Genomic DNA, 123,380 nt, shown 5'->3' with positions numbered 1-123,380 from the left:
GCCAATTCAGCCTTTTCCCTCTTGGTCTCTGCTCTGTGTATTTTGTTAGCCAGCGGTGGAACAGGGTGCAAGACTCAGGGGCTGCCAAACCATGAAGTTGTGTGTAGATTAAACAGTTAGAGGCCCCAAAGAAGCTGAACCCTGAAGAATGAGCCTCTTAGCAATTCCTAAGACCAGAAGAGCCCTGCAGCTGAATCAGACCAAAGACTCATTCAGTCCCATCAGGGAAAAAGGCGGGGTAAAAAGAAATATAGAATAGTAATAATCTAGCATCTTGTATCCTACAGTAGCCATAAAGATGCCCCTGGAAAGGGCCAGCCCTCTGGGGAGAGCATTCCACAAATGGGAAGCCACCATAGAAAGGTCCATGTTTGGTGTGGACGTGGCCTTACTCTCTAGAACGTGCGCATGGGACTGCAGCATCTGCCACTGGATTACAGTGGGCCCACCTGGGCTGCCCCTCCACAGGGCTGGTGATGGTTCAAGCTGCGATAGGGAACTTGTGGCCCTCCAGATGTTGTTTGTCTTCAACTCCCATCAGCATGGCCAACATGGGGATGGTGGAAGTTGTAGTCCAACAACATCTGGAGGGCCTCAGGTTCCTCATCCCTGGTTTAAAGGTGAGAATGAAGCTCTGCGTTTGGCACTGCATTTAATCCGCCTGAACCATTGTTCTTCTGGCGTTAAGAAGATGAGCAGGGAGATGGATTACGGATTGTGATCCTCTCCGTCCCCTCACCTGTACACCTGTATCTAATGTCCTCCTCCTCCTTCTCCCCCCCTTGATATGCTTCCTCTACTCAAATACTCACCCATGGTAGAATGAATTCAATGCTGGAAACTCTCTATAGAATTATATAGATGAACATCTGCAGACTTTGGCCTGTAATAGAGACAAATGCTTTGTTTTTCCGGTTGCAAAACAAAAACAAAATATAATTGCCAATCAATTTTTATTTTTGTTAAAACACCCAAGTTGTGATTTGAAATACTGATTCTTATCTATATCAGCCTTTGCCAACCTGACGCCCTCCAGATGTTCTGGGTTGCAACAGCTGTCCTGGCTGAGGCCGATGGGAAGGCATCAGGTCAAGGAAAGCTGATTGGTAATGTACTTAATTAACTGTGCCACGTGATGCTGAGGTAGTGTGCCCAAAGCATTTTGAATGTGTTTTGGTTCTGCTTCCATTCGCTTGGGTTATGGTTGGCTCCAGAGCCCAAGGGGGCGCTGTTCCTCCTAGCATCTTACGTCCTCAGAGACCAGGCAGCCCACAAACAGGAAGGTGGAAGGCCAATTCAGTGGCAACTGGCCACCAGAGGTAGACTGCCTCAAAACCTAGATATATAATTGTCATAGCAAATAGTCACTCATCAAGCCATCGTCGTCTGGGAACGTGTCTGATCCCATTTTAGAGCCAGTGTTGTTAGTAGGCACTGATAGACTTATCTTCCATCAATATAGATTTACTCCACCTCCCACAAACTCACATTGCTGAATTTACGTGTAGTTTGCAACTGAATCCCTTCCCAAAGTCACCTGGGGCAATGCCAAGATCAAAACCTACATATACTAAAATTCATTCTGATCCTAAATTTTAAGCACACATGGCCTCATAATCAAATGCCGTCTCATATACACTTTAAAGCAGCCAAACTCCAGATCTGTCTAGCTAAGGGGGCTCCTTGCTCATGGGGTTGGGGGAGAAGTTCGATTCTATTTAGTTTCACACAACATGCAAACTGAAACACAGATATTGTCGGAAATTCACGCTTCTCTGAATTCTGCAATGCAAAAATCATGCATAGGAAAATGCACAAACCGGGGCAACTTGAGCATAACCATGCATGTAGCCATAGAAATAACATACAAAGTGCACTGTATTAGGGGAAAGAATGGTGCATATTATGGGAAATTCACGCTAAGATGCTGATGAATTTTCTAGAGGATTTTTTTAAAAAAGAACAAGCACCCAGAAACAGATTTGGAAGTGCAGGGAAATGAATTTAAGTTTGGTACAATGAGAAACTGGGCAAGAGAAACCAAAACGGACAGATTTGCCTATCCCTGCTCACACTCACCCCCCCACAAGTCCTGCAGGAAACATTCCCACAGAGGTGTCTTCTGGGACCCTTCAAATAGGAGACCAGGTTTCCTCTCTCTTCCCCTTGCAGAATTTAACACAATTAAAGACTGACCTCAGATCCACCGCTCTAGGTCTGGACTGTCCTGGGAAACCAGAAGCGCTGCCCAAAAGCAACTGAGGACGGTTGTGGGGTTGGCATTGGAGAGCAGGCTGGTCACATCAGCTTGCAATGTGGCAGAGGTAGCCATGGCAACACGGGCAAGCCTCTGCAGGAGAGAAAGCCCAGAGACTGACTCCGAGGGTGCCCTGCCCTCCTGAGGACTGTCTGATGAATAGAAGTTGGTCAAATCCATCGGAATCTGTTCACAGGGAACTGCCTCTCTTTTGGGGAGCGACGCAGATGCAGCTAAAGTGTGGGGAGGAATCGACACAGTAGCCCACTGCCCCTCCTCACACTGGAATTCGGCTTTTTTCTGGGTTTGGTTTGTTTGTTTTCTGCAGAAATACGTTTAGCGTCAAGAAACAACTGAATAAAATTTATACTGTATACTACTTGATTCTTGGGGTGCTTAGGAGGTGTTGTTGGGGGGTTGTTGCTGTATTGATATTATTTTTTATATATTTATTTTGTATGTTTCTTATTATGATGTGGAAATTGTTCAATTTGGTTGTGTACTTTTTGATGCTTTATTTATTGTTTATGTGTTTTGAATTGTGTATTTTCCCCCATGTTGTAAGTCACCTTGAGCATGGTTTTAACTGTGGAAGGAAGCATAAAAATAAAATGATGTATGTATGTATGTTGACTGTAGCAAAGCCGCTAAGCAATTTACAATAAATATTAAAACTATCATTAAAAACAGTTAAAAACAATTTGAATCATTTTAGAAACAATATCAGCAACAAGCTAAAAAGAAGTTAGAACATGTCAGCATTTATTATTTTATGTTATTTAACAAAATTTATAAATAATGTATCATTATCCATTTACACACACAGGCACACTCAAAATAATAAACTGCTTATTTTATATTGTTGCAGTTTTGGGGGGAGAGGTGTGTCAGTCTGCATAATGCCTCTGAGTCTAAGGTACAAGACCAAGCTCACCAAACCAGTGCCGTCATCTAGGGAATTGTAAAACAATTAGCCAGCCATATAAGGGCCATGATTGGCATAACCAAAGAAGTTGCTTGATGCCACGGGGCAAATGGGTGGGCCCTTCCCCATCCCCGGCTGGTAGTTAGGAATACAAGAGCTAGAGTTGTGGTGTGTGATGTGAGCAGCAAGAAAGCAATCTGCAAAGCTGGACACAGACCCATGCTTGATTTCTGCTGGAATCTAAGACTGACTAAGGGAGAAGTGAGACCTTTTGGAGTGTTAATGCTGTGAGCACCTCATTCTTGGCTCAGTTGTGTGTGTGTACATGCACGCACATACATACATACATAAAAAGGTAAAGGACCCCTGACGTTACGTCCAGTCGCAAACGACTCTGGGGTTGCAGCGCTCACCTCGCATTACAGGCCGAAGGAGTAGACGTTTGTCCACAGACAGTTTTTCTGGGTCATGTGGCCAGAATAACTAAGCCTCTTCTGGCGCAACGGAACACCAAAACCAGAGCAGCACACAGAAACGCCGTTTGACCTTCCCGCCAGAGTGGTACCTATTTATCTATTTGCACTTTCGAACTGCTAGGTTGGCAGGAGTTGGGACCGAGCAACGGGAGCTCACCCCATCGCGGTGATTTGAACCGCCGATCATCTGATCGGCAAGCCCCAGAGGCTCAGTGGTTTAGAACACAGCGCCACCTGCATCCCTATACACACACACACACACACACACACACACACACACACACAATATTACCCTAAAGACACCACAGTCTCTGCTGACTTTCAGTCCCAGGAAACCAGGCTCTTGGTAAGCACCTGGAACCCCTGGAATATCTTACCACTAGGAGATTGGGTTGGTGTGCAACACTGGTGTTAGAAGTGGGATTCACGTTTCCTGCAGGAGGACCTCTGAGTGTTGTGTGTCTGAAGTGAAATGGAGGAAGGAATAGCAATAGCAAACAGGTGGAGTTGATGATGGAAAAACAGAGCCAGTGATTTGACAAAATAGAACAGCGGTTTGATGGGGAAATGCAGCAGCAGAGCCAGCAGTTTAATGGAACAGCTGCAAACAGAGATGGCAAAAAACATATTTGGAGCAAAAATGTGACTCCATGCAAGGTAAGAACCCTGCCTGGAAAGGGTTGAAAGTGACCCATACCTGCTAACTTCCAGGTGTCTGAATAAAACTGTTTTATTCCAGGAAGCTTTTCTGGGATATACAGTATCTAGCCTCATATAATCAACATGCTTAAGTCTAATTAAAGTTGAATGGGTTAAGACCACAGAGTAAGCTGTCCTGTCAGGCTTAGCTAGGTTACATGCCTTGGGAGGAAGGGTTACCAAACCCTTCGTTCTTTTTCTCTTTCCACCAGGTGAACCAACCAGTAAGAATGTCTGGGCTGGTTGCTCCAAGCCCAGACCACATGGCTTTAGCAAGCCGTCTTGTTTCTATGCAAATAATTTAGAAACATTTAGAAACCAATTTTGAAATTAAGTTGCACCACCTGTCTTTTATTGCTGCTGTATGGAAAAGGACATGAATATGATATTTGAGGAATTTGTAAGTAAACAATTTTTTACTTAGCAAACGTGTGGTCTCTTTCTATGTTGAGGGGAAGAGGGAAATTTTGGAAGAAACTTAGAAGGGAATATGATAAACTAACAGCCTATATTTCCACATTCTACTTTGCTGCAAGTTTTGCGATTTTAAATCTCTGCTGGGGCTCTCTCACCAAAGAGTACTTGCTCCAAACTTGGATCTATGCATCCAGGGAATTCTCATTTTATTCTTTTACCAAATTACTCAGAAACCAACAGTCTTTGCATCTCCAATGTTTTGATCTCTGGTGTTTAATTTATGCTTTAAATGTTGTATTCGGCATAAATATATTTAAATAAATAAGCCTGCCACACTCTCAGTTAGGATTCCAGGAAGCTGTTTTATACTTGGTACAAATTATATGAAACCAAGCAGTGCCTGGTTTGGGACGCGGGCGGCGCTGTAGGTAAAACCACAGAGCCTAGGACTTGCTGATCAGAAGGTCGGCGGTTCGAATCCCCGCGATGGGGTGAGAATCCATTGCTCGGTCCCTGCTCCTGCCAACCTAGCAGTTCAAAAGCACGTCAAAGTGTAAGTAGATAAATAGGTACCGCTCTGGCGGGAAGGTAAACGGCGTTTCTGTGCGCTGCTCTGGTTTGCCAGAAGCAGCTTAGTCCTGCTGGCCACATGACCCGGAAGCTGTATGCCGGCTCCCTCGGCCAGTAAAGCGAGATGAGAGCCGCAACCTCAGAGTCGGTCACGACTGGACCTAATGGTCAGGGGTCCTTTTACCTTTACCTTTAAGCAATGCCTGACTGGCTGGGGTTTTCCAGAGTTTCAGGCAGAGAAAGAAATTCTTTCCCTGCAATTGCGTCTTTCAGCTGGAGATTCCAGAGACTGAATTTGGGACCTTCTGCGTGCAAAACAGGTGCTCTCAGCCTTGGCTTCAGCTTCCCTCCTTGACTTTGTTGGTTACAGAGTGAAAATCTGTAGACAGACAACTGGGTGGAGGCTCAGCAAACCTGTAAAGACTGTGTGCAGTGCTGCCATCTGGAGGCCATAAATAAAAATACCTCTTCTGATTTTAGTTATGGTGTTATGATTACAACAAATATTATCTTGGGTTGTGTGAATTCTCAGACTCCCGCCACAGTGGGCGCTGCTTGTGTTTTATCAAGCTGAAACTAACAGCAGAAGCACAAGCCGTATATTATCAGAGCAAGTCAGATGGTACATTTTGGAGAAGGGTAGGAGAGGCGGTGGGGGCAGACGTAAGCCCCACCACCACCATGGCTTATCTATATTTTAACATTATCTAGCTGTTAATCCCATTCCGATTAGACCAGAGTAGTCCACACTCACACATATTTGAATTTGTATACTAGGAGCAACTCTGGTATTTCCCATTTATACCAGTAGGGGTTTTCTTTCCTTCCTGGACCTGTCTTCTAAATTGTTGACTCCATTATGCTACAAATCCACTAACAGTTACCTCGTTCAACCCACATTTTATCAGTTTCTCTGCAAGAATATAATGCGGGACTTTATCAAAAGCCTTACTGAGATCAAGATACTCTATATCCCCAGCAGTGGCGTAGCGTGGGTTGTCAGCACCCGGGGCAAGGCAAGTAATTTGCGCCCCCTAACCCGTGGATTTGCGCCCCCTAACCCTAACCCCCAGATGTTGCGCCCGGGGCGGCCGCCCCCCCTGCACCCCCCACGCTACGCCACTGATCCCCAGCATTCCCCTGATCCACCAAGCTGGTTACCCCATCAAAAAAGAAATGAGGTTTGTCTGACATGACTTAGTCTTAATAATCACAGCTTCCTTTTCGAAGTGCTCTTAAGTTTGTTTGTTGTTTAATGATTTTATTAAGTTTTTCAATTTTATCATATTTCACACAAAAGGGGGGAAAATAGAATATAAATCCCCAAATCCCCCCATGTCTTCCCTCAACTACCTTTTCTGGTGCTTTATCTCACCCTGCTTATTAGTTATTTCTTATTCTTTAAGATAATTATTACTCTTCTCTTATCATTCTAACCTCATATTTCTATTTCTACATTTATTTTATTAGTTTGTTTTGTTGGGTGCAAGTGTTTAATCAAACCCTGCAAGTATGTCCACTTCTTTACATTGATTCTGTATAAATTATTATTATTATTATTATTATTATTATTATTATTATTATTATTATTATTATTATTATTTATACCCTGCCCATCTGGCTGAGTTTCCCCAGCCACTCTGGGTGGCTCCCAAACGAGTCTTAAAAACAATACAGCATTAAATATTAAAAACTTCCCTAAACAGGGCTGCTTCAGATGTCTTTTAAAAATAGGATAGCTGCTTATTTCCTTGTCATCTGATGTACATAAATGGTTCCCAGTCCTTCTTAAAATCTCTTAAGCTTTTGATAGCATTGACCATGGTATCCTCCTGAGGTGGGACTTGGAGGCCCTGCGTTACAATGGTCCTGGTCCTACCTCTTAGACTGAGTCCAGAGAGCAGCATTGGAAGAATGCTTTCCAGTCCCCTGGAGGTGACGTTATGGGGGGCCACAGGGCACTCCCTTATTCCCAAGGCTATTGAATATCTATATGAAGCTGCTGGGAGTGGCCATGAGGAGTTTTGGGGCAAGGTCTGATGAGTATGCTGATGACACTCAGGTCTAGTTTTCCATCTGACTCAGGAGAGGAAAGACAAGCTGAGCTTGAATCCTGACAAGATGAAGGCACAGCAGATGAGTGGCTCCTGTGTCCAAGAAACTGCTTGGTTGCCTCTCTTGTGTGGGGTTGCACTCCCCTGAAAGTGCATGTTCACAGTCTGCGGGCGCTTTGTCCCTGGAGGTCCAGGCTGCTAGAAGTGCCTTTCTATCAGCTACGACCATTCCTGGACTGGAAAATCTTGGCCACAGGAGTCCGTGCACTGGTTACTTCCAGACTTGCTGCAATGCACTCCTTATAGGGCATTTCTTGTTCTTGATCTGGATGTTGCAGTTAGTGCATAATGCTGTGGAACAATTGCTGACAGCAGTGAGACCCCCATCAGCATATTACTGCTCACAGACCTCCACTGCTTGCCAATTTGCTACCAGGCCAAGTTCAGTGTGTTACTATTAGGATATAAAGCCTTCAACAGCTTGGGACCAGTTTACTTGCAAGATCTATGCCCACTGGACTGCTTCAATCTGCAGAACTTGCACTGTTGTGGTTGGCATCCTTCTGTCTTGGAATATTCGCTCTGCATCTGTAAGAAACATAGCTGCCACTTACAGATTTGAAAATAAGGGACCAGCAGCCTCGAAAATAAGGGATCAGCAGCCCAAATAAGGGATATTCCGAACACAGGTATGTTCAACTTCTGAGCCCCTCCGATCCAAAGGCAGAAAGCCCAGCCAGCAGCCAAACGAAGCCTCAAGCTGTGGTTCCCACAGCGCAGCAACCCGGCAAAGGGGATGCAGCAAGGAAAACCACCGTCACCTCTCTGCTGGGAAGCGCTGAGCAAAGGCGAGTCCCCAAGCAACGCGGCCGATTCGATCGGCACAAGGCAGCAAGCTCCATCCCCCAGTCGTTCTTAGACTCCTTATTGGGTGAGCAACGCAGCCAAGCACCACAGTTGGAGCCTCCCTCCTCCCTGGCTGGCATGGAGGGAGGGAGAGGAGCTGCTTCCTTTGAAACCCGGGAAATCTAAGGGACATCATCAATAAGGGACAGATTTCCCCATGCAAATCTCCCGGAAACAATGTATTTCATCTGGAATAAAGATTTTATTTATTTTATTTTAATAAAGATTACTTTTTATTAAAACATGTGAATGTGTTTGAATGCCTCTTAAAATGCCTGTGCAGACCACTTTCTCAGGCAGGTTTGTCAGCAGCGCTGTGTTTCTGCCAGCACCTCCTTAATTTTGCTAGCCCCCAATGCCAAAAGAGACCCAGCAAAGAGGCTTGTAGCAGCCGTCCCCAACTTGGTGCCTTCCAGATGTTGTTGGCCCAACTCCCATCATCTCTGACCGTTGGCTATGCCGATGGGAGTTGGATTCCAACAGCATCTGCATTGCTATCCTGTGCAAACGAACCTGTTTGCCTGGGATTTTTGGGTGGGCAGGAAGGTGAAGGGGATTTTTTTGCTGCTGCTGCAGATGAAAGTCCAGGTGGTTCATGGAGCGTGCTCTGCTTTTATCTGTTTTGTATGAGCAATGCTGGATCGGTTTTATTATGGTATATTATGCACATAATTAACCAGTGCAGCAATCTGAAAGCACACATTATACTCTGTATGAACATCCTAGGTTGGTCTTAATAAATTATGTTTCCTTCTGGCCTCGTGAGTTTTGTTCTCATGGGCTGAAACATGCAGTTCTTTCCCTGAGTTGCAAATCAGGAAAATCCAAGTTTGCATCTTGCCTCTGCTCTGCCACGTGGACTAAACTTCTCCATCTTCAAAATGAATATTTTAATACTGACACCTCTGTAAACATTGCAACAGATTGTGTATGTGAAACCCTTTGAACAGTTAAAAAAATGCTATGTAAATATTAGAAGTTTTTATAGGTTTGGTCTGAAAAAAAGAGTCCTGGAGAACTTGAAAGCTTGTTTGCTATTATGCCAGATTTTCATAGGTCCTCAGCTCTTGGAGGCAGGGAACTTTCCTCTTATGCTCTACATAGGACTAGGCACACAGAAGCTGCTTAATATATATTCTACCGTGGCTTCCTATTTTCACTAGAATGGCAAGATAAAAATTATCTAACAAATAATAATAATAAATCCATATACAGTAAATACAGTCATGCTAATTTTGCAGGTTGCTTTGCTTCCCCTGCCATTTATAAATACTGTACTTTTAATTGATCTATTGAGATTAAAAAGAAATAACAAACAAAAGGGTTATCCAGAGGAAAGAAAATTGTAATATTTGTTACATCACATCACAATACGTTATTCTTGTGTTTCTAATGGCTTCCTGCCACCCCATCATGCACCTACCATTTAATCTATCTAGTGTACTATTTATTTTCCTTTTCTTTTGTTAATTTTAATCAATATTATATTCTCTTATAATTATCCATCATACCACAGAAGTCACTCAAGGCCTGCCACTGACGTCATGTACAAAAAATACCTTAAGGATTACTGTAATAACATGACGTCACTGCCATTTATAAATAAATGTGTGTGTATATATAATTTACATGATTTACATTTTACCCTTCAGGGTGGAAGACATGGCAAAGAGAGGGTATTAAAAACAGTTCAAGACATTCTCCACCAGCGACCTCAAGTCTGCCAGGAACGATGCTTCCTCCTTTCTGCCACCAAAAGCCTGAGTAAACAGGAATGTTTCAAAATTCCTCCTGAAAGTCAGCAGCCAGGGAGGCAGATGGAGCTCACTAGGCAGGGCATTGTGCAAACACCCCCGTCGCGGGTCACCAACAAAAGGGCAGCGCCAGGCGGTGCCACCACCAACAAGGCCTCGCCGGCTGTCTGCGGGGTCTGAGAGGGGGTGGCCCAAACCGGCAGGCAGGCAGGCAAGCTGCCCCAGGAGGCGTCACGATCCCGCCACAGCCCGCCAGGGGCTGCTGCGCTCCTCAGGCATTTCTGAGTCGGGCGCAGCCGGGCAAGAACGGGTTAACTGAAAGCGCCGCTGGGCGGGGGAGGGCGAGATTTTTTTGGGGGGCGGAGCCTGCGAAGAGGCCAGGCTTGGCTTCGTCCAATGGGAAGCGAGCAGGCGATGGCCAGAGCAGGCAGGGCGCGCGCGCGCGCGCAACCGGCGGGGATCGATGCGCTCCCGTCTGCGGCGCCTGCAAATGGCCCGGGAGGGGGGCCGCCTCTGCCCGGTCGGGTCTCGGCCCGAGGCGCCGCCGTAGCTGCCGGCTTCCCGCGGGGGCCGCCTGCCCAGCGCCTCGCCGAGGCTCCTCGGGAGGGAGCGCGCGCGGGTGAAGCCGGAGGCGGATTCCGGCCCCGGTGACGTCAGGCGCGCACGTGGGACCGGGACCCGAGGGGGGGGGCGGATCTCGCTCGGCTTCGTCGCTCGCTCGCCCGGGCGGCAGCAGCAGGAGGAGCAGCGGGAGGAGGAGCGCGCTGGGCCGGGCGCCATGGCGCAGCCCCTGCAGAAGTGCCGCGCGGAGTGGCAAGCCCTGGAGGAGGAATTCCAGCAGCTCCAGGTAAGGCGGGCGCGTTCTTTGGGGGCTGTTCCTCCCGCTGCTCTTTCGCGGCGATCTCCGCTGCTGCGTAATCCCCGGGGAAGCCTCGCCGAGCAGTTTGGAGCCCCTCCTCCGGTGCGGCGGCAGAAGGGGCGCCGTCTCCGCCCCTGCGTAACCGGGCGCCATCAGGGCCGGGCGAGGGCTTCCCGCGGGGCCGCTCCGCGCCGCAGTCCCCCGGTGCAAGGCAAAGGCAAGCCAGTGCCGGGTTCGGCGACATGACCCCCCGGCGCGCCTGCCGTGCTGTCATTCAAATAGGCTCCTTCTGCGCTGTCTGGGTGCAGAGGTCTTTCGTAGGATTTCCTTGCTGCGCGAGGGATACGCTTCTTTTTCCTGCTCGGGGAGCCCGCAGGGTTCCGGGGTTCCCCCGGGAAGGGCGCCCTTTGCAATGCCAGCCCCCCTCCCGGCGCTGGCTGCAGCTGGCAGTCCCGGAGGTTCTCGGGGCCAGATCGGCGGGGAGGGGCCGCTGGTGGCTGCGGGGAAGCGAGCGGTGCTTTCGGGTTGCGCGCTTTAAGCAAAGCAAACTGGCGGGGGCGGAGGAGCAAGAGGTTAGGGGGCCCGGGGTGGTGCTGGTGGCCTCGAGCAGCCACCGCGCGCTGCGGTCGGAAAGGGGCCTTGGCGTCCCAGAGTCCTTTCCAATGTGGTAGCTTTGCGGGGAACCCCAGGGTGGTCGCCCCAGCACCTTCGGGGACCTTGCAAAGGAATGGGAGGGAGGGGGTAACTCCGCCCCCCCACCTCTGCTGATGCATCTCAGGGATCCTTTCATAAACTGCAATACTTCCTTTCTGGCGGCACCGCCTTACTCTTCTGCGATGCTCTGTTTTGTTTTGTTTTTTTCCTTGGGGAGCTGCAAGAAAAACACTGGCATTTTTGCACGGGGGAGAGGAAGAAGCCTTTCCATTGCCATTCCTCCCCGCCCCCTGGAGATTTTACACATTTGTACAGCCACCACTTCCAAGTCAGGGGAAGAAGTAATTTCCCCCCTAGGAAAATGGGCCATAGTGATAGACCATCTTCCCTACATGCGGAAGGCCCCAATTTCAGCCTATTTTTGGGAATGTCCCCTCCCTGAGTCCCTGGAGAGTTGCTGCCAGTCAGTGTTGGTGCAACTGAAGGCAACTTCAGATGTACTTGGGATCTTGTTGCCATTTAGGGGCAGGCAAACTGGAGCAGGTTCAGAGAGCAGCAAAGATGGTCATTGACCTGGAAAGCAGCTGCTGTGAGGGCAGGTAAAGGTAAAGGGACCCCTGACCATTAAGCCCAGTCGTGGCCGACTCGGGGGTGGCAGCGCTCATCTTGCTTTACTGGCCAAGGGAGCCGGCGTTTGTCCACAGACAGCTTCCAGGTCGTGTGGCCAGCATGACGAAGCCACTTCTGGCGAACCAGAGCAGCGCACGGAAACACCGTTTACCTTCCCACCAGAGCGGTACCTATTTATCTACTTGCACTTTGACGTGCTTTCGAACTGCTAGGTGGACAGGAGCAGGGACTGAGCAACCGGAGCTCACCCTGTCGCAGGGATTTGAACCACCAACCTTCTGATCAGCAACCCAAGGCTCAGTGGTTTAGACCACAGCACCACCCGCGTCCTGTGAGGGCAGGTAGAACCAGCCAGAGGTGTTTAGCCCAGAGAAAAGATGACTGAAGGGCGGAGGAGGGGCTATCAGATCCACAGACAAGAAGGCAAAGTCTCGTTCTCTGTTGCTCCAGAGGACAGAATTGGATCTGATAGGCAGAAGTTACAAGAGGGAAGATTTTGTTTGAACATTGTGAGAAACATCTTGAGAGTGAGAGCAGTTCATCAAGGACATGGCTATGCACACTAAGGCCCAGGGGGACGGATCTGGCCCCATCGCCTTCTAAATCCGGCCCGCAGACGGCCTGGGAATCAGTGTGTGTTTTACATGAGTAGAATGTGTCCTTTTATTTAAAATGCATCTCTGAGTTATTTGTGGGGCATAGGAATTCGTTCATTTCCCCCCTTAAAATTTAGTCCAGCCCCCCCCCCAAGGTCTGAGAGACAGTGGACCTGCGCCCCTGCTGAAAAAGTTTGCTGGCCCCTGATCAAGGAGGCATTGTTCCTTAGAGGAGGGTGGGGCTCCCTGGGGCTGAAGGGTCTTCAGGCAGAGGCTGGCCAGGCCTCAGTTGGAGACACTTCATTGCCTGCATTGGGCAGGAGGTAGACTAGAGGGGTCACAGCGGTTGTGCTCTTGAGCAGCAACAGAGACAGATTTAAACAGCCATTATTCATGGTGACTGTTTTTGGAACTGTCAGTGGTATGTGATGCTTCACCATCTAATTTTATTCAACACAATTGCTTTAAAGTTGCAGACTCAATTTTACATATTTTTTTTAAATTGCTTTAATTTCTTTTAAATGTTTGCACCTCTCTCCCCCGCCTCTTTAAATGAATATTTTCTCTTTTTTTTTTCTTTGCAAATCCCTTATAGGACTTGAATCGAGTAAGGTATATAATATTTGTTGGGTAGATAAATAAAATACGAAGAAGGGGCTGCCCCAAGGTTTTTGTGGTCTAAAATTCAAGTGCAGGGAGCAGAGGCTGAAGAGTAAATGGCGAAAAGATTCTTTATTTCAGAGGTCTGTATTTATGCTTAGTTTCCAGAAGGGACAGAGGCTCTTTCCCCGAGTCCGCCTGTCTCTCCAAGGAGGTGGAGATGGGGCAGATCCATCCGCCTAAGGACAAGGAACTGGCTTGTCTCTGAGGGAGAAAGAGGAGCCACCCCATATCCTCCTCCTGTGTCCTTTCTGCAAGGCTTCCTTTAGGTCAGTGGTGGGGGGCTGATCTCATCGGACTTCGACTCCCATCTTCCCTCGCCACTGGCCATGCTGGCTGGGACTGGTGGGAATTGGAGGGTGCCAGAGTTGTGCAGGTTGTTTTAGCCAATGCTTTGGGTGGTGAGAGAGGGAGGGGCTTGGCAATGGGGGCAGGAGGAGAGGCTGGTTTGCTGCGAGGCTGCAGTTGCCAGTGCCAACAGCAGATTATGCACCTGCTCTCCTAGGTGGGTGGTGGTGAAACAGCCCACAATTGCTCTCCCTCTTTTCTTTCTCTGTAGTCTATCTCATAGCATAGAAAAGATTCAATTGGTCTACAAATGTCTTAACCTAAAGCTTTTCTATTAGTGTAGAAAGCGCTTTCAGGACCCATGACTGAGTTGCTTCCTTACCTCTAGGGCGTCTCGCTAGTGCCATCACTGTACACCAAAAGGGCTTTAAAAATTAGAAGTAAAAGCCATAACGTATGTTTGGGTTAAACCGGGATCTGAAATAGTGGTCAAACGACTCCCAACAGGTATATTCCAGGGCCACGTAACTATCTGGTGATAGAACCCACAAAACAGTATGATCCAAAACTGTTCCCCAAGGCAGCTGCCAGCGAAAGAATAATAGCAGTGAACCCTGTACAGTGGACGCTCGGGTTGCGAACGTGATCCGTGTGGGATGCACGTTTGCAACCCGCAGCATTTGCAACCCGCAGTGGCGCGTCTGCGCACGCATGGGTTGCGGTTTAGCGCTTCTGTGCATGTGTGACCGCCGAAAGCTGGAAGTAACCCGTTCCGGTACTTCCAGGTTTTGGTGGGTGCGTAACCCGAAAAAACGCAACCTGGAGCGGCTGTAAGCCAAGGTATGACTGTACTTCAGAAGGACGTGCTGGAAAACGATAGACAGTAAAACCCAGCTGGTGGTTTGATTCAGCAGGTGCTGAGAAACTGCCTTGAAAACCATGTAAACATCTGGGAGAAGAAAAAGACCTGGCACCAAAAGTGAAGCCGAGTGGGTGCCAGGCAGGTCCCCTGGGAAGGAAGCAGGTGCCACCACAGAAAAGGCTTATTGCTTTTGCCTGCTTTGCTTCACTTGGCAGGGATGCCCGGAGGGGGGGGGGGCTGCCTTCTAACAGCTCTGCCTCGCTCAATATTCCTCTTTACCAGGTTTGGAGAATATTGCTTATTGCAATAGCAACAAGCCCCAAACTCACATTCCTTCTAGGGCAGCCTTGGGCCAGAGGCAAACGTGAGTGGAGCAACGGATGTAAACGTTACCTTTATATATACAACCTCTGCTACCTTGTGGGATGCTTTTGGGAGAAGCCAAGGCGAAGGAGTAAACCCTACACAAATCTGGAGTGGATGGATGGCACTCCTTCCAGCAACTCCTGGTGCCAAACATATTACCCTGCTTTTCTTTGGACCACATCAGTGAGGCTGAGGAGGGGGCCTTGTTGTCTAGTCAGCTCCCTGCCCAGGCTTGTGCCCCAGAGAAGTAATTTTGGTGCTGCTATCACAGCTGTTTGGCTTCACCCCTGGAGGTGCGCTTCATTGCCTCTCGAGTCAGACAGATGCCAAGAACAACGTCATAGATTTATCACGATTCCAGTCGGGCAAGAGCATTTGAGGAGGCTGGGAAGAAGGGCTGTACCTTGCAGAGAGTCCCACAGGCAAGGGAGAGAAACCTGTAGGACCTCACTGATGTGTTGAGGGCGGCTCAGTTGAGTTCCCACTGAAGATGTGATTGGCACAGGGTGAGGTGATCCAGTCACAGATTTCCTTACTTATTAACATTTGCAATATAACCATTTGCAGGATGTTGGAAGAGTAGGTCAAGACCCTCGAGAATGGAGCTGTTGGTGGAACCTGAGAGGGCGTTCTGTTTGTCAAAGCTAACAGCCTATCAGATACCTAGTGTTAAGTGCAAATAAATAAATTACAGACGTTTGGGAAACCTGTAGTGGTTGGCATGACAAACACCGCTATGACATCTCTGTCTAGATTTTGAATGCTTTGGTTTGATTGTGAGCCAATTGTAGACACAGCTCCCCTTTCCCCTGACCTGCAGTTTCAAACCAGCATTAGTGTTACTCCAGGTTTGCAAGGCTGTCATAGGGACTGCAGGGCAGGGGTGGCCAAGGTGGTGCCCTCCGTATGCTTTTGACCTTTCATCTCTCACCAGCTGTAATCAGCACAGTCAATAGACAGGGCCCAGGGGTGATGGAGGTCCAGGAACCTACAGAAGGCTACAAGCCCCCATTCTTGGCTTGTGTGGTTTGAAGCACATAATCATAAGGACTAGGAACACAAGAAGAGCCTGCTGGGTCAGCGCAATGACTCATCTAGCTCAGCTTCCTTACCTCACAGTGGCCAACCAAAGGCCTGTGGGAAACCAGCAAGGAGGACCAGAGTGGAACAGCAGCTCTGTCCCCACTTGTGATCCAGCAGTTGGTGCTGAGAGGCTGTACTGCCTGTGATGGTGTAGCTAGAACATAGCCATTGCGGCAAGAAGCTGTTGATAGGCCTATCCTCTATAAATGTGTCTAGTCTGCTTTTAAAGCCACCCAAGTTGGTGGCCAGGGACGTGGGTGGCGCTGTGGGTTAAATCACAGAGCCTAGGACATGCCAATCAGAACGTCGGCGGTTCGAATCCCTGCCACAGGGTGAGCTCCCGTTGCTCGTTCCCAGCTCCTGCCAACCTAGCAGTTCGAAAGCACATCAAAGTGCAAGTAGATGAATAGGTACCGCTCCGGAGGGAAGGTAAACGGCGTTTCTGTGCGCTGCTCTGGTTTGCCAGAAGTGGCTTAGTCATGCTGGCCACATGACCTGGAAGCTGTACGCCGGCTCCTTCGGCCAGTAAAGCGAGATGAGCGCCGCAACCTCAGAGTCGGCCACGACTGGACCTAATGGTCAGGGGTCCCTTTACCTTTACCTTTAAGTTGGTGGCCATCCCTGCCTTTTGTGGAAGCGAATTCCATCATTTCACTAAGCACCACATTATGAAGTCCTTTCATTCATCTGTCCCTGCATCTTGGGTGTCCCAGATAAGAACTGGCTGTATTCTATGGCTTTACATCCTTCTGCAAAATCGCAGCACATGCACTCATGTCCATTATGGTTCCAAGCAGGGCACATGATGTGTCCCATGACTCTTCGCTGCACTGGAGTTGTTTTGCCTCTGCCTGCATCGGAACATGCTTGTTTTTCAAAACAGCTCTGAGACCCAGGAGAGCAGATCCACACGGTTAGGCACCTTAAACATTAGCAGGCTCCTGGCAAAGCTGCTCAGCTGCTGTTGCCCTTTCCCTTTGCCAGTTATTTCTCTTGTGGATCAATTTCGGCCATGTGCCCCACCTCCATCTGTCAGGGAACTTTCTTTTGAGGCCACTGATCACGTTTCTTCTGCCTCTGCTTTCCCTGCCAAGGTTTTGTGCTTGTGAAGTGAAACCCACTCAGGTGATTTTGTGTGTGAGTCACAGGGTGCCCCTCTTTGCAGGTGTGTGTGTGTGTGGTTGTTGAGCTCTGTGCCCCTTACCCTGCGGTAAGTAGAAGCAACATAAATTGTTGAAAAATCAAAGCAAATCCATGTCATTGTGTTTTATACAAGTTGTAACATCCTTGTGATAGTGGGCTTTGAGTTATGCTGACGCAGGATTCTTACTTGTACCTTGTAAGTAGAATGTATTTTTAACCCTGCCCTTGAAACAGAACTTAACCAGGGTAGCTTATATAGCAGACTAAAGGGAGAGATACAGTCAGAAGGCGCATGAAGCTGCTGCCTTGCTGGAGCTAATCAGGTCTCGGTCTGGTCAGTTCCTGGATGGGAGACCATCTGAGAAGCACATGGATCCACTGGGTTCCGTGCAGGAAGAAAGGACTGAAATGTAGGAAAGTAAATAAATAAAAGCACTACAGATACAAAGCAGCAGATCAAAGTATCAGGATAAAACTAGTCACGATTGGACTGAAATTTGCAATCAAGACTGAGAAAATAAAAAGGGTTTTGCTAGGTGTCTGAAGGCTATCAATGTAAGCCCCCCTGGAGGACAGTGTTTCATAAACAGGGGGGCCACCACTGAGCAGGACGTCTTTCCAGTTGCCTCCTACTGCACTTTGAATGACCTTGGTGGCTATGTTGAAACCAACAAAGGCTTGGTTTCTTTTCTGGCTTCTCTTGCTGTGTCTCTCTGTCGTTGGCGAGCATCTAAATTGCGGCTGGGCAAGGAAACCATGGCAAAGCAAGGCTGTTGGGTTCTGCCACAATGCCAAACCATAGTTAAGGCAAGCTGTGGTTTGTAAGCCAACAACTAACCATGGTTTCACGTAACGGTTTGTTGGCAGATATCAAACCATGGTTGGTTCACTGGCCTGGGTATACCTGTTTGAACAAACCATATTGAGGCTAAACAAACCATGGCTTAGCATTTAGTGTGGACAGGCTCATGCAGAGATAGATGGTGCTACTCTGCTAAGGGTTTTAAAGATAACTGCTTTGGACGTAACTTGTACAAAGAGTCCCTTGCCTGGTGGACCATAGGAGAAGAAGCTTAGTTCTTTAGGGCTGGTGAACAGCCCCGTGATTTTCCCTCTTCCTCCATGGTGCCCTGAGTACTTGCTTTTATTTGTTGAAATTTGTTGTATCCTGCCTTTCCTCTTGAAGGAGCCCAGCGTAGTTATGTAAGACAGGTGGTGGATGTGGGCAAATGAGTGCCCTGTAGGTGCGGCAAAAACTGATTGCACTGATTGGCTTGCGCACGGAACTCTTTTGACGCTCACTGATGTGGGCGTCAAAATGCCTAATTACTTTCAGATACAGACAACCTTTCTCCCCTATGTCTCCCTTCTTTCCTGGCTCTTGAATTTTATCTTCCTCCTTACCTTCCTGCCTATCTGATTGAAAACAGGATTTCCAATCATTTCCCAGAGTTCCAAAACCATTAACAACAGGGGTTTAATTTAGTTAAAGATTCTAAACCAGGAAGATTCTTCCTGTTAGCCCTGTAGTACTGAAAAGAATGGGACATGGGTGGTGCTGTGGTCTAAACCACAGAGCCTAGGGCTTGCCAACCGGAAGGTCAATGGTTTGAATTCCTGCGATGGGATGAGCAATGGGTTGCTTGGTCCCTGCTCCTGCCAACATAGCAGTTCGAAAGCACGAAGTGCAAGTAGATAAATAGGTACTGCTCCGGCAGGAAAGTAAATGACATTTGCATACGCTGCTCTGGTTCACCAGAAGCGGCTTAGTCATGCTGGCCACATGACCCAGAAGCTGTACGCCGGCTCCCTCAGCCAGTAAAGTGAGATGAGTGCCACAACCCCAGAGTCGTCTGCGACTGAACCTAATGGTCAGGGGTCCTTTACCGAAAGGAATGAGACACGCTATTTTTGAAAATGTCATGTTTTTGTTTTAATTTCAACGTTTCCCTTCATTTCTGTTTTTTAAAAAGAATATTTATGAACTCTGTCAATGAAAAAAATATGCATATGGCTACATATGTACATGTATAGTACATATATTTTTCTTGCTGTAGATAATGAAGTATTTTAAATTACTAATATGGGGAGGGGTGGTACTTCTGCAACATACTTTGACCTGCTAATGTCCTGGCTTCCAAATCATGTATATTATTATTATTATGAATATAAATAAGTAAAGCATCACTTGGAAGAGAATTTTGAGCTGCTGTATAGAGTCTTTCTCTGGGTATTTAAGAACATATGTTGGGGGGGTCACAAACCCTTTTCAACCAGTGGGCACATCTCAAATTTTGGGAGAGTGCTGTGGGCGCCAGTCACAACATGGCTTCCATGGGAGGGTGTGGCATAAAACAAATATCGCATTTGGGAAATTTTCTAGAATTTCCATGCTAGGAAAGACTTTCTCTACTTTTGTTTTTATTTTATTATCACAGCTTGTAACAAACCTATGTGACAACAAGTAAACATAAACTGCAAACCAAAACAAAAGCAGCTGATAGTTCCTTCTGTCAAGAGAATTGCAATAGATCGCCTTGTATCTGTGAAAAACAATGATAATTTTAGTCCTTAATCCAGTAGATCTCTCCACAAGTTTCCATGTGTTTGAGCTGGCCTTTTCATTTGGTCTTTGTGGCACATCAGGGAAATAAGTGGTAGCCATACTGCATAAAAAGACAAAGTGTTTGATTTGCCTCTGGCTGTGACAAATTAACTTTTCAGCCAGGGCAACAGACCAGACTTGTGCATACTAAGAGTGCAGCGATAGCCCTGTACACGGGGCCAGTACAGTGGTACCTCGGGTTAATTCATTCCGGAGGTCCGTTCTTAACCTGAAACTGTTCTTAACCTGAGGTACCACTTTAGCTAATGGGGCCTTCCGCTGCCGTGCGATTTCTGTTCTCATCCTGAGGTAAACTTCTTAACTCGAGGTACTATTTCTGGATTAGTAAAGTCTATAACCTGAAGCATCTGTAACCCGAGGTACCACTCACTATTCGGCAATTTCTAGCCAAGGTATTTCTGCATCACAGGGCTAAAAACTAGTACAATGAGACAGAATTCTAGGAGGGAGTTGACGCTGAGCAGGCAGGAGTATAACCAGAGTTTGGCAACCTAAGGCCCATGGGCCGGAAGCGGCTGAGGAGGGTTGCTTAACAGGCCCATGAGCCGCCCCCAAACCAAGCTGCTCACTCAGTGAGTCCCTGCGCTGCGCTGCGCTGGTTTAGCGGCTCCAGAAATCGCTTCTGCGCATGCTGGAAATTATGTCTGCACGTGTCTGCGGTGCCAGAAATCGTGTCTAGCGCATGCCGAGACACTGAAAATCGCTTCTGCGCAGGTGCAATTTCTGGCACTGCGGACATGCACAGATGCAATTTCTGGCGCCACGCTGCGCCGGCCCGGCCCACGGAGAATCTCCGCGGGAGTGATCCGCCCCTTGCCCGGTAAGCTTTGCCGACCCCTGAGTATAACTCTCAACACAATGCATGCCACAAATTCTGGTCTTCTCTTGTCACTCGCTCAGTTTTACTTGGGAGCAGGGCTGGCACCAGCAGCCAACTGCAGACACCCTCAGTGGATGCCCGGTGATGAGTCCCCCCACAGCTTGTGCCCTGCTGTGTGCACCACCCACCATTTTGAAATGCCCCTCCTTGTGCCAGAGCCCAACTTAGCACTGCCGGAATTTTAAGATGGTGGGCAGGGGCCCCCAATATTGGCAAGGCCCCCCTAAGCCCTGGTCCTGGCAGTGCCGCCTTCTGTGCCTCCAAATCTGCTGCGTAAGCAAGGGCGGCCGTCTTTGGCAGGCAGAGTTACAGCGTCTGCAGGAAATTCCACGTTGCCTTGCAGCTAAACCCTTGGAATGAGCTTGCCCTTTGGAAGACGACGCCTTCCCCAGCATCGCCCCCAGTCATTTATCCACCTCAATGAGGACAGTCGCTCTGGAGTGCTTGACCTTTCAATAACATGCAAATAAAACTTTGCAATCAAACCTTCATTTTGGTTCGTTCGAGGGGTGCTGGTGTGGATTTGATCTGTTCAACTGATCCACTTTGCGTGGTGAAGGAGTTCAGTCTTGGTTAAGCAGCTGAACTGGATCTGGGTTCAGCTTACTTGAAATGGTCTTTCACTCCCCCCCCTCTCCTTTTTTATCAGCAAGTTGGTTTTATTGCAACTGCAAGCATCAAAAGTGCTGTCTGCAAAAGTAAAAGGGTTTTAGTTAATGTTTAATAGGCCTTTTATTAAGTAACTGGCTTGTGCCTTCCTAATTTCATTTCCTGTTCTGTTGAACTGAATGGGTACTGGGCAAGGGGGTGGCATGCTGTTCTTTATTACGCCCCTCTGGTTGTTTTTAGTGGGATTCCGCTCAAAGGTAGGGCCTGTTTTGAAAAAATGAGAGTCAAGCTCATCATTGGCCCATTTAGCCCAGTGTTGCGTGCACTGACTGGCAGCGGTGGCACTGCACACTTTTAGGCAGGATATTCCCAACCCCACCAGAAGGTTCTGGCGATTGGACTTGAGTCCTTCTGCACCCACAGCAGGTGCTTTGCCTCTTGACTAGCCCCTTCATCAGGGTCCTGTCTGTGTTGGAAGTGCTTAACAACCCTGACCACCCCTTTCCCAGGGAGTGATAAGAGGGAGATCTGCAGAGTTTTCGATTGTCTTTCATTCGGAAGGCCCCAGGTTCAGTTCTCCAGGTAGGACTGGGAATGTCCCCAGTGTGGAATTCTGGGGAGCTGCTGCCAGTCTGTGTAGGCAGCACTGAGCTAGATGAGCAAATGGTCTGACTCTGTATAACAAGGCGGCTTTCTACATTCCTCTCCATCTAGTTCAGTGTTTCCCAAGTTTGGGGCTCCAGCTCTTTTTAGACTACATGCTGAAGAAGGCAGACGGAGTCTGTCAGCTCCATTGCAGGGCACCCTCCGTCTTGGGGAGCCGGTGGGCTTGCTTAGCTGGGGGGGGGGCAGGAGCTTTCCTAACCCCCAGTTGAGCAGTGGGCCGGGGCCAACTGCATTGGCCTTGGCCTGCGAGGCACGGGGGTGAAAGCTTCACCTGGCACCTTACAGGCTGGGGCCAATGCAACTTGTTTCAACATTGTGGTATATTGCCAAACCACAATGTTGGACTGGCGATACACTGCAATCTTGAAAGCCCATTCACGGCCAAGTGGGGATTCAGTTCCTGGCCTCCCACGTCCTGGTCCAGCCCTCCAGCTGCCACACTGCCTCCTTGCATGAGGTGTATTGAGGATGCTGGTGTAACGGGATGGCACAGTTCCTTTTGCTTGCACACCCACTTCCCAAAGATCTAAGGTACCTTTGAAGCAGAGATGGGGAGCCTGAGGCCCTCTGGACTCCAGCTCCCATTAGGATCACACTGACTGAGGCTGATGTGGAATCCAAGAACATCTGGGCAGCCACATGTTCCCCATCCCTGCTTCACGTGGAGAAACTCTTTCAATGAGCATTGAATAGGGGGCTTAAAAAAAAAAGTCTCCTAAAGTCATTGGACACATCTTCCTATTCATTTAGCTATTTATTCATTTATTCATGTGGTCACGGCCTCTCTTGGCGCGAAGTTGTCCTGGAGGGGCTGCTTCACCAGCTGCTGCAAAGGAACAGATGGTGGGTGCCGTGTGGGATTAGGGCTAAGTTGGAATGGGGTCAGAGGTGCTGGCCGAGCAAAGGGGGAAAGCGGCTTAGAGTGGATCCACGGGGGCTTTCTGGGGATTTTTGAGGGGTGGCGGGTGAGGAGGACATTTGTGTCCTATTTGGCATTTTGGGAAAGCTAGCCGTCTTCCATAATCCATATTCATCTACAGTAGCTGCTCAAAATCCACTTTGATGGAGGAACGGGCTCAAGGCTCGCACTGGCCTTTGTGTTGGCCGTTGCCATCAAACCACAGCTGTAGCTACAAACAATTACGAAGGGCAGCGTCTGTGGGGGTAGTTGGCGCATGAACGCAGCTGATCATGCTGAATTATTTTTAATTAAATTTGTATAGCATTCTCCATCTGAAGATCACAGGGCGGTTCACAACAACCCCTAATATCTGAAAGGCCACCCTCTTTCAGTCCCACTCAGGTGTTCAGATCGATGGGAGGGGATCCTCTTGGTTGCTCCACCTCTCTCTGAATCGGGGGCGGGCAGGAGAGGGCCTTTTCTGTGGCGGCCCCTAAGCTGTGACTCTCCCCGCAGAGGTGCACCTCACATCTTCATTATAGAGCTTTTAGTGTGGAATGAAGACACACCTCTTTACTGTGGCTTTTGTCACCTGAGCTGTATATTTCCAGTACCCACCTTACTTTTGTGATTGCAGGTTGTTTTAACCTGCTTTTGACGTTGCATTTTAACTGGGATATGAGGGTGTAGGGTGGGTAATTAATAATAATGATAGCTGTCATTCTGACGCCGCCCTCCATCGCAAGAGCTGACATGGGCCCAGGCTTTCCAATGGAGCGGCTGCCTGGGCAGCAGTTGTCAGATGAGGCAGCCCAGATCCTACCCCTCCATTAGGTGAGTTCTGCCTCGTCCTATGAGCTCCTCTGGGGAGCTTTCCAGCTGCACAAAAATAGAGACAGTATTCCTCTTTGTGTGTGGCTTTCCCCAGGTTGGCTGACCTGGATGACATTTTGACCTTATTTTCCCCGATGCTTTAAATGTGAAATTTTAATCTTCAACTTTGTGCTTCTGTCCTTCCACTGCTGCTGCTTTTTCATCTGCTGCTTTTGGATTTGATTGTGCTGCTGCATTGTTTGTGAGTTGTCCTGGGACAGCTTTTTGGGTGCAGGAGAGGGAGAAGGCAGGACGTAAGCACTTTAAATGAACTCTGCAGTGCCCCTCCCCTCCGCCATTAACCTGCTTTAGGGTTCTGGCTGGCTCTGTTTCTAAATTTATTGCTTTTTTAAAAAGTGGGGTGCACTGTTTTGTCTTTGTCTTTAACACTGCTTTAACACTTTAATTCATAATGCTTCTTACGGATGCTTGGTCCTAAATGGCAGGTTAATATTAAATAAATAAGATGCATTAAGTGACGTGACCCACCAAAGTACGCATGTGGTCAGTGCTATAGTTAGCTCTGTGTTGTGTTGCAGGCCTGGGAGTGTCATCATTCACAGGTGAAGCACTGCTTTGCAAGCAGAAAGTCACAGGTTCAGTCTCCTGAAGCCTTGGAGACAATAATGTCAGTTTAGGGACAATGCACTCAGTGGTCTTAGCGCATGGCACCTTCCGAGGCCTTTCCAGGCGATTTAATGTGGAACTTTCCCCTTCCTGTGGAAGAAACTACATAACCAGTGTGGTGTAGTGGTTAAGAGCGGTAGTCTCGTAATCTGGTGAACCGGGTTCGATTCCCTGCTCCTCCACCTGCAGCTGCTGGGTGACCTTGGGCCAGACACACTTCTCTGAAGTCTCTCAGCCTCACTTACCTCACAGAGTGTTTGTTGTGGGGGAGGAAGGGAAAGGAGAATGTTAGCCGCTTTGAGACTCCTTAAAGGGAGTGAAAGGCGGGATATCAAATCCAAACTCTTCTCTTCTTCTTCTTCTTTCAGCTGCACGTGGGTGTTCTGTTTGCGTATTGTCCCGTGTTTAATTTCCTGCCACTTAATGCATCCTTTTCGCTTATCTGTTGTAGGAAACTCACAAAGTCTACAAACAGAAGCTAGAGGAACTGAACAGCTTGCAGGCCACCTGCAGCAGCTCCATACAGAAGCAGAAGCGGGGGCTGAAAGACTTGCAGAACAGCTTCCAAAGGTAACGGAAAAGCACAACACTTGGGCACCTGAACGATTCTCTGCTTTAACTGGAAGCTTTTCTGACCTGCTTGCTCATCCCCAAAGTGGGATGAGGTTGCTGGAAGGACGTAAGATTATTCTGTCGCCAAACCACAGTCGCCTTGCCAGGTGGACGCAAGAATCCACCCATCCCTTGGCCAGTGTTACTGTGATGTCAGGCAACTGCTGCTGCTGTTTTGCTTTATTAGCGCCCCCCCCCCCCCCGGTCCCAGGCCAAGTTGCAACCATTTTTAATACAACATGAAAAAACAGTTTAAAATCAATTACAGTGGGACCTCAGGTTACAGACTCCGCTAACCCGAAAATCAGGTTAAGAACTTTGCTTCAGGATGAGAACAGAAATTGTGCGACTGCGGTGCAGCGGCAGGCCCCATTAGCTAAAGTGGTACCTCAGGTTAAGAACAGTTTCAGGTTAAGAATGGACCTCCAGAACGAATTAAGTTCTTAACCCAAGGTACCACTGTACAATCTCAAAAATAGGATTGGGCCCTAAAAATATTCATCCCAGATGTCCAGGGCCAGTGTGGTGTCATGTTTAGAGCACACTTTTTCAATGTTGCATCCCCAGATGTTGTCGAGCTACAACTCCCATCATCTCTCTAGCTAGCAGGGCCTAGTGCTCAGGGACGATGGGAACTGTAGTCCCACAACGCCCAGGGAACCCAAGGTTGAGGAAGGCTGGGTTAGAGTGCCGGATTAGGGCCTGAGAGACCCGAACTCCAGTTCCCGCTCGGACATGAAGCTGCCAGTAACCTTGGGCCAGTCACCAACCCTCAACCTAACCTACCTCACAGGGTTGTTGTGGGGCTCGATTGAGGTGGGGGAGAGTTGTGTACACTGCCTTGAGCTCCTTGGAGGAAAGGTGGAATGTAAATGCATTAAAAATTAACAACAACAACAACAACAACAATTTATTTATACCCCGCCCATCTGGCTTGGCTTCTCCAGCCACTCTGGGCGGCTTCCAAAAAAATATTAAAATACAGTAATGCATCAAACATTAAAAGCTTCCCTGGTAGTTGTTCTTCTCTTTGACATCTGGTGGGAGGGCATTCCACAGGGCAGGTGCCACTACCAAGAAGGCCCTCTGCCTGGTTCCCTGTAACTTGGCTTCTCTCAGCGAGGGAACCGGCAGAAAGCCCTTGGTACTAGACCTCAGTGTCCAGGCAGAACGATGGAGGTGGAGATGCTCCTTCAGGTATACTGGACCGAGGCCATTTAGGGCTTTAAAGGTCAGCACCAACACTTTGAATGGCTGGGGTAAAGGGGAGCATCTTCAGAGTACTACGAAACCTGCATAGTGAGGGTTCCTGGGGGTGCTGGGCATAATGCACTGCTGTGTGGAGAGCGCTCCACAATTTAGGGGCTGACACAGAGAATGTCATCCATAGCATTTCTCCCCCCGAGTCCCCTGAGGGCAGTGGGGCTACCGGGAGGCCCCCTCTGCTGCTCTTCACACCCAAGAGGGGAAGGGGCCAGTCTTTCAGCTATTTGGCTCCTTGGTCATCTGTTTTCAACTATCTGGATTTGTGTCCATCTTCTCTGTCCCTGGCACTTTGCAGATGCAAGCGTGATTGCAGCCTGGAGGAAGCGGAGCTCATACAGCAAATCGGTAGCCAGATCAAAGAGCGGCAAAATGTTTTCTTCGACATGGAAGCCTATTTGCCAAAGAAGAACGGGTAGGTGCTTCTGTAAAACCGACATGCCCTCTTGTGTGAAGCCTGGTCTCTTAAGGACACGAAGAGACATGCTTTTCTTAAAGAGATGGAAGCATGTGACTCATTGTTGGAATCCACTCTGCACGCGCTCAGGGGCTGACCTGCCGGCCTCTTGGCACAGAGTGAAACGTTTGCCTGGGAATGCCTGGCTCAGAAGCTGAATGCCGGCCGCGTGTCACACTCACGCACATAGTTTCCAGCGTTAATCTTGGTGAGGTGATACCTCTGGAGAACAATCCTGGGAATCTATTATTAGCAGAGGAGGAGAAAGGTCCAGTGACAGAGAGGAGGGGGAGTCTTTTCTTTCCCCCGCCCTGAGCAGACGAGAAATTTAAATCTGGGCCAGGACTGCAGAGATTGGTTTGTTTTAGTTATTAAATTTATATACTGCCTTTTGCCAAAAGGGCCACACGGCCACTCAGAGCATGCAAAACAAATGTCACTGCGTAACATGATATCTGTGCAACATGAATTATAATCCGGCCACATCTGAATGGCTGCAGGTTAGCCACCTCTAAGAAAGATAAAACAAAATTCAACAGTAATGAAATCATAAGGCCAGCACATCAGCCCCAGCAGAAGCAGCAGTAAAACAGGCGTAATTGAGGTCAAGAGCTACTTACCTGTTATTTACACAAAAGACCCCCAGAAGTGACAGAATTTTGAATCAGGATTGCAAAGTTAAGTCTGTTAGGCTAACTGATGGACAGTGACATTTATAAATGTCTACTTGGAAGTAGTCCCCATTGAGTTCAGTGGGGCTTACATCCAGGTAAGTGTATAGGGTTGCCGCTGAGCTTGTGCTGACTACAGTTTGAGAAGGTCTCACGGAGAGGGATTTGTGACCTCTGCACGTTGTGGCAAAAGCAGAGGAAGCTGTCATCTGAACATCTGGCGATAAGATTCCGGCGGAGTCTTTTGTTCAGCTCATGCCTTGCTACAAATGCAGCTGAAATGGGTGATCTGGGGCAGAAACGACAACCAACAAATGAAAAAAGAGTTACCCCTGTGAAGGCCTGATGTGTTTTGCCCTTTTCCTTGCAGTTTGTACTTAAATCTCGTGCTGGGGAACGTGAATGTCACTCTTCTAAGCAATCAGGCCAAGTAAGTTGTTTCTCTTCTATGACTCTCGGAGCTGCTTTGTGTGACACGGTGAACCAAATTATGGGCACTTCCAGACTGGGTTTTTTGTTTTGTTTTGCCACTTTATTCTGCCACGTGTCACACCACGCAGTGACGGTGTTGGAGTGGTGCGTTTATACTGGGCCATCCACTTACCATTCTGCAGTCTTTCCCCAATGCTCCTGCATTATTGCTGTCTTGCTGGGTGTGGGGGGCTCTCGTGCTATAGTGCAACAACAAAATCCTCAGAACATTTGTGGTGTAAAAAGTTACAGGATTTCAACAGGAAACTACAGGACATGCGCTGGGTGGAAATGAAGCAGCAAATCTGCCTCAAAGCCTTTGCAGGTGCAGAGAGTGTTGAACGCATAACTGTCCCAATGCCATCAGGAGCATCACAAGCGCATAACAGAAAGAATGTTGCCCTATGGCTCCGCAAGACCCTGTAAATGCGTTTGGGCTCCCAGATAGGAGCTCACAACTGCTTTGCTCCTCCTGGTCGGGAAGTTCTGGCCTGCAGGCTTGACTAGACCAATCATCCATTTGGGGCAAGCTACCCCCATCTTTCCTGTATCTGATGTTGTGTGATGTTGCTTGTGGAAAATTTCAAGTTGCAGCTTCAAAGGAAGAACCAGGAGCATGCTCTCGATTCTTCCTTTGCAGCCAAAATTCAGCACACATTGAATCTAGCCCCTGACTCGTGACAGAAAAAGATTCAAGCTCTGGTTTGATTTGTTTAAGCCCTAGTTTGGTGAAGCCATAAGTTGTCCCATAGTTGATCAAACAAACCATGGTTTCCCCTCGGCTGCTGTTGCCTCCTGCGTTTGGTGAGAATCTGGTGTCAGGTAGGCAAATAAACCATGGTTAAGAAGGGGAGAAGAGTTCTCATGCAGTGCTCAGCCCTAGTTAAAGCAAACCAAGATTTGTAAGCCAACAACAAACTGTAGCACTAAATTGTGGCTTGTTAGCAACCACAGTTAAATTGCTGGGTAGAGTTTGAATATAATGTTAAGCCGTGCTATTAGAAAACATCACTTCATAATTCACGGTTTAGCATTATGTGTGAACCAGATCAATGGCCTTGGCCCAGTATACATGAAGGAGCGTCTCCACTCCCATTGTTCAACCCGGACACTGAGCTCCAGTTCTGAGGGCCTTCTGGCATTTTCCTCACTGTGAGAAGTGAAGTTACAGGGAACCAGGCAGAGGGCCTTCTCGACAGTGGCACCCGCCCGCCCTGTGGAATGCCTTCAGATGTCAAGGAGATAAGTAGCTATACAACTTTCAGAAGAAATCTGAAGGCAGTCCTGCATTAGGAAGTTTTTAGTGCTTGATGTTTTACTATGTTTTTATATATGTTGGAAGCCGCACAGAATGGCTGGGAAAGCAGGCCAGACAGGTGGGGTATAAATAATAAAATTATTACTATTATTATTCCCTGATTTAATCCTTTTGCTCCAGGTTTGCCTACAAAGACGAGTATGAAAAATTCAAACTGTACTTGACAATAATCTTATTCCTTGGAGCAGTAGCTTGCCGATTCGTTCTTCATTACCGGTAAGACTTCATCTTTGTTTGCTGAGCAACATTATCCGTTTTTACCATGGAGTGGATTTGAAGTGTTTCTGCTTGCAAGCAAATCTGGACTCCACTTAATGTGAACAAAAAGCATCATTTGTTGACTGCTGCTTCTGCAAGTTAATCCAGTCCTGGTGCAGATTTCCTCCCTACATACACAAAAGTTCTCTGTCGCTGGAGAGACACTTCCCCTATAATACTTTGCAAATGTTCTAGGTGCACACTGGGTTCATATGTGACACTGGTCGGGCTTGTGAGATCTAGGAGCTGCCCGCTGATCGTAAGGGGGATGGCCATAGGTCCGTGGTGGAGCCTGTGGAAGGTCACAGGTTCAATCCCTGACAGCCTCTCCAGTTAAAAGGATCAGAGAAAGGTGTTTGCCTGGGAGCTTAGAGAACTGTTTTCCAGCAAGCGTAGATAGATACCAGGGAAACATTGTGCTGAGACCTGCAACAGAACATCACAGTGTGGATTACTTCTGTAGAGAGCTTGTAAGGAAGAAGAAGAAGAGTTTGGATTTTATATCCCGCCTTTCACTCCCATTCAGGAGTCTCAAAGCGGCTCACATTCTCCTTTCCCTTCCTCCCCCACAACAAACACTCTGTGAGGTGAGGCTGAGAGACTTCAGAAAAGTGTGACTAGCCCAAGGTCACCCAGCAGCTGCATGTGGAGGAGTGGAGACGCGAACCCGGTTCCCCAGATTACGAGACTACCGCTCTTAACCACTACACCACACTGGCTCTCACTACAGTTCTGCACCCTTTTAACCTGAGTATAAGCCCCATTGAACTCGCTGGGACTTAAGTTCTGAGCAGACATGCCTAGGATTGCCCAGTCAGCCTGCTGTGTCCTCCAGGACTCTCCCTTTCCCATCCTGTCTGGTTTCCCACTGTTTTCCCCCTCCCCTTGTCGTTCAGCATGTTGTGGCTGCTGACCATGCGTGGCTCTCATTGGGTTGTCTTCGTGGTTTCTACCTTAGAATTGTTTTTCCTCTTCTTCCAAAGCGTTTCTGTAGTTGTTCTTACCTTGGGGTTCCCCTGAGTGAACAAATATCTCCCTCTTGTGCACAGGAGGTACTGTTTTAATGTCACTCTCCCTCTATTTCCAGTCTTCAGGGGGAATGAGTGGGCTAAAATAGTTCTTTAAAATTAGCTGCCAAGTGGGTAAATGGATGTGTTATCAAGCATCTTCTTCCTTTAACTACAAGATTGGTGGTGTCAAAATGCCTTTTCCTGCAAGGCTACTTTGCCACCCGTTCTACCAGAAATCCTGGCAAAATGTTGAGGGTCCCCATATTCCCAGAAAGCAATTTGAAATTGATTGCCCCACAGTGAGGTTGTCAAAAGTTCGTAGTTGCCTGTCTCGTCGTGCAAACTTGGCCATTGCTGTGATGCTTTCCGCTGACTTCGAGGCTCACCGCCACCAGTATGGCTTTTCCAGTTGATTGGATTTATCGAGATCTAATGGAATCCTTTCGCTGAATTAGTCCTGAGGCGCCTCTGCAAATTGGATCATGGGCATCTCCTCTGGCCCAAAGGCCTTTCCCTCGGATGGAATTAGCGCTGCATTTGCAAACTTGTCTGCCTGCCTGGGAGCTTTGTGTCAGCGAGTTCCTAAGTGGAGTCCCTTAAACTACGTGGCTCTGCTTTGCCCTCTTCCTTCAAACCTTGGTGAGGGGTGTGTGCCAAAAGTGGGCCTCACACTCCTGGGAAGACCCTTAACACAGCGACTGTGGGACAATTTTAGAGAGCAGATTTGGTTCAGCCATATTGGAAAACAGCACTGTGACGTCTCTTTGCTTGCGTATTGTTTACAGTAGGGATTCCCTTCATTTGTGAAATTGGGCCCTTTCTGCTCTGTAAATTCAAAGCAGCACCCTACACATTAAACAGGCATGGCGTTGTCTGGGAATCCTGGGAGTTAGTTTGTTCCTCATTCCCCTTGCAGAGCTTCTTAGAGTGGTTTAACAGACCAGCTCTCTTCCTGGGGAACTGGGAATTGGAGCTCTGTGAGGAGAACAGGGGTCTCATAACAACACTCAGCACCCTTAGCAAACTACAGTTCCTAGGATTCTTGGACGGAAACCATAACTGCTTAAAGTGGTATGATACTGCTTTAAATATATAGTGCACAGGCCATGACAAAAACAGTTGCTATATAAAGCTTTTCAAATTAACCACAATGCCTTAGTCTGGGCTTCTAGTAGACTGAGGTTTTCCAAGTATGAAAATTGGAGTTGACGAGAGTATGTGTGCACCTTTGTTGGTATCTTTCCACATAAGCTTAAACGTAAAGGTAAAGGGACCCCTGACAGTTAAGTCTAGTAACGGATGACTCTGGGGTTGCGGCACTCATCTCGCTTTACTGGCCGAGGGAGCCGGCATACAGCTTCCAGGTCATGTGGCCAGCATAACTAAGCCACTTCTGGCAAACCAGAGCAGCGCACGGAAACGCCGTTTACCTTCCTGCCAGAGCGGTACCTATTTATCTACTTGCACTTTTATCTACTATGCTTTCGAACTGCTAGGTTGACAGGAGCTGGGAACGAGCAACGGGAGCTCACCCCATCGCGGGGATTCAAACCTCTGACCTTCTGATCAGCAAGCCATAGGCTCAGTGGTTTAGACCACAGTGCCACCTGCATCTCTCCACATAAGCTTAGAAAGCAGCTGATTATTTACAAGATCAGAACCTCAGTATTAGTTACCTAAGATTACTCTTTACTTTCGCCTTAGTTAATGAGTTTTGAAGTGTGTGTACTTGATCAATGAAGGTGGAAACTCTTACCATTTTTTATTATTCTTGCAGAGTGACGGATGAAGTGTTCAACTTCCTCTTAGTTTGGTATTACTGCACACTGACAATAAGGGAGAGCATCCTCATCAGCAATGGCTCAAGGTAGGCCGAGGGAATATATCCATAAATTGCCTAAGGCAGACCGTGATGGCAGCTTCACTCAGGGTATATCGCAGGTGAAACTGCTGCCTCCTGAGTCCCTCTGCTACAAGCGCCCAGCGCGCCAAAGGAGAAACAAGCTTCAGCCATTGCTGGAGGCAGAGGTGCTCAGGATCGGCGGCAGCTTCGCCAGCGATATACTGCTGGGTGAAACCACCATCTCTGTCTGCCGCTCATACTGGCAGAGGGAGAAACAGGCGCTGATACAGCTTGTTCCTCCCTCTGCTTCTTTAATCTGCCCGTTTTAGGAGTACACCACTGCCCTCGCCTCAGCCAAGCAGTTTTATGGAGCCCCCACTTGCCACCGGCACACAGGGCCTCTGTGAAACGGCTTTGATGAGGGGCGCACGGTTGCCGCTGCCCTCAGCCAAGCAGTTAACGGAGCCCTGTTTATCAGTACAAAATGGTAGGATAGACAGTCTGAATCGATAGCTTAATTACATCTGTGCGCTCTTAATTATGCCCACTAGTTACAAACTTCCTATGTTTATTTTCCGAGATAAAGTACATCAGAAAAAGGTAAGAACAGAGAGGACAAGTTAACTGCGTATAGACTCCAAACTGTGTTACAAACTGTATAATTAATAAAACCATACCAAACAGCATGAAAAATGTCAGGGAACAGATATTTTGTATACGTTATGCATTAGATTTAGGTGTCCACAAAATGTCTTGCATTGCCCCCGACTTTGGCCCTCTTCAGGCGTTCCAGCTTTGTGCTAAAATTTAACATGCAAGGGGAGGGGACTGGGATCAGGCGCCCTGGCTGGGCTGTGCAAAACCCTCTGGCTTCTGTTTCCATTTTCCTCCGCAAGTTGGGGGGCGAATGTCTGACACAGGGAGACTTCCGTACCCATAGGGGCTTCCTGCGTGATTTAGAACCTTGCTTTTCCAGGGTTCCACACTCTGCAGGGAACTTCCATGGCTGCAGGAGAGTCTCCAGTTCCTGGAAGGCGGTCAGAATGGGGACAGGGGTGTGGTGCTAGCTCTCATTCCCACATTTCCCCATTGTGAGTGAAGTTGATGCTAAGCTAGTACACCTCAAGGAGGCTTATAGGTTCATATGCAACACATTTGTTTGCTAGCCTGTGTCCCATACAGGGAAGCTGTGATCTGGCAGCCACTCCCTTCTGGGTTTGCCTCAGTTTAATGCGTGAAAGTGCACACATTAAAGGTGTTCTTTTTCTTCCTAGGATTAAGGGCTGGTGGGTATCTCATCATTACGTTTCTACATTTCTATCTGGTGTGATGTTAACATGGTAAGTTTCTCCATTTCTCCATAGCTTAAATGTTTGAAATCAGCAGAGTGCTATAGTCTGAATATAGTTATATGCACAATATAGAATAGGTTTGTAGGATAAATGAGTCCCCATATTAAAAATGTGTATTTAGACTTCCGAATGTCATGCAGTCCAGCCTTTCCTGGACCACTGCACTTCAGAGGTTGCTGGGAGGGATCATGTCTGATCCTCCCATTTGAAGTAACTCTGTAATGAGTAAGTTAATGAGCCAGGATGCTGGGGTGGGTTAGCCCTCTTCTGCTAACTTTCCATGTATTCTGTCCTTCCCCACCACCCCCAAGACATGGGCTGCAGGCGACTTCTGACATCTGCAGCCTGCTTCAGTCCAGTCTAGGGTAGACTGTGCTATAGGATACCTTCTGCCTTTGTGGAAATGAATGAAGGAAATTCCATCCTGCATTAGGCTGGCTTGGATGAGTTTGTTTAATTTCCTATATTGGGGTACAGAAGGGCGCTCTGCATATGTGTGTGTGTGTGTGTTGAAAACATCACTTCTGTTTTCTTTTGTCTTCCTCCCCTCCCTACTCACACAGGCCAGATGGTCTCATGTACCAAATTTTCCGCAATCAGTTTTTAGCGTTTTCAATTTTTCAGAGTAAGTATGCTTTCAGTATCTGTATTAAAACACAGTGTTTTCTTGTCTCCATCCTATCTGGAGTAATGCTTTGAATGCTGCAAGCTGTGCAGCAGATTTGAGTGCGGGGAGAGCAGTGCGCATTTTACTGTAACCGGGAAGGGTCACAAACTGGCCGCCTTAGGCACCAGTAAGCACTGCCAGTGTCTCAGGAAAGAGAAGTTACATTTTAGGGATTTTATTGGCATTGTAAGCCAGTGGATGGCTCGGATAAAGCCTTTAGGACAAGGGCAAACTAAGGCCCGCGGGCCGGATCAGGCCCAATTGCCTTCTGGATCCGGCCTGCGGACGGTCCGGGAATCACTGCGTGGATCACCAATGCGTGCATTCTTTGCCTCTCCCTCACATGACGGCAGCAGTGGCACCTCCTCCCTCCCTCCCTCATCCTAGCTTCTCCCTGCCCTGCCTAGAGGAGGAAGGGAGCTGGGCTTTGTTGGTGCTGAACAAAGGATGGCTGGAGCAATGTGGTTTTCTTAGGGGGTGTACAAATTGTAGAGTAGCAAATTTGGAACATGCAGGAGGAGAGCATTTAAAAGGGGACAGGCCATAGCTCACAGGTAGAGCATCTGCTCTGCATACAGACAGTCCCCGGTTCAATTCCTGGCATCTCCAGCTAGATCTGGGAGAGACCCCTGTCCGAAACCCTGGGGAGCTGCTGCCAGTCAAAGAAGACAGTATGGAGCTGGATGGAACAAGGATGTGAGATGGTATAAGGCAACTCCCTGTGTTCCTGAGCATGCCACACTTTACAGGTACCTGCAACCCTGCCAAGTAATGCAACTCCTTTTATTTCTTCCAGGTTGCGTCCAGTTTCTACAATACTACTATCAAAGTGGTTGCCTTTACAGACTCCGTGCATTAGGGGAAAGAAACCACTTAGACCTCACAGTGGGTGAGTCATGTCTCTTGTTTGTCACATCAGTTTATTTGAAGGTGCAGTGTGTTGCTAGCACCTGCTGGCACCTGTTAGCCTGTTCTCCCACCTGCCAGCACCGGAGAAATTAACTGCAATTGCTGATGGAACACAGAGGATGCCTTTTTGAATGGCTTGACATGAGGATGAACCCAATGTCCTTTATGCCTTGATAGTGATTTTGGATTCACTTTCACTGAGGAAATAAGCAAAAAGGCTTTAAACTTGGAAATAATGTTTTCAAAGTGGATTTATTTCTCTCTCTGCTGAAAAGATCTGAGAGGGAGATACAAGATTCCCCCTCATATAATCTGTCTTCTGAAAAATCTATACTATGTGTTTGCAGTTCCAGAGTGATGCTAGCCTTTCGCTTTCATGAACGGAAGCAGCAATTTCAGCTTTCTTAGGTCAGGCTACCTCTTCAAAGTACTTAAGAAACTTTATATTAAAATTGGCCTTCACCACCCCACCCCCAGGTGGTTTGGACTACAACTCTGCCCCCGGCAGCATCACAGCCATGTTGTAGTCCAAACACCTGGAGAACATCAGGATGGTGACAGCTTATTTAACCACCAATATTCGTAGGTACTTTATGCGAGAGACATTGGTGTATCACGTCTCCGCTGCGTAACCTGACTGTGCTTTTTCCTTCTTCCCAGAGGGATTTCAGTCTTGGATGTGGCGAGGGCTCACCTTTCTGCTCCCCTTCTTGTTCTTTGGGCATGTAAGTTGGACATCAGAGCTTTGTTCACCAGCGCATTGTCAGAAGATAAGGAGAAACCAAAGAGAGTGGTAGTTTGCTGTTCATTGTAACACGTGTAGGCAAGGTTGTCTGTTCAGCTTCATTCATTCTATGAAGCTGCATTCCCCAGATGCCCACTTGACCACCTCAGTCTGCTGAAATGGCTCTGCTACAACTGCTTATGCAATATCTGTTCTGCATTTGTTTAAAAAAAAAAAAAAGATATTTAGTGTAGCAACAGCCACAGTTTGGAACTCCCTGCTTATTTACACCAGGCAAGCACTTTCACTGCACTCATTTTCATTTAGGTTTTTAAAAAATAAAGTAATTTTTTACCAACCACCAAAACACAAACAGTGAACCCCCCCCCCCAGGCAGCTGATACATTGGGTATGCAATATTCAATAATATACATATTCAATAATATTCAATATTCGATAATAACATATTCAAATCAACCATATGTACACTTTTCATTTAGGTAAGCCTACCCAGATATATGGTGTGCTGACAGGTGTTTTTATCTGGCTTTTAGCTCATCATTGATTTTATTTAGTTTCTAATGTTTAAAATAGTTTTTATTGATAATTTCTTTTTTTAAATTATTTTTGTAATGGGTTAAGTTTTTTAGAATCAAGCAGTATATCAATTTTATAAAATAAAAATAACATACAACATAAGTACCGGCAGCGACCCAAAAACACGTCACTAAAAGGACGTAACGGGGCGGCGGGGTGAGCTTATATGCACTCTGCCAACACGTATGGGGCCTGGGAACAGAACTCCATGCGAAGTGGTCTTTGACTGTCCTCCGCTGCAAGTACCTCCCCCTTGCATTGGCCTGTCCAATCAGACATCCATCTACTCTGATTGACAGTCACACCAGAGTCTCTTGCACAGGAGGCCTTTCCCATCAGCTGATCCTTCTTCCTCAGCCTTTGCCAACCTCCAGACATTTTGTGCTTCAACCACCTCCCACCAGCCCAGCCAGAAACCTCTGGAGGGCCCCCGTTTGGCAAAGGCTGTTCTAAGTGGAGCTGCCACAGATTGAGTCCAGAACCTTGTCGAAGCAAAGCTGTTGCTCTGCCTCAGAGCTCTCTGTGGTTCTTCATTCTGACCAGTGTAAGAGGAAACTAACGTGAACATGATCCTCAGGCCCTTTGTTTGCTTCGGTCTCCTCTAGTGCTCGTTTTAAGCAGATGCCAATTTAGGCATCTACGAGGTCTAAAATTAGTGCTTCTGGATCTTCACTAAGAATAACTGCTTAGCTTTCTGCAAAGTTGGCAGATTCTTTCTTAAGTCTCCCTTTCTTCTTTCCCCTCCTTTTCCTTAAGTTTTGGCAGCTCTACAATGCTATCACACTTTTTGAACTGTCAAGACATAAGAAATGTAAAGAATGGCAAGTAAGTGGTTTTCCCCCTCAAGTACCAATCAAAATCTCGGCAAACGGGGAGGGGGGCATTGACTGAATCCCGTTATATCAGCTGGGAAAAGGTAGCAGATGGAGAAGATGAGAAAGTAGCTATCCACATTTTATTACCCATGGATATCTTGTGTTAGACGCAGGTGGCGCTGTGGGTTAAACCACAGAGCCTAGGACTTGTCGATCAGAAGGTCGGCAGTTCGAATCCCCATGACAGGGTGAGCTCCCGTTGCTCGGTCCCTGCTTCTGCCAACCTGGCAGCTCGAAAGCACGTCAAAGTGCAAGTAGATAAATAGGTACCGCTCTGGCGGGAAGGTAAACAGCGTTTCCGTGCGCTGCTCTGGTTCGCCAGAAGTGGCTTAGTCATGCTGGCCACATGGCTGTATGCCGGCTCCCTTGGCCAATAAAGCGAGATGAGCACCGCAACCCCAGAGTCGGCCATGACTGGAGCTAATGGTCAGGGGTCCCTTTACCTTTACCTTATCTTGTGTTACTGTGAAAGGTGCAAAGCCAACAGCCACCATGGCTCTGCTCTGCCTTCGCAGGTGGAGGCAGGAAGTGCCTATTCTGAATACTAGCTGCTGGAAGCCATGGTGGAAGGGGGGTGCTGTGGTGTCTTGCATGTGAGGGATTCCCACAGGAATCTGGCTGACCAGTGAGAGAACAGGATACTGGACTAGATGGGCCATTGGCCTGATCCAGCAGGTGGTTCTTAAGTTCTTATGTACTCGTACAAGTGATCTTACAGTAGAGAAAGGAAGCTGTATGTGCCATTCTAGTAATGGCTGGTTCTCAATACACTTAGCTGCTTTAGCTGGCAGCTAATTCTTAATAGGGTTAACCTATTTAAGGGGTAGCCAACCTGGTGCCCTCTGGGGATTTTGGACTACAACTCCCATCATACCCAGCCAGCATGGCCCAGTGGTCAGGGATGATGGGAGTTTTAGTCCATAACCTCTGGAAGGCACCAGGTTGGCTACCCCTGGCCTATTTCACCGTATCCTTATTGAGACAGCCTCAAAGCTTTTCCATTGGGCTGCTTTTGTCTCTAGTTAAAAAATGTCCTCATATAACATCTGCCAAGTGCATAGGTTTGAGTTTGATTTCTTTGTTTTTCTCCTGGTCCCATCTAGGTTTTTGTGCTTGCACTCACATTTCTGGTGCTCTTCCTTGGAAACTTCCTCACCACCCTGAAAGTTGTGCACGCTAAATTTCAGAAGAACAAAATGAAGAAATTGTGAAGACAGAAAGTCGTGCATGCTGGATGCTAGAACTTGGGGTCTGGTTTCATTTTTTCCTCTGCTGTGATTAGACTCATGTTCCAGACAGTCCTCCTGCTTCACCAGTGGCCCTGCAATAAGGGGGCCATGGAGGAAATTCCACCTGCGTTATACTGTGAAGTCTTCCTCATCAGACTTGCGAGTGCTTGCGCTCTCCAGCTGGTAACCGGACTATTTATATTTAATTTAATCCAAAGCCCCTCTGGCCTTTGCTGGGATATAGCCATGAGGTTGATCCATTCTAGGAAGAAGATGGATTCTCAGGAGAGAACAAAAAAGAGATGAACTATTCGGGAATAAAGCAAACTTTGATTAAATACTCTCTTTAAAGTTCCTGGTATTGGGTCATGAAGGTTGTCTCTCATGGGGCCAAGTGCTGAGTACTGCTTTTTTTCAGAGCCCATCTTGGAAGCTGATAAGGCAGCCTGGTTACCCCCCCCCCAATGTTTTGGACCACACTTCCCACTATCCCTGACCTTTGGTCATTCTGGCTGTGGTTGATGGGAGTTGTAGTCCAACAACAACAAGGGCATCAGGTTGGTGAAGGCTAGAGGACAGGGGGAGCCAATCTGTTGCTAGATCCCCCACCCGTTCTTCACTTGCAACCAACTGAAAATGTTTTCAGTGGGCACATCTGTTTGGGGGCAGTGTGTGTGTGTGGGGGGGGGGTACTCTTCACTGTAACCTATTCCAGCTAGACTAGACACGGGAAGAAAACTTGATTGAAAACCAGGGGATGGTACTCTAATTTGTCGTTAGCGTTGCTGGCATGAAGGTTGAATGAATGTTTCATTTTCAGCATTCAGATCTGTTGAGAAAGGGGGAGGAAGAAGAGGTGGCAAATAAAGAGGAGCTGCCTCAATTCTTTCCCCTCACTGTCTCAGTTTGTGATACGTCAACAAACTATATACATGCAGTGCTGGCTCTGCCATGAGGCAAAGTGAGGCAGCTGCCTCAGGTGGCCAATGCTGGAGTCTATTCGGCTTCTATATGTGAGATGGGGAAGGGGGTGCCATCTTATCATTGAGCAGCAAGGGCTCGCTCTGTATATATCCTTAGTTTAAAATGCATTTTAACGCTGGCTGTGGGTGTTGCGAAAGGGTTGTGAGGTGAACACTGACAGCGTGGCTCCTTGGTCATTTTGCAAGTGTGCCAAACCATTGAGAACAGACAACTTGGAAGGTCGTCTGATTAAGAAAGCAAGTTGCAAGGGGGAAAGTCCAAAGGAGCTGCTGGCGTGCATTTAGGGGCTTGTGGATAGGTTGGTAGGGGCAAAGTGTACCCTCGGTGGGCAGGATGAGAAGCCACTGGTTAAATATCAGGCAGGGAGATGGAGGTGGGTGAGAGGAAGCAGGTCAATAGCAGAGCTGAAGGCTTCCTCCTCCAGGACATTTTCTCAGGAAATAGAATCTGCAGTGTATCATATTCTTTTTTTCAGCGTTGCTGTTGTTGTTGGCAGCCAGTTTTTAATGGGAGACATCTTTTGAACCGTGAGCCAGCAATATCGGCTTGGTTCAGTCCCACATAGGCAGAGGCACTGACCAGGTTTGTTAACTCTCTCCGTGGGTTTACAGAGGCCCTTGCACCCAATCTACTCTCCCCCATAGGGCTGTTTCATGGCTGCCATTATGGGAGTGGCTGTTCGAAGGCAGGAGTGGCAAAGCTATGACCCTCTCTGCCTGCTACTGCTTCCATCAGACCTGACCACTGATCATGCTGGCTGGGGCTTATGGGAGCTGGAGTCCACAACTTCTGGAGGCCCACAGGATTGTGCCCCCTCAACATCCCAAGGGAATCAACTCTACCAAAGAGCTGTTCCTTTTCCAGGTGGGTGGGTTAAGGAGCCCGTTGCCTGTGTCTGGTGTATAGTAGTTGGAGAGGGGAGAATATTGACAGAACGGTCTGATAGGAAATATTTTGGGGCTTGAGCGGTTCGCACATGTAGGGAACTTGGCTTAATTTCAGAAGCTCATGGCAAGCGGTCAGTTTATACCTAGTCCGCATATGGGCCCACTTACTCCGATAGGTCAACCCCTGGTATCTCCAGATAGGGATGGGGAAAAACCTTGCCTGGAACCTGGAGAGCTGCTGCCAGTCAGTGTCAACAGTACTGAGCTCAAGGAGCTCTGTATTAATGATGTTCACACGTGGAGTGGGAGATCTGCCATGGCCACAGGAGTGTTTGAGGGTACCGTGAAAACAAAATAGGATGCAGTAACAAATGTATTTCACTTAGGGGTTGGCATTCTGGAAATGACATGTGAAAGCAGCATTCCAGACAAAATCCTGGAAACCCCTTCAACTGACAGGCTGGTTCAGGAAAATATTTTGCTATGCCTTTTGCTGAGAAGCTTCTGATAACTCTTTGCTCCAAAAGCAACTTTGTCCATTGTAAGAAGCCCAAATACTCCGTTTTTTCATGCCTGCTAGATATAATTAGCTGAATTATGCTGACTGAAATCTTTGAACGAACTCTTCCCTGCACACGGTATAAACGGTATAGACTTTTGCCCTCTGGCACAATAATCTTATCCAGGATATTAAGTGACGCACCTGCTACAGCTTTACTCATTTCTTCTCCCTACCACGACCAGCCTTTCAGATTAATACAACTGTTTGTTGGTACACTGTATAAAACCCCATTTCATATTCCAGTTAAAAGTTTTTGAAAAAGAAGGAAACCAAGGGAGAGTGAAGAATCCAAATTGGATTTCAACTTAAGACAGCGCTCTATTTTTAGAAGGGCAATTTTGAGGTAGATAGTACAAAGTGAAATCATAGAATCATAGAGTTGGAAGAGACCACAAGGGCCATCGAGTCCAACCCCCTGCCAAGCAGGAAACACCATCAGAGCACTCCTGACATATGGTTGTCAAGCCTCTGCTTAAAGACCTCCAAAGAAGGAGACTCCACCACACACCTTGGCAGCAAATTCCACTGTCAAACAGCTCTTACTGTCAGGAAGTTCTTCCTAATGTTTAGGTGGAATCTTCTTTCTTGTAGTTTGGATCCATTGCTCCGTGTCCACTTCTCTGGAGCAGCAGAAAACAACCTTTCTCCCTCCTCTATGTGACATCCTTTTATATATTTGAACATGGCTATCATATCACCCCTTAACCTCCTCTTCTCCAGGCTAAACATGCCCAGCGCCCTTAGCCGTTCCTCATAAGGCATCGTTTCCAGGCCTATGACCATTTTGGTTGCCCTCCTCTGGGCACGTTCCAGTTTGTCAGTGTCCTTCTTGAACTGTGGTGCCCAGAACTGGACACAGTACTCCAGGTGAGGTCTGACCAGAGCAGAATACAGTGGCACTATTACTTCCCTTGATCTAGATGCTATACTCCTATTGATGCAGCCCATAATTGCATTGGCTTTTTTAGCTGCCGTGTCACACTGTTGGCTCATGTCAAGTTTGTGGTCAACCAAGACTCCTAGATCCTTTTATGGTTTACAGGTGGATTGCAAGAGTATCCTATGGGATGAGCCACGGGGTCCCCATACCTGTCCTAGACCATTCATTGGACCTGAGTAATCTGTTACTTAGCCACATAGGTTCTTTGATAGCTGGAATCTTGCTACAGCTTCTTCTGAAGGGTTTCCAATACGCCACAAGGTAAGGTTGTGGCCGCTGAAAAAAACCACAGTACCTTTAATGTTGCCACCACAAAAATGAACTGTTTAATTCTGCAAATGTTACAGCTGTTTTATCAGAGCAGAGACTGAGTTGTAGCCAATGTTAGTCCTGCTCAGAGTAGCTCAATTGAAGTTAATTCACATGACTAACTTGGGTCCATTAGTTTCAGTAGGTCTGTGCAGAGTAGAACATATACGGCTACAACCCATTATTTCTAGTTTGTTTTTGTTTGGTTGCTTTTTTTTTAAAGCAAGCAAGAACTTGTTTATTTAAAAATGGCAAAAAGTTGGACCTACAATACCTTACCTTAATTGTTCCTCAACAAGTACATTTGAAACACCCTGGAAATTTCTTCCAGAATCTATATACAGAAGAGCTCGTTCCACAGTTAGCTAAAAGCTCAACCTTCAGAAGAGAAGGTGTAACAAAAAGGAGAACTTACAGCATGAAAACAAGTTGATTTTCTCATTAATATCCAAGTAAAGAGACAGGAGCAGTCAATTTAAAAGGTAAGGAGGAAGGGTTTAAAATACTGAAGAAACAGTCTTTTGTTTTCTGTAGTCTGAAAATACCAGATAACATCATAATATGGCACATGGCCTCGATTTTGTCTGACGCTTTGCCTTTTTGATAGCATTCAGTGCAATGTTAGCTGTTTCTCTAAAAACATCCTCAACATTTTCACGAAACTTGGCAGAGCACTCGAGGTAAATGTCTGCGTTCATCCGGCGACAAGCTTCTTCACCCTGAAAGGTAAAAGTAACAAAAGGATTTCAGGAAGGAGTCAGGATGAAGGTAAGCAACCAGAATAAGAAAGATGCATTATTTTAACTGAGTTTTATGTTAATAACAAACAGGGAGCTTGTGTGTCTGCATATTTGCCTAGTTGTAGAACTGTTTTTGTTTGGTGCTTGCTGGCTGCAAATGTTACATTTTCTACTGCTGTAAACACCAAGGAGAGAACACACTCACTCTCTCAATCTCTCTCTCAATCTCTCTCTCTCTCTCTCTCTCTCTCTCTCTCTCTCTCTCTCTCTCTCTCTCTCTCACACACACACACACACACACACACACACACGTATGTATGTATATGTATATAGCCCACAAGTTTGGAATCTAGTTTACAGAGCTGTATTTACCTGAGTATAAGTGATTGGCTCCTGCTGAGCTGAGCGGAGTTTCCGTAGCTGTTCTTTGTCCTTCCGAAGGTCTGTTTTGCAACCCACAAGTACTATGGGGATTCCACGGCAGAAATGGTTCACCTCATGGGACCACTGGCAGAGAGAGATCAAAGTGTTTAAACGGCTAGATGTGACAAACAAAACTGTAAATAGAGATGGAAACATTTCTGATGCTGAGCCATGAGACACAGAGAGAAGGCAGATGTTCAAGGAGAATTTGTAAGGAACAAATATGCAACCTGGTAAAAAAACCATCAAAATAATAGTAAAATAAGACAGCAGATTTTTTGTTCGCATTCATCTGTCTCAAGAGACAATGGAGTGTGCGTCTGGGGGTAAAGTCAAACCACTGCGCTAGCAGCCCTGAAGTGACCTCTCCAGGTTGCAAGCCTGGGCAGTGTGTATGGAGGTCCTGGGTTGCCCAGATATCAAGACCCCTCTTGGCCTCACTGATGTGTTCCAAAGGAAAGTAGGACAATATATTTGACACCAGCTTGGCTGCAGGAGTTGCTGGAAAGAGTCGTACAAGATGTCATCCAGCCACCTTAGGGACTCCAGATTTGTGTAGAGTTTACTCCTTAGCCTTTTCTTCTCCTGAAGCCGTCCCACAAGGCAGCAGCAGAGGATCAGAGTTTTGCTTCTAGATGGGCTACCTTCCCAGGTTGAGGAGCCCCATCTGCCCAAACCAATGGCTTCAAGTTACAAGAAAGGAGATTCTGACTGAACATCAGCATGAACCTTCTGGTGAAAAGAGCTGTTTGACAGTGAAATGCGCTGACTCATAAGGTTCGTGCTCTAAATCCACCCCACTCACACACAAACAAATTCACTACAGCCACCCTAGGCCACCCCCAACCTCTCTCGCCACCAAGTAAATATAACAAGCAAATAGTAAAAGAACCCACACAAATGACACTGACACAAAACCCCACACATACACTAATGTAACACTATTGTCTCTCAACAAATGAAACTGATCTGTAGAAACCACAACTGGAAAAAAGAGATATTGCACATACTTTTGTAAATGAAGAAATCTTTAATATATATATTTTTTAAAGCAAGTAGAGAAATTACTAACTGCAGAACCATCTACAACAAAGGTCTCTTACCTTAATTAATACATTATCAAAGCTAGTAGGGTTCATGACATCATAGCATATTAAAACCACATTGGTACTCTGGTATGAAAGTGGTCGTAGGCGATCATAATCCTCCTGCCCTGAAAGAGAGGGGAAGTAAATAGCTCTTTTTTTTTAACTTTCTCTAAGGCAGTGTTTCCCAACCTTGTGCCTCCAGCTGTTTTTGGACTACAATTCCCATCATCCCTTGCCACTGGTCTTGATAGTCAGGGATGATGGGAGTTGTAGTTCAAAAACAGCTGGAGGCACAAGGTTGGGAAACACTGCTCTAAGGGATAGTAAGAAATATCATAAAGCAGGAGGTGGCATCTATCCTCTCTGTGGCTTTCCCCACTGATCTTCACCTACTGAACTGGCACCACCTATTTTTATTTTATTTTCTTCCTGCAGGCATTTTAGTTGTAGTTTGATTATATAGTTTTAACCAATTTTTGTTTTTGTATTGTACCTTTGCAAACCATTTAGAGACTATTGCAGTTAAGCTGTATAAAAAAATTCTTTAAATAAAATAGATAAACCTGAAAATGAGCAGTTGGGGCTTTACAAACTTAAGGTGATACAAATGCATGGCAGGTAAGGCAATCAATGTCTGCTAGTCACAGTGGCTGCATACTAGCTCTAGTACTGGAGGGGTTGGAGAGCTCTGTTCTCGCGTCCCACTTGCGGGCTTCACAGAGGCATCAGGATGGCCACTGTGGTACCAGGATGCTGGACTAGATGGGCCATCCGCCTGACCCAGCAGGGCTTCTCTTGTGTTCCTAAACCAGATTAACTGACTCAAGTATAACCTGGGAATATTGTTTGTAGGGAATGGGTGGAGTGTTACAGAGCTGTAAGACAATGTAATCTTCAGAAAACTGCAGTTCCCTGGGTTCCCTGGGGGTAACAATGACTAAGGTGGATGTAGCCTACACAAAAGGAAACTCTTCTTTCTTGAATGGAGTCAAAATACAAATAGATTGTATTCTTTACTAATCTCCCCCTTATGGTAGCCTAAAAATGCTGCCCAAGGAGCGTCTAGATCAGGGGTAGGCAACCTAAGGCCCAGGGGCCAGATGTGGCCCAACTGCCTTCTCAATCCGGCCCACGGACGGTCTGGGAATCAGCTTGTTTTTTACATGAGTAGAATGTGTCCTTTTATTTAAAATGCATCTCTGGGTTATTTGTGGGGCAAAGGAATTCATTCATTTCCACCCCAAAATATAGTCCGGCCTACCACATGGTCTGAGGGACAGTGGAGCGGCCCATGGCTGGAAAAGGTTGCTGACCCCTGCCCTAGATTGTAGGGGAAACTAGGAGGTAACTGCCTCATGTAATTATTCCTCAGCTGCCCTAAATGATTTAACATGTGATATCACTGTGATGTCAAACACAGAAGACAACTTCTGTTGGCCAACCACTGACAGTGGCAAATTACTGTAGAAATTGAACCTGTATGTGTTGTGTTGGATCAGTTGAGGCTATCCTAAGATTTCCAGACAGTGAAATATTATTATTATTATTAGTATACCCTGCCCATCTGGCTGGGTCCCCCCAGCCACTCTGGGCGGCTTCCCACAAAACACTAAAATGCAATAACCTATTAAACATTAAAAGCTTCCCTAAACAGGGCTGCCTTTAGATGTCTTCTAAAAGTTTGGTAGTTATTTTTCTCTTTGACATCTGGTGGGAGAGCATTCCAGCAATTAAAGGAGGGGAGGGGGAAAAACATTCACCAGGTAATGTTATTTCCTTTGTGTTCCTGTGAAGCTCTGAAAGTTGCAAATCCACAGGGCGGGGGTGCGTCCACTGCTGAGTCTTTCCGCGGAACAACAGTATGCACAAAATACAGGCAAAATTGCCCATGTGCACTTGTGTTAGTCATTTGGGGATTTAAGATGTGGGACGGGGAAGCTGCAGCCTTCCAGATGAGATGAGACTACAAGTCCCATCACCCCCAATGATCAGAAATGGTGGAAGCTGGAGTACAGCATCCCCTGAAAGGCCACATGTTCCACATCCTCTGCTTAGAACCAGCTTTTCTGAAGTTCCCTTTGCCTGGTTGTCTGAAGGTAGTTCTCACCCTCCACAAGACCCACAAATTACCCTGCAGAGTCAACCAAGAGAAAAGCGAATTCTGCAGAGAGCATAAATGGGCCCCTCATGCCTCTTCTCTTTTCTTGTCCTCCCCATTCCAGACCTTTGCATAATAATTGAGGCGGGGATGGGGAATTCCAGCAACATAAATCAAGCAAAGCACTTTCTTGCTTGCTCTCCCCCACTCCTGTGACTAATACTTTGCCTTCCTTGATTTTCAGATATGCACACAGCACAGAGCTTTTATTTCCACCTTGATTAAGCCCCAAGTTATGTCTGCCATGCCATGCTGTATTAGCTTAGTCAGCAGGAAAGCAAAGGTCAGGCGATATAAACATGTAATCTGTGAAAATTGCACAACTCTGAATTATCACACTGTTATAGTAGGAGGTAAATAGCACAGCACAGCCTTTCCCAACCTGGTGTCCTCCAGGTGTTTTGGTCTACAAGCCCAATCCGCCACAGCCTGTGGACACCCAAGTGGCAGAAGGCTCACATTTCGGGAGAAAAGAGATTGGTCAGGACCATCCTCCTTCCAGCTATTGGCTATTGACACTGCCCTAGGGGTGTCATTTGTTAGGTGTTACTAAAAATGCTTCTGTCCTCCTTTCTATGCATGCAGTCTGCAGCAGTAGTTCCTTTTGTGGAGCTCATTAAGTGGCCTTTGGGAAGCTACTGCCTCTCTGCCTCAGTTCTCTCATTTGCAAGTATGAAAATACTTGGCAGGGCTGTTGAAAGGTTTACTGAGAAAAAGCAAAACTCTTTGAACACTCAGAACAGAGCTGTACAAAATGCCAATGTTAGCAGTGAGAGGCTGAGAGCTCATGGGGTTTTACCTTGATGGGGTCTGTGTGGCTGTCTGCTTGTTTTTAGAGGCTATGCATAGGCATCCCAGGCTGCACCAAGCCCCACCCAGGTAATCGGCCCAGTAGATCAGGGTATAAGCTGAGTAGAAGCCAACTCTGTGTGCAGCAGCAACTCCCACACCACCACTTTAGGTCATTGGCCTCACAGCAGCAAGAGGTGCAAAGATGATGGTGAGGAGAGATCTTGGTGCACAGAGTTGTTTGTGACAGTCCTAGATTATTAGCACACATATGCGCCACTCATTCATTCTTGCTTTCTGTGGGGTCTGGGTAAAAGCTGGATCCAGAAGAATTAAAACAGAGCTCATGGACTTGCATTATATTACACAGGGTCTTGCCAGAACCCATAAAATTCAAGTTTGTACACTGCACAGTAAAAATTGCAGATCCAGTGCATGCCAGCACCACACAAACATTAAGGTGTGGAGCTTCATGATTTTGACATAGGATGACCACTGGAACGTGGGCTTTGCACCAAGGAAATCCTCAGTGGTCCCACTGTGACTGTGAGAACCCTGTTAGTTTCCCCAGCCATTCATCATCTCCCACCAGCCCTCTCTTGATCTCTTTTCAGCCACAGCAGGAAATAATTGATGTTGTGCTGATACATGTTTGGGGGGGGGGGAGATTACCTGCAGTGTCGTATAAGTGTAGGATCACTTCTTTTTTGCCCAGAGTGATGCTGCTGGTGTATTTCTCAAATACTGAAGGAGCATATTGCTGTCAATGAAAGGGAAGCACAGTGCTGTTTGTAAATATTGTGATGTTCCACACAAACCTGTCCCTGCTTAGCTTAATGAGCAAGGTACTTTAAAGTTCATATTTTGCTCCTTTTTTTGCAAAAGATGATAATAATAATAATAATAATAATAATAATAATAATAATAATAATTTATACCCCACCCTCCCTGGCCAAAACCAGGCTCAGAGCAGCTAACAACAGATGTATAACACATTAACATAAAATCAGGCAATCAATTAAAATACATCTTAATATCAGATCAGGATCAGAATAAAATCCAATCAGATGGCAACTCGCAGATTAGGGTTGGGGACCTTAAATACTCACCAGGCCCAACTGTTTGTGCTAAACTTATATGGGTCTGTGAGGGATAAAAATCCCATCCAGATTTTTGAACCATAGTAACTGAGTTTCTGAAAATAATATGCTGCATGTGCCTGTTTTTTCTCAACAGATCCTCAGCATCACTCTTGAGGATATAACTTGGGTGTTTAGGTTTAGGAATCACACGTCCATGGCACTGAAATGGAGCAGATTTCTAGACCAAAGTACCCCTCCTGCCAAGATAAACAGCAGCTTTCTCCGGTTGGCCTGCAAGGAGAACAAGAAGTTGGGCAGAGGAGCACGCGCTCAAAGGGGAGGCGGAGGTGGCTGCTTCCTATGGACTAAAATAGAGCCACATATGCACAGGGGCTAAGCGAGTTTGCATCCCGCATGGCGTTCCTCTTCCTTTATTTGACATAAGCCTTGGCTGCAGGCCATAGCATGGTACACTGGTTCTGCCTCTTTAATCTCAGCCTTTACATACCTTATTGATCTCTGTTCTGCAGATACCGTCTTATCAAGAGGTCAATTCCACACAATGCAGGAATTGAGCCTTTAGTGTTGTGGCACCTGCCCTTTGGAATTCCCTCCCATTGAACACCAGACACACACAGTCTCAGTTGTTTCAGCACCAACTGAAGAATTTCCTGTTTCAATAAGGCTTTTAAGTTGAGATCTTTCTCAGTCTGCCTCTGCACTGGAATTGTTTTTAATGTTTTTGTCCTATCGCTTATTGTTTGCTGCCCTGGGCTCCTTTGGAAGGAAAGGTGGGGTATAGATATAATAAAGAAATAAATAAGCTGGGATTTCAGCATAACCCCCTTCACACACTTTATGGCCTCCAGGATCTTTATCCTCATTCACCTATTGTTCCCATTGAGTCTTTTTAACACACTGACATTTCCAAAATATTTGGAGGGGATTGGGTTGGAAAAGGTTGCTAAGCAGATTTAAAGGTAAGGTAAAGGTACCCCTGCCCGTACGGGCCAGTCGTGTCCGACTCTAGGGATGTGCACCCATCTCACTTAAGAGGCCGGGGGCCAGCGCTGTCCAGAGACACAGAAACACCGTTTACCTTCCCACTGTAAAGCGGTACCTATTTATCTACTTGCACTTAAGCGTGCTTTCGAACTGCTAGGTGGGCAGGAGCCGGGACCGAAAGACGGGAGCTCACCCCGCCGCAGGGATTCAAACTGCCGACCATGCGATCGGCAAGCCCTAGGCACTGAGGTTTTACCCACAGCGCCACCCACGTTCCTAAGCAGATTTACTTGTGACTAAATTTCATTGGGTTCAATAAGCCTGAGAAGTTTTTCTATTGGGTTGCAGCCTTCATTGCATTTTGTGAAAGAAACATAGCAAGACTTTCTGGGTATTTGCTGATGGAGTGAATTTTGAACTTGAAATTACTATTCTATTACTATCAGGACCTCCTTCAACCCACCAAATTGTGCAATAGTGACATTTATTGCAAAAACCATTATTTATGTAGCTTGCAAACTGGCACAGTATGTCCTCAGGGTGGGGAAGCAGTGCTGGGAAGGGTTTTGTGACATCTGAAAATTACTGTAACGCCTGTACGCAACTCTAACCTTCAAATGTGCTAACAGCTAAAGCTATGACAGGAAGGACGTCATCTGCACATCCTGCCACTATGTGGTTTAGATATGAGTTGAAGAGCTTCTTGAGACCAACTCTAGCGGAAAACCCCCAGCTTATACTGAAAGTTGCAATTCTGGCTGCCATCCTGTGCAATAGCTTTTGCCAGCCTGGTACTCTCCAGCTGTTTTTCATGGGGCTGATAGCACTTGTAGTCCAAAGCAGCTGCAGAACATCAGGTTGACAAAGGCTGGTATCCTAGACAGACTGCCCTAACACAAGCTATTTAACTGCTCTGTTTAAGGGATTTTCCCATCTGACACCAGCCTTCAAAAGCCAACTCAACTAAAATGGGTGGTGGAAAGGTTACATTTGGGGCTTTTAGTTTTTTAAAATGAATATTATGAACATTCTCTCTGTTTTATATAGGATATAAAATGAGATTAAAAATATATTTACAAAAAAAGATTAAGAGCACCTCAGAGATCGAAGCAGAGTGTAAGATGAAGGTAGGTAACGCAGCCACAAAGCCATAAAGATGAGAAGGCAACCAGTTGATCAAAACCCAGGACAGGGAGAAAATACAACTTGGGAAAGAGACCTGGCGGAAGTAACATCTACTCCAGGAAACATTAGAAGCAGTTGCTGCACATGTAAAAGGCCCACTCTTTCAGAGTGAGTGTACAGGATGTGGAAATGTTTGTAATATTAGAAGGAATTGCCCAGCTAAAGAAACTCAGTGCAGGAAGAATTTTTTAACAAATAGCATTTTACTATCACATGGGAGATTCTTTTCGGTATTTGCCACTTGCAATTGTAAGTGCTGTTGAGATTGTTCAAAGAAAGGTGACACGTCTCAGAGATGCAAAAGGTGTCATTGATGTAAATGGATGACATCCATGGCACTTTATGCAGTAGACCATGACAAAACACTGGCCGCCATCTTTCAGACTCAAGCTAAAAAAGTATTTTAGAAATCTACCATGTTCTTATTTGGGGGACCAGAACAAGAAAGGTCATTATTTCCAGTGGCCCATTCTCAAGAGTATAATGAGGCTGACAAACCCACAACGGTTGGTGCTGATGTGTCTGTAGTCATGAACAAGGTGGAGTGCAATGACAACTACATGGTGCAGAATGGATGTTGAATTGTGCAACTTAATTTTTCCTTAATAGAAGAGACCTTCCCATGAAGCTCCACAATGGCCATTGACGCTTGTGAGTGAAAAGGACGTAAAGATGTACTTGCTCCCATTCCTGCTGTGCAGACTTCTCTGCCAACAGCTGAAAATATGCCGTGACCTGCCATCTATGGACGATGGGCTGTATAAAAATTTAATAAACTATTAAAAAAAAAACAGGCTTCACCAGATCCATGGAGATCCAGGCCTTCAAGAAGTATTGTTTATATTAGAAAATATCAGGATGTCCTAAACACCTCTGAAATACTTAAGAGATGACTAGAAAACACTTTGCAGACTATGGAGCTCTGTGTCGTTGTGCCACAATCTAATGGCATCAGGGTCTAACCAGATGCCATAAGCAAGCCAAGCTGACAAGTATGGTGGGCTGGCACTGGAAAGGACATAAAGAACTCTAATCCTGTGGGCATGAGGGATCTACTTCTATGCTTGTTCCAATCTACCTGAATTGTGTTGGGATGGAGGGTCTAGTGAAGAGGGAGTTTACAGCGGTACTGTAGCTACAGTACCTCGGGTTAAGAACCTAATTCGTTCCGGAGGTCTGTTCTTAACCTAAAACTGTTCTTAACCTGAAGCACCACTTTAGCTAATGGAGCCTCCTGCTGCGCCGCAGTCGCACAATTTCTGTTCTCATCCTAAAGCAAAGTTCTTAACCTGAGGTACTATTTCTGGGGTAGCGGAGTCTGTAACCTGAAGCGTCTGTAACCCGAGGTACCACTGTATTTGTTGCTAACCCTGAAGAATGATTTCCATAGAAGATTGACTTTGGGCAGGTGTCTAGGATGTGAGATTTTAGGTCAAGGGGTACATCTTAGTGCTACACAGCTTTTGTGAGGAAGGGGCCCACTTTCTCTTTTTCCACAGGTGTTTGGGCTGGTGAATTGTGGATAGTCTCAACTTTTGATCAGTCTCCTAATCTCTTTTATTCTCTCCCCCCTATCCCCTTTTGGTGGCATGGGGTTTTGTGTGTGTGGTTTTTTTTTGTAACCCTCTTTGAGGGTGAAATAAATTAATTGCAATATAAATATTGGATATATGTGTTTACTTTTTTATTAAACTCTCAAGATTTTTGGTTGGTGAAGGGGGGGAGAAGAGATGTGTGTGGAATTTAATGCTTCCTTTTTCTTAGAACATTTTGTCATACATTCTGCTCTTCGTCACCCACTTCTCAGGGCAGCTTTTTCACTTTGCTAAATGACAAAAGCTGGGTTTGGGTTTTTTAAAAAAACTTTTTCTAATAGATGCCCTCTCTCCCTTGCCCTCCCGCCCGCCTGCCCAACGGCTAACTTGCAGCCCATCCATCCTGGCCTTTGGGCAGCTGGGTAAGGTAGCCCTCCCCCCTCGCCAGGCCCTAATGGAAGGTTCCACCTCACACTTTTCCTGCTATTGGCCCCGTGGGCGAGACCTGCCTGGTCCAAAAGGTTCTCTCGCGGGGGGGAGGGGGGTTCTGGCGGAAAGTTCTGGAACCCGAGAGGGAGAAAAGGCGGGAAGGGCGAGCGGGCTGCGATTGGCTGAGGGAGGCCCCCTACTCACCTCAGGGAAGGCGCCTTCAGCGAAGACCAGGAGCAGGGATGTTTTCCCGCAGCCCCCGTCGCCCACCACCACCACCTTCAGCTCTTTCTTCTTCTTCTTCCTCCCACCCTCCGCAGGCGGGCGCTCGCCTTCCTCCGAGTCCCCGCCTGGCACGGAGCCGTTGCCTTCGGCCATGGGGCGGCTTCTCACGCCGCAGCCCTTGGAAGCGCGGGAGGGAAGGGGCGCCTCTCTGAGGGAAAGGCAGCCCGGCGGCGGAGCCCCTCCGTCCGTCCCTCGCTCCCTCCCTCAGCCCGGCAGTGACAGAAGCCGGCTCCGCCGTCCTTCCTGCCGGCTCAGAAGACAGAGGAAGAGGCGAAGGATGCGGTCAGGCGCCCTCGGCGCTTCTGCGGGGCGGCCTCTCCCTCAGCGCAGCTCTTGCCTCAACCGCTAAAAAACACACACATTAGCAGCAACCCCAAACACACACACACACGGAAAAAGTTTTATTGTTGTTGGTGTGACATTGCGGCCCCAAATGCGCACAGGAAAAAACGCCAGCAAGGCAAAAGTCTCCGCTCCCGAGGAGCTTACAGTGTAAATGCGACTTTGGAGAGATGGAGGTGAGCGGTAAGCGGCATTTCACTTTTAAATGTATGCCCACATACCTGGAAGCCCATTAAATGTGTGGAATTTGTTTTTAGCTAGCGGCAGCACTTTTAACATGCTCAGAGTAAGTAACGTGGAATTAAAAAAAAAATTCCAAAAATAACATACAATTACTGTAGTCAAACATTTTCCAATATACGTTTCCTTAGTAATCAACTTCCCTTCCATGGTTTCCTCAAAATTATCTATTGCTGCTGCCTATTATAATTAAGCTATACCTTTTCCCCCTCCAATTTATTCTCAGAATAACAGTAACTGTTGAGCTTACACCAAACCTACTAGAGTTTTAACATCTTTACATTAATATTTTTAATAACCTACAAACATTACCCAATCCTCCTTGAAGGCTGTCTCATCTTGTCTCATCTTAATTTTACTAGTTAAGTTTACTAATTCAGCATATTCCATAAATTTCAACTGCCACCCCTCTTTTATAGGTACTGCATCCTCCTACCATTTGGGGGCATATAGCACTCACCGCAGTAGTCGCATGCAGAAATAAATTTCTTTGAGTCTTTGGTACATCTGGTCCAGTTATCCCTAGGAGAAAAGCTGGGGTTTTTTTGGTGGGGGGGGGGGGAAGTCCTCTTAAATATATTATTTTATCTCATTAACTTATCATCTCCCCAAATCCCTTAGCTATTCTGCAAGTCCACTGCATACGAGATATGATAAAGAAACCTTTTGTTTCTTTACATTTCCAACACGTACCTGATTCTGACTATACATCTTTGCTAGTTTACTTGGTGTAAAGTACCATCTATGAATTATTTTAATTTGTGGAACTGTTTGACCACAGTATGTAATGATGTCATGTAATGATAAGGATTAAGATAAGTTTCATTGAGGTCTATCTGTGACTGTTAGATGTTTATCTAAACTAAGGTAACTGGTGACTCCACCTTGCTTGATCTGATCTGCATGAGAGACCACTTGAAAACCCCATGTGTGCCACCTTGAGCTCCATAGAAAGGTGGGCTATAAATGTATGAACTCATACATTTATGTGGCAAGAGAGTGGATCTGGGATTAAAACAGGATGGGCCTCTCTTTGTGTTTATTTGTGAGAACCACTCACCAGGCTTGCTCTGCTTTGAAAACAGGTTCATAGTTGGGGAGGTGATATACAAGGGACTTAGTATCCCTATATGTGTTTCTCTGTAAAATTAACTTTACCCCTTTGGAAGACTTCCTCACAAATCCAAATATTCTGAATCTCTAACTGTTCAAGATAATAATATAAATAGTGGAAGTTGTTAACACTGAAATATTATGTAATGGCTACAGAAAAAATAGACCCTAGTTCTGAAAACACAAATTGCAGATTTCAGAAACATTGGTTGGCAGCTACCTTTGGAAGTTGTCCAGGCTTGTACTCTTGAAATAATAGGCAGGCGGGAAGGGGGGCAATAGGAATCACACTTCTTATGAAGCTGCACCACCCAACAGAGTGTAAAAATAATGGTGCACATTTACATTCTCCATGTGTGTTAGCCACTTTTTGTTCACACCATTAAAATGCCAATGTGTCAATATATTTTTTATTTCTTCAGCAACAGAAGGTAACATAACTTTGACAAAGCACCAACCATTCTGTAGTTACTCAAACTTCCACAGGGGGTCACTTAGGAACCTATTCAGCTATGTGGTGGGTAGTTGGGATCATAAACAGTAGTGATCCAAACTAGTGCTACTGAAAACCCAGATGTATGTTGTCTCATTTCTCAGTATAGGAATTTCTAACATGCTGTTTCTGCAATATATGCAGTGTTTGAGGCAATTTAATTTTATTAAACCACATAATAATTGGTAAGTTCCAGGATGCAGTTGGTCAGAATGCATGAAGTTTTTTCCTACTCAAGAAGGCTAGTACCCAGTATGAAGGCATTCAAAACTCACCTGTTCCAGCAGGCTTTAGACCTAATTAGAACACATTTAATTGTGTACATTCCCTTGCTTTCTTGAAATTTTTGTTATTGCTTGCATTTTAGTATTTAAAGGTTGACTTTATTGTTAACTTTCTTTGATGTTCCTATTAATGCAGAAAGCTAGGATATAAATATTTTAATAATATAAAAATAATTAAGGTTTTGCGTTAGAGGATCACTCATTAGGCAGAATTGGAGCTGCAACCTTTTTATCGATTTCAAAACTGCTTAATTTATTAAAAAGGCACCCCAGGTGAATTGAGGAACTTAAAAAGTCTATGTTTTTCATATAACTATTTATGAAAACTGTTGAAAGTCAACTGCTGAGAACGCATTTAATCACTTGTCTAAAGAAAGATTGGTTGATAGGATGGCACCCTAGAAACATGCCCTCCCTTCACGTCTCACACCAGGGAAGGGGTCTTCTGGGATGGCATCTATCAAATAAGTCTTCTTAAACAGATGAATTAAGTGAATTCTGAGCTGCAAAGACTCACTTTAGCCACCCAGTTTGCTGTGCTGGAGGCAGTCTGGATGGGGCAGAGGTATCCCTTAACCCAGCCCTGCCTGGCTTCATATGTGTATTGTACTTGATTTACTCTGCATCACTGGCAGCTCCATGTATGAACAGACTCCACTTATCAGCATTTTATGGGGGCTTATACTGCATTTTATGGGGACAGCAGATTGACATTTTGATCATTGGTGCTGAAAGTGCTGAATTAATTATGTTATTAATTTGATGTTGTAGTCACAATCTGATGATACATTGTGAATAAGTGCACATGTGTTCTCTGAATCACAACAATTTAACAGCAAAGGTGGTAAATGCAAGCAGCAAGGTATTCTAGCCACAATCCAGAGTCATATGTGTTGCTTGTACAGTTGCAAGTGACATTTTTCAACCCCAATTGCAAATCTGGTTTATTATCAAAATTTCAGACTTTCAGACTTTTATTATCAGACTTTCAGCTGTTTGCAATGAGCAAATCAAACAAAAGCAATTGAAATAGCTCAACACAACGGATGCTTCAAGTGGTTTCCCCAGAACATTGCCTACAATGAAGCATGGTGGTGACTTGGTGATGCTCTAGGGCTACTTTGCATCCTCTGGCACTGAAAACTTGCAGTATGTTGAAGGCAGGATAGATTCATTGAAGTTTCAGGAAATCCTAGGAGGAAACATCATGCTGTCTGTGAGAAAGTTGAAGTTTGGGCATCAGTGGACCTTCCAACAGGACAATGATCCCAAGCATACCTCAAATTCCACCAAGGCTTGGTTGCAGAAGAAGTCCTGGAAGGTTCTACAGTGGCCATTACAGTCACCTGACTTGAACCCCATAGTAAACGTCTGGTGAGATTTGAGGAAGGCAGCTGCAGCATGCAAACCCAAGAATATTACTGAACTGGAGGCCAATGTTCATGAGGAATGGGCTCAGACACCTCATGAGCGCTGCCGGAAGCTGCTGTCTGCTATGCATCTCGTTTGCAGCAGTAAAAGGTTGCCCTACTAAGTAATAAAGATGCTTGTCATGAAGGGGTTGAATAATAGTGAGACTGGATAAATCAGTGTAAAGTTGCAATTTAGCTTAATTTGGGGAAACCATTTGAAGCGTCCATTGTGTTGAGCTATTTCGATTGCTTTTTGATTTGCTCATTGCAAACAGCTGAAAGTCTATAAATTTTGATAATAAACCAAATTTGCAATGAGGTTGAATAATTTCAATTGCAACTGTATGCATATCAGGTCGTATACCTACACACACATTCAAAAAGATTTGTTAATTACTCCAGTGCTATTTTTCTAGAAAAAGAGGTGCCAGAACTCACCGTGAACACCTCCCTTGTTCTCTTACAATGGCAATGGTGCCGGAGGTGCCGGAACTGAGTTCCAGTGAGTTTTGGCTGGAAAAAAAGCCCAGCCTATTACTAATAAAATCCTGCCTAATATGAAATAACGCAGCACTTCTCTCCTTAACAGATAAAACATGTTTTATCTGTTTGCATGTTCCGCTTCTACATGCAATCTGCCATTCTTTAAAACCCTGACATTTTATCTCTCATTTTAAAAGTTTAGACTTGCATGGTTTTCTAGTATATAATTTATACTTCTCTCTGCTTGACTGTGCCACTAGATGGCCTTCTAGATCTGAACAAAAACACCCAAACTCATATACAGGTAGCTGTAGTTTATTTTGACAGGTAAATCAATACAAAAAAAAGGTAGTACCTGGGCAAAGGAGCATGTTAATTGTCCAGAAAGAGCAAAGGGCCAGAATCCAAAGTACTACGTACTTTTCCAATGGGGCTTTAGACCTGTTTTTCTTGAAGAACTGCTCCACAAGCAGCATGCAAATCAGTTGATTTTTTTTTGCTGGGGGGCAGGGGGTTCCAAAACTAGCTTATAGTATTTGTCAAAAATCTATTTGGCACACATAAGTATGCCGTTTGGATTCCAGTAACAGCAAAGAGATAGAAAGTAAAATGAGTAACACTTCTCTCTTTTTTTGTCTCACCATTTGGAGTTTTTAATAGAGAAATATTTAGTACATACAGGCATAAGCAATTTTTTTCCAGTACAGTATCATGTATCATTCATTTCTTATAAACTAAAGAGGGTCAAATGCTATAGTGGTGGTGGGCTGCAATTTGCTGAGGACCCAAGATAAGTAAAGGGGCCATTTTCCTACCAGAACCACAATTTACTTTGCAGACAGCATGTAGAAATGAATGAAAGTATTCAGCTAGGGCCGGGAGACCCGAGTTCAAATCTCAATGCATCTGTGCTCAGTACGTGATATTCGCCAAGTCACTCTCAGTCTAAGCTTCCGCACCAGGTTATGAGGATAAAAGAGGTGGTAGGCTCTGTGTTACACTTTTAAGGCCCTGGGAGAAAAAGTGTAAGACAGAGCCTACCACCCCTTTGATCCTCATAACCCTGTATGGAAGCTTAGGCAGAGAGTGACTGGGTTTGAACTCAGGTCTCCCAGACCTAGTTAAACACTTTGATCTGTATCACTTTACATGCAAAGTGTTGTGGTGCTAGTAGGGCAATGGGCCATTTATTCATGTTGGGTCCTCAGCCAATACAGCCCACCACCATTATAGCAGCTGACCTAATTTTATTTATATATAAGGAAATTTGCAAACTTCAGCTGGTGAATCTGCTGCACTTTTTATTCAATATTGGTAATATGGAGACCAAATTCATGATGTTCACTTACCCTTGTTTTTGAGAAGCATTTTTTAAAAGACCGATATTTTAAAATACTCAGGAGCTTACAGTCATATGTACACTTGAGTGTGAACCCAGTGGCATCACTTCCAGAACAAACAGAGACATCAGCCTGCACAGATGCAACCTTCAGAAATATTTTTTGTACTTAGGTATGAAATAAAGAAATGCAAGATTCCTAATATCTGCCTTAAAATATTTGGTCATTGTTTTTTCTACTCCTAAAACATGAAGCTATAATGTTGGATTTTTGAAACAAGTTCTTAGAATTGGAATTTAGAGCCCCCAAATCCATTTTTATAAATAGGCTTTTAGTTACAAAACCTAAAGTGCACCAATTTTGAGTTCTGCATAGGGGCTAGAATCCTACAGGTCTATGTAGTATGTAGCAGTTGGTTTCAGAGGAAAATACTTGTCTTCAAAACCAGCAAAATAAAAGTTTAAATGTTTTATTTGCTCTTCATAATAAATAAAACCCATCAATATAATCCAGATCTCATTCAAAATAGAGGGGGAGGGACTTCCCTTAGTGTCAATCTAGAATAAATTTACGAATTATTATACAAATTATATTGCACATAATCATGAGAATAGAAACCTAGCCTTCAATAACAATATATTTATAACCCTCATTCCTCCTTTACTCTTACAGTACTCCCGAAACAGGACATTTTGGCACAAGTCGACTTACAGGCAGCGTAAGTACATAAGGCCTTCTGATTTGTAAGAAAACAAAACAAAAACTCCAAAGCTAAACTCTCGTTATTCAACTTGCATTGCTCCACTGTTGTGTTACATGTAACCAAAATATATTGGAGGTTCATTATACTGTACATGTATGAAGGAGATAACTGACACAGCCATCAGGTCTATTCTAAATAATAGTTCACGAGAGACTAGTTTTTATGTGATTTTGTTCCATCCTGTTCTTCCAACTTTGCAGCTTTAGGACAGCCGTGAGTCCACTGCTGAAAGTCTAGTCCTTTTCACCATCTCCATAGGGTTAGTGGAAAGGCACCAAAGTTAATACCACTTGAGACTAACCAGAGTCAATTTTAACAAAGTCTGTGAGGCAATTCAAGAGTAAAATATTTTTATTAGAAAAATGAGGGAAGAATACAAGAAGCTGTAGAAATCCCATTTGGTTATGTTGCTACAACTATTTTCATTCAGAGTCAGGATAGGCAGCACCCGGCTTACACGGAGGTTGTGTTCCAAGGCACCACACGTGTCAATGAAATCACACATAATTGAAACCAATTGAAAATGCCTGCAAACATCTGTCTTTATGACATCTCTGGATCAGTTCTAGGTTCGGTGTGATGCATGGCAGGGCTGGGTGATATCTGGTCTTCAACACTGCAATATATCACCAGCTGAACATCACAATATATATCACAATGCCTGAAATAAGGATGGAGTTATGTAGAGGCATTGGCTGGCTTCACTGTTTTTTATGCATCATGATTTTTGCAGGTACCTGCTCTTGTGATTCATTGCCTCCTTCATGAGGCAGGGGAGAGCTGAGCTGGCAAGAGTTAACAGGGGCTGCAGGAATCAAGAGAAGCATTGGCTGGCTTCAAAGTTTTTTCCACATTGTGATTTTTGTATCACACACATCATGATCTGCAATATACTGCCAGGTCAAAAATTATGAAACCGATATCATATGGATTTCAAACCAGTTTTGGACAATATATTGACTCAGCCCTAATACACGGTTGCACACATACTGAATGTGTGTAAATGGGGGCTGCCTGTATCATGTCACGCTGGCTTCCATTCCGTTAAAGTAACACCATTCAATCATTAACCCATATTAGGCAAATTCAAATGTTGCGCAAATCATACCAATAGTACAAGTAGTATGATTTTTCTTCTTCCATACCAGCTGGTTCCTTCAGCTGAATTTCCCACATCTTTTCTATTGGATACACAAAGTTGAGTCACTATTAGAATCAGCTTCCAATAGTAGAAGAAATGGTCCTAACAATTAAGATATTTAGTCAGGCCCTAAAATCATAGTATTAATACATACAGGTATTATAATATGCTACTTCCAATGAGAACTAAACAACATGAGATACATTTGTTTCAGGGTAGTGCTAATAGAGCACACAGGAAATGAGCACACAGGAAATGAGCTGTGGCCTCTATCATAAAGCATGTAAGAGCAGGGCCCCAAGTTTCCTGTGTTACATTAATCAATCTGGATCACACTACTTCCTCATTTATTGCTTACATGTCACAAGATGACATTCTTCTAAAGCAGGCATTCTGAAGCAAGTGTGTGAGATTTTACCACTCAGTATTTTCAGTCTTACACAGGTTTTTCCAACCTATAAATACACAGGTGTTTATGCAAAGAAGTTTCCTAACACTGATTTTAAAAGGGAAGGGAGGACTTGCTCACAAAGAAGCAAGTAATTGTCCAAGGGTAGGGTGGCCCAAATGGTGACCGTATTCTCCACTTATTTCAGAAAATGTAGTGCCAACTAAAAAGATGATTGAAAGCTGATAGAGTCAAAATCTAAACATTTACATAATTTTTGAGCGGAATGATGTAAAATTCAGCTCCTCCCACCCCCAAGTTTTTGTTGTCAAGCTACTGTGCTACAGTGATAAAAGCCATACTAGTAAGAGTTCCCTTGTAAGGCACTAGGCCCTCCTCAGTGTGTAATCTCGGCCCTATTTGCAACTCATAAGAACAAGTGGTCTTCTGTACCAGAATAAGATCTACCTCCTTCTCACAGTGGCTAACCAGATGCATGAAGGAAGCCTAGGAAGGCCTAGCATCATGATCACTGGCTTCCAATCAATCTTGTTTGCATTTACTGACATATTTAGTGCTGCTTACACTGTAACACTTTGCTTGGAGGTATGTATGGTGATTGGTGGGTGGGGGTATTATTATTATTATTATTATCAGCAGCAGCAGCAGCAGCTATCCCTCTTTAGGATCTGCTATGCAGCTAGATGCATGCCAGCCATCCTAGTCTGGTGTTGGGTGTTACCATATGCCAGGTCTGTACAGTATAAGCCAACAACTCTCCATGATTTGATTGTGGATAAGTAGGCCAACCTGGAATCATTATTGAGTCTTAGGTAGACACACAGGGATCCAGTATTCACATAGCTTTGTCCCTTCAAGTACTTGTTGCAGCACTTGTCCACTCCCCTCTCCCCACTGTGATGCTGGTGAATGACACCCCCAAACTTACAGAATCTGAAGGATAGTTGAATACTCATGGGGATTTTCTGGTTGACATGGCACTCATATTAACACTGGTATTGCTTTGGTCAGATTCATCAATAAAATTGCTGAGTGTCCTTGCCAACTGCAGAGCCCATAGCTTCCTTGTATTCCAGTGAACTATGGGCAGTGAAGCAGGAAGATCAATAGCTGATAAGCAGATGTCTAGCATAAGAGTTTGGAGGGAACATCCAGTAATCTAATAGGACAGTAATTTGGGGAGGGGAAGTTTTATCCCCTTTGCTGTGAATTGGCACAGTGATACTCAGTTTCTAGCCTGCTGGAATTTGGGCTGTATTATTTATGTGTGTGAAAAGCCTAGCCAAGATGGGTTGCCACCAGTCTATATGTGCCTTAAAGAGCTCCGGCAGCATCATATTCTTATCTGGTCCTTTATTTAATTTCAGGCTTCTAAGAGAGATTTTATTTCTACAGGGAATACTACTTGCCATTCCAGTAGTTTTGACCAATCAATGGTCACATCAGCAGCCGTTGGTTGCCCTGTCTGCTCTCCAAATAGTTCTGCGTAGTAGTCCATCTAGTGTTGTGCCGATATGGTGGCATCTAGGTCAATAGCTGGTACACAAGTGATGTAAATAAATCCTTGTATGAATGTGATTGGGCACATTATTTTGCTTATGATGTGTTTGTCCAGAAGATTTACCTTAAGTCCAGCAGAGCTTTTCTGACTGGTGAATTGACTAGTATCTTCTGCCCAAAGGAGGTGGTGGTCTGCAGTGAAAAATGTACACCACATTTTGTGGATTAAAATGCTCTAATTAGCATGGAACTGGATGTGACAGTTAGAACTAGCCTTGAGGAAGTGTCCAGTCAGGTTACATTGGATCAGTTTCAGTTCTTACAGTCCAAGGATGTGAACAGCCATATTACCTCTTGATTCTTGCCCACTATAGTTTATAAAAAAAGAGTCAAAGGGGTGTGTCTGAGTGGGTTCAGGGAGTGGTGAACGCCTCATTGTGGGAAAGGGGGAGATGCTGTTGGCCCTAAAGAAAGTGGTGGTTTATAGGTGGTATATAACACCTACCAAAATATCCAAAATCTATAAAACAAAATCTAAAATGTATTAGAGGTGTAATCAGTCAGAGGGGACGCTACTTCATATGTGGAAGACCTGTAACAAAATGAAGAGTTTCTGGGAAACGGTATATGAGGAGTTGAAAAAAACATTTAAACAAACTTTTGAAAAAAAAACCCAACAGAAGCATTTCTATTGAGCATAGTAGATTTAAACATCCCAAATGAAAATAAGAGAATGTTTCTTTATGCAACATCCACAGCAAGAATACTAATTGCAAAAAACTGGAAAAGTGAAATAGTACCAACAAAAGAGAGTGGCAAGAGAGATTATTTGTTACCTTGAATTGGCAAAAATGACGGATGCAATTAGGGGACAAATTTCAAAAGTGGGGAAAATATATAGATTCTTTAAAAAAACAGTGCCCTCAAATTAAAACCTGGACTTGCTTTGAATAATTTTTGCAAAACAAAATATGGTTTACAAATACAATATATGGAGAAGGGTAGAAAAGATGAAATGAGAAAGAAACAGTTTATCAAGTTTAAATCAGACCCACGTTGAGGAAGAAGGAAGTCTATTAGAATAGAATAAGAACTAAAGATTGGATAACACAAGTCCGTGTGCAGAAACTTGTGGATTTATGGATATATGTTTATCATTTATGTGGTGTTTTCTTTTGTAGTTTGTTTTCTAAGTGTTGTGTGTATGTGCTATAATAATAAGTTAATAAAAAGCATTTGCAAAAAAAAAGAAAGAAAAGAAAGTAGTGGTGTATTCCCCACTCAAGAGGACCACCCTGAACCCAGAATTATTGAACAACAATGGCCTTTTTGGGCAAGATGCTGAAGAGGCTGGTGGCAACCCAACTGTAAATATGTTCAAAGGAAACAAATAATCTAGACATATTTCAATCCAGCTTCACAGCAGGATATGGCACTGAAAATGCCTTGGTCAGTGACCTATAAGTGAAAGGGACAGAGGGAGCACAAGCTTGTTAGTTCTCTTTAACCTCTCAGCAGCTTTTGATACTGTTGACCATGGTATCCTCCTGGAACAGCTTTGGGAATCAGAAGAACTGTGCTGCAGTAGTCTTCTCCCAAGAGAGCATAGCCACAAGAGACTATTCTTTAGTGCCTTGGACGTTAAGCCTGTGAGGTCCCTCAGGGGTCAATTTTGTCTTTCAAGCTTGTTAACATTTAAATGAAGCTGTTGGAGGATATCAATGGATCTGGAGAAAGGTGTCATCTAATTCCCTTGGTTGAAGAGGAAAAGCCCTACATACCAAGGAAAGCTGTAAAAGATTCCAACCACAGCATATTGATGACACCCAGCACTATATTTTCATACCATCAGAATTAGGAACTGTTCACATGCTTAACCACTGGGTGGAGCTGGTAATGGACTGCAGATAGAGATACCATGTGTTGCAGGTTCTCAAATCCAGGAAATATGGAAACAGCCTGTTCTGGATAGGTTGCACTCCCCTTGAAGGGACAGAGGTGTAGCTTAGGAGTACTCCTTGATCCATTTATGGCACTTGAGGCCAAGGTGGCTAGGACTACCTACTTCCAGCTCTTGCCCTTCCTGTACAGAGATAGCTTGGCCACAGTGATCCATGCTTTGATGACTTCCAAGCTGAACTATTGCAATACACTTGGGGTCAGCAAACTTTTTCAGCAGGGGGCCGGTCCACTGTCCCTCAGACCTTGTGAGGGGCTGGACTATATTTTTTGGGGGGAATGAACGAATTCCTATGCCCCACAAATAACCCAGGAATGCATTTTAAATAAAAGGACACATTCTACTCATGTAAAAACACAAAGATTCCCAGACCGTCCACGGGCTGGATTTAGAAGGTGATTGGGCCAGATCTGGCCCCCGGGCCTTAGTTTGCCTACCTATGCTACAGGGCTGCCCTTAAGGACTGTTCAGAAGCTGCAACTAGTGCAGAACACAGCAATGAGACTGCCAGTGGATGTTTCTGGTCAGACACACATCATACCAGCCAGTCTTCTGCAATGGTTGCCAGTTGACTGTCGAGCCCAATTTAAGTTGTTGACATCGACATACAATGATCTGGGCCCCAATTATGTGATGGAAAGCCTTCTCCCATATTTTATTTAAGATTTCTTACCTGCCCTTCACAATAAGATCCCAGGGTGGATTACAATACAGTGGTGCCTCGCAAGACGAAAAGAATCCGTTCCGCGATTCTCTTCGTCTAGCGGTTTTTTCGTCTTGCAAAGCAAGCCCATTGACAGCTTAGCAGATTAGCGCTACAGCAGTCTAGCGGCTTTTAGCGATCAGCTGTTAAGCGGCTTAGCGGCTTAGGAAAATGGGGGGAAGCGGGGGGGAACCCGCGGGAACTCGCAAGATTTTTTCGTGTTGCGAAGCAACCCCATAGGGAAATTCGTTTTGCGAAGCGCCTCCAAAACGGAAAACCCTTTCGTCTAGCGGCTTTTCCGTCTTGCGAGGCGTTCGTCTTGCGGGGCACCACTGTAATAGAAATGCACAATGATAAAAACAGCTAAACCATTACAATGATAAACCGTGAAACCATTCCAAATGGAATATAAATTGAACAAAAGAGGTGAGTCCCACAAAACTAAAACCTGTGCAACTACCACTGTGGAGAGTTCCACAATTTAGGGGCTACCACAGAGAAAGCCCTCTTCTGGAGGTGCTAGAACTACCAGGAGAGCCCACTCCGCAGATCTTAACACCAAAGAACATCAGTAGGAATGGAGACAGTCTTTCAGATATTTGGGGCTCAAATATTTTAGAGCTTTAGACACCAACTGAGTACCTCAAATTGGGCCAAGATAGGAGTTTGCAAGTTCTGAAGTCTGGGTTGTGGGGAGACAGCCTGTTTTGGACAGAGTTGCACTCCCAAGAAGGAGCAGATTCCTATATTGGGGATGTTCCTTAACCCAACACTGACTCTAGAGGCTTAGTTAGCCTGAGAGGCTAGGGGTGCCTATTTCTGGCTATGACTGGTTTGCCAGCTGAAATTATTTGGACACTATTCCACTCTAGTAACCTCCAGATGGAACTATGGTACTTTAGTGATTTGGAAACTTCAACTGGTCCAAAATGCAATATGAAGAGAGCACTATCATGCAGTTATGGTTGCTGCATTTTGGATCATTTGAAATTTCCAAATCATTTTCAAGTGCAGCCTTATGAAGAAAACATTACAATAGTCCTGTCCTTATGAGCTCCAGGTTTCTGTAACTATCTTGAATCCTGGGTCCTTTTCCCAATTCTCAGCCACCTCCCATATTAGAAAACCATCCCAGCTGAACTGACAGCTTTCCCTTTCCTCACAAGAAGCTCATTTGCAAATCACTTGGTCTTCTGAAAAACTGACCATTAAGCCATTGAGTATGGGCACAAAGCACTAAACAATATTTCGTGAGCTGAATACAGGCAATCAAAACCCACATCAATTTATTGCAGCCTTACAGTCTCCTTGCATGTTATTACAAGGGCAAAAACAAAACCCAGCATTTTACAAAATGGTAGTCATTATTTAAAAGTAATTTAGAAAAGGCCCTTTTCACATATAGAACAAATACAAGGAATGTATCTCAGTCCTTCTCACTGGAAAATTAGCAGTGTGGTGATGGGTATGCTCACAGAAAAATACCCCAAGAGGAAAAATTGTGATCTCCTTTACCTTCAGAAATTCATTATCTCAAGAGCAAATAATTCTTGAAACTTTAATCTAGACCCATCTTGTAACATTTTAATGACTCAGAAAATGTAAAGATTTAAGAAAACAATGTCTCTTTTAAGTCTTCAGATTAACAAATGTAGGAGTGAGAAGAGAGGACTCCCAAAACTATTGTTAACCCACAGCATTCAAGTATTATTTTAACACATTTCTATACCAACCATCAATTCAAAATTGCAATTAGTGAAGGTCCACACTGAACTTGATAAGCTCAGGAGTTTTTACCTGCAGCTTAAAGTATTTTGTTTTTCAGAGCAAGCATGATTTCAGGAAAGCATGATTACAGTTCATAAAAAGAAAATCACTGCATGTTTTCAACCCAGGAAGAGAAGGCAAGAATGGGGAAGAAGTTAGTTATCTTAAGTTAGTTGGATAGTGCTAGATGTTCTACACACACACTGACTGACCCACAAAATGTTTAATTTAAAGCAGTGAGGAAGAGTGAGTGGCTTTTGTTTGCAATTTTTGCATAACAGAAAGCTGAATTTAAAATCTGAATGAAGTGAAACACACTTGATATTTTGAACTATCTGCTACAGGCAAATAGCCAGCCACATTAAAGGGTTAAATTACTGTAATCCAGGGACAAGAGGAGCACTAATGCTTTTTAACATTCTGTCAAATCAGTAAGTTTCCTCCTGAAGATTCCCGCCAAAAGCTGCAAGATATTCAAAGCAATTCAAGCATTCCATTCAGTTATGCATTGTTTCTTTAAAATATGCCAAGAAACAAACTATCGGGCTAAATATATGGAGCTAACCCGAAAAGTCCATTTTCATAAACTGAGGATCATTTGCCACAGTTAGAATATACCAAGAGACAAAACAAATTATATAGCTTCTTCCACCTGAAGCTATGACAAAACAAAAGATTTTTAGCAATTCAGTGGTTCCTATTTGAAGCAAATCTATAGGGAAGTCCAAACACAATGGGTTGCAGCCAATGATAGTCCTACACATAGTAGACCTATTGAAATTAATGGACCTAAGTCATGTCCATTAACTTAAATGGGTCTATGTTTGAGCAAAACAGGATATAAGCCTGTAGCACAAGTCTGCGTAGCACAGTGGTTCACTGCAAGCTAGGAAATCCACAGCTCATGTCTAAGCTCAGTCTTGAAGTCACCATGGCTGTATACAACCCTCTATCTCTCAACCTAGGCCCCAACATCTACAATATGGGTATAATACTAGCCTACCTGTATAGGGCTGTAATAAGGATTACCGAGCATGTACATTAAGTCATACAAATTTCAAAAGTACAGTAGATAATGTTCCGTATCCTTCAAACGGGATGCAAATCCAGCAAGTAAAGGAAAAGGATTCTCCTGGCCAGAAATACAAGGAGGATATGCATGGTGACCTACATTATATTGACTGTAATGGTAATGGAGAAAGGAGGCAGGATGTGCACACAGGATTTGGCTTTGGGAAGGATGTCGAAAGCAAGCCTGATCTCTCTAGCAACCGCTTGTGCCTCCTTTGTACTCATTTGAAAGGCATTTAAGAAGCCAACCACTTCAATTGTAGAACACAATTGCAGCAGGAATCTCAGGGATACAGACGCCCACAATTGGCAGACTTAACCTTACTCCTGTTGCCACATCATCTATTTAACAAGGTATATATAAGGACATTTTTCACTTAAGTCACCTACTGAGAGGAAAATGTAAGTCGCCAGGGACTTACATTCACCAAGTCTGTATTCCAATACTTATTTGTAATCAAGTTGCTTGCAATTCAACAGAGTTGACGTATTTAGTTCAGAACACACACAAAAAGCCATTTCCCAACATCACCTTAAAAGAACAAAGAACACATATGCAAGTGTGTTTACTCTGAAGTAATATCACAAATCAGTAGCATTTACTTCATAGGAGGGATACTTAGGATTGTTTCCCTAGTCTGCCAGCAAATGGCAAGGCACTTCACTTAGGCAATCTCTTTACTGTATGCTCTTTCCTCCCACAAAGACCAGAAGCATGACATTGTTCAGTGTTTAACAGGCAGTCCGCTCCTCCAATTTGTTCCTGAAAAACAGGTTTTACTGCTGGAGCAAATCTTGGTACATGGTGGTGGAATGGAATGTCTTCACTCTCCACAGAGACTGAAAAGACAACACCCGCCTCCTGCTGCTGAATATTTTACAATAAGCCAGCAGACAGGAGACTCTTATAATAAGCCAAATATTTTAACCACCTATTATGGGTTATTGCTATGGTGGGGAAGAGGAATGTCACAAATTGGGATTTCACCTTTATATATTTCCACTAAAAGTAGAAGACATCCACCCCTTAAATCAAGGCATCCAAGATAATACACCTTTAAAAAAGAGCTGTAATTTTTTTGTTAGCCTTTTTAATAATGCTGCACTGAAGTTTCCCAGATAGGAACTCAAGGCTTTGCCAGATTGTTTTCTTAAAATTTCGAGTAACAATGCAGCAAGGAAACTACTAGCAACCTAACGTCCTCAGTATCTCCTGTCAGGGCTGTCGGCTCATTTCTTCAAGGAGAGCCTCCAAAACTGGCTGTCTGAAAAAAGCAACACCCAACCCCACTCTGTTTGGAGGCGGTGGTGGTGCTGCAGTGTTAAGGAAAATCCTTTAAGCAAAGCAAAGCCATTTAAACGGAAATATGCCTAGCAAACCCTACCTATTGTAAACAAGCAGAGAGATGCCATCAGAATGCCCACTCTCGTCTGACAACAGACCACGCATTCCCTTGTCAGCTCCTCCTCCTCGATCATCGTCGAGCTCACCCTTTCTAGGGTTCATGGGGGGGGCGAGGAAAAGAAAAAAGATTAGCAATGCCGGGAGACCTGTTTTGAGACACGTGGTAAGGAGTTAGAGACCTGTTCAAGAGATCAGTCCCAGGACGGCTTCTCCAGCCACTAATCCAGCCAGCAACGCCATGCCTGAGAAAACAGTCTCACTGCACTGCAGAAAGCCGCTCTTTGCATTTACCAACTGATTTAGAGCCTTTATCGAGCTGCTTGGGTTATGCAGCAGCTGCCTGCCCACCATAGTCTTGATTATTCGCATGCAAAAGAGGAGGGGAAAGCCCGTTTTCAGGTTTCTAGACACAAAGGACCAAGGCCGCCTTTGTCTTCTGCTAAACCACAGGAGCGCCCTGTGTCTTTAAGAGCCGGGCTGCTCGCCTGCCCCTGGCCTCCCCTCCCCCCCCCGCCGTCTTCCCCCTCCCTTCCCCACCCCCGGGAGTGCCGAGCAGAGCAGCAGGCAGGAGCTGGAGCCGCGCCAGGATCTCCTCTTACACGCAGCCTCGCGCTCGCTCCTACGTTTCTTCTCGCTGCTGCAAAAGCACTTGCACGAAATGGCAACCGTCCTCTCTCTCTCTTCCCCACCCCCACCAGTATTAACAAGGGGGGGGGGGGAAGCAGACAGAAGAAAACCGACCCTCTCACTCCTGCTTTACTTTTTACAAACCTCACACACGTTTTTAAAAGGGGGGGGCGGGAGAGAGGAGAGAGAAAGGGCTCTGTCCTGCATTGCCCGATAAAAACAGCCTTGACGAAATCAAGCGTTGGTGCTGCCCCCAAAGCAACAGCCGCAGCACAGAGAAGACAGCCGCCATTACGAAACCCGGCTTGCTCGCCCTCAATATGGAGCAGGAACTGCGAAGGCAGCCTTGAAAACGAGCCTCTTTTCACGGCACCAAAGCCAGGGGGTGACTTGGGTGCAAGAGGCAGTGGCTATTTCTGCAAATTAAATCTCTCTATCAAAGCCAGCTGGAAGTTTTGTTGTAGCTGTAGCTCTGGAAAAATCTGCTGCTGTGAAATAGCAAGCGCGTCACAAGCTTTCCCAACAAAAACAGTACAAGGCTGCCAAGCGACTCTTCTTGTGCAGGGAAAAGGAAACCTCCATTTTGGATTTTGTTTTTCAAACCAGGAGTCTCTCAAGATAAAAGAAAACTCGTTTACAGTACATATTAGCAAACCAGGGTCTCCCTTTACTGCTCAAATTGCTGTTGTCCCCGAAACGCCTCTGTTGTAAAATGAAAAGGAAAAAAAAATCTGCAGTAACTAGAGGGAGAAAGACTTCAAACTAGTTCTCTATCACTTGCATTTATTTGTTGGTTTGCCTTAAAAAAAAATCCCACCTCTGCCTGCTGATTGACTTTAGGGGAACAGTTTAGCCTATCTGTAATGCCATTATGGATTTGCAGAGAGAAGCTCTTGAAATCAACAAGGATGCAGCCAAGCAAAGCACTTTGTTACAGGAGGCTAAAGAAAGGAAGTAGCTTTTGGAAATAGATATAAAAAATAGATTCTGAATATGTACCTTCAAACAAGAACGTTAGCTACCTTTCCCCCCCTCCGAAAGTAACTCGGATATCCGCCTTGGACGAAAACATTTGCTGCATAGGCCTGCTCTGTTTCACTGCAAGGGCAAAAGGCTTTACTTACCCGCACACCATAGTTGAATGCAGTTCTGAAGGTGAAGTTGTGGGAGTCTGGGGTTGGGATTTTTTGGGGGGAGGGGGGATAAATAAATTTCTAAATACTGTATACGTTAAGTTCTGTATCATCACTTCTATTTTATAACCTTGCAAGTTATTCAATCTCGTTCAGATTTTTGTATGGCTTTTGATTAAAAATAAGTTAATACATTTACTTACTTCGACTAATAACATATAGTTAACTTTTAAAAAAGACTCCGGACTTCAATCGGTAAATTCCTCTGGCAGATTTACTCTGCACATAAGGACGCTGCATGTCTTTCCTTCCCCTCTCCCACTCACATTTTTAACATGATCTCAAACATAAATCGCTACATGTTAGTGTGAATACACCTGGTTAATAGTTACTGTATGTAAACATTTTAAGCATCTCTAGCTAAATATTTTTTATTCTTAAAAAGTATCTCAGAAGCAATTGGTTTAGATAAACAAGACAAAAGATGACATGCAGATGAAGGCTGGAAAAATAAATTAAAGGAGAACTCCAGTAACATTTAACATGAAAAACTACACTTAGTAAGAAGGACAGAATGGATTGGGTACTTACAATGTAAAAGGAAAAAAACTTTTCCTAATGATTTTTTTTGCAAGAATTCACGTTTCCTACATCTATATTTAAAACATTACCTTGTTAGCACGAAAGGATTTAACTTAAAAGATGGCCAGGTATTTAGTGTTTAATACAGGAAGCTACATCTAGAGATGTATTTGCTCAGGCAAAGAAAAGCTTTCAAAAACAAACACCAAAAATACATATGTATTTACTTTTTTGGTAACTCAAAATTGTTACTGCTGACATAAGGGCGTGCCATGACCTAGTTATATACAAGACAAAGATGGGTTCCAAATCAAAGGGAAAAATCCAGATCTTTTTATAAAATCTTCCTTCTTCCTTTTAGTCCTCTAAATGTTGTCAGACATTAACACAGACACTGAGAAGTCCTGAAATGGATGGTTGTGGATTCATTCAAATCAAGTATCCCCTTTTGGAACAAAGGAAAACCCAGTTGGCCATTTAATTCCATTGCAGAAAAATGGCTGCCTGATCTGTTGGCCTCTCCTTAGCTGTCTGCTGAAGGATGTTTTTAGATCAGCGTCTAATAACTCAAGCCCAATGGAAGCTGCGCGCTGATTGGCTGCGCCCGCCTGGTGCCTTTAACCAGCCAATTACCTAAGCACGGCCAAATTACAAACCAAAAGCACAAGTCGAGCTAAAACAACACGAAGCCCCAACAAGGCGACCCCGGGAGGAAAGGAAGGGGAAAGAGGGAGAAGGGAAGGGAAAGGAGGTGGGGGGAGATCCAAGGGAGCCTCTAGCTGAAACAAAATGGAAGGTCCGACCTGATTGGCTGCGCAGGACCTTTAATAAGCAAAGCTGCTACTCTCCTTCCTCCCTCCTCCAAAATTGACAAATTGTAACAAAACGGGGGCGCCCCCCGCTTCTCCCCATTCATCGGAGGTGGAAACATTGCCGCGGCTTCTTGCAAAAGTATCCCTGCCAAGCTCGCTGCCCCGGTTAGCTCCCTGGGATGTAACTTGCAAAAGAAAAAAGGGAAAAAGAAAGAAAAGAAAAGAAAGGGGGAGGGGGAAAAAAGCTCAAGCCTTTTGGAGCGCCGGGTGTCTTGTGGGGAGAGGGTTTCTTTTATTTCCCTCCCCCTTCCCCGTCCAAAAAAGAAAAGGAAAAAAAGGCGTGGGGGGGGGGCCCTTGTCCCACCTATGTCCATCTTGTTTAGGAACAGTTTGGCGCTTAGGTAAATGTAGCCAGCAGATTCCAAGGGGATTTGGCCCCGCCGCTAACTGGGAGGAAAAGCCACGGCGGGGCCGCATCCTGCTGGGAAAAATGCATGGCCCTTTATTTGGGGCGGGGAGGCGCGGCCGGGCGGCCGGGCTGGGGGCTTTGCAGCGCGATGCAGCTGCTGTGAATGTGCATTCGGTTGAGGGCGGTTAGCCATTAGCCGAGCTCCATAGCGGTGAATTGTGGGATGCCTGAGAAGCAAGCAGAAAGCACACACACAATATGTGTTGGCTCGCAAAAAAAAAAAAAAGAGCGAGCGAGCGAGGAGGCAGGAGGCTTTCAAAACCCATGTAATGTAGCCAGCCCAATGTGAGCGGAGGAGCTCGCCTTTCGCGGCCAGGAGACGGTCGGGCACCGAACAGCGATGTCTTTCAAAGAGATCAAGGCAGGAGAAAAAGCCAAGCACCCCGAAGACCATGGCAAAAAGCAGAGTTCAAGTGAGATGGGTATTTTCTCTCTCTTCTCCTCCTCCTCCTCCTCCTCCTTTCTCCCTCGCTCTCTTTCTGGTCTCGCTGCCTGCACCCGGGAGGGGGGACACGGGGGGACACCCCGGCTCGGCGTCTGGATGTGCGGTCTTTTCCCTTCCCTTCCCCCCACCCAGCTTGACGGTATTGCGAGGGGGGGAAGGAAGCAGTTCTGAAACGGGAATCTTTCATATATGTCTTTCTTTTTTTTTTTAACTTCGTTGGTTGCCCCCGCTTGCTTTCTCCTCAGGTTGGATCAACGGAATGGAGAGCAGCTCCCAAGCAAGCACCTCTGTCGAGAAAAAAAACCACCATTGGAAAAGTTACAAGTTGATTATTGACCCAGCTCTGAAAAAAGGACAGCACAAACTCTATCGTTACGATGGGCAGCATTTTAGCATTCCTGTAAGCGGTCGTTATTTTTTACAAATGAAATGTATTGTGATATTCTCTTCCCCCAACCCTGGTTTGTTTTATTCCAGTACCACGCCACCCTTCTAAAGGGTGGGTGGGAAGGAGGAATTCTTAATGACCTGAAAAATGAAGATTGCTACAAAATGTTCAGGAAACCTATTAAAGTTACACCCCCTGACAATGTAGTCTGTCAGAATCAGAAGATAAAACCTGCATCTTTCTTTTCCTGTGATTCCCTGCAGAATTGCTATTTGACATGTGTGTGTCTGCTCTGCCTGGAGAACATTCCCCTCAGTTTTAAAGGCTGTGGAGTAAACTTCCAAATTTCATGGGTTTTTTGGTTTTTTGTTGCATCCGTGGGTCGTGTCTTTTTTCAAGCTTCATTCAATTTACTCCCCTCTCCTCCTCAGAACCCGGGTCTTGCCCCAGTGGATTGTGTCAGAGATCCAAGGATAGGGCGAATATGGACCAAAACGAAAGAGCTGGAACTCTCTGTCCCTAAATTTAAGGTACATGCATTGAGAACTGTGGTGCCCTTGATATAAATCTAATTGCATCTTTATTCATATTGTTGAGTAATTAGTTCACCGGTGTTATAAAGCTGCAAAATACAATTGAGCTTCCTGCCTGTCAAAAGTGTGTTTTATTAATAACTCAATGGAGTTATTTAAAACAAATTTTTAAAAGTTATTGCTGAGGCAAAAGTTTAGTATTTGTCTGTAAATTGCAGTGGAAGGGAAATACCTTGAAAGTTCAGTAGTTGCTTCTTAACCCTCTCTGCTCTAGGTGATGCGATTGCTTACAGTCCTTAACTTTGCTCTCTCTGGTTTTTAATTTCCTACTACACTGTGTGCAAAAACAAACCTACAGATCGATGAGTTTTACGTGGGGCCGGTTCCTCCCAAACAAGTCACTTTTGCCAAGTTGAATGACAACATCCGTGAAAACTTCCTGGCTGACATGTGCAAAAAATACGGTGAAGTGGAAGAAGTGGAGATCCTCTACAACCCTAAAAACAAGAAGCACCTGGGAATTGCCAAAGTGATCTTTGCCACAGTCAAAGGAGCCCGGGATGCAGTGCAGCATCTACACAACACATCGGTCATGGGCAACATCATCCACGTGGAGCTGGATACGAAAGGTGGGGAGCTGGTTCTGAGCATCATCTTCCTTCTGTTTGCTGCTCTTCCCCGCCTCTCTCCTGTCCCGTAGTGAGATGCATTTGCAGATTGGATGGGGAGGGCTAGTAATTAATTTAAGGGTGGTGGTGGAAGCTATTAAATGACTGTCACTGCGTTTCCCCCTCAATCTCTCTGCTTTTCTCTGGGCCTTTGCTAGTCACGTGGAGCTGAATGTGTTGTCTGTTGCTAGGAGACAGTCCTGTAATTTACAAAATGCTGCCATCCTCTCCATTTCACTCAGTCACTCATGCTGACACTTGGCTTGCCAAATGGTCCCCCTTTGCCCCTTTGCCAAAAGTACCTTTTGCACTTAGCTGATAACACACCCACCCACACCTATAGATATAGAAAAATGAGGCTAAAAATCATTTTAGAAAATGCCTGAAATTTATCCTAAAATAATACTCTAAATTAGATTCCAGCAATGTTCTTGTTTTTATTTAATCATCCCATTGCGGGCATTTACATATGTACAAGACGCTCTGTAAAAGTGTATTAATTTTTCTTCCACTGTCTCTTAAAGGGACAGTAACACTCCAGATATTGAAAGTAACTGGTCTGTAGTGCTAATACCTTCAGACAGAAGCAATGTAGCTATGAACTCAGGTTTTATTTATAAGTTCCTCAAACTATACTGAGGCTGCAGTCCTAACCCCAGTTACCTAGGAGTAAGTCCCACTGAATTCAGCACAACTGACTTCTGAGAAGGCATGGTTAGGTTTGCACTTCAACGTTTAAATTTTTTGGGGTCTTTTTTTTTTTTTGCTGTATTTTTCTTTTTTGCTAAAGCGGTGAAGCATATATGACCAGCATGTTACTTTTAGCATTTAAGTGCTAATTTGTCCCCCACCTCTGCCATAAGACACCTTTCAGTTTTGCAGCTTAATTATAAAAAAACCCTGAAACTATTTTAACCCTTTAAAGGAACATTTTAGAAAGCATGAATAATTAACACATTATGCACAATGGGACAGTTTCTAGTCCCTTATCTTTAAAAGTGCTTATGCTAAAATTTTAAAACTGCAAGTGTTCTGAACTCCAAAACACATTTGACTTGTCTTGTTTTTTTTTAGTTACTGCGCTACTGAATCTCTAGCTGCAGTTAAATGTTCCTCTGCATGGTTTCTCATGTTGTGAAATGAGGATTCATCTATGCATGTTAGATAAAGTTATTAATAAAATTATAAGAGAGAATTGTTAGAACAGGTCAGTTATCATCCAGTCTTTTATCAACATTTATTCTGAGTTACTACCACATCAGGACATGAGAACCGCAGCTTAACTATCTGTAAAGTGGTATAATCCTAAATTTTATGGCAAATATATTTGACTGAACTCAGTCAGGCTTACAGCCAAATTGAGAATCAGGAAAATTTAACATAACTGCTTTATAGTTTGAGCTGCAGCTGTGTTAAAACCTGTGTTGATTTTAAAATGTATTTTTAACAAGTTTTCTGTAAGCTTCCAGTGCTAGCCTTTGAAATCCTTGTGATCACATCCTTCTCGATTTCTGACATTTCCACTATTTGTGACTTAACTAGTTACCAGACTATTATTGTTTACATGTAATACTAGATATAAAAAAGCAGAGGTATAGATGAACAGCTGTTTGGCCCACTCTAGCAAACTCTTTTATAAAGTTCCTTTTTTAAAAAGAAAACCTGATGTTAAAGGGAATACATGGTATCTAAATGACTATTTTAACTGTGATTTGATGAACTCAGAAGACTAAATCCTAGAGAACATAAATTCTGTTCACAGGCCTTAGAATAAAGCTCTGTAGCTTTAAGTGAGTCATGTGAGGTGAAATTTAGACCTTGGTCTAAGAGCTTTGCTGCTGCTGCTGCTGCTGTTGCTGCTTTTTGTGTGAGATAAGGACTCTCTTGTGTTGTACCTTAGTTTTTGTAGCTGGGGTAGTAATTACCAATTACAACTAAAACACAGGATCAAATAATTTAACTGTGTTAGGAGCTAGTGTAGGCGGAGGGACCAAGCAACAAACAAGGAAATCTCCACTTAAATTAATTCAATCATGCAGACACCTCCCCCACCCTCTCCCCAAGCCTCAGTCCTTGTAGCTGCAAGATGGGGATAAGAATGCTGTCGAAAGGATAACTAAGATAATGTATGTAAAGCCCATGGAGCACTTACATGCAGTATAAATAAGTTTATTTACTGCACGTCTGTACCAACCAATAAACGAAGTTCTCTGGGTGATTTGCAGTAAAGGCTAAAAGAATACAACAAAACAATACCTAAAATCTAAAACAGAGGTTACTAACAGGTCCTTACACTGCAAACCACTGGGTGCCTGCAGGGGGCTGCTTTACTACTAGCTTGTTCAGCGCTTGCACCCTGGGGCACTGGATGCTCCTGTTTTATTACTGCAACAACGCACCAGTGGATGCATACAAACCGCCCTGTTAACTCACATCTGAGGCCCCCCCAGTGCCGCTGTGTCCAGCCAGGTGCCTTTGAGGCTCCCATGCAGAGCATGGTGGCGGTAGCCTTCTTGCACTGTTGTTCCTGAGTGGCTGGGATTCAGAGGTATTCTGATTCTGACCCTGGAGGTAAGACGTGGACAGCCTTATCCTCCATCAGTTTGTCTGATCCATTTTTAAAGCTGTCTGAAGTTGATGTCCATCACCACACTATGTGGAAGTGAATTCCACAGTTCAGTTATGCATTTTGGGAATAAGTACTTCTTATTGTCTGCCATGACTCTCCCACCATTTGATGATCCCATTAGGTTCTAGAAGTATGAGAGAGGGACAAAAACTCTCTTATAAACTTTTATCGTGTCCTACTTTACACGCCTCAACTCTTCCCTCATAGCGAAGGCACTCTGTCCTCTTGATCATAATTGTAAGCCGCTTTGAAGTTTTATTACAGTCAAGTGTTAGATAAGTATTGTGAAATAAATAAGTAATAAATAATTGTTGCTGCCCTTTCCTGCACCTTTTCCCAGCTCTACAAGTATTCTTTTTGAGAAGTGGCAAAGAGAACTGTCCACAATACTCCCAAGTGTGGCTACACCATAAATTTGAATAAATGCACTTCAGTATTGACAGTTTTATTTCTTGCTGACATGAATAGAACTGTGCTTAGTTATGGCGTGTGTACCCTCATCCCCAGCACGGCTCTGCTACTTGTATGGCATTGTTCCGGTTGTACTGGGTTGAGTTATTGTCTGTTTAACACCATAACTTTGAAGAAGGAACTGGTTCCTGCTCTGTTTTCTCTTTGCACAGCCGACCCTGGGATTGAGCTGCTAGTGTCTTGGACCCTAAAATTCTGGCAATAGTTTGCTGGCTGCACAACAAGGCTAGCTGTTTAGCTGTGCAGACTGACTTTATTCATGTTCTTTATGCAGAAGTAAGTCATGCTGATTTCAGCAGGGCTTGTTCCCAGCTTAGTGTGCATAGGATTGCAGACTTCATTTTAATAAATAAATAAAGATATATCTTTTGTCAACACTGCTACAAGGGAAGAGGACAACGTAAAATAAACAACTGAATTTATAGATGAATAGCAAAACCATCAATAAGCTCATCAAAATACATACATATGTACTTAGTTGGCACTGTCAGGGGAAGCAGGTGCCTTTTTTTAAAAAGACAAATATTAAAACATTTTTACTGATCACATACAATGTGCATTTTATAGAAAAACTGATTTGATGTTCAATTTCTAGTGAGCTGGGCTTGCAGAGTTTGAAGATTTATCACATTTTACCATTGAATGCAGACACATTTTTGCTATAAAATAGTTTTATCCCTACAGCTGTTAAACTATTTCTCCTCCCTTGAGAACATGTTGAGGAGAGGGAGGCCAGTTCTGTGAAGAAGCAGTCCTGAGTTGAACACACATGCTCTCCTTGATAAAATGTACCAACATGGCAATAAAAGAGGGGGCAACTTTGTCTTGTCTAACCTTTTTCCTTTACTACTTTGTGTTCTGTTACCCCTCCCCTCCCTTGAAGCAGGCGATCTGGAATTGGGTCATCTGCCTTTGGATGTAGGGAGCCAGAGTGGTGTAGTGTTTAGAGACTTAAGGCTAGGACTGGGGAGACCCAGGTTCAAATTCACGCCCAGCCATGAAATTCACTGGATCACCTTGGCCTATTCACTCTACCTGGCAGGGATGTTGTGAGGATAGAATGAGAAAACGACATTGCTCCAAGTCTGCTCCAAGATAAAAATCAATCAATGAAGCACTCTTGTTCTTGTATGGACCACAATGAGGCATTTTTTGCTTCACTTGGCCTAACAAGCGGATACTGAATATTTCAACAGAGTCAGAACTGGCGCCTGTTCAGGCTTGGTTTGCAAAGAGACTTGGTAAAATGTGGATTCTAGATGGAATTGTGGTGTGTTCTTTTTAATAAAGTTGTTGCTGTTTGTCCAGGTGAAAAGCGCATGCATTTCTATCAACTTCTTGTGAATGGACTCTACACCCCTCAGACTCTACCTGTGGAGAATGAGCCGGACGTATCGCCCACCGTGAATGAAACTGCGCAGGTACCTTTTCACTTACTTGTGATTTAATGGCACACACTGTGTCTGTTGGGGAATTCTGAGATGATATTCATTTACAACAAATGGTAGTTTGCCTGCTGTTGTCCATCTCCTCAAGAAATTCATTCTTGACATTCCTGCCCAGACATCTGTCATCCCCAGCCTTCCTTTTCAGGGGACTCTTGAATGGAGGGCAAGTCCTTGTGAAGTTCCAGATACCGCTAGACCTTTTACTAGATCCATGGAACTGTTCCAAGCTGGAGTCTGATTCTGGACATGACAGTTGTGTGTAGGTGCTATGTATGGAGATTGGCAGGCTGGACTGCTTCCTGTTTGTCCTTATTAGGACTTCATGTTTTATTAAAATATTTTGAGTCAGATGAGTTAATGTAACAGGAAATGAAAAATAAGATATTAACAATGACCCAAGTAATAATAATTTTGATTATCAAATTTGTAAGCTTTACATTTAACCTTCATAGAACTGTAGAGTTGGAAGGGACCCCAAGGGTCATCTAGTCCAAACCCCTGCAATGCAGGAATCATGTCCATCCAACTTCTGCTTAAAATCCTCCAAGGATGGAGAGTCCACAACCTTCCCCTGTGGGAAGGAAGCAGCGAGGGTGGGAGGCACGCAGAGACAATATCGAGGCCTGCTCCAGTTGGACTGTGTTTTAGTAGTTTAAAATTGTAAACCACCTTAGGTGCATTGGCAGAAAGGTGCTATATAAAATTTAAGAAATAAATAATAAAACTAGAGATCCTGTTTTGGCTTCTTTCTGTTGTTGGGCATTTGAGCTCATGAGACTTGAAATAGGTGTGTAGGAACCAGCTGTAAAGGCTGCCTCCTTCCCAGTGTCCTATTTTGCTCCCTTAAGATCAAGTTGTTTGTGTGGAGGAGGGGAAAAAATTCTCAATGATATTTAAGTAGTAGTTAATAATTGAAATTTTATGCTGCGGATTCAGTTTTTGGCACAGAATGCCAACAAAGACAGAATGCATGAAATGCTAAAACTTCTTGTTGATTCATTTCTGTCATGTTCCAAAAAAATCTCTACTAATGGAACAAACAGAATATGATTTTGTGACATGGGGAGTTCTAGGTGCAAAAGTGGCTGAGTTTGAATTTCATCCATGTGGCTGCTTGTCTGGCCTGCTTGCGTAGACTATTTTGCGGTACCGGAAAGCCCCATTCAGTGCAGTCAAGCAAGCTGATGCAGGTGTAAATTAAGTAAGTTTTGTGGGATGTGCTCCCTCGTAAACGTTTGTAGCACTGTGCCCTTTATAAGTGTTTAAACATTTTCTGTTGAGGCATATGACGAGTACCTTGAAATATCCATTCATTTCTAGTTACTTTTATTTAGGAACCTACTTCCTAGTTCAGTAAAGTAAATTTTGCCCAAAATTGTAAGTGCTTCTCTGCTGACATTTTCTGTCATTTGCTCAGTCTGTTTACTCTGAATACTTAAATTTCATAACCTTTATTTTCATCAGGCAAATGTAAAATAAAAGAAATCTGCTTGCTTTTGGTTTCTTCATTTTCATTATCACTTTTGTTTCCCTTAACATTTCTTTTGGATGTTTGAATAAGAAAGCTGTAATGATTGCACCATAATAGATCTACAGCTTGTGGCACTGAGCTCCCTCTGTTGAGCAAGGTTCTGCCTTTCATTGAAATCCATCAAGTGAACTTAGGGAATGTTCACGTTTGTTTGTTTCTTGACATGGGAATGGCATTTCTTCTACAGTCCTGAGTAATGTCACAAATTAAAGGCTGCATTCAGACAATCCTCTGATCAGTATTCCTTTCCCCCTTTATCTTGTGTAGGGATCATAATTCATTACTTTGTCCATTGTTCACCATTACATCCAAACCCACAAACTTGAGTGAGCCCTCCAAACTACAGGATTGTTAACAGTGCTTTAATACTGGTTGTTTTTGGTTTGGACATAATGACAAATCCTGGCATTATTAAATCAAGTGGTACGAAAATTAAGCCCTGCATGTGAGGGTACAGGCGGAGTGTGTTGGGCACAGTGCTCATTCCTGATCCTACAAATTATGACTCAGAAGGTTTTCTGAATGGGCTTCTAGGGGTTGGGACACCCTTCTTGACCCTGGCACCACTGCCTGCTTGCATTCTTTGAGCCCTGTCTACGCAGCAGGAAGGGGAAGGCAGCTGGAGGCTGCGCTGTGAGCCTTGGCAGGTGCCCTGTGATGCCGATCAGCCAGCCATGTGCCAGCCTCTCGCTGTTTATATTGTGGGCAGCTGATCCTTCAGCCATGCCGCACTCCCTCACTTTGTGTTCTTCCCTTATCAGTCGCTAGTGTTCATTTCTCTTTACTCCCCCTCAGATTTATCTGCATCAGCCACCACACACTGGGTTTATTTACACAGGGATTGTAGGGAGTTCTCGCCATCCACCGATTGCAACAACCACTTAAGCAGATGGTCTAATCATAGGCATTTGTTTCTTCATCTGAGAATAACAGTGGGCTAACAATGTCAAGTCCTTTCTGCTGAGTCCCACGGTTACTTGATGTCCTGATTCCTTTTTAGTGTTTGATCTTATTGGCTATGGATTTACTGTTGCCATGTTAACTTCAAGACATCTTAAGGCAGCCCTGTCCAGGGAAGTTTTTAATCTGTGATATTTTACTGTATTTTTGGTTTCTATGGAAGCCGCCCAGAGTGGCTGGGGAAACCCAGCCAGATGGGTGGGGTACAAATAATAAATTATTATTATTATTATTATTATTCAAGATCAATTCCATGGTCGTCATTGAAAGATGGGGATAGAGTCTTTTATTTTTTACAGATACTGCCTGGTCGAATATGTATTAGGCTTACTGTCGTCATAGTTCTCGAACCTTTCATTTTATTTTTCTCTGAATTTACAATAATTGAAGAGGATTTCAAAGTAACTATTAATTGACAGTGATCAGTTGGTTGTGCATGCGGTTCTTAAAAAATCAATAGCTGGAAAAATTCCAGCTGCCCCGGTATGTTTTTGTTCAAAGATTCTGGGGTTTTTTTGTTGTTGTTTTTTACAACTCAGCCAAATTCTCTTATAGTTGGTACATTTCATTACCCCACCCCACACAAACATGCACTAGAGGTTAGAAAACAACAACTGGTAGATTAGATGAAAGGATGGTTTCAGGAACCTTTGTCCAGTGTAGGGCTAGTACTGATGCCTGCCACTCTTGATCATCTTGCAGCAGCAGTGTTTATATGTATACTTGTCAAGTGGCTCCTTAAGTGTTTCTTGGATGTGTGCATAGCTAGGCCCCTTGCTCAAGTCCTAATGTTTCCAATGGCACTTCAGAAATGTATGCATATTTTTCTGTTTTCCTTTTTTGCAGCTGGCTGAAACCCTGAAACAATTAAAAGACAACAGTGCTTCTTCTGTGGGATCATCAGCTACCCCAAACAGTGGTACCCCATTTTCCCATGATACCGCCTTTTCCAGTTGTCGGCAAGATACCCCAAACTCTTACAGCCAATTCACTCCTCAGTCCCAAGGAACCCCTCTTACCCCACGCCTGGGGACTCCATTTTCCCAAGATTCTGCGTACTCTAGTCGTCAGACAACACCTGCGTACCACTTTAGTCAGGACTCTGGGTATAAACCCAGAAGACATGAAACAAAATTTACAGATGCTTATAACAGACGCCCAGGCCACCATTACGTTCATAATTCAGCTGGTGTTTTCCGAGGGTCAGAACATCAGTTCGGTGCATTCAAATCCCACCCTCAAGAGGCTGTGCAATTTTCCCACACTCCTCCTTTGAGCCACACAGGTTCCTCGACTTTCAAGTCCGCTTTCTCCCCCTACCAGGCACCCACAACGTTTCCCCAGCCTGAAGAGCCGCAGTTTCCCCAAACTTCTAGGGATGCTGAGTACCGTCGGCCGCCACCAACACCAACGGAGATGGCAGTTGAAAGTAGCGCCACTGCCACTGTTGACTTTGTTCCTGTGAAGGACAAACCTGAGGAGCCCCCAGCCCCACCTGAGCCCAACAGTCTCAATGAACCACCTGTGGTACCCTTCTCACAGACTCCAGAAAGGAGCGAGACCCCAGGCACCCCAACCACAGAATCTGAAATTCAGCACAACAGTTTGGACTCAAGAATTGAGATGCTCTTAAAAGAGCAGAGAACAAAGCTATATTTTCTCAATGAGCATGACTCGGACAATGAGATTAGAATGGAAGGTAGCCCCATCTCCTCCTCCTCCTCCCAGCTTTCTCCAATTGCAACATTTGGTTCCAACTCTCAGCCCAACTACAGAGCACAAACCCCTTCCTCGCGTCCTTCCAGCACAGGCTTGGAGGACATTAGTCCAACACCATTGCCGGATTCTGACGACGAGGAGCCAATTCTTGGAATAACTTCTCTCTCTCAGAATTCGAAAGGAATGCCTGATGCTAGCCTGACTCCCCTTGACCAGCTGAGTAGGACTTCCAAAACGGAGTCCTCTGAACCTAAAGAAATGTTGCCTGATAACGATAGTCCAACTCCAGAAAAAATGGAAGAGGTAAGTGGTTCAGATAAGCCTTACTTACATATGTGTAAGCGGTGTGGAGAGCTTTGCATTTCTGATTTTAAACAGGTGCAACCTCCAATTCTCAGCCCAAGAATTGTGTGTAGTATGCGTACAGGCTCTGACCCACTTGTGCATGATGGGCACGCGTGTGCCGTTTTCCGCACTGCGCAGGGGCTGGGCAGACTTAGGCATGTCCTGCTGAAGTGCACGGTGGCCAGGAGTTGCCTGTGTGCATCTTGGTGAACATCCATGTGCTATAAAGTGTTTAACTTATAAAACAAGATGTGCTTAATTTGTAAGATGGGAGACTTAGCCCTGCATGGATGTGATTCCTTTGTATTAGAATTGGTTAGGAGTATTCCAGAGAAGGTGTGGTGCATGATCCGAGGCCTTGTGTTGAAAATTCCCTCTTCACATTAGCTGGGTTGACTGCTGGGACAAGAAGGGACCTGCTGTCTCTTTTCCATGCTGCTTTTAAACCTCCCGTGGGAAACAATTTTTAGCCAGGTTGTGCTATTGTCACTTGGAAGCCACCACCTTATTTCAACAAGCATTTGGTCTGTCAAGTTGTAAATGTTTTTAGGCTCCCTGGAGTTGTAATATTGTCTGTTATCTGCTAAACTTGTGACATATTAAAGTAGTTTCCTTCTAAGCTGTCATGCATAGGATTCAGTTGTGCATCTGCTTCAGAGTTGGATCTCATGAAATGCACTCTTCCTCACTGCAGTATCTTTTCAAACATGTTGCTGTTTGTGCCTTCTCCTTGAGTCTCTGTCATTCTACAGGGGCTTATGACCTTTCCTGCTCCATAATTAAATATGAGCAATTGGTCTTTTTAAAAATTCATTTAAAAATGTGTATAAAACTGAGAACAATTACAACAGATAAAAATTAAAAGATGACAAACAAAACTATAAAATAGGCACATAGAATGAGTACAGTTGCACATGAGTTAAAAGAACACTCATAGTGTTTTCTTGAACTTTGTTATCAGATTGTCAAGTATAGTTCCAAAGTTGCCAGCTTGTAATGAGGGTTGTCTTGAAAATGATGCTGCCTATGTAACACAAGAATGCAAAATCATATAAAAAGTGAAATAAAAACAGTTAGTGAGCTCTCCCTTTTTAAGTGATTGCAGATTCCAGCTTAATAGTTTGCTTTTTGTTGTTGTCGTCTCCCCTCCCCTTTCTGGTGGGACTGAATCTGAAATAATGATGTATTACCCCTGTAGAAATGTGAGCTGTTGCTTTTCCAGCTTGCAAATGAGATGGAGAGGAGTGCCAAGCTTTAGCCTATGAAGAGGCTGGGAAAGCAGAGGCTCATGTTTCAGCCTATTGTGAGGCTGTTGTTCATAGCCAGGCTTTCAGAGAATTCCTCAGCAAGAGGAGGGAAGCAGGGATAGAGGACGTCTGGGCAGGAAAGAGAGTAGGCACTTACAGTGTCTCCACCTTTCCATCCAAAAGGAGATTTCTTTCTCCTGTTTTTTAAAAAGGAGATTCCACAATCTGCATTGTCTTCATCATAATTCACATAAAAGAGGAAATGTATGCTGCAGTTTTTCTGTGGATAGCAGTTTCTGTAGCTGTGAGTCTGTTGGCTGTGACGTCTAGGATATGTTATTCTAAAATGAAGTAACAGCATTGGGGTGCAATTTTTATTGTCTTGTTGAAGTTATATCCCCACTCTTCATTGCATAGCAACCCCAGGGTGGGGTACTGTAATTCTCTTTCCTATGTATGACCCATCCCATGCCTTTTCAGAGCTTTGGTTCTGAACAGGAACATTGCCACAAGAAGCATCCTGCAGCCGGATTGGGCCAATGACCCTTCTAGTCCTGCACCCCAGTTCACAGTGGCCAGCCAGATAGGAACTCTTCTGCTCATGTTCCCCCAACAACTGGCATTCACAGGCATATTCTGAATGGGGAGGGGCTGCAGCCCAATGGCCAGGCATTTGCTGTGCACGCAGAAGGTCCCAGGTTCAATCCCTGGTATCTGCAGATCAGACTGGGAATGTCCCTTGCCTGATGGTTTGGGAAATATTAAGCAAAATGGACCAGTTGTGTGATTTGGTGTAAGGCACCTTCCTGTGTGCTGCCTCCAAGACCTCCCTGGAGCGAAGGGTGGGAAGATAAATCAAAGTCACCAGGTTTTCTTCTCAGTGCCTGCGTTCTATTATTAATTTCGTTTATCCTTGCAACAAGAGGCTGAGGTTGCTCTGTCTGACAGGCAGAGAGGGTGTCATTCTTTGGGCCACTCAATGAGTTTTGCTGCCAACAGGTGATCAGAATATATACTTACCGTATCTAGGGCCAATGGCCTATTCCACACCAATCACACACACACACACACACACACACACACACACACTTTCCATAAGCTATGCATTGTTTCCAGGGCTGACCCACACATGAGGCAAGGTGAGGTGACAGCCTCAGGCAGCAGAATCCACAGGGGCAGCATATCCCAATGCAGATGTTTATTTTCCCCCTTCTTCTTGATGTAGATTTTCACTCACCCCTTCTTCCCTGGTGGGGAGCGGGGTACCATATTGTGGTTCGCTTCAGGTGTCAAAATGCCCTGGGTTGGCCCTGATTGTTACAGCAGTTAAGGAGACTGTTGTGCTAGAAGTCAAGGGGCTTTTCTACAACTGACCATCTGGTTTATTTTTTTAAGAGTTGGATTCTAACCTGGCTCCCAAGAAGGCAAAGAGGCTCTACATTCAGCTCTGGGAGTAGACAATGTAGTGGACTTTCTTTATGACCCTTTCTTTGAAGGCATCTCAAAATTCCTGTTATTGATCCCTGAAATAGCATCACTGGAGGCTCCAGTCCAGTACATACTTACCTGGCAGTAAGTTCAATCAAACTCATTGAGACTTGCCTCTGAATAAACATGCACTGGATCAGGCCACAAGTGTCTTTTGGTCAAATGGATGCTGTAGTAACTAAGGTTAAGAGAGGGAGCATCTGTGTTTAAGGAAGCACAGAGATTCAGTATGTAGGAAAATAATAATAATAATAATATTTTATTTATATCCCGCCCTCCCTAGCCGAAGCCGGGCTCAAAGCAGCTAACAACAGTAAAATAATACAACATTCTAAGATCATTTCATTATAACATCAGTTCAAATCAAATTAATGGCAACCATTGGGCTAGAGTTCTGTGAGGATTGCCAAAGGAGGGGGTCACAACAACAAAGGAACCAACGACAAAGGAAGGAAAAGTGGGAATACATGAAAGTGGGAGCATGTTTTATTCTGTGTTAGTAAATCCAGTCACAATGGCAAATGTGTTAAAATTGCCACTTGTGGAGTCCATTGTAACTGTCCTTTTTATGTAGAGCTATGTGGTCACATATTGAGATAGAACTAAGCTGTGTTAAGCCATCTTGAATATGCGCATTAGGAGAAATAACCATTCTGAAAGGAATGATTAACTAAATAACCCTAAAATGCTAGGCTAGACAATAAATGATCCATTCTGCACTATTACAGCTTACTGATTCTGTTTAAAATGGTAACCATTACATAGGAGGTTATTCCAGGCTCCCTTATGGCAGGGGCTCAATATCCTCAGGTTTCCCCATGTGCTGTCCTGGGTGACCTGCTTCAACACAGTTTGGTTTGCCCAAAGAATTGCCCAGTTCTTGTTGTCTCCAGGAAGGAAGCTGGCTAAAGTATGTGGCATGATCTGTTGAGCAGATCATAAAAGTGGGTATGACCCTTTAAAAAAAAGTCATGATTCCATCAGAGGTGAGTCCTTCCTTGTTTATCTGTTTTTACATGGTAGTTCTTGGTACTAGTTGCTCTGTGAACTACATGAGATCTGTACTTCAGAAACTCTCCTGGAATATTACCTTGCTTTGAATTTTGGCAGTGATGGTTATTTTTGCAAGGAATTAGGAAATTAATATGATAGGATATGGGTGGCCAGCCCTTATGCTGGACTGGTGTGGTCCTGTCTCCCTGGTTCAGTAGACCAGAGACAAATGCCCCAAAGTGTGGGAGCCCTTTTGGTCTAAACCAAGTGGCAGGCAGCGTGGTGAGAGTTCAGTACACCACCTCCTGGATCAGTCAATGTCAAAGCCATTTGAGCTCCTGTTGGTTTCTTTAGCTGTGAACTGCCAGAGTTTTCCCACCCATGGATGCTACTTGCTAGCCTCTTGTCTGCAGGAGCCAATGTACTTTTTATTGGAGTTGCTTATAATGGATTTTAATTATTATTTGAATGTTTCAGATAGCTGTTTTTAACTGTTTGTGCAGTTTTTATTGTTTTATTCTTTTTTAAAACAATGATTTTTATTTAACAATCAAGGAATATATAATTGTATGAAATAAATAGTTTTGGAAAAACAGAGTTCAAATAAATAAAAGTAATGCAAAATTATTGGTATTATAACAACTGATATAAAGAATAGCAGACCTCTTGTGTGCAGTAATGCCCTCTATTTATATTCAGACTTTGGATGCCGTTACTTATGTAGCCAAAATAGCACTAGTCACACACAAGAATGAGGAATCGGCAAATATGGGGGATCACAAGGTGTGCAGAAATACAACAGATTTTTTTGTGGGGGGGGGCGACCCTAAAAGTTAGGACTGAGCCTGCTCGGTGGCCTCAGAACAATCTGTTGTGGCAAGAAAACAGGGAGAATGGAATGGCGTATCTTGTTTGAGGGCATGGCTGGCTTAGTGGAGCAGGAACATATGGCACTGCAACATTTTGTTGCAAGGTCCACCTTTTCTCTGTCAGCATCTTAACTGTTGTACATATTCAGTACAGGTGCCCTCCTGCCTTACTGGTTAAATACAATTCCTGGTTCTGTAGCAGTTTACAAATAAGGCTGAATTCCATATCACCATTTTTATTCCTGCTCTTCCTTTCAAACATTATACTAATTCAGTTTGCAGGTTCGTATGCATTCTTTCATCCACTTATATCTCTCACTTTGCTTAAAATTATTATTGCCATATATTTGTGTGCATGGACATTGCCACAGTCTATGGGAAAAGTCTGCCACATAGCCAGTGAACTTGCTTCACACATATTGATGTACTTGGAAGTGCTCCCCATTAAGTTGCATCTATTATTGGAAGGAATTGGTGTAGCTATATTGGATGAAGCTCCCTCTGTGTTCTGCCTCCCTGTTATCCCTTTGCAGTTCCAAATGCATGTGATATTCTCTCTTTGCCTCCTGTTGTTTAGTGTTGTGTCATTACATGCTGTTTAACAGCTGCTGCAATTCTGCTCTGAAATCGGTTGTTTCAGTTCTTTGGTAATAGATTCCTCTTTCTGCATAGACTATCTTTATCTATTAAAGCTTCATGTGTGCTTTTTGAAGTGCCCTTCTCATACAAACTTAATTTCCACAGTGGGATTCTTGCCCACTCCTCCCCCAGTGAAAATTTTACAGGATTGGCTTCAGGCAGTGGGTTGTCTTACGTCCATTCTATTAGCAAGAAGAAGCAAGGCAAGAACATACAAGAATTTGGTGATTAGGAGAGAGATGGGGAGTGTGATCCTGTTCTCCTTGATCTCTTGACTCCTTTCGATACCAGGGTGTCCTTCTGGAGTGACCATGAAAGTTGGTGGAGGGAAGTTGTTCAGCCTTGTGGAGACATCGTTGTAGGGTTTCACTTTTATACTCCGCAGTGTTTAACATCAGCATAAAACTGGCTGGGATCTTCTGTAGATTTGGAGTCATCAGTATGCCAATAAACTGAAGCTTAATCCAGATAACACTTGAGGCACTATTAGTGGATGCTTCCCTGTTCTGGACGGGGTTGCACTTCTCATGAAGGAACAGATGTGCACATTTGGGGTACGTTTGGATTCATGACAGTCCCTGGAGGGGCCTCTGTGGCTCGGAGTGCCTTTCATCAGTTTTGGCTGGTGGTCCAGCTGTGGTTCTATCTGAAGGGGGATTGTCTAGCTTCTGTTGTCTATGCTCTGGTAACCTCTAGATTGAGACTGTTCGGAAACTGTGACTGTAACTGGTGCAGAATTCAGTAGCCTGTTTGCTCACTTGGGCAAGACAGCTTGAGCCTATAACACCAATGCTGGCTGGACTGGATTGGTCAGTGGCTGTAGTCTAGCAACATCAAGGGTGGGGTCAAATATTCCTCTCCCTGGCTTAAAATGTAGCAGCCTGTAACACCTTATGATCCAGTAAGGAGGTATTGTCATAAAATTAAACGATTCAGCTGCTATTTTGCAATAAATGGACCATTGCCCTGCAGGCTCTGGCTGTACCCACTTCTGGATCTCACCCTGGACACTGCTTGCCCACAGTCCCTGGTGGATTACTCTCAGGCAGCAAGTAATTCATCAGTGTGGTAATATAAAGACAGCCCAAATAACTGCAAGGTCAGCCAGAATGGTCAAGACCTAATCCACAGGCTTTATGTCCAGCTGGGAGCCACTCTGAGCCCTGAAATGGGTCCCTCGTGTGAGGTGTGCCTCTGTCCCGTTGACTTGGCCAAGGATGTCCAATTAATGTGTGAAGATAGATTTGAACCCTGGCCTTCCAAGGCTACATCTGCCACAATGGTAATTGCAACACGCTGATCCTTCACTCCTCTGCTACAATTTAGGGTCATGTTCAGCTTCATCCTCAGTGGATCTCCCATTGGACAGATTAGAGCTGTTCACCCATTGTAAGAGGCCATGTGAGATTGAGAGATTTGCATAGCCAAATGCCTTTCCTCTTTCATCTACTTTCTTATGCACTTTCCTAAATTTGACAAATTGCATGCCACACTGATAAAAATCCATGTGAGACATTATGCAGCTTTTGGCTATTAAATGATAGATCTCCACCTGGAATTAGAACAGGAGCAAAATCCTAGGCATGTCTACTCAGAAGTAAGACCAATTGAATGCAGTGGAACTTGCTCTCATCTTAACTGTGTATGGGATTTTAGTCTACAGCTATCTGAAAACAGTCTGCTTATAGGTTTGGTCATGCTTGTTCATTGTTGCTACAGGATTGGAAAGTGGGAAGAACTTGCTCAGCAATGAAGCTGACAGGAGGATGGCTCTCTTTTATCATATTAACTGTAGAAAGTGTAGAAAACCAGTTGTGGTTGTAGGCAAGAGTACCTCTTTCACTCTCAGGTGCCAGATTAGACTTTGAGGCTTTCAAAGTTTGCATATTACACAAAGTCTTCTTACCGTACCTTCTTAGAAAGCAGCAGTGTTGGCTACATATCATTTCTGCCTTTTCTAAAAAAAATTATTCTAAGAAAGATTGAGGGTAGTGATCCCTGGAATTGTTCTTGCTGTGGTTTTTTTGTTGTTGTTGTTGTTCATTTGGTTAAATTAGTTGTTTTGGATGTATGTATTCATTTTATAAATAATATTAAGCATATGTTGAGAAATTAATTTGTCACAAACACATTGACCATCCTATTCATCTACTTTCAGCCCAGATTATTATGAATCCAGATAGCAGAGCTTTTGAATGTGATCTCAAGGTCACCCCTGGAGTACAAGTTCCATGGAAATCAATAAAACTTGCTTCCATGTAGAAGTGTCAAGGAATCTTATTTTGCTGGGTGTGGGGGCTCAGTTTCTAACAAGAGAAGGCCTGACCCCACCGTGGCTCACACCTCATTGGAAACTGACCTTGACATCCTTATATCTGGTGCATGATGGGCCACAATGTGGTAGTGAGAGAACCACACTCTGTACATGTTTAGGAGCATACTTGTTTTTATTATGACATCATTCTGAGTCTGCACCTTGTAACGCAGAATAGGTTCCAAACCAAAAGTCTGTTTGGATTTTTTGCAAACCTAGTAAGAGGAAACTGGTTTTATGGCTAAGCGGAGTGTTCTTTTATATGATCTGCAGAGAAACCAGAGTATGTGAAGCGGAGTGTTCTTTTCACTTGAGTACCCATGGCTTAAAATGAAGCAACAATGAAGGAATAGTTGTTATTATTATCACTGTGGTGGGGATTTTTTTAGCGGGGGCAATTATTACCAAGGCTCCACTCCTCCAGCATCTGAACAGGGATATGGTATTAAAGTTGCAGGCTTCCTCTTTTCCAGTCACCCGGTTCCAAATTAGGAAAACATGGGGTGGCAGGAGACCAAATGCTAAATATTGCCTTGCCCCATCCTATGTTAATGGCATGGCAGTTTTTTGCAGAGAAGCGCAGTTATTGCCCAGCTCTCATGGCTCAATAGAGCAGCAATGCTGAGAGGCTATTGTGGTTGAGAATTTGAGATACTTCTTCGTCTGAAGGGGGTTCATCCTAAGTGTCTTGTTATCGTGGTGTTGCAGACTTCACAATCTGAGTCGCAAATCATCTTGCAAATGTGCAAGCCTTCATTGCTGGTCTTCTTGCTATCCTTTTCACAACTTAATGAAATGCTGTCTGCTTTTCCTGACACCCACAAAGTTGCTGAGCTTTTTCAAGGAAACCACCAGAATTGTTCGTTGCCATACACCCAGGTTTTCCATGACATTTTGTCACTCCCCCCCCCCCATTTTTACACCTGAAAACCAGAACGTGTCGGGAATTTTCCTGATGAATGGCAAGCCTATGTCTGGTGGAAGTTGTTCTGCAAATGAGACGGCTCATTTTAAAATTCTGCCTTTTTGACTTGGAGCCTGTTGGATCCCTTTCAGAAGCAATGGGAGGGTCTGTGTATGCTTTGTCTCAGTTTCTTAAAAAGAAATGTTGCAACCCCAGAAAGTTTTTAAAAATCAAAAACGTATTTGAGGAAGAGCAAACCGACAGAGGTGCTGAGTACCTCTGAAGACCAGTTGCTGAGAGACAAGCAGCTGGGGGGGGGGTTGCCTTCCTTCCCTGGAGGGGGGGCAGGAATGTGACAGAGCCATCTTTGTTAAACAAGGTCTGCCCCAGCAAGGCAATTCTGGTGCTTTTGCATTTCCTCTGGTTAGCTGCTCTGAATGCCCCATTCGTGCTCTCTGGTCTTTATGTGCAGTCCCTGGGTATCCACGTAGCATTGTCAAGGTGCCAGTTAATTCTGTTACGTTAGAGCAAAGGAGGATGGCCCTTGGCCAAAATTAGAGCACCTCCCTCTTCTTTATCCCTCAAGAAGGGCTTTGTCATCCCCAGGAGTGTAGATATCTCCTCTCCAGAACAACAGGTGTAAGAAGGGCATGGACCACAAGCCAGAGTCTTAAAAGTCTGTCTCTTTCTTGAGCCTCTGGTGCAAAACAAAGTTGTTGTTTACGAACAAGGGGCATTTTGCATCCCTTGGAAATTCCCTCTTTTGAGAGAGGTGAGTGGCTTTGCTCTCTCTGCAAGTTCCCTGCTGTGATCAACTGATTCTCTCCCTGCTCCCCGCCCCACCGGCCCCAGTTTCTCACTTGCCCCTTTTACCAATTTCTCTTGGTAAGAGGCGATAACTAATTAGGAAGCTGCACCTGAGCCTGCCACATTGTGCGGCAAAAACACCAGCACGGTGGCATTTCTTTACAAGCCAGTAGTCTTGGGAGTGTGTTGCAGTTTTCAGGGGAATATCTCCCTCCACCCCTCTGCGTCTGGAAAGCTCAGTTTAAATTTCCTCTCGTGAGAGTTTAATAAAGCACTGTAAACGAGGCCTTTTGTTGTTCAGTTTTCTTTCCTTCCAGCAAGGTGTAGTATTGTATTTTAACAAGCATTTGGATTAGGGTGAGCAGCAGCAGCCCAGCCCTGTAGATAGATGGCAGGTGGCAGTTGCAAACCATGTGCTTTGGCTCAAGAGGGCCGGTGTGCTTCAGAGCACTGGTGAAAACAACCCTAGACGGAGGGGAAACACTGTCTGGCTGCTTCTTGGAAAATAAACAGCAGATATGCGATGCAACATCTACTCTGGAAGGAGCTGCTGGTCTTCTTTGTTTTCTTGCTGCATGGTTCAAATTGGTGGTGGTTGTTGTTTAGTCGTTTAGTTGTGTCCGACTCTTCGTGAACCCATGGACCAGAGCACGCCAGGCACTTCTGTCTTCCACTGCCTCCCACAGTTTAGTCAAACTCATGTTGGTAGCTTCTTTAACACTGTCCAACCATCTCGTCCTCTGCCATCCCCTTCTCCTTATGCCCTCAATCTTTCACAGCATCAGGTCTTTTCCAGGGAGTCTTCTCTTCTCATGAGGTGGCCAAAGTATTGGAGCCTCAGCTTCAGAATTTGTCCTTCCAGTGAGCACTCAGGACCATTTCCTTCAGAATGGATAGGTTTGATCTTCTTGCAGTCCATGGGACTCTCAAGAGTCTCCTCCAGCACCATAATTCACCAATAGGTACTATGCCAAAATATATTTGATATCTGGATAATGTAATGCAGGCTTCCCAAACCTGGCACCGTCCACAAGTTTGGAACTACAACTCTCATGAAGCTCGGGCAGCATGGCCCAGTGGGCAGGGATGGTGGGAGCTGTGGTGTAAGTGGAAGGCATCAGCTTGGGGAAGCTGCAGAGAGACTTGTTAGACTTTGAGGGAGGCCTGCATTCTGGCCTCCCACCTTGTACTGAAGCTAACTGGATGCCTGTGGACATGGATTGATGGATTGTGTTTATAGCCCACCTTTTCCCCAAGGAGCTCAATGTGGTGCACATGGTTCTCCCCCTCCTCATTTAATCCCCACAACAATCCTGTGGGGTAAGTTAGGATGAGAGGCAAGGACTGGCCAGAGGCCACCCAGTGAATTATGGCTGAGTGGGTTTTGAACCCTGGTCTCCCAGGTCCTAGTCCAACACTCTGTTATGCTCTACTACAGGGGCCTTTCTGCAGGGGCAAAACTATGCACATACACTATGTAAAATAATGAAAAATTTACTATCGCCCCTTCTCTTTTCCCCGCCTCTCTTCTCCCCCTAAACTCATGCTGTCATTAACATTAGTGTCTCACATTGAATGTAACATCCATTACATTACATGAAGTTTAATCTTCAGTTAAAACAATTTTAAAAAGCTAAGCCATAGCATTTTACTTCTACATTCGCACTCTGCCTAGACCCTGTTTTTCTTCCTCCCTGGCTACACCCTGCTTTCTGCATTTGTTCTTTCTTACTCTTCATGATTTCTCTTGTCTTGAATAAGTTTTTTATCCTTCTGAATTTTATTTTAATTGAACTCTGCTTAATTGACAGCCTCCTCCTTCCAGCTGGCTTCCTTTTGATTTTTGGTATATTTCCCCACTCCTGTTTCCTCTCCCATTTCCCCATCATATTTCTAATGTATTGCTTAAAATAAATTTTGGATTGCAAAACTTGTCCCCTCTATGCATGCAGGTCAGTTGGCAGCCATGAAGCTGTTAGAGGCAGAAGAGGCTTTTGCAATGTTGCCTCTGCATATAGCTCATAAGGTTTTGGTGGTAGCTTTTAATTCACCCAACTTGCCTTCAACCCATCTGTGATTCCTATTTCCTATTTCAGAATACAAATGGCAAATATGCCCATATATTTAAATATTGGTTAAAATATTTCCTGTGCACTTCCCATGCCCCAAGGTACTCTGAGCTGCCCACAGAGCTGGGGTGGACTTTGGCTGCCATGCGTTATAGGGGAAGGGTTGCATTCTCATAGACCAAGGCCAGCACCTGGTACATTATGATCTTGCCAAAAAAGTCACAACTTTTTGTGAGGGAGAGGGAGAGGCAAAGATGAACCAATCTAGAGTATAGCATAAGTAAAATAAGTCAGGAAGGTGTGCCTTTTGCCTGTTTATTGACCCACACTCTGTGTATCAGAGCATGTTATCCAGGCTTTTTCTTTTCCTATATTCAAGTTATCCTCAAGTTCCACTTTCCAGCAGAGATGAACGGAGCCTTTCTTCCCACCCAGGGCCATCCCTGGAGGGGACAAATAGGGATGATTGCTCCAGGCCCTATATTCACAGATTCATAGAGTTGGAAGGGATGCTGACAGTCATTTAGCCCAACCCACTGGATTTCAGGAATCTCGGCTGAAGCATCTATGACAGGTGGCCATCTCACCTCTGCTTTAAAACCTCCGAGGAAGGAGAGTCCACCACCTCCTGAGGGAGTCTGTTCCTGTTGATGAGCTCTACCTATCAAAGTTCTTCCTGGTGTTGAGTTGGGAGCTCCTTTCCTGTAACTTGAAGCCGTTGGTTTGGGTCCTACCATCCCACTCTCTTCTGGCACTGAGAGCCATGACTGGTGGCCCTGCCGTTTTCTGTTCACCCAGGAGACTTTCCACCTCCTCTCTTGCTAGAGCAAGGCAGGGAGGGTGGAAGCAGAGGAACTCACCGGTTGAAATGTGTGAGAGAGACTGTTGCTGCTAAATTGGTGGCAGAAAGTAAGCCAAGAAGGAGAGGGTGGCACTACTATCATTGCCATGAAAAGCAAGAGAGGCAATGGGGCTCTGTGCGCCATGTGCATGCTCCAGGGACAGGCCCATTCTAGTAGTGTTTGCAGCATGTTCACTAAAGGGTTTGTTGAACTGAGCAACAAACACGCACAACCCACCTTTTTTTGCAAATGTGCCTTTTCTCCTCTCTTACTGCTATTTTATCATTTTAATCTTCAAGCTGATATGCCAACTTCATTGCACTTTGCTCTGACATGATAGACCAGGCATGGCCAAACTTGGCCCTCCAGATCTTTTGGGGCTACAATTCCCATCATCCCTGACCACTGGTCCTGTTAGCTAGGGAGGATGGGAGTTGTAGTCACAAAACATCTGGAGGGCCAAGTTTGGCCATGTCTGTGATAGACTACTGCTGCAAGAAACAGCAAAGGGTGGTTTCTCCATTGTTGTGGGGGACAAACTGAAGTTGAGTGAGAGCATCTCTTAACCTGAACTTGTTAGGTAGCCTTGGGCAAAATTGGGCAAAATCTTGGGACTTCTCCATCCAAGATGAAACTTCCATTGACAGCTGTGTGTGGCTTCTTTCCATATTCAGTTTTATACTCTCTCACTTTCCTACGACTCCTGAGTTCTTCCTAAGCAGAATCAAGAATAGGTAAGGGTTACAGGAGAGTTTCTTGTGATTATATGCTGTCCTTTGCTGATTTAAATCCATGTTCTTTTTCATTTAGCCACAGGCTGGTGTAAAGCACATTTCTTTCTGTAAACTTTGCTTTTTGGAAGCAACTGCCCTCTGGTGGTAGTAAATTGATCAGCGGATACTTGATGAAAACCCGATTAGATTTCTGGATTACTTTTAGTGCTACATTTTGAACTGGGGGTGTTCATAGTTAGGGGGAAAGGTCCAAATAGTATTAAGATGGCCTTGTGGTAAAGTTCTTCAGGTTTTAATATACAAATAGCCCTGACAGTTTGAGCACCTCATAGGATGTGATTTTACATGTTTTGTTGAACTGAATGTCTCCCAAGAAAAGACTCAGTTGTCTTGGATGCACATGACTTGAGGAGACAAAGTTACTCCCCCTCCCCGATTTTTATTTACTTGTCTTGCTAATGGGAATGTAATCCTAGATTAAGCAGAATATGTTTCTCTTTTCCTCACAGTGTCATCAGTCTTCAGGGGAAGACATGGAGATCTCCGATGATGAAATGAACCAATCTCCAAGCACAGAATGTGCCAAAAACATTGTGGTGAATACTTCTGTTGGCAACTCAGCTGTGATGGCTCCCTCAATTCCTATGCCTCCCCATGGTTTTCCTCCCCTGCCTCCCCCACCCCCACCCCAGCCGGTCTTCCCAATGCCCCCTCCTCCGCCTCTCCCTCCCCCGCCTCCCCCAACTCACCCCGCAGTCACTGTCCCTCCTCCCCCCCTCCCAGCGCCTCCTGGGGTTCCACCCCCTCATATCTTGCCTCCGCTTCCTCCGTTCCATCCTGGGATGTTTCCCCTCATGCAAGTAGATATGATCAGTGTCTTGGGCAACCAATGGGGAGGCATGTCAATGTCTTTTCAAATGCAAACCCAAATGCTGAGCCGCTTGATGCAAGGGCAGAACACTTACCAGTACCCCCCGTTCATGGGGAACCGGATGCAGTTTGTCAACCTTCCTCCTTACCGACACTTTTCCATGGGAGCAGCTATCAACCGTGGACAGCAGTGGCCCCCTTTGCCCAAGTTTGACCCCTCGGTTCCCCCTCCGGGTTACCAGCCCAAGAAGGAAGATCCGCATAAGGCCACTGTGGATGGTGTCCTCTTGGTGATTGTGAAGGAACTTAAAGCAATAATGAAGAGGGATTTAAACCGGAAGATGGTGGAGGTGGTGGCCTTCAGGGCATTTGATGACTGGTGGGACAAGAAAGAGCGTCTGGCAAAGGTAACCATCAAATCTCACTCCTCTTTTCCAATGGCTTTTCAGTGACAGACAGTTTGCACCACCTGCCTCTTTGCATCTTTCTGTGTTTCCCCCAGTTCAGGCTTGGACATACATAAAACAAGTAACATGACAGGTGTATGGCAAGGCATACACCTGTCATAAAGATTAGTGCATGCATGCATGTATAAGAGCACAGGTCTGATTCCTTATAACTCAAGGTTATTGTTGTTGTTTTAAAGGGATCTCTAGTGTGTGGGGGGGTGAAAGTCTTTTATCTGAAACCCTAGACTAGAGAGTCAGCTGTGTTTGGAGTAGGCAGTATGGAGCTAGATGCATGACTCCATTTGAGGCAGCTCTCTGTGTATGTTTGTGTGTGATTTCTGTGTGACTTCAGACATGGCTTAGAGCAGGCATAGGCAATCTCGGCCCTCCAGATATTTTGAGACTACAATTCCCACTGGTCCTGTTAGCTAGGGATGATGGGAGCTGTAGTCCCAAAACATCTGGAGGGCCGAGTTTGCCTGTGCCTGGCTTAGAGTATGTCCATGTCTTTACAAATGGCAAAAGTGTACTTAGCACTGCCTGACCTTCGCAGATTCCTAAAACCCATAGTGGATATTAGACTACAGCCTACATGAGAAAACCTACATGGTTTTTGCACCACAAAAGGATCGTGCCAAATTAAGGTTGTTTTCTGCCGGGCAAGGTGGAGAGTTTGCAGTTTAATTGATGGACACTCTGCAGTAGGGAAAGTAGGCACATCCTTCTGATGTTTTTGACGTTTGCCTCCTCCCTAGGATTTGTTCAGGCTGAACTTTTCCAATGGAAGTCAAGCAGAGATGTTCCATAAGTGCTATTGGTGGATTTCAGCACCTTAAGTCTGTACTTGTTCAGGGAAATTAGAGCTTTTGTATGAGTAGATGCTACTGCTTTGTTCAAGCACCCAATTTTTAGGGTTTGCACCAGTGTGTCAGTGTCCTCTTTTTTAATCCTGTTTGTCTTGCATAGGCATCACTTACTCCAGTAAAATCTGGAGAACATAAAGATGAGGAGAAGCCAAAACCAAAGGACCGCATCACATCTTGTCTTCTGGAGAACTGGAACAAAGGAGAAGGTCTGGGTTACGAGGGGATTGGCTTGGGCATTGGGTTACGCGGGGCCATCCGGTTGCCATCTTTCAAGGTAAGAGCAGCCTTCAATATCCAGTTATTCATAATATGAACCCTGCTTTCCTATAGTACTGTAAATAATGTTAAAATTGAGTCACAGTTTTAATGTCTCAGCTGTTGCACACTTTTTGCCCAATAAACTGCCTGTACTTTTAGCTCTCTAACCTTACAGAAATGATTAATAACCCAGTATTGGCTCTTCACACCACCACCAATGCTATTACTGGCTGATTTATGATGGTGCAGTTGCCTCTGTCCCCATGTGAGTTTTAGAGAGCACACTGGAAGACTTGAAGGATGGGGAAAAATTAGGGGGGAGAGTGTTGTTTAGAGAAAGCATGCAAACGTGGAAAGTGGTTGGAGATCTGTAAGGAAGAACATCACCTTTATCAGAAATCCTTTAACAGATTGAATAAAAGAGGTGATAAGACTTTAAGGTTTCTATCTTATTCCAACTTTCCTAATTCACATATTTGCACTTCTGTGCATTTAGATGTTTGAACTGGCTTCAATGGCAATTTTGATGTTCACACAATTTCAATATTGATGTTCACACTGGTCTAATTGTTCTGTTGCCTTTTAAATTACAAACTGAAGTAAAAATGTGTTCACAAACATAAAAAGGAAAGCAAACATTGGCACTCCCATGTAGTCACTTTTTGGGAGCAAGGTTCTTGTATGCTGTGAAGTGGGGAGCACTTGTAAATCTAAAAACAAGTACCGTATTTTTTGCCCTATAGGACACACTTTTTCCCCTTCAAAAATGAAGGGGAAATGTGTGTGTCCTATGGGGCGAATGCAGGCTTTCGCTGAAGCCTGGAGAGCGAGAGGGGTCGGTGTGTACCGACCCCTCTCGCTCTCCAGGCTTCAGGAAGCTATTCACAAGCCTGGGGAGCCCGCGGGAGTTCCCGCGGGCTCCCTAGGCTTGCGGATAGCAGCCTGCATCCCAAAACCCGGGGCGCAAAGAGGAGCGCACCCCGGGCTTCGCGCAGCTCTCCACAAGCCGTGGGAGCCCGGAGTGACTTCGCGCTGGGCTCCCACGGCTTGTGGAGAGCTGCCTGTTCTGGGGTCGGGGGAAGCTCGGGCTTCCCCCGCCCCAGCCCCGCGCCTGAGGGGGAAATAAAATGTTTTTCCTTTATCCCCCCCCCAAAAAAACACCTAGGTGTGCCCTATGGGCCAGTGCACCCTATGGGGCGAAAAATACGGTACATCTCCCAAAATTGGTTAATTCTGTCCTTTCTGCAGGTGAAGAGAAAGGAGCCACCTGAAGCTGCCTCAGCTGGAGACCAGAAGAGAATCCGTCCCTCTACTTCGGTAGATGATGAAGATGAAGGTTTGTGAAGCCATATTTTCCTCCAAAACACAGTAAGGGTTTCACACTGCTGAATCCTCTAAACTTCACACTGGTGATTTGTCTCTCAATCTGGACACTCTATGCAAAACTAAGAGTTCCAATTTCTCTTTGTCCTAATTTTTGCAATTTAATGTCATATTTGGGACCAATCTGTAACACAGATCAGACTCCGTGTTCAGTGTTGCAGTTAAGATGGGCACTGTTCCATTAAGTAATGTCTAAAATCACGGTAAAAATATTTTTGTATCATGGAAAGAACAAGCTGTTCAGTGTTATAACTGGTTTAATGCTATTTCAGTATGAAATGAAAGACACACACCCCACAGTTCTTGTTATTTGTCATTAAATGCTTTGCCCTCCCAGAGCTCTTTGGAGAAGGCTAATAATAATAATAATAATAATAATAATAATAATTAATTAGTAGTCATATAATTAATTATATGACTAATATAATTAATTAAGTAGTAGTCATCTTGACATAGTGCACTTCGTTAATCTGAGTACCCACAGTTGTTCAGTATTCAAGCACCAATTTCTTGCCAGCTTTGGAAGGACATAGCCTGACTGGAATTCAGTATCCTAACTAGGAAGAGAAACTGGGAGTTCCTTCCTTTGCTGTGCATTTAAGCCCTATTGACCGGGATAAAGTTTTGGTGTACTTCCTATATTGCATACCATCTTCTTGAAAGATTTAAGGAAGCCAGATTGCAGCTAACAAGCAAGGCCCACTCTCAACCTCTTTTTCCTAAACTCATAGGGTGCAACCAGCCATGTTAAGCTTTGCAGTCCCATGGACCTTGGTGGCAGCAATAAGCACAGGCTTACGTGCCCCTAGATGTAATCAGTGGTTAATTTTTAGCACTTTTCACATGGACTGGATTGTGCCACTAATGCACTGAAAACATTTTATCATATTGAATGTATTGGATTAAAAGCTCTGAGGTTCCCAAACATTCAGGTGATTTTTGAGGGATGGACATTTCTTCCCCTATTTTTCAATGTGTCAGAAATGGTGCCTTGAAAAATAAATCCTTGCATAGGGTGCATGTCCAGAGATACAGATCCCATGTGCACAGAAGAACCAAATGTTTCCATCCGCCACAGGCATTCTCTTCCTTCAGATCCATCCCTCAAAAACCACCTTTTCTGTGAAGCTGTTGGAGTGAGTCCCTTTATCCTCCTATAACTAACCTTCACGAGATTTAACCGGACCCTAAGACTCCTAAGGAAAGGCCAAAATGCTAGACTTGAGGACACTGCTGTAGTGATAGCAAAGCCTCCTTCCATGGTTGCCTTCTTTCTTCTAGAGAGAGAACTCAGATGTGGGGTACAATGTGGCATTCAGCTGCTCCTTTCCCACCTAAACCCAGGGCCCATCATAATGACTCCCACTTCTCTGGTGTGTTATATACATGGGAGATAGAATAACGCCAAGTATGTAGTTTCTCCTAACACGTAACATATTTTCAAGGTGACACAAGTATCGAGCACATTTCCTTAGCTGCATTTTCTTTCTTCTTAAAATCTATTTATTTAACAAATGAGCAAGTGAAAGAAAACACTTTTTAAAAACCCACCTACTTTCAGTTTTCTAAGGCAGGAATCCATTTTTGTCACTTTGGGAATGTCATGGCTGGCTGCTGCTTCAACTTTTTCATGCATTTTCACACTCCCAGAATCAGAACGAGATCGAGACCTGCCGGATGCAGCCTCAGACATCTCTAAGAAAGATGGTGAAGTGGTCGGCCTCAGGAGGAGACCCGGAAGGCCGCTGGAACTAGACAGTGAAGGAGAAGAGGAGGATTCAGGCAAGGAGGAGGAATCGTCTTCTGAAAAGGAGGCCGAGCAGGAGGAAGAGGAAGGGGAAGGGGTGATGAAATCCGTTTCTGACAAGGTAGGTCCCACAACCAACCTGGGCTTTTTTCTCTTGGCTGTGTATGTGTGAGTGAAAGCCAGCACCTCCCTCTTATAGTAATAATATTATTATTATTATTATTATTATTATTTATTATTTATACCCTGCCCATCTGGCTGGGCTTCTCCAGCCACTCTGGGCAGCTTCCAAAAAAATATTAAAATACAGTAATGCATCAAACATTAAAAGCTTCCCTAAACAGGGCTGCCTTCAGATGTCTTCTAAAAGTCTTGTAGTTGTTCTTCTCTTTGACATCTGGTGGGAGGGTGTTCCACAGGGTGGGCGCCACTACCGAGAAGGCCCTCTGCCTGGTTCCCTGTAACTTGGCTTCTTGCAGCAAGGGAGCCACCAGAAGGCCCTTGGAGCTGGATCTCAGTGTCCAGGCAGAGCAATGGGGGTGGAGATGCTCCTTCAGATATACTGGACCGAGGCTGTTTAGGGCTTTAAAGGTCAGCACCAGCACTTTGAATTGTGCTCAGAAACGTACTGGGAGCCAATGTAGGTCTTTTATGTGGTCTCGGCAGCTGCTCCCAGTCACCAGTCTAGCTGCCGCATTCTGGATTAGTTGTAGTTTCCAGGTCACCTTCAAAGGTAGCCCCACTGGGGCTAAGTTGCTAAGTCAAAGGGAAAGATGAGTTTTGTGGCAGGCTGCTCCCCCCTAGCCACAAAATTTTCTTTCTTCCTTGCTTACATTCTAGATATTGCTTGGAATCAGGGCTGAGTCAAGACCTTTAGAGGCCCTAAGCACTTAAAAATTTCTGGTGCCCCCATACATATCTAATTCAAAATATAAACAATAATAAACGGTAAAATATTTTTTTATTTTTCAGAATGGAACAAAACCTGCATTAAGATGGAAAAGAATGTTTATTTTTGTATATTTTCACTTTATATTTGAAACATTTTCTCCTGCTTTTACTAATGTCAAAGTCTTTGATCAGATCCTAAAAACTAATCTTATGTAACACATCTGCTTCTATGCTTAGTAAAGATAAGGCATCCAGCCTGTCTTGTTGCATAGTTGTTCCGTTGGGATTTTTAATACACTTCAGTTGAGAAAATTGATGCTCAGCAGAGCAGTTTGTGACCATTAATGTTAAAAATCTGGCAGTGGAAAATCCCTGTGGTGCCGCCTTCCCTTGATGCCCTAAGCATGTACTTATTTCACTTAATGGTTAATCCAGCCCTGTTTGGGATATCGCTTTGTGTAGCTACAATTGATTAGATATGTTCATATGTGTTGCTTTTCTGAGTTTTGAAATATTTCTGTAGCTTATTTCCCCCCTTAAAAAAACTTTAAATGTGTCTTCCATTCTATAAAAAAGTGTCATATTGCATGTCCTGAGTCCACCAGCCTATCTTTTTATCTAGACATTATACCAGATGTGCCACAATGGCACGACCTCTTTCTTATGTAATAATATAAGCCCTCGGTCAACGTGCTCCCCCACCTGCAAAAAAATGAGTGTTTGTTGCACTTTTAAAATGCCTTCTCTCTCAAGGAACAGGAGGAAGACCTCAATGAAGAGGAAGGGGAGGAAGAAGATGATGATGATGATGACGACGATGATGATGAAGAAGAGGTTGAAGCAGAAACAAGTGGAAAGGAAGAGGAACAAGATTCTGAAGAAGGTATGATGTCTTGCTAGCTCTAAGTAAATAAGATCTTGATGTTTTGACTAGCTGACTAGATGAGCCATTGTCCAGATCTCCAGGTAATATTTAACTGGTGCTCATTAGAACAAAAGCTCAGCAGGACCTTCAGCAGTGTGAGAGGCAAGCTCAGTTTCATGAGCTATCCTGAAAGGGATTGAAGATAACGCAGCAAGTATTGTCATATAATAGTATAATTTAACAGGCACTCAAGTTTAGAATGCCGTATGCAGTTCTAGGTGTCCCACCTAAAAGAATGAAATGCAGAACATGAAATACTCACTTAAAGCAACTGAAATTAAAAGTGGGGAGGTTAGCATTGTCTTACAAAGAGATGTACAAGAAGTTAGGGCTGTTAATATGAGATAAAAAATTACTAAGGGCAGGTAAAATTCTGTATGGTGAGAAGACAGCTTCTCTTTTACTTCTACATTAAAAAAAAACCTTGAACCTTCTACTGTCCAGGTAAACTATGGTACATTCAGGATAAAAAGTGTTTTCACACAGCGCATTGCTTTGGGCCATTTCAATGGCTACCAGAACAGATGGTTTTATAAAGACTTAGGGAGCTGTCTAGCATGGATATGTGACAGGGAGGGAGAGAAAAAACAAGCAAATGGAAATCTTATGCTTCTAATTAATTTCTCTTGCCTGTCCTGACCAAATGTGTTTTTTGTGTTCCAGCAGAAGATGTAGGAAGTCCTGCCTCCTCTGGAGCAGAGATTGAGTCATCTGATGAAAGTGAGGAATCCTCAGAATTTGGGACGAGCTCTGATTCTGATGAAGACGAGGAGGAGGAGGAGGAAGAGGAAGGGGAAGAGGAAGAGGACTATGAGGAGCAGGTGGAAGATGAAGAAAGAGTGTCTCTGCAGCAAGAAACAGAAGCCCTGCCTACCCAGCTGGCCCCTGAGTCTCTCACTCAAGAGGCTGAAGACGATGATCAGAAGGAGACCATCCTGGAATTGTTTCCAGTGGACGATTACATTGAAGGGACTCCTCTAGTTCTTCCGGAGCCTTTGATGCCAGAAGGAGAGGAGCAGAAGGAAGAGGTCAAGCATGCAGAGGAGGAAAGTGGGGAACTGCTCCAGCAGTCTGTGGCTGAAGTGCTGGTGGTGATTGAGAGAGCCCAGGAGGAGAAGCTACAGTTGTCACCAGTGTGCATGCCAGGTGAGGGGCAATTTTGACCGTTTTGCAAAAGACCTGTGAATCATAGAACAGCTGAACGTGTAGCTCATTCTGAAATAAAGTTTGGGCACATGGGCTGATGTAGGAATGGCTTGTGGGATTTAAGGCTGAACAGGATCACATCAGAAGCAGCCTTAATGTGTCTTGTGCTGGTTTCAAATTCTGTCTAGTTCAACAGCATCTTGATTTAAAGGCCTCTCTTAGCCTTGCTCTTAGGATTTCTTGTTCAAGTTCCTGATCTGAATACGAGTGGCTGCTTTTCAATCTCCATGTTTAGTTTTAAGCAAGGCTGGGCAATATCTGGTTTTCAGTATTGTGATATATCAGCAACTAAATAGTTTTAAGCAAGGCTGGGCAATATCTGGTTTTCAGCATTGTGATATATCAGCAACTAAATACTGTGATATGCTGATATCTCATGATGTCTGACTCTGGAATGTATCTTAGCTACTTCTTCCTACCCACCTTACGGGAAGTAGAAGCAGCTGAGATACATTGCCCAGCCCTACCAAACCCTGATACTGCTCTGGTTTGCATGAGCTGGGGAAAGCAGGAAGCCTCCCGCCCCTCAGCTGAGTGAGCCCTGATGCTGTTCTGATTCATGTGAGCTGGAGGGGCAGTGCAGGGGCTTCCTCAAAGGCACGTGCAGGCAGGCAGACAGAGTCCAATAAGGTGCTCCGCCTGTCTGCCTGCACCTTTGCTGTCTGCAGGCAATTTGAGCTGGTGCAATGTATTGCCAGCTCAAATTGTTTGGATGCAGTATTGTGATCTGAACACCATACCAGTTTCAGACAATTTATCAATATATCACCCAGCTCTATTTCTAAGACCAAACAAAGTAATTGATAGCGTTGTGGTGTTCCAGTGACATGGCAATTAAGTCATAATAGTTGTTCCAGCTTCTTTTTTTAAACATGAACTCAGTTCAGATGTAGCAATATGGCTTGGCATTTATGAAAATGAGTTTCAGCCTGGTTTCTTCTGTAGAACCATGGTTTCCAGTTATGTGGTTTGCACATAAACAATGGTTTGCTAGTTCAAATGTCATGGTAACTCACAATTTGTTGTGAAAGAGGAAGGGAATAAGCACATGGGTAGGAAAGGGGAAAGGACACACGAGTCCGATCATATGGTGGCTCATTTACCAGAAGTAATGTATTTAGCATTAATTCTGGAAGTGTATTACTCTAATCTGAGTAGCGTCAAGCAACCATAGCAGTTAGAGAGCCATTTGTGTCCTGTGCTTTTAAGACTCGTCTACCCATGTATTATCTGAAACCCAAGGGGTGCATTGGTTGTCAGATGTGAAATATATTGGCATTATTTTCAGCTCTCCTACCCTACCACATGGTTCTGCGTGCTCTATGAGAAAGCACTCCAGGTTTCATCCTCAAAGCGCCCTCTCAAACACCCCTGTTCACAAGTCCTCCGATCAGCTAAACAGAACTGCTGCTGGCTGCTAACTCCTCCCCATCTCACTTCCTCGTTCAGCCTGCCTTCTCTGTCCACTGGGTTTGTCAGTATGTGGTGGCAAAGATGATGTAGAAAAACTGCTGAAAATTAGGATTGTGTGCACTTTGTGCTGACTGCCCAAGTAGATACCAGTGGGTATCTGGCGTGAAATTTGCTTTTTTAATGGCACAGTTCTAGCCATTGTGATTTTAGACAGGGATTTGAAAATGTGTTAGCTGCATCCTTGAAGACTTAGTGGAGCTTTGCAGGAGGTTGCAAGTGGGTTCTTACCTCGGTGCTCCGTGAACATCCTTCAGTCTGCCGGCTGTATAGATCCTGTTTCCATTCCCAGCCCCAGATGTTTGGGGTAAATGCCCTTTGCGTCCCTTCCAGTCTTCAGGCAGTTTTGTAACCACGGTGTGTTTCCTTAAGGTGTGTCATTTGCTCCTCTGTGTATTTCTTTCTAGAGGAAGAGTCTGAACCCGATGTCGAGCTGGAGCCTGAGACGCTGGTCAGCCCACAGCCAGAGAGTCAGGATGAAGAAAACCTCTGTCCACCAACGCCGGTGGGGCTTTTTGGAGACATTTTGGCCAGCAGTACCTCCTTTTTCACCAAGCCGGACAACAACATTTCTGAAGCCCCAGCAAAAAGCCGACAGTCCCGCTCAGCCGAGGAAGAGGACCGTCTCCCTTGGACTCCCGGAGGAGAGCGGCAGGCTCACTTGGAGTCTCCTGGGCTTCCGCTCAGTGTGGTGCCACCCTCTTCGCTTCCCCTCCCCTCAGTCAAATCTGGTAAAGAGGAGCCATTCCTCCTTCCAGAGCAGTTCCCGGATCAGTTAAGCATGACCAAACCAGCCCCGGAAGAAGAGCTCCCTCGGACTCCTGGACGGGACATTGCAGCCAAGTGCTCTCACACTTTCTCCAAGTCCCAGAGCACGGACACTGTCCCTGCCACCCCTGGCAACGATGCTCCTCTCACAGGAAGCAGCTTGACCTTAAGTTCCCCTCAGGTCCCAGGAAGCCCCTTTTCCTACCCATCCCAGTCCCCCGGGATCAACAGTGGCGGCATTCCTCGGACGCCTGGGAGGGATTTCACTTTCACCCCGACTTTCCCAGAGCCTGGTGCTACCCTTCCTTGCCTTTCGTCAGGCAGGAAGCCCTCTGAAGACGAACCTGATGAGAAAGTCTTTAAAGAACCTCTTGGTGCTTCCTTACTGGCTGGCATGAACAGTGTTCCCTCCCCCATTCCCTTTGCCAGTCCGCCTGTCCCAGCTTTCCTTGCACGTCTCGACTTGCCCCCTAGCCAGCCAGTACCTCTTGCTGCTCTCCCTAGCTTTTCTGTGGACTCAAAGATGCCTCTAGAGGAGTACACCACCGAGGCACGGCCCCTTTTGCCCTACCCAGAAGTCTCTGTGGCTTCCCCTCCTCTCCTGCCTCAGCCTCCCTCCTCTGTCTTGCCCATCAAAAGGAAACCAGGGCGGCCGAAACGATCCTCTCCATTGGGCCCTATGTTGGATGCCTATTCTGGCAAGCCCATTGAGCCTCCTCTTCTTCCCATCCCAGTTGTCTTGACTGAAAGTGCTGTGAGCAAAGATTTGTTGAGTAGCCACCCAGAGGCTTTCTATGCCCTGAAAGATCCGGAAGCAGTGACCCTGGATTTCCGGAATGAAGGCTTCCATGACAAGCTCACCCCAGATGTTCTAGCTGAGAAGCTTCCCTTTAAGGAGCTGGAGAACCAGTGGAACGAGGACTTGAAAGAAGAAGAGGCCTACCTGAAATCCAAAAGACAGTGGAGGCGACAGAAAAAGAGGCCGGAGGACGTTCCAACAATTCCTTCCCCTGAGTATTCCCCTCATCAGTATCACTTCAGGCCCCGCTCTGAGTTTGAAGAGATGACCATTTTATATGACATTTGGAATGGGGGCATTGATGAAGAGGATATCCATTTCCTGTGTGTTACATACGATCACTTGTTGCAGCAAGACAATGGCATGGACTGGCTCAATGATACCCTTTGGGTATACCATCCTCATATCCTTTTTTCCCTTTTTCTTTTTTTGCTGGATTACCAGATTGGGCTTCCTTGGGAATGTATTGTTTTTGAGGAGCTGGTTTTATTGGGCATTGCTGTACTTGGTTGGTAATTTTGTTGTAAGCCTTAACAATATTGCAGAAAAAATATGAAAATATATACACTACATATGGTAATAACAGGTCAGTTCCAGAAACTGTTTAAAAAGGGGAATAAGAAACAGAACTTAGTCTAATGCACTGTTGTCCACAAAATCCTTTCTAAATTTAGTTGCTAAAATAGCAAACTTGACTATTTAATATTTCCTATTTATTAATGTCATTCAGCAAATATGTCTCTTCAGCAATGACTGGACCACCATCCTGGCCAAAAAAGGACCCAGTTGTTCCTCTCTAGGAGCTGTATAAGAGGAGCAGAAACAGTAACTCATGAGCAGGCTGCTCAGCAGTTCCTGAACTCCCTTGACTGGGCAAAGCCCTGTTTCTAAAGGTGTCTGGCTGGACTCCTGAACGTAACTGACAGTGCCATAACTACAGTCAAAGACAATAACAGGAAACCACAGGTTTACTACAGAAATTTGGTTCCCCACTGTGTGGGCAGGATGCTGGACTAGATGGGCAATTGGCTGGCTTAATCCAGCAGGCTCTTCTTACATTTTTGTAAAGGGCCTTTTACATAAAAAGAGTTGGGCATTGCTGTAATGATTATTTGCAGTCATCAGATACAAATGTATTTTTGGCCCTGAAATACTGGGCTAAATTTTACATGACTTGTAGCTTCTACAAGCGCATGAAAACCTGTTTTTGTTCTTACTACACACATCTGCAGAATTTCAAGGTTCTTCTGTGCAACGGGCTGGGGGGCTCAAAAAGCAGTTCTGACATTAAGCCCCCAAACTTCCTAATATATCCCATTTGTTGATATCATCCTGTTGAGGTTAGTCTTCCCTTGTCCCATGGAGTGTGCTGTTTCACACCACAGCAAAACCTCTTGCTCTACTTAACAATTCTGCCAATTGAGTTGACTGTTTCATACTAAAGCAAGAGTTTTTAGAGACGCCTGCTGTGGCAAAGATTTAAAACCCCTATTTAAAGTGCTGGCCTCCTTGGAGCACTGGAACTGGACAGACATTCGGACCTTTTCCTAGTCTGCAATCTTAGAAATGGAATGGTGCTGATGACGATGACATATAAATAATTTTTGCTAAGCATTGTTGTGGTAGCAACTGAAACAGTGATGAATAACATAACTAATTCAAAATACAGGTGAAAATTAGTAATATGCAAGTGCAGCATCTTTTATTTTGAAAGCACTACTAATTTTTAAACATTGTAGCCATTCTGGTGGTATTATTATTATTATTTATTATTATATACCACTAACTGGGACGCGGGTGGCGCTGTGGGTAAAACGTCAGTGCTTAGGACTTGCCGATCGTATGGTCGGCGGTTCAAATCCCTGCGGCGGGGTGACCTCCCGTCGTTCGGTGCCAGCTCCTGCCCACCTAGCAGTTCGAAAGCACCCCTAAGTGCAAGTAGATAAATAGGTACCGCTTTATAGCGGGAAGGTAAACGGCGTTTCCGTGTGCTGCTCTGGTGCTGGCTCGCCAGCTGCAGCTTCGTCACGCTGGCCACGTGACCCGGAAGTGTCTTTGGACGGCGCCGGCTCCCGGCCTCTAGAGCGAGATGAGCACGCAACCCTAGAGTCAGACACGACTGGCCCGTACGGGCAGGGGTACCTTTTTACCACTAACATGCCAAAATGGCTTCCAAGCTGTTTACAAGTTTAAAATAAATTATAAAATCGATATATAATTAAAACACCAACAAATTCAGCATCCCCTCCCCCCCCCAAATATAATAATGAAAAAATAAAGGCAGAACACCAAGTTAAAACTTTTTGCTTAGTACCATCTATTGGCATCATTTTGTTTAGTAAAAATGATATGCAACCCTAGCATTTCACAGAACTCTTTGTCAGGCACAATTCAGTTCTGCTTGATGAGTTTGCAAACTTAGCATGCTCCTCTGCCAATGGTTCAGTGGAAGATTACGGTACTTTTGACATGCTTTGTGTCTGGCAGTTGTTACATAGTGATCTGCCTAAAGAGAAAATGGGAAATTCCACTCCCTTACCAAATACATATTGGAGAGATTCCTCTATCTAATGCCTGAAAAAGCACCTTCCCCTCCACTGCTAGATAAGAGCATTAAGATCAGCAAATGATACCCAGATAGCTTTGACATGGCTGGATGATGCTTGGCTTGCGGTAGCACAAAGGTGGGCTCTTCCTCTGGTGGCTCCAGTGTTGTGGAATGCCCTCTCTGCTGAAGAACAAGAGGCCCCATTGGGACTGGCATTCCACCAGGTATTGAAGACACCCCTAGGTAGGCAATCATTTTACCTCTTCTGATTTTTAACTCGTTTGTTTGTTACATATTTTCATCATGAAAGTTTTTCATGCTTACCTAGATGGAGGCTGTGTGTGTGTGTGTGTGTGTGTGTGTGTGTGTGTGTGTGAGAGAGAGAGAGAGAGAGAGAGAGAGAGAGAGAGAGAGAGAGAGAAAACTCCCGACTTTCTTGTGGCCAGAATGTAGCAGACTCTGCAAAGGTAAAAGTCACACCTATTTCTCCACCTACTTTCCCCTCTGGCCCTGCCCACCACTGGTATTCAGCCCCAGAAAGTGGCCCAGGTGGCAAGGAGGCCCTTGGGCTAGAAAATGTTGCCCATCTCTGGCTTAGGGCCAAGGGCCCAGCAAGCTTTGCTGGCATAATTGCAGGGCCCTTGGCGCCCATATCTTTCCTGGGTTTTTCCTTAACGTGGAGTCCACCAACCAGCTTTTCTACTCCAAAGAAGAAAAAACGGGATGATGGGATGCGGGAGCACGTCACAGGCTGTGCCCGCAGCGAAGGCTACTACAAGATCGACAAGAAGGACAAACTGAAATACCTCAATAACAGCCGTGCATTTGCAGAGGAGCCTCCTGCCGACACGCAGGTAAAGGACGGGTCCCCTCTTCTTTCTTCTTGCTGTCCCCTTCTGGCTGGGAGTTCTGCAGGCACCTCCCTCCCTCCTTCCTCTCTGAAGTCCACTTGAACCCTCTTACAGTTTGGGGGCAGAAAAGACATGGCATTTGAATTGCACCCTTGAGTTGCTGAATTAATTGTAACCGTCTGGAGATGGTGGCAGGCAGGGATATGAGATGTTAGGGGGTATAAATGGGACAATGTGGCAGGCAAGTCAGCTGGGGTGCGTTCTCCCTTGCCAGAAGAGTGGAGCAGAAAAAGAGCTAGGAAAGGCGGCAGGACAAACTTGTGGGTGGGTGGGGAGCATTTAGTTTGGGGGTTAATTTTTAATAGGATTTAATATATTTTATTAGCTCACTTAAAAGAATAGAATGTTCTCTATATAGAATAGCATCATAGAATGGTCCAACTGCCTGAAGTGCAGGAACCTTTTGCCTAGTAAGTAACTGCTTTATGATCAAGTCAGCAAAAAACAATAGTATATGAATTTACGTTACACCACTTTTTGCCAGTTGTTTTGGACCACTACACAGCTGTGTTGGCTTGGGATGATGGGAGTTATAGCCCAAAACATCTGGAGGACACCAGGTTGGTGGGTGGGTGGCTGGCTTATGCTGCGGCAAGCCATAGTTCCACCTCTCCCACTACTGGCTCCTCTGACTGGCTATGGGCATCCAGCCCTGGTCTTCCTTGCCACCTTCCCTCTTCCTTCAGGCCGCAGGGATTGAGCCTGGCGCCCTCTGCAGGATAAGCATGGGCTGCACTCCCCCTTGGCTATGGGCCAGTCTGCCATCTTTGAGCAGCTCTCTGGGATCCTGAGCAAAAATATTTCTCAGAGTGCAGATGCTGTGTCACTGAGCTCACCCCAGCCTTGAAGCTAAACCTGCCTGAGACCAGTTCCGCTCACCTGCTTGCTAACTGCTATGCTGTCCTGGTTTTGGTCCTCAGGGAATGAGCATCCCTGCCCAGGTGCACGTTTCCACCCGGGCTGGCTCCGAGAGGAGGTCCGAGCAACGCAGGCTTCTGTCCTCCTTACCCGGCAGTTGCGACAGTGACTTGCTCAAATTCAACCAGCTCAAGGTAAGTTGTGCAGCTTCCCTCTTGGAAGCCTCCATTTACTTCCAAGTGACGAAGTATTTGATTGAGGAATGGCAGGAAAGGGTTAAAATCATGTTGCTGTGGTTTTTGGGGCAAGCTTTGCAGAAGGAATCTGCAAGTCCCTTTAAGAGAAGGCCTGAAGGGTAGCAGGAATTCTGGGATGTGACATTTCAAGAAATTCCAGGAATTGAGAAAAGTAGCTGGAGAATGAATGGTTAAAATCCCTCAGTTGGCACCATTACAGTTAATTGGAATTGCATAAAAAAACTTAATTGGAGATACATTTGTGGCAAGTAGAATGATGGTTGCCAAAATTTGGAGAGATTTAAAGGAGTTCCAGGGACGTGGGTGGCGCTGTGGGTTAAACCACAGAGCCTAGGGCTTGCCGATCAGAAGGTTGGCGGTTTGAATCCCCATGACGGGGTGAGCTCCCATTGCTCGGTCCCTGCTCCTGCCAACCTATCAATTCGAAAGCACGTCAAAGTGCAAGTAGATAAATAGGTACCGCTTCGGCGGGAAGGTAAACAGCATTTCCGTGCGCTGCTCTGGTTTCGCCAGAAGTGGCTTAGTCATGCTGGCCACATGACCCGGAAGCTGTACGCCGGCTCCCTCGGCCAATAAAGCGAGATGAGTGCCGCAATCCCAGAGTGGGTCACGACTGGATCTAATGGTCAGGGGTCCCTTTACCTTTAAAGGAGTTCCAATTCAACTTATTTGTATACTGAAGTATGGCACGGGCCCTAAATGAAAAACTCACCCAAAATAATAGAACTGTGGAATTGCAGAGTTGGAAGGTATCCCAATGGTCATTTGCAATGCAAGAATTCCAGCTAAAGCATCCATGACAGATGGCCATCCAACCTCTGCTTCGAAACCTCCGAGTCCTTTCCGCTGTCAAACAGCTCATACTGTCAGAAAGTTCTTCCTGCTGCTTAGTCAGAATCTTCTTGTCACTTGAAGCCATTGGTTTGACTCCTTCCCTCCAGAGCTGAAGAAAACAAGCTTGCTCCCTCCTCCATATGATAGCCCTTGAGATAGTTGAAGATGGCTATCCTATCTTCTCTCAGTTTCCTCTTTTCCAAGTTAAAAGCTCCTTCAACCATTTCCCGTAAGGCCTGGTTTCCAGACCCTTGATCATCTTGGCTGCAAATCTTGAAAGGACAAAAATGTTTGAACCAACAGTTTTATTATTTACACAAGCAGGGAATAAAATGGCAATTAAATAATCTAAATGACTTTAGAAAACTCATGACTGTGGTTTTGTTCCAAATTACCATGTTGGCTTTAATGCAGTTCCTCACACCCTGGAGATGGCCTGGGAAGAACAAGTTATATCAAACAGGAGTGCCTGTTCTCTTCAAGTAACTCCATATTAGTTTTTACGGACTGCCATTATTTTATATTCTACATGTTTCTCTGTTACTCTGATAAAGTAGCATTAAAAATGGAAGTGTGGCAGGAAGGGGCACTGGCTGCCATGGCCCAAGCTAAGCAGCCTCTAAAACGTGGTTTTGGCTTATTTAGAAATGGTTCTTCTGAATGCCATGTTGCTGGGTTGTAAGCCCCGCTGTGCTCAGTCTGCTTCAGCATTGTGCCGGTTTTCGAACAAATGGCTTACAGGCACCCTTTTGCTTGTCTCTCTTCCCCATCACACAGTTCCGGAAGAAAAAGCTAAAATTCTGCAAGAGTCACATTCACGACTGGGGACTCTTTGCAATGGAGCCCATTGCTGCTGACGAGATGGTGATTGAGTACGTGGGGCAGAATATCCGGCAGGTAAGAGGAGAGGAGCCACGCGACTCGGGATTGGGCTGGATCCTTGAAACCTCGGAGTTCCAACCCATAGAGTGGTGTGAGCCCCATGTGGCCTTTGAGCCCCCTTGCACATACAGCAGAGCGAGGGGGCAGAATGTGTTGTCCCATGTCAGCCTGCAGGTGGGCAATGCTGTTCCCCTTCTATCCCATTTAGTCCACTTACAGCACTCTGTTTCTTTTTGCCCCTCTGGCAATAAACAGACCACACATCGTTCAGAAAGTTTAAAATGCTTTATTTACAGATTGAAGGTCTGATACATGCATTGTTCTGTACAGCAGCAATGACAACCCCAGAACTGCCCCCCTTTGGCCATTCTTACTTTTCCAAGTGGGCCTTGCCCCCTCCCCATGCAAAATTGAGATCTTTTAAGCTTTCTGCCTTTTTACCAGCATGGGTGGCCCACCCCATTTTGACACCTGATGTGAAACAGGAAGGTGCTGCCCCTCACCTGAAATCTCACCAGATGATGCAGAACTCTCACAAGATCTTACGTGAGATCTCACAAGCTCTGTGAAAAGTTCTGCGAGTTCTAATCAGAAGCTGCTGCTGTCAACACTGAGCTGGGTGGGTGGGGTGCCGCCCTACAAGATTTTGCAGCCCAAGGTGGCTGCTTCAGTCCTGCTCCCTGGGCTCTGGGAAGGTATTGCATGGGATTGGCACGGAAAGAGCTTTTATGCTGTCTGCCTTGCTGTGTTTAATTTGTGTGGTTGAGTTCTGGCCAGCTGCCAAGCACATAGAACTGCAACCACACTAGTCAAATGCACACAACTTGTGAGTCGGCTGTATTGCCGTCTCCTATGCCAGTATCCCTGTGAAAATGCTGCTCTCTGTGTTTACCTTTTGAAATCTTTCTACTTTCAGCCATGGAGGGTCTTTATAAAATGGTGAGCAGCAAAATTCTGACAGGTGTCACCTCTTTGGTTTGGTCCCTCTTCTCTCCCTTTCTGAATGTGGCTGCTCTTGGAAGGTAGCTCTTGTGACCTTTGGCTTGTTCTGCAGGTAATTGCTGACATGCGAGAGAAGCGGTATGAGGACGAAGGCATTGGCAGCAGTTACATGTTCAGGGTTGACCACGACACGATTATAGATGCAACAAAGTGTGGAAACTTCGCCAGGTTTATTAACCACAGTTGCAATGTAAGTGTTACTTTGCCTTATAAGCTCCACCACTCACTTGGTGGCATCAGACTTTATTCCTGTATTAAATGTGAAAGGGTGTGTAGGTGTACACACACACACACACATACACAAGTGCTTTTGCTCTCTGCTTGCTCCCCTTGCCAGCCCTGCCTGGTCCGGTTGTGGTGTGGCAACTGGGCTGCATCTGGGCTTCCTTCATTGCTGCCCAGGCAGTAGGAGCCACCATTGCCACTGATCTCACTGCATCAGCAGCTGCTGCTATCCAGACTAGGGCTGTTGTTCGCAGGGGCAGGCGGGGGGTATCATCAAAGCAAAGCTTCCAGGACGCAACGCTGCCACCCCCAACACCGCCTCTTCCTCTGCTCTCCATTACCAGCTGCTGAGGGCTACCCTGGTCCTGGTTTTTTCCTCATTGCAGTTGCTGCTGCCAAGCCCACAATCTTGTTGTGGCAAGCCCTCATCCCCATGTGCAGAGGGATGGAAGACACCCACCGCTTTGCCACAGGCTCACCCTGTGTCCTGGCTTTATCTCAACTGCAGGCAGGGGCAAGTGGATGGCCCTGAGAGATCCATTCAAAATTGGCCCTTCTCCCTGGCGTCACCTGGGTCGTGGCAGCGTCTCCCCTTTCCAAGCCCCTGTCACCTCCCCACCCCCACCCCCCAATTCATTTTTGTGTCCCCTGGTGGCTCCAACTGTCATCACAGTGGGGCAACAAACTTGTAGGGGTAGACAGTCCATATGGGTTGGTGGGTGAGTGGACCTTCCCATTCCAGTGGCCTCTCTGCTCTTCAGTTTTGATTTCCCTCCCCTGCTCCTCATACCTGTTTATCAATAATAATAATAAAATTTATTTATACCCCGCCCTCCCCGGCGAGAGCCCGGCTCAGGGCGGCTAACACCAGTAAAATTACAATAAAAACATAATGGGGGAGGGGAAAATTTAAAATACAGGTTAAAATGCAATTTAAAATGCAGCCTCATTTTAAAAGTAGCCCATGGATCAAAACCATAAGGGGAGGGAAAACATAAGGGTCAGACTGAGTTCAAACCAAAGGCCAGGTAGAACAGCTCTGTCTTGCAGGCCCTGCGGAAAGATGTCAAGTCCCGCAAGGCCCTAGTCTCTTGTGACAGAGCGTCCCACCAAGTTGGGGCCAGTACTGAAAAGGCCCTGGCCCTAGTTGAGACCAATCTAACCACCTCGCGACTTGGGACCTCCAAAGTGTTGTCATTTGTGGACCTTAAGGTCCTCCGCGGGGCATACCCATAGGTACGTGGGTCCTAGGCTGTGTAGGGCTTTAGAGGTCAAAACCAGCACCTTAAACCAGTGATCTTTGCAACTTCTTTAAGTTTTCTCTGTGCCTAATGCTGTGCTTATCATATGTGCTTCTCAAGTATATTAAAAGGTGGCTAGAAAGAATTTTTTCTTTTGTTTCTTCAGCCTCCCTTCCCAGAAACACAGAACACACACATACTAAGACAGGGATGGGTCCGAAATCTAAACAAGCGAATCAGAATCTTTAAGCCAAAACTTTTAATTAACTGCTTCTTTTGTTTTAGCCCAACTGCTACGCTAAAGTCATCACAGTGGAATCTCAGAAGAAGATTGTCATCTACTCGAAGCAGTACATCAATGTGAATGAGGAAATTACATACGACTACAAATTCCCCATTGAGGATGTAAAGATCCCCTGTTTGTGTGGCTCCGAGAACTGCAGAGGGACCCTGAATTAAAGCCCAAGGTTTTTGCCGCGTGGTGGCTGTGTCCAAACTGTGGTAGCCGAGGGTGGTTGCACTTTTGCCAAAAAAAAAAAGTAAGAAAAAAGAGAGATGAGGTGGAAGAAGGAAAACGAGGAAGAGACAGGGGAACCTATATGGCACTTTCTATCCTTCTGTCAGGAGAAGTGCAAATTGAAGACACGCACACTAGGACTCTTCAAGCTGCAGGTGCTTTTCATCTTCAGATTCACAACCCCACCACTCTCCGCCCCTCGTGATCGTTCCCCTTACTCAGTGGCACCATAAATCAAAACACTCTCTCTTCTCCCCGCCTCCTGCTCTGCTCGCTCCTTTATGGTGTAGCTCTCATGGGTAGAGCAAGGTACCCTTATTATCCTTTAAACACGTTCCTCTCTCCATAAAATGCTGCTACCTTTTACTCATTAGTTTTGTCTTGTGGAGGGTCAGGAGAAAGACATTCAAAAAATGTGAAGCAGAGACTAAAGACACAAGAGGCCATGAGTCGAATGGAAGCTGGCTGGGATCGCCTGCAGTGAGCGCTGGGACACCGACGTCAAGTGGAGGCTTTCTCAAGCAGGCGGGGAATTCTGTCTGGGTCTGCGATGCACAAAAGGACATACCTCCTCCCTTCTGTGGATCAGAGTTGTGGTTGATGTTGTCACCTTGGTGCCCACCTGGGCTTTCTGCACACTGCTGGTCCTTGTGGGGGAGGGAGGGGGGACTATAGCTTTAGGAACCCAATAATGAACCCACTACTTCCCTTTTCTTTTTAAAAGCAGAGCTGGATCCCCCCCTCCCCCAAATTTCCCCCTCTATTGTAGCACTTGCTATGCTGTAGAAACTCTTGGTTTGGCAGCACTCTGAGTGTGTTCCACCAAGCCCTGTTTCCATACGTCCTCCACACACTTGAGGCTTGCACAGGAAACCAGGGCAAACCTCTCTCTTCCCTCCAAATGCATTGAGGCTGTGCAGATGCCAAGTGGGGGGTGAGCTGGGACAAGATCTGTCCTACCCAAGTCAGCGGCTGCTTTTATCTCCTTGGTTTTTCACCCTCATCATCCCATCCCCTTTGGCAGAATGCTCTTGTCCTTAAATGACAATCTTTTAGGTTTCCTCCTTCCCAAGTATTGAAGAGACTTCTGACGAAAGAACCAGGTCCTGCCTGCCTCAGCCGAGTGGAGCCTAGTCCTCATTTAGCTCAGTTTGGTTGAGTAAGGCAGGGAGGGTCCCCACTGGGTGTGGATGTTTGTGTGTGTGTGGAGAGCAACTGTTTTATGGCCTGAGAAAGCAGCACTTTTTGTGGTCAAAGCTTATTTTCAGTAGCAAGCAGATTTCTTGGTCTGACTACATCCTCACTCTCAAATGCCTGTCCTATAATTATGTGGTGCTTGTTTGCACTGGAGAGGTTAGTGGGGGTTCTTCTTTTTGATTAAAACCCAAGCAAACATTGCAGCAAGAAAAGTGTGTGGGGTGTGCCTTAAAAAAAAAAAAAGAATTAGTCTCAAAACTGTTAAAAGAGTGTTGAGTCGGGCAAATATTGAAATATATGCTCATCTTCAGTACTCCTCAGTCTTTTGCTCCTGCATTAAATTTACTGGACTTTAAACTTGACTAAACTAAGAATTAATTTCCCAGAGAAAAATAGGAAGATGCACAGATACTCTGTCAGGCCTTTTGCTCCTTCCCACAGCACCCACACCTAATTACTGTGTCGTCTTGATGGCTTCCATAGTAAGGCAGTGGAATTTTGCTTGCAAAATATAACATCTAAAAGTCGGCGGCTTTCCGCCCTTTGAGGTTCAGAAGCCAAAAGGAAGAAGCAAGCCTGGTGTGTCTTTCTGGGCAAAGTGTCTCTGCTGGCCTTGTGGGTTGAGGAGCTTGAACAAACTCTGGCCATTGAGTATGGAGGACCATGTGTTCAGTTGGTTAGATTATCCCAGCCTTCCCCAACCTGGGTCTCTTCTGTTATTTTGGACTACAACTCCCATTGTGGTCCAAAACTGGAGGGCAGAAGGTTGGCAGTGACCTTGGTTCTTTAGCCAGTCCCCCTGCTTTCTTACAGGTTCTCCTTGGCATGTCTTTGGTGTGGCTTTTTAATGCTTCCAACCTTTTGAGAAAGCCACATCCATTTCATGTAACACAGAACATAGTAAGCAAGCTGCCTTATCTACAGGCTCCCACCCTTTCCCATACTCTCTCTCATGCCAGGAGTATAATCCAGCATCTCCTGCAGAAACACCAGCTGGAAATGGAGGTGAGGGCATGGGCAGGAAAGATGCCTCATGCGGCCTCTCTGTATTTATTAACCCTGCATATTTTTGTGTGCGTTAAACGAATTGTTTTCTTAAGGAAGTGCAGCAATACTAAAGCTACTCGTATCAGCGTGGTTCTGCTGGATAGCCTTAGCTTGGAACTTGAAGCAACTTCCTGGCAGAGAAGTTGTGACTACACACACACACTTTCAAAAGTGTTTTCTTTCATATACACAAGTGTGTATATACACAAGCGTGGTCGAAATTTTTAAATTATGACTGCTCCAGATCCGGTTATTCTCTTGTTCCTTGAAAGGCTCTGCATTGAAGGGAAATAATTTTGGGGCAAAGGTGATCAGCTTCTCTGTCCCTGCTCCAAACGAGGAGAGGATTTTTATGTTCCTTAAAACAAGAGAGGCAGATCTCTGGAAGGAATAACGGCTCCAGTCTAGAGATACAATCCTGATCCTACAAGTCTCCACTCTAACCCCAGCCACCCAAGAGCAGTGCCAAAGTCTCGTCGGCCCACCCACAAGCCTTGACTCATCCACTCCAAATGGAGGGCCGGGCAAGGTGGGTGCGGGATTCAACTTGACTTTCATTGAGTTTTCACACTGGTATTATCTAGCAAATGGAAACGAACTTTCCTGTGCTTTCATCCCAGCCTGCTTGGTTTCATACAATCATTTTCCCTGACTCTAGTTTCCACTTTCAGATTAAATCTTGGAAGGAGCCAGTGATGTCTCACTCTGACAGATATTTATATTGTCAAAGCAGCTTATTAATACAATGGGGGAGAAAATAATTTGTAAACTCTGATGGAGAGCTGTTTCAGTTTTGTCGTTTGTGACCTATTTTCAGGGATCATTTCAGTGCATTTCTGTATAAAAAGTTTTTTAAAGGGTGGGGGAGATGAAATTTTGACATTTAAAATGGACACATCATCTGTGCATAGCAGCCGTTCAAACTCTTCTCTTCAAACACTGTTTCTTGTAGAAACATGTTGATTTTTGTTTTGTATGTTTTTGGCTGTTTTCTTTGTACTTCAGAAGCATGTAAATAATTTGTTAAAAGTGACTATTGTAGTTTGGAGTTCCTTTTTAAAAGATTGTCAGCCCAAGACCTCAATAAGAGAGTGGGAGATTGGGGTGGGGGGAGGAGAGCTGGCGCCATTTACAGCTTGTGTCAAGCTATGTATAATGTAAATTCTGTACAAAATATCTTTTTTTTTTTTTGTCAAATACGTAGATCAAACTAGAAGCATTAAGAAGCTGAAGATTTAAAAGAAAAACCCTGCCAAGTTAAGGCTTTTTAAAATTTGCCTTTCTGATACCTTAATGTGCAAAATCTATTTATTTCAGACAAGAAAATGTGTATAGTCTATTAATGACAACCTAAAATGTATTTAAGTGAATCTATAACTTTGACCCTCCCCTGGCAATTTTATTTTATAACGTTCCTTCTCAATTACCAACGTAGTATTTGTAGCGGTTACAAAGAAAATTGCATTAGCCACGGTCTGGAGCTCCAAGGTGCTCCAGTGCTTCTCTGTTGCTCCACATGAACAGGGTCTTTGTCAGCCAGCAAAGTCCTGCTCATCCGAAGCTTTGTCTGTTCTCATGAAGCTCTCACCTCACTGGAGCTTCTGGGACAAGGCAGTGGTGGGGAACAAAGGATACTATGAATTTGGGAGTTAGTTCTTAAAATGAAACACTGTGGAGGGGAAAACCTTAGTCCTTGTACCTGAATTCTGTAAAAATACCGGTTTTTAATTCACAGTGTGAAAAATAAAGAGCTCCTTTAAAAGGGGCAAGGAAAATGGTTTGCAATAAATGGCATCTATTTTTTATGTTCCTTAAAACAAAAAAAGACAAAATTAAATCTCTGCTTTTGAGATTTGGGATTTTTTTAAACCTTTTGTTCCCTTTTGTTTTGAACAGCTGTATAAGTTTGGGACTGTTCTGTGCTCCGTCTTCAGTATACCTTGTTTAGAAGAACGTGGATTTATTTTTTTGTTGTGGGCATGTCATGCTGTAAATATTTGTTCATAATTTTTTTTGTGAATTGAATACTATGTACCATTGTATTATAGTAACTTTTATAAAGCAAACCATAAATATACTGACTTTTCTTACAGAAGAGCTGTGTGTTTGGTTTATTAGGCTCCAGGAATTGTTATTGAGGACCGTCTGGAAGCACATAGAAAGAGAAAACTCGCATTTGAAAATACCTAAATATCCACGAAGATGTGATGTGTGAACATGCATCTTTCTCAAAGAGAAGATTCACATATGGCAGAGCTTCTGGAAATGACACAAAGGTTGCATGGGCTTCTGAGATACTTGCATTACATTAGTCATGGAAAATGGGAGGCAGAACCAAGGCTGTGTTGTGTTTTTACTGTTTTTTGTTAGGAGCCGCTCAGAGTAGCTGGGGCAACCCAGTTAGATGAGTGGCATATAAGTAATAAATTATTGTGAGGCAGCCAGCTACAGTGGTGCAAGCTGGGATGACACAGAGCAGTGGCAAATACTGGAAAGTAGAGCCATGTGTGCCCTGTGGCTTAACCTCTGCCCTCTCAGCCTGCTTGCTGCCCTGGAGGACATTGACCGCCAGCAACTGCTGAAGTGCAGAGATTGGGGCTGTAGCAAGGTGCTATCTTGTCCATTGTGTCATTCAGAATATTTTGGGCCAGCCAAGCACAGGAGAGAGACCATTGCCCTCATGCTCCGCTTGTGAACTTCCTGGAAGCGTCTGGCTGTGAGGAAAACAGGTGGACCTTTTCACCAGATCCAATACGTTCTCTTATTGTTGCCTGCGACAAAATATGGTGTGGAGTTTCAGGATGCCAGCCAGCCAGCTACGCATTCTTCCAGAGCACCCAGCTTCAGACAAGACTCCCCATTGCTTTCCACCCTAACGTTTTGGGGGGCCACTGGGTTTGTTCAATCCTCACCGAGCTGCTTTGGGTTTCTCCCCATTTTGGTCTTGTTCCCTCAGTGTTTTTTTATTCCTGCAAAGCTGGGGATTCTCCTGAGCCTGCTGCTGCTACTTCTGTCTTGTACATAGATGGTGCTATTCAGGCCACTGAACTGACGGCAGCTGGAGAATGAGTTGCTACCAGCCTGAAAGATGTCCTATCC

General features: G+C 45.0%; 3 protein-coding genes across 8 annotated transcripts; 2 read left to right on the top strand and 1 right to left on the bottom strand.

The window, feature by feature from the left end:
* The first annotated feature begins 10,750 nt into the window (after positions 1-10,750).
* TMEM120B (transmembrane protein 120B) lies at positions 10,751-38,975 on the top strand. Its single transcript, XM_081893435.1, has 12 exons — positions 10,751-10,905; positions 24,833-24,951; positions 26,555-26,671; positions 27,755-27,814; positions 29,294-29,389; positions 32,219-32,308; positions 33,559-33,624; positions 34,200-34,261; positions 35,100-35,192; positions 35,873-35,937; positions 37,290-37,358; positions 38,512-38,975. The coding sequence occupies exons 1-12, from the start codon at positions 10,837-10,839 to the stop codon at positions 38,617-38,619; spliced, it is 1,014 nt and encodes a 337-aa protein (XP_081749561.1). The 5' UTR covers positions 10,751-10,836; the 3' UTR covers positions 38,620-38,975.
* Positions 38,976-42,324: 3,349 nt separating this feature from the next.
* RHOF (ras homolog family member F, filopodia associated) lies at positions 42,325-53,280 on the bottom strand. Its single transcript, XM_081893515.1, has 5 exons — positions 52,958-53,280; positions 48,190-48,277; positions 44,586-44,695; positions 43,432-43,566; positions 42,325-43,038 (listed from the first exon to the last, which is right to left on the bottom strand). The coding sequence occupies exons 1-5, from the start codon at positions 53,129-53,131 to the stop codon at positions 42,874-42,876; spliced, it is 672 nt and encodes a 223-aa protein (XP_081749641.1). The 5' UTR covers positions 53,132-53,280; the 3' UTR covers positions 42,325-42,873.
* A 138-nt stretch (positions 53,281-53,418) lies between these two features.
* Positions 53,419-122,376, top strand: SETD1B (SET domain containing 1B, histone lysine methyltransferase). Of its 6 annotated transcripts, none has more exons than XM_081893175.1 (19): positions 53,419-53,556; positions 59,418-59,463; positions 73,778-73,932; positions 74,352-74,450; positions 74,812-75,082; positions 79,530-79,642; positions 83,007-84,182; positions 97,640-98,407; positions 99,416-99,589; positions 100,822-100,909; positions 102,607-102,824; positions 104,348-104,477; positions 105,183-105,665; positions 107,603-109,165; positions 111,998-112,164; positions 113,142-113,273; positions 114,948-115,067; positions 116,107-116,244; positions 117,806-122,376. In XM_081893175.1, exons 1-19 carry the CDS (start codon positions 53,551-53,553, stop codon positions 117,977-117,979), a joined length of 6,021 nt encoding a protein of 2,006 aa, XP_081749301.1. In that variant the 5' UTR covers positions 53,419-53,550; the 3' UTR covers positions 117,980-122,376. The 6 variants fall into 6 exon arrangements, with proteins under 6 accessions (XP_081749301.1, XP_081749302.1, XP_081749300.1 ...); XM_081893176.1 differs by having other exon boundaries at positions 53,425-53,563; XM_081893174.1 differs by lacking the exons at positions 53,419-53,556; positions 59,418-59,463 and adding an exon at positions 72,610-73,500 and having other exon boundaries at positions 105,186-105,665.
* The last annotated feature ends 1,004 nt before the right edge of the window (positions 122,377-123,380 follow it).

The sequence above is a fragment of the Podarcis melisellensis genome (assembly GCF_964234715.1).
Source record: "Podarcis melisellensis genome assembly, chromosome: 16".
In the NCBI taxonomy this organism is placed as follows: Eukaryota; Metazoa; Chordata; class Lepidosauria; order Squamata; family Lacertidae; genus Podarcis; species Podarcis melisellensis.
The sequence above is the reverse complement of the archived record's forward strand: the minus strand, read 5'-3'. Positions and strand labels throughout refer to the sequence as shown.

Coding starts and splice junctions, on each gene's coding strand:
- TMEM120B (XM_081893435.1), top strand. CDS start 10,837: ATGGCGCAGCCCCTGCAGAAGTGCCGCGCGGAGTGGCAAGCCCTGGAG. Junction 32,309..33,558: donor CTCATCAGCAATGGCTCAAG/GTAGGCCGAGGG, acceptor TTTTCTTCCTAG/GATTAAGGGCTGGTGGGTAT. Junction 35,938..37,289: donor CCTTCTTGTTCTTTGGGCAT/GTAAGTTGGACA, acceptor CTTTTCCTTAAG/TTTTGGCAGCTCTACAATGC.
- RHOF (XM_081893515.1), bottom strand. CDS start 53,131: ATGGCCGAAGGCAACGGCTCCGTGCCAGGCGGGGACTCGGAGGAAGGC. Junction 48,278..52,957: donor CTGAAGGCGCCTTCCCTGAG/GTGAGTAGGGGG, acceptor TTTCATTGACAG/CAATATGCTCCTTCAGTATT. Junction 43,567..44,585: donor TTGATAATGTATTAATTAAG/GTAAGAGACCTT, acceptor TCTCTCTGCCAG/TGGTCCCATGAGGTGAACCA.
- SETD1B (XM_081893171.1), top strand. CDS start 73,428: ATGTCTTTCAAAGAGATCAAGGCAGGAGAAAAAGCCAAGCACCCCGAA. Junction 74,451..74,811: donor TCTCTGTCCCTAAATTTAAG/GTACATGCATTG, acceptor ACAAACCTACAG/ATCGATGAGTTTTACGTGGG. Junction 99,590..100,821: donor TCCGGTTGCCATCTTTCAAG/GTAAGAGCAGCC, acceptor TCCTTTCTGCAG/GTGAAGAGAAAGGAGCCACC.